Below are 124,442 nucleotides of genomic sequence, written 5' to 3'. Positions count from 1 at the left end.
CCAGATGTATTTTGCAGTATCGTACCCGAGTAGCTCTGGGTACTTGTCTAGAACATCGTCGTTGAGGCACTCTATCTGTTGCCATAGACGGTTTATTGTGGCCATTTTCACCTCATAGTAGGTTCTCTCCTGGCCACTAACTTGCAAACCTTCTAGTTGCCGACTCATGGCTTCCATTTTGGCCAACGAACGGCTAATAAGACCGTCGTGACCGCTAGTGGCACCCACCTGTTCGTTCTCCGTATGTAAGGATTGTACGTTTGGAGGGTTCTTTGCGTCTGATGTTGGGACTTTCTCGATGAGCTCATGTTCCAATAATTTTATACATTCCAAGGCCATGCTTTTGATCTTGTCATAATAACCGGAAACGAAGTATTCGCTGGACGGAGCGACAACCTCTGAGCATCGTAGCTGGTTGTCCGCTTCTTCGAATTCTTTCCAGGCGGCATTGAGCCTAGCCAGTCGGACTTGGTAATATGCGGTGGTCTTTCGGCTTTTTGGATCTTTCTTAATATTTCTGATGAAATTGGCGATGCCTTCGCCGATATCCTTCAGCTGTCGCAGGAGCTCAATCTGAGTTTCCATCGTAACGAAAGTTGACTGTTATAGGTTATAGGAGCAAAGGTCCTGTTGATTAATTGTAGAGACGAAGGTCCTGATAGGAACGAAGGTCCTGTTGAGTAGTTATAGGCACAATGGGTATTGTAGGCACAAAGGGTCCTGATGAGTGGTTGCAGGCACGAAGGGTCCCGATGAGAAGTTGGAGGTACAAAGGGTCCTGATGAGTAGTTGCAGGCACAAAGGGTCCTGATGAGTGGTTGCAGGCACAAAGGGTCCTGATGAGAAGTTGGAGGTATAAAGGGTCCTTATGAGTAGTTGCAGGCACAAAGGGTACTGATGAGTGGTTGCAGGCACAAATGGTCCTGATGAGAAGTTGGAGGTACAAAGGGTCCTGATGAGTAGTTGCAGGCACAAAGGGTCCTGTCACGGTCGCCAAAATGTTAATGCTTGAGCTCGTTTGCTCAGCGTATATTCTGGTGGTACACCAGAATAAATGGTTTAATGATAGTCCTGGTAGTACACCAGAACTTTCTTTGAAGGGTAGTTTAAAATTCTTTACTCGGTGGTACACCAAGAAAGAATACAATCACGCCAATTAAAACAGCAAGAGGTTTAATCGTAGTGATCATTTTTATTAAATTTCTTCTGCCTTATATACTAATAGTTAATACAAGTAAACAACAAAAGTAAAAGAAAAATAACATAGTCTAATTATTTGCCGGAATTGCTTATGCTGGAGTTAAATTCTTTTTCCATATGAAGCCAATGACCGGTGTTGAATTTCATATCATTTGGCTGGTGGCTTGAATAGCATACGCAAGGGAAATGTTCTTGCGCGTGTCATTCAATACCTGACGTATGAATTACTACCTTTGGATTGCCTGCAATATAGAAAGAATGAAAGGGGCAGCAGGTTTTAATTTTTTATTCTATTAGAGATTTATTTTATTTTGCCAAAACAAAATAAATAAATCATGGAGAATAAACAGATATAATTGTCCAGTCAGTTCGAAATAAGTTTACAGTTGTTTATGTAATAACTTTTCATATATTTTATCAAATAATGGTAATAATGCTATTGGCCTAAAAATGGGAGCCACCGTGGTGCAATGGTTAGCATGCCCGCCTTGCATACACAAGGTCGTGGGTTCGATTCCTGCTACGACCGAACACCAAAAAGTTTTTCAGCGGTGGATTATCCCACCTCAGTGATGCTGGTGACATTTCAGAGGGTTTCAAAGCTTCTCTAAGTGGTTTCACTGGAATGTGGAACGCCGTTCGGACTCGGCTATAAAAAGGAGGTCCCTTGTCATTGAGCTTAACATGGAATCGGGCAGCACTCAGTGATAAGAGAGAAGTTCACCACTGTGGTATCACAATGGACTGAATAGTCTAAGTGTGCCTAATACATCGGGCTGCCACATAACCTAGCCTAACCTAACCATTGGCCTAAAATCAGAAGCTTTTTCGGCATTGGCAGATTTTGGTATTGGTACTATTTTAGCCAGCTTTAGTACTTCAGGATATATAGATTTATTTATCATTCTATTGAATATATATGACAGATTCAATACCTTTCCCGAGATTCCATCATGACCTGGACTTTTAGCGCAGTTCATATTTCTAATTAAATCCATAATATCATTGCTGCTTATGTCATTAAAAGAAAATCTTGACAAACATTGTTTTAGCGTTCCGAATTTGTTGAAGTTGTCACCATCATCATAAACTATATTTTGTTTTAAAATTTTTGGAATATTTAAGAAATAATCGTTAAAAATATTGCATTTCAGCTTATCATCCACTATTAATCCATTTGAATCAGTTTTAAATTTAATGGTTTGCTCCTTTTTACTTCCCAAATATTTATTCAAAAAATTCCAAGATTCCCTAGGATTTTGGCTTAGCTTCTCAAGTAAGAGTTCATACTTTCTTTACTGGCAATTTTTATGATTCGACTAATACGTTTCAAAACAAACTCGGTATTTCTATCCATTCCACGTTTTCTTCTTCTCTTCAATAATTTTTCTTTATATTTTCTAAGTAAAAGCAGCTGATTATTTTCCCATGGAGTTATCATCGATTTCGAAAATCCTTGAACTTGTTCAAAGGTTGTGTTTTCTGAAATTATATCGGAAATAGGAAAAGTAATGTTTTCCATATCAAGAGATGGATCTCCAGTAAGATTATAATTGGCTATATTATTCCGAATATTTTAAGTTATATTACGATAATTATAGTGTCTCATTGGTACTTGTTTTTCATTATTATTTTGAACCACAGCTTCCATTCTGCACCATATGATGTTGTGATCTGTTATGGTACATTCAATTGAATGAACACATATTCTGTTTTCAATATTGCTATATACATGATCAAGTGATTTCTTGCTACGTGGACGAGAAACTAATGCATGACACGATTCGTAGGCCACACTTGAAAGAACAGTGAACATATCAGACGAGCTACTAGGATCCAGTTGATCGATGTTAGAGTCTCCAACAACAATAGAGGCAGTACGACATGGAACACACAACTTGTTTTCCAGATACCAAAGAAATACATCCAAATTGCATTTAGGGGAACGGTAAAACGAAGTAAATTTCAGCGGAATTCCTTTTACTAAAATTCCATCTACCGAAATTCTTATAGCTTCAATGAAATTTTCACTCTCACAAAGTTCAACTGTGTATGTTAGATTGTCCCGTACATATAAAGATGTGCCCCCTTATCCATCATGACGACAGCAATGTATAGCATTGTATCCAGGAATGTTGTATATCTGAGTTATATCTTTTTGGAACCATGTTTCTTGAATAGCTATTATTCTTGGTAAAGGCCGGTACTCTGTTCGGTTTTCGCGTTGAAACTCCATACAAAATTAAAAAAATGCGAAAAACTAGTGAAATTTTTCCATTTGTGGTACTTTGTTTTTTTCGAGTTGAAAAACTGACGTTTATAGCATGACGCCATTTGCAATGTGAATTAAGAAATAATTTATTTATTAAAACTATTTGTGTGGGTTTATAACACAAACACGGATTATATTTTTGTTCCGAAACTATACAAAGGATCAAAGGAGTAGCAGATCAATTGCTACTCCTGGTGATACAAAATCAGCTTGCCCTTCAATATTCTCCTCATCAACCTCAGTATCTTCGTCTTCTTCGACCCGTACAATTCTCATAGACCTTCTTCCATGGAAGTTATTAGTTGATGCTTCAAGCAATATTTCATCAACATCTTCTTTCTTGCGAATAATTTCCGGTTTGTTTATGGCACTCTTCTTTGCATAAATTTTGCTTCCATTGGTATATATGTACTTATATCCAATGATTTTTAATGTCTTTGCATAATTAAATAGTTCTAATGATTCCTTGCACAAAATGTCGTTCACATATACAGACTTCGTATTATCATTTTTTTTAGTTTTTTCTTGGCATCCATAACATTTTTACAGTTTTTGAATTAAATTTGACTCCTAAAGATTGACTTTTATTATTTACATTTCTGTTTTTAATGAAATACGCTTCTTCAATATTGTCTTTTTTGATATTAACACCAACAGACTCTGAGAGCTGAACAACAGTTTCAACTGCACTTTTATTCTCCTCGACAACTACTCAACTAATAACATAGTCTTTTCTCCACCTGTAATCGTTTAACATTTTAACAGTCTCTTTTAGTTTTTAATTTTCAGTTTTTAGGTTTGCATTTTCTCTTTCAATGCGATCAATTATTTTAGTATTAGTGTTTATATTTTTTAAGAGCTCATCAAATTTCGCGGATATAAAATCAACGGACTCGGCCAATCGATCAATTTTATCAAGTTTTGCTTCCATACATTGTAATTGTTTAGTAATTTGAGGATCATTATTTCCCTTACACGAATCGCAGATATATTCCTCTTCCTCATTTTTCAACAAATAAAGATATTGTTTTTTTATCCAGCTTAGTACATGTCAAATGATACGATTTAGAGCATTTATCACATTCAATAAAATCCTGCTTTCCTTCTTTAACTTCTTGTTTGCACTGACCACAAGTAATCTTTTTGGATCTTAGACTTCGTCTTCCAGTTGTTGGTGGCATTTTATTTTATTGATTATTACAAATTCTCTATTTGTATTGGTACAAGTACAATTTGCATCCGTTTCCGTTCACTCCACTTCAAAGAGCTAATATTTAACAAAACAAAACTATTGCATATTTTCAGGCATGAGAAAAATTCCTTCAAAATTTATAATCACCCCAATAAACACAGGATAAGCGTTTTTCAAATGCAACAACTTTTCAGTTTGAGGGTAAATATAATTTTCAACATAAATACAACTTGACTTGAAATAGCTCATCTTCAATACATCTTCAAATTGTTTGCGAATTACTTCCAATTTGCCAAAATGGTGACGAAATCTTTGAAAAGTTGTTGAAGATAATATGAGAAAACTTTGACAAAACACTACCCTAAAATGCAACGAAAAAACCATGTGGTTTTCAATACTTATTTGCGCAACGAAGTTCGTGGTCAATTGCAAGAAATAAAAAAATGGAAATTTTAGACAAATAACCAAATAGTTTATAAAAATAGGTAAGTGAAAATAAAAAATGAAATAAAACTTTAAGGAAGTCACTAAATGTATATCTCTTTGCAGAAAACTAAAATTATGGATTCTACGTTCTTGAAAACATTAAAAAGCTGACCGATGAAAAAATGGTGGACAATTAACTGGAACTGCTTCAAATAGTTTATAATAATTGGAACGTCAATATGAAAAATTAAATCAACACTTTAGAGAAGTCACTAAATTTAAATCTCTTTGCAGAAAACCAAAATCTTTGGATGCTACATTCTTGCAAACATTAAGAATCTGAGCAATGAAAAATGAGTGGCTTATCGACAAGAAAAAGTTTCCAGAAACATTACAAGTGCAACCAATTAAAATTTGTAAAAACAAGAAATTGTTGAAATCAACAACTTCTGGATGAAAATGTGCATCACATTCATATGCTATTATCAGTTTAAAATGGATATTTTGTGAATTCCTTCTGCTGGAAATCAATTCTAACACGCGGTCCAATACGTTCCTAATTTCAAATTGCCCGCTTGTTAATAAATTTTAATGCTGTTTTATGACACCAAATGGAAGGAAAACGAATTATCAATGCAAAAGTGTTTACTAATAATGTTTAAGATATTTAAAGTTTTTTGGTTGGTTTTTTTTTGTTCTTATTTGTTGATATGTTTAATAAGATTATTATTTATCAATTGGTATTGTAGTGTATTATGTAGTGTAGTGTATTATTATATATTTAATTTGATGAAAATGAATAAATTATACAAAATTCATAGAATTTTGGCTTTGACTTTCAATTTTAAGTGGGGATATCATTCATACAAATTTAGTTTGAAAAGTATTTGCAACGATGTTAGTTTTGAATTTGAAATTGTTTGACAAATTATTGAGTAGCGATGCATTTCAATTTGAGGATAACACTTGAGATATTATTGCTAATGTGTTGAATTTCACTGTTGAGGGTAATGTCTGTTTTTTGTTGAGAACGCGATTTTCTCAACAATTTCTCAACTTGAATATTACCCTAATCCTTTGAAAAAATGTTTGAAAAATTGTTGAAATTTTGCATTTTTCAAACGTTTGTGTTTATTGGGACTCTATAGTTCAGAGTTTTAGGATTTGAAATATTAATAAAAAGCTTTTATTTCTTTATTAACATTATTAATATGTTTAACATTTATCTTCACTTTGCGCTTCTCTCATTAGTTTTGTTTTTATTATTCTTGTTCTTGTTTTTCACTTTCAGTTTTATTCTTCCCATAAATTTGGTTTTGTTTACAATTCGTCTTTTATTACATGAATTTAACATTCACTTCGTTCAATCGACGCAGAAACTTTATAATAATATATTTGTTCACTTTTTACAGCAAAACAATGCTTAACCCGTAAAACATTGATTCTTTTCCGGGAGCTTATTACAACACGTCCGGCCGCTTTAGGATTTAAAAAAATATATGTGCATATGTACGAATATTTTTTCTGGCAAGTGTACATCTTCGAACGTATTATCTCCTCAGCAGTCGGGAACTCACTTTCATCGTCATCAGCCAGTTTAAGTAGGGTCCGAATAGCTATATATTGGGCACAGTTCACCCCAAACGTGACCGTGTTCAATTCGAAATATCGAATCACATCATCAGGGGCTAAACGGAAAACAATTCGTCGATATGACGCTTGATCGGCGTGAATCAGAATTTGTCTATACATCTTCTCGATGTCAGCATTGAAGACAATTCTTAATAATCTCCATCTGAGAATCAAAACAATTAGATTTGCTTGTAGAACGGATCCAGTATACAATACGTTATTAAGACTAACGCCATTAGAAGTGGGACTGGAAGCATTAAATACCACACGTAATTTAGTGGTGGCGCTGTCAGGCTTGAAAACAGCATGATGGGGTAAATTATACACAGTATCAGAAGAATTTACCTTATTCTCATCAACCATGGTCACATGTCCCAAATCAGCGTACTTTTCTAGCACCCTGTCATACTGAATCTTCAGCTCGGGATTTCTCATTAACCGCGACTCATTTCGCTTAAATTGAGAAATGGCATTATTTCGGGACAAACCAAGTTGCAAATCTTTGGGGTACTCACGCTTGAAAGGCAGTGAAACAACATATCCACCATTATCATTACAAGTCGTTCGAAGATATAATTCTTCACACCATCTATCCTTTTCTGACATAGTGCATACTTTCGGTACATCTTCGATTTCCCAAAACCTATTATGTTGGTAAACGACCAATCAATTTGTCAACAGCATACGCATCTGTCGATAACTCAAAAGTTGGGTCAATAGGGGAGCACAAAGAGATCCTACAAACATTAGTAGACTTCGCCGATATCGTGCCGTTTAGGCCAACAATATTCGCAGAAGTAACTGGGAATAACGGCAAAACAAGTTTCTTTTGCCACTTTCGGGTAATGAAAGTTGCTTGCGAGGCAGGATCGATCAATGCTCTAGCCGAACACTTTACGCCATGAGAAAACAAATCTACCACAGTAGTTACCAACTGTAGAAAACTGTGATGTTTCCATAGCATGTGCAAAAGTTTGCAACGAACCGACAGCCTCTTATGTAGAAAGAACATCGTCAGAAGCTGATTGGGCTGGATTTTCCATATCGCGGGTCGTTCCAGGTCGTGAGCCCGAATCTCGACTTACTTGTGTTAAAGATTTCCTTCTATGCAAGTGAGAATGATGTCTTTGTTTGCAGAAGGAACATATATTCGAGCTCTTACAATTGCTGAAAGTGTGCGCATAATCGAAGGGGATGCGATTCGGATTAAAGAGGACATTTCTGCTGAGGATTAGATGGTACAGTCGTAGAGAAGCTCTTAAAACTTCTGTTACCATTACTATTAGTACTTGACTTCCACTTTGGGCTAGTAGGTTTTTTAACATAACTCGGACCAGATATCGAAATATTATGGACGCATTTAATGTCAAAGACGGACTCAAGGGTCTGATACCGATCAGTCAAAAACTTATCCATTGTTTCCCATTTAGGTAGGTCAAAACTCGACTCTTGAGATTGCTCCTAATGTCCTATGGTAGGTAACTTCAGGAAGAAATATATGAAAATAAATATAACGTCCCAATTCTTCTTATCAATGCCCAAAAGAGACAAACGGGTGCAAGATTGAATAAAATTAAAACGGGTGCAAGATTGAATAAAATCTTGAGTTGGGCGTTTACAAGAACCCTTTTGTTTTCATAACGGTCGACTAAATTTTGCCAAGCCATCTGAAAACCCTCATTAGAAATCGGGCATGTCTTTATAATATCCGGGCTTCACCTTCCGTCTTTTGCATTAGATAATACATTTTCTGAATGTTACTGATGTGTTCATTATCTTTATATAGGGCAGAGAACATGTCTCTGAACGTGGGCCAAGATTTATAATCACCAGAAAAGATCTCAGTATCACAAGGTGGAAGGTGAATCGGAAGGGATGAACTAGAAGATTTCTTCTTCGCACTGAGCTTTTCTATTAAAGACTCAATAAGGGCTAGTCCACGCACATACGCCTTATACGTCGCGACATATTTTAACTTTGGCAATATCATCACTAGAACCCATTGTGTCACACAATTCCTCATAAATTTCACGGAAATTCTCCCAAAATCGAATAATATCCTGCTTATGAATACTGAGGCTGTGGACAGTGTGATCATCCTCTTTGAGACAAGTCACGAACATATTCATATCAATTAAGTGATCTGCGCTTTTAGTTTAATACTTAATTTCGTGTTTTGATAAAATACTGTTTTCTGAAGGGGAAAAATACGGTGGAAGCAAAAACTTGGCTTGATAATGATTTTCCGGACTCTGCCCCAGGGAAATCAACATAATAGATTGGTATGCAAAATTCAAGCGTGGTGAAATGAGCACAGAGGACGGTGAACGCAGTGAATGCCCGACGAAAACATCAAAAAAATCCACAAAATGATTTTGAATGACCGTAAAATGAAGTTGATCGAGATAGCAGAGGCCTTAAAGATATCAAAGGAACGTGTTTGTCATATCATTCATCAATATTTGGATATGCTCTGTGCAAAACGGGGGCCCGCGAGCTCACATTTGACCAAAAACAACAACGTGTTGATGATTCTGAGCGGTGTTGGCAGCTGTTATTTAACTCGTAATACACCCGAGTTTTTCCATCGATATGTGACAATGGATGAAACATGGCTCCAGCACTACACTCCTGAGTCCAATCGACAGTCGGCTGAGTGGACAGCGACCGGTGAACCGTCTCCGAAGCGTAGAAAGACTCGAAAGTACGCTGGCAAAGTAATGGCCTCTGTTTTTTGGGATGCGCATGGAATAATTTTTATCGATTATCTTGAGTAGGGAAAACCCATCAACAGTGACTATTATATGGCGTTATTGGAGCGTTTGAAGGTCGAAATCGCGTCAAAACGGCCCCATATTAAGAAGAAAAAAATGTTGTTGCACTAAGACAACGCATCGTGCCACAAGTCATTGAGAACGATGGCAAAAATTCATGAATTGGGCTTCGAATTGCTTCCCCACCCACCGTATTCTTCAGATCTGGCCCCCAGCGACTTTTTCTTGTTCTCAGACCTCAAAAGGATGCTCGCAGGGAAAACATTTGGCTGCAATGAAGAGGTGATCGCCGAAACTGAGGCCTATTTTGAGGCAAAACCGAAGGAGTACTACCAAAATTGTATCAAAAAATTGGAAGGTCCTTATTATCGTTGTATCGCTCTTGAAGGGAACTATTTTGAATAATAAAAACTAATTTTGACAAAAAAAAAATGTGTTTTTCTTAGTTAGACCGGGGAGTTATCAGCCAACCTGTTAGCAAGGTTGTTATGTTACCCTGGTTTTAATACTCACATTTAAGGTGAACTTTGCCAATTGTGAAACATTCGGGTACAGTTTAGGTTAGCTATAGTGGCAGCCCGCTATTTCAGGCCCACTTTGACTATTCAGTCCCTTATTATACAGCAGTGTTGAACTTCTCTCTTGTCACTGAGTGCCACCCGATTCCATGCAGGAAGCTCAAAGACAAGGAATCTCATTTTAATAGCCGAGCCTGAACACCATTTCCCATTGCGATGGGAAATTTAGAGTAGGTTTGAAACACTCAGAAATATCACCAACATTCTAGAGGGAGTAATCCACGTATCCACCGTTGCAAAACTTTATAGTGTTTAGTCGAAACTAGGATTGAATCCATAACCGTTTGAATGCAACACGGGCTTGAATCATTGTAGGACGGTTGCTCCCATATATCAATGTATAATAGCAATTTTCCAATCTAAAAATTATTAAAAACAAAAAAAATGTATTATTAAAGAAAAGTAATCGTGAAAAAGATGACGATTTTAGGGGCTAAACTCGAACTTAATACCAACCTTTAGCCGCTAAAAACGTAATTTTTTCACGATTACTTTTCTTTAATAATCCATTTTAAGGAATACAAACTTTGTGAACATTTGCTTTGGGCTTTTTCCCATCCAGTTATAATGAAATTTGCAACAAATATGTATAATTTCATGCATTTTTCTTACTGATTTAGTTTTCACTTTAGCGATTTTAGCGGCTAAATTCGAACTTAATACTCACCTATGTAAATGTAAATGTAATTACTAAAAAGTGTGCTTGTTCACAAATGTTATTGCATAATCAAAAAATACTAATGGCCAGTTTCTCATCCTCCGATTAATTTTAAGCGGAGGATAGACCTCCGGTTAGTAAAATTTTTGTATGGGATCAGCTGTTTTATCGACACGATAAATAATAACAAGACATTGAGAAACTGGCCCTAATTGTTTTTAACGTTTGAAGTTTTATAATGTGTACCATTTTACTATTGTCCATTTGACTGGAGAGACTTTATAATTTTATTCGGATCAGCAGAAATTTCAGCAAACTACTGACTTTTCTGCAGTATGTCTGCTGTTCCAAAATAACAAATTGTTTGCTGTTTTAGCAAAAAAAATCTGCTAAAAATTGCTGAAAAATAGCAGACAGTGTTTGCTATTAACAACAGACTTTTTTCTATGAGTGTATAACAATCACATCGCCGTAACATATGATATGTAGCCGTTGCGACCATTTGTAATTGGTCGCCTTGGTAGTTTATTTTTTCATATGGGTTATAAAGAACTATATTTTGGGATAACATGGCTGCAGAAAAAAAAATAATTCTGTGAATATAGCGAAATATTAGTAAGTATAATATTTTTTAGCAATATTAATGTTTACTAATGCGAATGTTCTTTAATTAGATGCGCAAGTGATATACCAAACCCATCCATATACCACAACAGACGACTTGTGGAATGCAAAACTTTGCATGGAGAAATGATAAGGTGTATGTATGTATGAAATGAATTAAAGAAACAAAGATTATTGCCATAATTAAGAATGTGTTTGTATTAAAACCCAATACCGTATTGGTATTATTTGGTAATACCGCACTGTTTATACATCAATACCTTTACGGTATAAATATTAATACCGCTTAGGCTTTGTGTTTAATACCATATTGGTACTTTCTTAATACCGTATGGTACTTTCAAGCTTTGTGTACCGCCTGTACCGTTTGGTATTGATATTGTACCATACGGGGTTGGCTAACTATTTCCCCGACATAATATATTTAGCATTTTGTGCCAATTTCTATCGCATTTTCTTAACATACGGAAAAGTCCGTATAAACTGATCCTTTCTAAGAAAAGAAAACTATTTTTTGAGTGCACAAAATCGAATAATAAAAAATGTGTAAGATTCCTTAAAATTCAAATATTTTTTTTCAGTATCTACTAGACTTCTTAATGCCTGATCGCCGATTTGGCTTTCAGAGTTCATAATCAAATATAGCCGCCATATAAACCGATCCCCAGATCTGCTTTTGGAGCCTCTTGGAGGAGCAAATGTCGCCCGATTGCTTTTCCGATGAAAAATTGCCGGTGTCATAAAAAACCCTTTGAAAAATTGTAAAACGAAACATTTACATTAATGACACAATGATACAAATGACAGCTGTCATGGCGATATTAGGTTGGCCCGATAAACGCGATTTTGTCATATTGTTAAAATAATAACCTCAATGCTTACCTTATACGACATGAAATAAATTAAGAATAATATTTTTAGATTTTATATTTCATATAATAAAAAAAATTAAATACAATAAAATAAAAAATAAATATTAAATATCTTTTTATTCGGCAAAAATAGGAAAAATTGTAAAATAAAAGTAATTTTAATTGATGTATACCGTACTCCCATGGACATTACATTAAACAATTGAATAATGATCAATACTCTGTTGAATTTGTCTACCATTTGAGATTTCAATTCAACTATATGATATAATTATTGAAATCTTAAACAGTTAAAAGAATAAAACGTTCAAATATATCATATAATTATTAAAATGTTAAAAAAATTAAAAAGAATATTCCCAAATGGTATACAAAAACGTAGCAGACGGCACCCTCGTGCAGGGTTTTTGCCAGCCACCTAAAACTGAAAATAGAAGTATTCAAATTCTTTAAAATCTTTTGCAGAATAAGATAGCGATATGAAATTGCTTTTTAATTTCATTTGTGATAAATTTTGGGTTTTATTTTTCTTCATAATGTTCAGTTGAATAAATTTTCAATTTTCAAAACGTTGAGTTCGATTACTTGTTTGTTAAGTGTCATAGCAACTTGTGCAAAATAACATGCCTGTCTATTTTTTGCACCAAAAAAATCAAAAGTTGCATCAAAGCAAAGATTTCGAAATTTTTCCACGCGAACGTTAATTAGATGTGGATCACAGTTTTTCGTACAAAAGCGTAATCTTCATATTAATACAATTAAAGCTCCGTTCGAGAACCCGATAATTTTTGATAATTATTACAAATTTTTACTGGAAGTCGTTCATTTACACCAAAACGCCAGCAAAAGAGAGCCGGATAGAGACTACATTTGACAGTTATGAGCAGAGAATGAAGCCGCCAAGTTGCGCTGCCGATTTCAGTCGCCGCCGACCATTTTTGGCCAGTCGACGCCGCCGCCGAATATGTCGACTCATCTCGACTCAAATTTAGCCGCCAGTTAATAACAAATATCGATTTAAATCAGAAAAATGTATTACTATTTGTCGTATTTTTTCCCAAAATTTTGAACCTTCCACCCACAATCATTCAATTTCACACTGCTATAATAACTTTGCAAAAAATTTGCTCAGAAAATTTGAATGCAATGTAAATTTGATTGTAAGATTGGTTGTACAACTAATCTAATTCCATTCCAATAACTTCCAATTGATTTTATAATGGATAATTGCCAGCCGCCGAATGCACAAATTTATATCGGCTTAGTAGTCAAGCCGCCGCCGCCGGAGGCAAAAATTTAGTATCAGTCGCCGCCGACAAAAATGGGTCGGCTTCATTCTCCGGTTATGAGATAGAGAAATTGCAAGTTTTTGCTACAGATTTTTTTCCCAGTAAAATCAGGATACACTCAAAAGGTAAAATCACTAGGACAAAAACAACAACTGTCAATGTGTTTGTTTGTAATTGCTTCTGTCACATCCAGATGATTACCGCGTAGTTGTGAAATTAATTTGTATTGTTCTTTGAATAAACACATCCTGCTCGGTTGCAGAAAATCTTGAAATATTGATCAATTGTTTAGAGAAGATGGTGATGAATTATCGAAATTTTGAGCATTAACCAACAAAAAGAAAAAATTAACCAAAACATTGAACGTATTGAAGACGCTGTGGGTCGTATTAACGAACGTCACAGTCAAGCACAGTTATAGGAAAGTAGTTTTGAAAATAATCCCACGGTCACGAGTTCCTTTAGAACTCAGTATGAGTGTTGTTGGTTATCAAGAAATGGTCAATGGTTCGCTGGACCAATATTTGGCCTCGTGTAAAAATTTGTCACAGGGGTTTTTTACGCAGGACCTTGTTGTGGCCACCCAGTGCTCCCAGCCAGACCAAAGCAAACAAATGGAATTATTGAAGCCGACATCAGACCAAATTACCACTATACAATATTTCCGTGAAAGTATTGCAGCTTTTTATTGGGTTTGTGTGGTAAGTATTTCCCCTATCAAAAGAAACTTTATTTCATAAGATATATCTTTCTAAACAAACTTTTAGTCGCCTACCCCTGGTCCTCATCTGTAGGAAATCAATAATGCTGGCCAATTCTACACAAATCATGTTTTGAAAGAAAGGAAGGAATCCATTCATGTGGAATAGGCCCGTATCGGGGTACAAACCTTGACGGAATTGCAGTAGTATATTTTGCAATACCACACTACTGGTTTTGTCTGGTCTGGAAACGAATCTGCTTCTGCCGGTGGCGCTGTTCCTTCACCGCCACCAATTGACCATCCCCTCCACCTCCATACGATTTGGCTAACACGGGCTTGGATAGCGGTGATGAGCGTAGTGTTTATTTGCAGAAATTAATCAATGTGTGACGGCCACTCTATTACAGTTATGATGGGGGATGACTGAAACTTGAAGCAGTTTTTTTTAATGATTTCGGATACATGTTTCGTTTTTTTTTTTTGAGATATAGCAAAATGTATCTAATTGGAATTTTTTGTTTGCAATGCCTAAGGGTTATTTTGTTTTAGCAAGATTTCTTTCATGAGTGATCTGCCAACGGTTATCATTTGGGATAATTCAGTGCGGTATTGGGAGACGAGACTACGGCGGACTTACATATTAGGAGACGAAATAGAAGTTATAGGCAGAACAAATGATGATAGTTGCCATGTTCATTTTTATTGGAAAGGGTATTTGAATTCCCCAGCCATAACGTATGTCGACAAACACGCCATCTATGGGTAATCAGAGGCAATTTGCGATTCAACCAACATTTGGACAAAAAAGGAGTAGATAGACCATGGTTGTTGAGGATACGGAGTCAGGATAGGATTTGACCTTTCTCAAAGTCGTGAGATGAGGGCAAAAATATGGTGGTATATGAACCTCATGGTTAACTGCTATTGTTCATTATTGCTGTTGAAGTCGAAGTGATGAGATTGCTGTTTCACAGTTACATTGTAAACTTTGTCCCTTATAAAACATTTTAATTTGCTTTCATCACGGTAAATATTACGGAGTTTGAAACCGCGTTATAAATGCTAATGTTAAACTTCCATTTCACTACGTTTTAATGTTTAGATTGGCTATTCTTCATAGTACTAGAAACTGCGTTTCATATCAATACTGTTTTTGTGTTTTTTTTTTTTTTTTAATTTGAACCTCGGGTAAGAATTAAAATGCATGATTTCTATCGCACAATGAAACGATGAAATAATTCCTGTTTGGTTTTGTGGTATTTTGATAATAATCCATTTAGGATATTGTGTTGGCAGCAAAGCAGCGATTTGGTAGAAGAATACTCTGAACCATCTAGCCGTCTCAATTAGATAGGCAGACCCAGTGTACACTTAAAAGGTAGAATTAGTAGCCAGCTGATTGCAATTTTTTTTTACTTTGACAGAATATTTCTGTCATTTGTGTTTTTTGTTCTTTTGTTGTTGTAATTTGGTATGTTGAATCATCAAATCACAAATAGTGACTTTATTGATGTCCATAGATCCAACCTGCTCGTCGTTAGAGTTTATGTATCGCACCGAATTGGATGAAGTTCCAGGATCTTTGTGTGCTTTTCAAGGCAGATTACTAACTGGATGTGGCCGCATACTACCTATTTACGACTTTTGTAAAAAGAAGCTGCTATGAAAACGTGACAATGAGCATATTCAGTATCAAATTTATCCATAGCAATTGGAGATAAATTTGGCAACGTGTGCATACAACGCTTACCACATTCCGTTACCGACGACGTTGATGAAGATCCACCAGGCACAAATTCATTGTGGGATAGAGGTTTACTATCGGGCGCATCTCAAAAGTGAGAGTATATCAACATATAATGTTGGCGAGATTATTATGTCATTGCAAAAGGCCACCCTAATACCGAGAGGTTCGGAGGCTATGATCTATACAACTCTTAGTGGTACAGTTGGAGCTTTTGTGCTATTCACCAGCCGTGAAGATTTTGACTTCTTTCAACATCTTGAAATGCATATGCGAAACGAAAATCCACCTCTTTGTAGGAAAAAATGTCATTGATGGCGATCTTTGTGAAAAATTCTATTCATTGATCCATCGAAGCAGAAAACAATAGCAGCAGATATGTTCCGTACACCCAATCATTAGAACACGTTATGCATTCTAATGAGACAGAAAAGGAAACCGAATCTTAAATGCCCACCACCATATATCAAATATAATAGTTTACTTCGACCAGTACTCTTCCCGAAGATAAATTTAAAGATTCTACCTATGAAGACTAGATCAGATTCTGGACTTATAAGAAGCAATTTGGTTTGAGTTTTAGAAAAATCATAATTGATTAAATAAAGCCTTGATTTAAAATTTGAAATTTGTAGATTTTTACCGCCATTTTTCAAATGATTACGAGGAGTAAAATATGGACATTTTATATGAAGTTTCAAGCAATTTTTATGATCAGTGCGCTTGCTATACCCTCAAGAAGTGAAATGGTCTATATCCTTGTAAATGAAATTAAATTTATTGATTAATAAATTAAAGGAAAAAGTACATTTTATTAACGTTATAAAAATAGAATATAAAACAAAACAACGTTCACGTGTCTTCATCGTCATCTTCATGAGTTCAGGCCGATTCCTTGAGCTCATCAACGAGATTTTCGTTGGTAACATTTAGTGTTTGATTATAATATTGGCCCAACTTCATATCTTCTATGTAAATACGCTTCTTGCGCCTTCTTAAACAGAGTTTGTATATGTATTTTATTTGGTGATGAGTTAATACAGCCTTCTCCTCTGGGTTCAATTTAATCATATCGTCAATACGCAAAATGGTAATGGCGGCTTCTGTGACAAATTTAAAAAATTTGATTTTCGACACGGCAGGTTCCAAAACATCAGCTTTCTTATTGTTACGCACAACGCCCTCAATCAATCATAAACCAGAACATGGGGGGATAGAATTTATGGCTTGGACAGCCTTTCCAATTTGATTCTCAATGTGAGATTGATGAACATAAAAAGTTTTTCCTTTAGCTGCAATTACAATAAAAAATAGCTCATTGGTAACATGATCTTTGGTTGTGCTTTTATGAATATTTATATGAAAATTACCTCAGATTCGGGTTGATCATGTGGCAGTTGCATAAGTACCTGTTTTAAATTGTTATGGGCATAAACCACACCATTACTCAATAGTGATTCCAAACTACGGGCGAATTCCTTTTTAGGTGGTGTCTCGAAATCTTGAATAACCTATGTAAAGAAAAAAATCTTAGAAATTTGAATGGACAAATATTATACACATCTTACCATTTTCATTGCATTCAAAAATGCTATACATCTTGCATTTGATCCCACAACAGTACGTTTGGTATATTGCTCTCCGAGCCTAGCAACGCTGGGATGAATTTGTGAATTATTCACAAACAGATTAACACTTGTTTTCGGACTTTCATTGGGTGAAACCTTATTTGACCCTGATACTGCCTTGGCAGCCGATGCAGTCTTTGATTGTGGAGGCTTTGGCGTGTTGGAACCAACTTTATTGCCTGATGCTTTTTGTGCTTGATAATGATCTTTTGGTGTCCTTTGAGCTTCTTGTATTGCTCTTCGTTCTGCCTTTTATAGTGCTGTTGTTTTCTGCAAATAGACAAAATGCTTATAGGTTAGAGAACATTTTTGCACGCACATATTTTATTTATGTATTGTATCGTAAAATAGAAACTTACTACTTAATCCTTAGACCACTACCACAGACATCTAGAAAGGACCCCATTATCCAAAATAACGCTTGGTTTAGATTATCAAATTTTCCATAGAAATAAAATTTTGGCATAAGTTTCTATTGAAATAAAATGTTGACAAAACTTTCTATAGAATTTGTTATTTGTCCTGTAACCTTTTCAGCCGTTGTTGCGCCACCACCCGATTTTGCAGCTTTGGCTGCTTGTTTCGCCAATTTCTCGTTCAGCCTTTATTTGTTCACGCGATATCATACTGATTGTCGATTCCTTATTTTGTGTCTCAGGCACCCGTATTTTTGATTTTGCTTGTTTGACCAACTTTTTTGATTCAAGTTCAGCTCTTTGTTCTCGAGTCTTTCAGTATCCTTTGGAGTATTCTATTCATTTGATGTGGACTTAATTGAGGGTGTAGAATTGTCCATGATGTTGGGACTTTTAATCGTTTCGGCTTTTAAAATAGATTCGGATTCCAATTTCAACTAAAGCTTAATTTCCGTATTTATTTCAGTCGTTGTTACTTGTCCAGGATTTATAATTCTTGATTTTTTACGCCGTTTATGTTTCTTATTGGATGACTTCACAGTGCAAAGCTTGAAAGAAAACAAAATTTCTAAATGTGCAATCAAGGTTTTACATTAGCTTCCTTTTATTACCTTCATGGTAGAAATCCTTAGAGAAGCATAATATGGGAATAAAGCAATCAATGTTTCAAGATTTTCTGCAATCGAAGGATGTTTTCATTCAAAGAACAATACAAATACAAATTAATTTCACAACTACGGTAATCATCTGGACGTGACAGAAGCAAATACAAACAAACACATTGACAGTTGTTGTTTTTGTTCTAGTGATTTTACCTTTCTAAGTGTACACTGGGCAGACCCACCTGAACCACCTGCAGAATAATCATCTGAATATAAAAAAAACCTTCTTAAAGGTAGTAAAAATATTTAAAAATTAAGAAGATTGAAGAAAGTAGTATATATAATTTTCATGAAAAGACACGTGTCAGGCTGTTACGCAATCGTGAAATGCGTATGACTTCAATTTTTTTTTTTTTGTATGAAATCTTCTGAGACTTCAAAAAGTAATCTCTCTAACAAATATTAAATAATAATGCAAGTCAAGACTAGCATAAAACTCACACTACAAGTAGAAGAAATATTAAAGAATCAATTTATGTAAAAGAAGAGAAATCAAAACAAAAGTATTTTTTATTCAACTTTAAGTCGTTAAACAACAATTAAATAAAAATGTATGTAAAAAAACAACAAAAACAAAATTAATAAGATGAACAAAACATGTCATTATTAAAAAAAAATAAATGAAAAGGAAATTTTGATGTTATGTTGAAGTGAAAAAAAAACGATTCTCAAACAAAATGAATTAATGGTTTTGTAAAAAGGGAATAATAACCACATCCAAATCGTAAAAAAAATATTCAAGATACCGGATCTGTAAAAAAAGGAGTGAGCAAATATTGAAATTTATGACATAAAAAAGATTGGATTTTGTTATTATTTTATATTTATATGATATTATGCTACCTTTATTTATTACTAGAAATTTACTTACAAATTAATTTTTCAATATGGAATTTAAATCAATATATGTTGAAGTTTGAAAGAATATTTGATTCTATCATGTGTTGAGTTTTTGTCTGAGGGTCGAGGATGTAGCTGATGTGAAAGGAAATTTTGTGTAGCATATTTTTGGGAGTTTCTTTAAGATGTTGCAAAAAAGGGCTAAAAAGGAAACTCAAGGATGATCAATCTAAGGATCATATAAAGGGGGGGGCGGGTAACCCATCGGACCACTTACACCTGGTCCGAGAAACAATCGAAATACATACTCTTGTTGGAACATTGGTTTAGTCAGCTGAAGGATGTCCGTCCGTCCGTTTCCTTTATATATTCAAATTCAAAAATGTAACTTCCATTGTTATGTTCCAAATCAAATCATTTAAAAATCTTATAACACCAGGCACTTCAAATTCAAATGTATGGATTATAGCGGAAAGAACCCCCAGTTTCCGGCGAGCTATAGCCGCAACAAAAAGCCGTTTCCACAAAACTAGTCCTTCACAAATGCGAAAATATCACCAGAAGTAGGTTTCACTAAAAATATTAGTTATCCCATCTAGTTCTCATTCTAACCAAAGATTTGAGAAAGGTTACCGCAGATATACAAATATATAAAATACATACGTTACATATACATACGCTACTGGACCGGCTACCTTCACAACTTGGTTTAGTTTCAAAGACTCCTGCCGTCACAGTAGCCGACATCTGTAAACAAAATACTAACTACATCTCGAGATGTATTGGCTACATTACGGCTAGAAATTATTGTTCCAAAAACATTTGTAGCTGGTAAAAAACATATAGCTTTTGGCCACAATGGAGTAAATGCACTCATCGTATTCTTAAAGAGATTCTCATACTAATTTTCTTTACAGAAATTCTCCAGAAGTTATCCTGAAATTCATCAATGGTTAAATTTCCTTGGAGTGCGATTAAACCTTTCTACCATGCCATCGGATTGTGGATGTAATGGCGTAGTCCTCGTTTTCTTGATACCAAGGGATTCACACATATCTTTGAATATGGCCGATTCAAAATTTCTTCCCTGGTCTGAGTGAATCTCGGACGGCACACCGTAGCGACATATCCAGTTTTTGTTGACCACATCCACAATCGTTTTTGCCTCTTGGTTTGGAATTGCATACACCTCCGGCCATTTGCTGAAGTAGTCCATGACCACAAGGACATAACGGTTTCCAGAATCACTTACTGGGAAAGGCCTGCCACGTCCATTGCTATTCTTTCAAACGGGGCTCCTGGTCTATACTCTTGCATAGGACCTCGACTTTTCCTTGTTGGACCTTTCGCCTTCATGCACTTCTCGCAATTGGCTACCCATTCAGCAATTGATTTCTGGCATCCAACCCAGTAGAATCGTTGCTTCACTTTCTCGTCTGTTTTGGTTATTCCCAGATGACCTCCACTGGAACCATTATGGAACTCCGCCAAAACGGAGTTCGGCTGAAATATCCGATGACCTTCTCCTTGCCGTCTATCTGTTGAGATAGCACAACTCCAATACCATACGCGCTAGCATCTGTATCCAAAACAAATTTTTCGCCCGGAATAGGATACGCTAGAACAGGAGCTGAACATAAAAGTTATTTTAAATGTTGGAATGAATCCTCCTGTTCGTCGCTCCACTGGAACTTCTGACCTTTTTGCGTCAATTTATGGAGACTAGCGGCGATGCTGGCGAAGTTTGGGACGAATCGTCGGTAATATGTACATAACCCAAGGAAACTTCTTAATTCGTGGAGATTTCGAGGTCGTGGCCAATCTCTGACAGCTTGGATTTTGTCTTCATCGGTGGATATGCCCTCTGCAGTCACATGATGACCCAGGTATTTAACTTCCCGCTGGAAAAGGGAGCATTTCTTTGCGTTAAGGCGTAGACCAGCGGCTGACAATTGCTGGATAACGTCTTTCAAGTTCTTAAGGTGCTCGTCAAATGTATATCAAGCACGATTTCCAGTGCAACCCCTTCAGTACCCGCTCCATCAATCTTTCGAAGGTAGCCGGAGCGTTGCAAAGCCCGAACGGCATTACATTAAATTGCCAGAGACCGCCATTAACGCCAAAAGCGGTCTTTTCCTTGTCTTTCTCGGCTATCTCTACTTGCCAATATCCACTCTGCAAATAGAGCGTAGAAAACCATGTTGTTCCGGCTAGTGTGTCCAACGTGTTATCAATGCGTGGAAGCGGATAACTGTCCTTTTTGGTGACATCATTCAGTTTTCTGTAGTCCACGCAGAATCGGGTACTTCCATCTTTCTTTTTGACCAGCACAACTGGGGAACACCAAGGACTTGATGACGACTCGATCACACCACTCTCCGCTATTTCCTTTATGAGCTTTTGAACTTCGTCTCTTTTTGCCAGGGGAACACTTCGTGGTGCCTGTTTTATGGGCCTTTCTTCTGCAGTATTAATTCCATGTTTCACTACAGATGTTCTTCCTTGATTTCCCTTTTCAGAAGCAAAAGGAGAGGCGTTTTTCCACAACAATTGCTTGGCTTTATTTCTCTCTGACGGCGATAGATGACGTGTCCAAGCCTCGAAATACGCTTCTAGATGTTTTCTCACTGCTCCGTGTGTCTTTGATGAGTTGCCTTCCAAATTGACTATTGCCTCGGCTGGTGTATATTTGCCAATGTCAGAAAATTTTACAATTTGCTCGTGATTGTCAGACAAGTTCAAGACACGAACTGGTATTAGTCTCTTCGTTCGTTGTTACCAGGGCATTTGCTATCAAGATGTTGTTGCTTTTGTTTTCTGCTGGTTCAACAACCCACAATTGGCCGACTTCACAATCTCCATTCATAGAAACCCATATAATTGCTTCGGCATTCGGTGGTATAGACTCTGACTGGCTCGTTGTCAAACGTCTGACAGGTGTATTCTCACTATAGCCCACGTTTACCGTTATTTCGGCATCGCACCATGTCATTACACGACGCTTCATATCCAGATTGAGACCAAAAGCAATCATGAAATCCGCTCCAATTATAACTTCGTCTATTATATCGGCCACAATGAAATCATAAGTAACGGATTTGTTAGCAATAGTTAATTTTACGGCGATCTTTCCATATACGGTTGCGGGTTCCCCTGTAGCCGTGCGTAGCTTGACTCCAATCAGTGGTGTAACTTTTCCTTTTACTAAATCAGATCTAATGATAGACTTTGATGCACCAGTATCCAACGTCAAAGTACGCTTGTAGCCATTAATAACACCCGCAATAGTTAAATTGTTATTTTTCTGTTGAACTATTGCTATGGAGATGGTAGGGCCATCGTCTGTGGAAGCCAGCTCTTGCCCCGCTGAACTAGATCGATTTAGTTTAAAGGTGACTCACTTGACTGTGGGGTCACCTTCTTATGGCTATTGTTTAATGGAGATGGTGATGTGGATCTTGACCGTTTGCGTCGTGCTTTGCATTCTCGAGGTAGATGTCCCGGCTTATCACAGTTATAGCATTTGATTCGGGATTTAGTTGCATCCTGTTTCAATTCTTGCATTACCTGCTTCATTGCCTCTTTCATCGAGTCAATGATAGATTTCGATTCTTCACACTCGGTCTCTACTCTGCGTACTTTGTGAATTTGAGGCCGTGCCAGCAATCTCGCAGTTTCTTGCGCAAGTGCAAATGTTACTGTTTTTGTGACGCATATGTTGCACATTTTATTTCTGGGTCTCGAATGCCATTCACAAAGGTCTCAATTTTGATGCGGTCCACAAGTGGGTGACTCTCTCCTGGGTATGTCAGTAGCACCAACCGCTCAACTTCTGTTGCAAAGTCTTGTAGAGTCTCGTTTGATTTCTGGACTCTACCTCTTAATTCCATTCTAAAGATGTCTTGCTTATGTTCACCACCGTACTTGCGTTGTAGTGCAGCTATTACTTCGTTATAGTTATTTCTGGAAGAAGTTGGGATACTTTGTATTACATCGGCAGCATTACCCTTCAATGCCAACAGAAGTTCAATTGCTCTGTCGTTGTCATTCCACATGTTTCTGGATGCCACCGTCTCAAATTGGAATTTGAAAACATCAAATGAAGATGAGCCATCAAAAACAGGAGTTTTGATTTTTGGGCCGTCGATTACGCGCACGGGACCACCTTTAATTTCCAGGTCAGCCGTTTTTTTTCCAGGTGTAGAAGTTTCTCATCGTGAACCACAATTTTCTCATCTACGGAAAGAACTTTCTTATCCAATTCTATAATTTGACCTTCTATATGGTCTACACGTTTCTCCATGCTTTCAGAAATTTCTTGAAGTTTTTTATTGAGAATTCTACAATTTTCGTCCATCTTTTTTGAATTTTCGTCGAATTTTTCTTCCAATTTTCTAGAATTTGCTTCCAGTTTTAGAGCGTTTTCTTCGAGCAGTTTTCTTGAATTTTCTTCCATTTTTAGAGAATTTGCTTCCAGTTTTCTAGAATTCTCTTCCATCATTTTGCTCAAAACATTGAGCATTGAGGTGTAATCCGCAACACTTGAAGCCGCAGATGGATTTTCTACACTGCTGGTATTGACGAGTATTGATTCGTCAATGTCCTCCTTATAATCAAACTCATGCGTCGCAATGTCCATATTACGCCGTTCAAACTCTTCCAGTAGACGCTTTTGAAGCTGGGCCTTATTTCCTGTTGTCGGCAGCTCGAGTTTGCTCAATTCCTTTTTTAAGTCTTCCACACGAAGCTCATTAAACTCCATTGTAGATTTTTTTTTCGTTATTTCCCTTCCGACACCAATTGTTACGTTTTTATATTTAGGCGTTTTTAATTACCCGACAATTAAAATACTGTTCGTTTCAAATAACGACAATCTACAATTTATTTACTATGACTTCACTTTACAATTTGTTCACACTGATGTTATTCGTTTGACGCTTTAATTAAGACTGACTCGTTAGCAGCATGCGAGCGCTTTTATATATGACGGTCTGGCAATACGAGAACATTCTGGCAGCACTACAATATTCTGGCAACGCCAGAACATTCTTTGACAACGCTAGAAGGATCTACGACCATTAAGTTATTCATCTGGTGGCTGCCAAACACATATACACTCACATAGATATATGCTCGCATTACTACAACAACAATGACAATAGACAATGAGATGAAATGAGAATGCAAAATAACAAAGCAAAGGGGTTGTTATTCTATGAGAGAGTAAGAACTAACATTTCGATATGAAAATAAGCAAACAAAAGAACATAAAAGAAATTAAGGAAAGTACTAGACAATGAATAGATGATTCCAACAAGTGATAGCGAAATTTTATCGTTACAATTTGAAATTTTAAATTAACGGAAACTAATTTAAATAAACTTAAATCTATAATTATCAAATTCGTAACAATATTGTCAAACGTCCAGGTGGTAATTTTTGTGGACAACCTAAGAAAACGAAAAGCTTTAATCAAGAAAAATAGAAACTAGTTTCCAAATACTTGCTACCGAACTTTATTGTATATACGCTTCTAAAGAATCAGGTGATAGCTCGATGTGGTTAGGACCGATTCCTTTCATCTGGAGGGAATTTGGATGATTGGTGCCAACCATCAAACACATTAGGACAGGCAAAAAAGTCGTATCTACTTGCAAATCCAATATTGGTTCCATAAAAATATAGATCAATCATCGCCCAAGCACTTCAATCTAAAGCCAACAACCACTTGAATTTACAAATAATTATCCACGTGCTGCAGTGTCTCTTTTGACAAAAATAGAATATTTCCGCATTGTTTTCATTTTATTTCTTCCACTCTTTTGAAACAATTACTTTCTTGTTTTGAAATATATTTTCTTATATTTTTGATACTTTTGTTTACTACATAAATACAACAAAGAAAAACACAATAACTGACAGAATTGTTCTGTCAAAATAAAAAATTGCAATCAGCTGGCTAATAATTCTACCTTTTAAGTGTACACTGCAGTAAAATCTTGCAAACCATAGCATACGTTGCCAAACAAAGTACCAATACAATGTACATGTTCGGCAACTACGATTGGAAGTTAAATACAAAGATTATACCCAATAAACACAAACGTTTGAAAAATGCAAAATTTCAACAATTTTTCAAACATTTTTTCAAAGGATTAGGGTAATATTCAAGTTGAGAAATTGTTGAGAAAATCGCGTTCTCAACAAAAAACAGACATTACCCTCAACAGTGAAATTCAACACATTAGCAATAATATCTCAAGTGTTATCCTCAAATTGAAATGCATCGCTACTCAATAATTTGTCAAACAATTTTCGATGCGAGTCAAATTCAAAATTAACATCGTTGCAAATGCTTATCAACCTAAATTTGTATGAATGATATCCCCACTTCAAATTGAAATTCAAAGCCAAAATTCTATGAATTTTGTATAATTTATTCATTTTCATCAAAATAAAATATATAATAATACACTACACTACATAATACACTACAATACCAATTGATAAATAATAATCTTATTAAACATATCAACAAATAAGAACAAAAAAAAAACAAACAACAAAACTTTAAATATCTTAAACATTATTAGTAAACACTTTTGCATTGATAATTCGTTTTCCTTCCTTTTGGTGTCATAAAACAGCATTAAAATTTATTAACAAGCGGGCAATTTGAAATTAGGAACGTACTGGACCGCGTGTTAGAATTGATTTCCAGCAGAAGGAATTCTCAAAATATCCATTTTAAACTGATAATAGCATATGAATTAAACTAACGATTGATTTCAACAATTTGTTGTTTTTAACAATTTTAATTGGTTGCACTTGTAATGTTTCTGGAAACTTTTTCTTGTCGATAAGCCACTCATTTTTCATTAGCCAGCTTCTTATTGTTTGCAAGAATGTAGCATCCAAAGATTTTAGTTTTCTGAAAAGAGATTTAAATTTAGTGACTTCTTTAAAGTGTTGATTTAATTTTTCATATTGACGTACCAATTATTATAAACTATTTGAAGCAGTTCCAGTTAATTGTCCACCATTTTTCATTGGTCAGCTTTTAATGTTTTCAAGAACGTAGAATCCATAATTTTAGTTTATTTTGGCAAATTGGAAGTAATTCGCAAACAATTTGAAGATGTATTGAAGATGAGCTATTTCAAGTCAAGTTGAATTTATGTTGAAAATTATATTTACCCTCAAACTGAAAAGTTGTTGCATTTGAAAAACGCTCATCCTGTGTTTATTGGGTAGATTTCTATAATCTTTGCTAGCGCCAACCTCTGATGTCTATGAGAAAAAATCATTGAGTTGTAAAAAGTTGTAAAAGAATTAAGTCGTTTAAAGTTGCTCTGCTCTGTCGCGTATTCTAATCGATTCAACCATCGATCGATTATTATTATTTTTTTTTTTAATTTTTAATTCTACCTTAGCTCCTACCCAATAAACACAGGATGAGCGTTTTTCAAATGCAATAACTTTTCAGTTTGAGGGTAAATATAATTTTCAACATAAATTCAACTTGACTTGAAATAGCTCATCTTCAATACATCTTCAAATTGTTTACGAATTACTTCCAATTTGCCAAAATGTTGACGAAATCTTTGAAAAGGTGTTGAAGATAATATGAGAAAACTTTGACAAAACACTACCCTAAAATGCAACGAAAAAAACCATGTGGTTTTCAATACTTATTTGTGCAACGAATTTCGTGGTCAATTGCAAGAAATTAAAAAAATGGAAAATTTTAGACAAATAACCAAATAGTTTATAAAAATAGGTAAGTGAAAATAAAAACTGAAATAAAACTTTAAGGAAATCACTAAATGTATATCTCTTTGCAGAAAACTATAATTATGGATTCTACGTTCTTGAAAACACTAAAAAGCTGATCGATGAAAAATGGTGGACAATTAACTGGAACTGCTTCAAATAGTTTATAATAATGGTACGTCAATATGAAAAATTAAATCAACACTTTAGAGAAGTCACTAAATTTAAATCTTCTTGCAGAAAACTAAAATCTTTGGATGCTACATTCTTGCAAAAATTAAAAAGCTGACCAATGAAAAAGTGACTTATCGACAAGAAAAAGTTTCCAGAAACATTGCAAGTGCAGCCAATTAAAATTGCTAAAAACAACAAATTGTTGAAATCAACAACTTCTGGATGAAAATGTGCATCACATTCAGTTTAATTCATATGCTATTTACAGTTTCAAATGGATATTTTGTGAATTTATTTCTGCTGGAAATCAATTCTAACACGCGGTCCAGTACGTTCCTAATTTCAAATTGCCCGCATGTTAATAAATTTTAATGCTGTTTTATGACACCAAAAGGAAGGAAATCGAATTATCAATGCAAAAGTGTTTACTAATAATGTTTAAGATATTTAAAGTTTTGTTGTTTGTTTTTTTTTTTCTTATTTGTTGATATGTTTAATAAGATTATTATTTATCAATTGGTATTGTAGTGTATTATGTAATGTAGTGTATTATATATTTTATTTTGATGAAAATGAATAAATTATACAAAATTCATAGAATTTTGGCTTTGACCTTCAATTTGAAGTGGGTATATCATTCATACAAATTTAGGTTGAAAAGCATTTGCAACGATGTTAATTTTGAATTTGACTCGCATCGAAAATTGTTTGGCAAATTATTGAGTAGCGATGCATTTCAATTTGAGGATAACACTTCAGATATTATTACTAATGTGTTGAATATCACTGTTGAGGGTAATGTCTGTTTTTTGTTGAGAACGCGATTTTCTCAACAATTTTTCAACTTGAATATTACCCTAATCCTTTCAAAAAATGTTTGAAAAATTGTTGAAATTGAGCATTTTTCAAACGTTTGTGTTTATTGGGTACACACCAAATAATATTATAATTTTTTAACTTACAATAAATTGTTGTTAAAGAAAATTTTTGTTGATATAACAAAATTGGTTGCTGATGTGACAAAATATTAGTAAAATCTTAATTGTATTTACAAATTACGTCGTTAGCTCAAATTTAAACATAAGTTTAATTGTATTGACAAGAACATTCATTGATATTTTTTTGTGTGTAATCTTTCGCATTTTTTACAAAAGAATTAATAAATTGACATTTCTTGAATTCTAATATAATTGAATTCGTACGTAGATTGTTAATCACTAATGCGCCTTACAGACTATCAGTTATTCCGGACGACAGTACTCGTGTCGAACATATCCCATATATTGTGTACACTATAAGTTAAGTCCGAAGGCATAATCGATACTGTCATCGGGCCCCCATTATACTATTATGCCCAGGGCATCTAAAAGGTTAAAGACGGCCCTGCATCTATCCATTATACCATTAATTGAATGCAGTGACCTAACTCATCATCCACGGACCATCATGAGCACCCTCCATACTTGTCTATTTCCTCCGTAGCCTCTTTCTTGTCGGGTCCAAATAAGAAGTACTTTCGCATTAAGCACCCCAGTATAATCCCAATAAACACAAACGTTTGAAAAATACTAAAATTCAATAATTTTTCAAACATTTTTTCAAAGGATTAGGGTAATATTCAAGTTGAGAAATTGTTGAGAAAATCGCGTTCTCAACAAAAAACAGACATTACCCTCAACAGTAAAATTCAACACAATAGCAATAATTTCTCAATTATAATCCTCAAATTGAAATGCATCGCTACTCAATAATTTTTCAAACAGTTTTCAATGTGAGAAAAATAAAAAATGACCATTGTTGCGAATACTTTCAAACCACAATTTGTATGAAAGTCAATCCTAGTTCTAACTGAAAGTCAATACTAAATTTCTAGGGATTTTGTAAATTTTATTATTTTTTTCGTTAACAAATATAATAAACTTAAAAATAACATTAATAATATATAAAAATAATAATATAATACCAATCAAAATGTAAATATCTTATTAAACGTATTAATAAATAAAACTATGAATACAACTTTAAATATCTTAAACATTTTTACATGTATAATTCCATTTCCTCCATAATGTTGGTGTCATTAATATGCTGGCAATTTGAAATAATTACTATCGAGGAACTTGCTGGCTTGTGTGTTAGAATAGATTCCAGCAAGAGGAAATCACAAAATATCAAACTGATGACGGGATGTAAATTGATGTAATGCACATTTTCATCCAGAAGTTCTTGATATAGGAATTGTTGCACTTTGGTTTAATTGATTGCACTTTGTAAGTTTTCTGAAAACTTTTCTTTGTTGTTCCCTTCATCGGTTTTTCATCGGCCAACATCTTCCAAGAATATACCTTTCAATGATTTTAGTTTTCTGCAAAACAATCGAGTTTTGTGATTTCCATTATGTTTTCATTTCACTTTTTATTTTGACTTACCAATTTGTATTTCTTCCAACTGACCACGTACTTCGTGATTTCCGCAAGAACGTTGGTGTTACAAAATTGTTATTAAAATACTAGCAATTTTCAGGAACTTGATGACCAGATAATTGGAATAAATTTCCAGCAATTTCAATTCACAAAATAACAAATTAAACCGATGATGCACATTTTCATCCAGAAGTTCTTGATATAGGAATTGTTGCACTTTGTTTTAATTGGTTGCACTTTGTAAGTTTTCTGAAAACTTTTCTTTGCTGTTTCCTTCATCGGTTTTTCATCGGCCAACATCTTCCAAGAATATACCTTTCAATGATTTTAGTTTTCTGCAAAACAATCGAGTTTTGTGATTTCCATTATGTTTTCATTTCACTTTTTATTTTGACTTACCAATTTGTATTTCTTCCAACTGACCACGTACTTCGTGATTTCCTCAAGAACGTTGGTGTTACAAAATTGTTGTTATTAAAATACTGGCAATTTTCAGGAACTCGATGTCCAGATAATTGCAATAAATTTCCAGCAATTTCAATTCACAAAATAACAATATAAAATAAATTAACAACAATAAATTAAACCGATGATGCGATATAAATTAAACTATATCACATCGATAGTTTAATTTATATCGCATCATCGGTTTAATTTGTTATTTTGTGAATTGCGAATTACCATCCAGTAGTTGTTGATATGGAAAAGCATAAATACCAAGTTTTTTTGGTTGCACTTTGATTTATGGAAACTTTCTCTTCTCGATAAGCCACTACCATTTTTCATCGGCCAGCCTCTTAATGTGTCCAAGAATCAGCATCCAAATATTTTAGTTGTCTGCAAAGAGATTTGAGTTTAGTGACTTCCTTAAAGTTTTCATTTCGTGTTTTAGTTTTACTTACCAATTATTATAAGCAATTTCAATTGATTATTAAAAAATTTCCACATTTTTGTATTTCTTCCACGAACTTTGTTGTCCAAAGTAGTATTGAAAACCATGTGGTTTTTTCGTTGCATTTCAGGGTAGTGTTTTGTCAAAGTTTTCTCCAATTATCTTCAACACATTTTCAAAGTTTTCGTCAACATTTTGTAATTGGTTGGTTTTCAAATTGGTTGTAATTCGCAAACAATTTGAAGATGAATTGAAGATGAGCTTTTTCAAGTCAAGTTGAATTTATGTTGAAAATGATATTTACCCTCAAACTGAAGAGGTGTTGCATTTGAAAAACGCTCATCCTGTGTTTATTGGGATGTTATCATAAATTTGCATAAACGTGGTGCCTCAATAATTTTTCTTATTGACATGCGACGGAAATTTCTGTTAGAGATTCATTCCGGGCATAAAAAAATAAACGTGGAAAGGTTACGAATTTAACTCTGAACATAAACTTGTTTTTGAACTTCTTTTATTTTCTAGATTTTTAAATATTATAGGTTAATTCTATTGCTCACTATAAATTGCTATTTTTTTATATTCAATTTTAAAATAATATTGTAGAACTTGTCAATCATTTCCTGGTTATCTTTAAATCCAACAATATCTTTTGCTGCCTCCCGGTTTAACCACTTCATGTCGGTATGCTCGTCTGAAAGGGTAGGTTCTTTGGAGACATCCTTCAACTCGGCCAGCCAGTATACAACAACCTTTGGTTTGCCTCTAACTTCGTAATTCAAAATGATTGGATTTTCTTTGTATATAATTAAGTCGTCCTCAGAATATCTACACGAAAGAGTAAATTGTAAGTTATCCAAACATACATTCTATCACCATATTTAACTCACCCAGCCTCTTCTTTTGTTTCTCTTACTGCTGTAGTGTAGTCATCTTCCCCTGGGTCAACGTGGCCCTTTGGCGATGACCAATGGAAATCGCCATAAGATGCCTTCAAATAATTGGAATTATAGTATTTGGTGTGTATCATTATTAAATGGTGATACCTTAAGTAAAAGAAATTCAATTTCATCACATATGCGACGAAAAATCACAAAACCAGCGGCTCTTCTAGCCATTATTGTACTAATTAAAATGTTTGCTAATTGAATGTTTTCAACTACCGTTGAATGGGGTGTGCCGATACAAATAGTGTTTATTATATCTCACATTCCATTCACACCAAGGCCAGGTTATTTATTGGAATCGTTGTTTTAATATCTTTGTTGTGTTTTTTCAGCATGTATGTAATATAAACTACTTCTACACTATAGGCGAGTATTAAGTTCGAGTTTAGCCGCTAAAATCGCTTAAGTGAAAACTAAATCAGTAAGAAAAATGCATGAAATTATACATATCTGTTGCAAATTTTATTATAACTTGATGGGGAAAAGCTCAAAGCAAATTTTCACAAAGTTTGTATTCCTTAAAATGGATTACTAAAGAAAAGTAATCGTGAAAAAATTACGTTTTTAGCGGCTAAACTCGAACTTAATACCAACCTTTAGTTTCCTGTAGTTTCGATTGTTAAGGTGGGTATTAAGTTCGAGTTAGCCGCTAATTTTCACTAAAGTGAAAACTAAATGAGTAAAAAACGTAATAAAATTATACATATTTGTCGCAGATTTCATTATAACTTGATGGGGAATATCCCAAAGCAAATTTTCACAAAATTTATATTCCTTAAAATGGATTGTTAAAGAAAAGTAATCGTGAAAAAATGACGATTTTAGCGGCTAAACTCGAACTTAATACCCACCTTAAAGGTGAGTACTATGTTCGTGTTTTTCACCAAAACGCTAAACTAAAAGTACAAAAATATGTATGAAGACGATTATATTTTGATCAAGTCCTAGGACTAAGTTCGTTTATGCGAAAAACGAACATCTTCATATATCTCCGTAAATAGGGTCTCAAACCCAGGGATGTTAACTTATTTATGCGAAATAATATACCTGCCTATTTTTTCGTGCGAAAAATCCAGGGTTGTATAAATATTTGCTTTAAAATGCTCAAAACAAAGATTTCGCATTTATTCCGTGCTAACCTTTTTTTATATGGAGTATAACAGTTTTTCGTGTGAAAACGTGATCTTAGTACTAGGCTTTATGCTGAAATATCCTCAGAGTAGATTTAGGCTGAAATCTTGTATGATTACAGTAGATATGCCACGGGAAAAATGTAAACCATATGCAAAAATAAAATTTACACGGCAACACTGGTCACAGTTATTTGAAAACACCTGTTATTTGTTTACTCCTGTGAATTGCAATTCACAACGTATTGACTGCTTGTGATAAGAAATTCGAAAACATACATACATTTAAATATAAATATTCGTATTTTTAAATTGTGGTACATTAAAATTCTACACGAACAAAAGAATGACTAATTTCAAACAGGAGTTTTGTTTGGTTTTATATTAAAAATGAAGCTTATTGTTGGTATTGCTCAAATTTTTTAGACTGAGAATGATACATATGCACAAACATACCGATTACCAAAAAAATCATGCTGAATATTAGTAAATGGAGGAAACTGTTAATTTTGTTAATACTTGTAGCATTCCTTTTGGCAACATTTCAAATACTTCAAGGCGATAACAACGGAAAGCGACCTGCAACAAAAACAGCATCAGATCAAATACCTTTTATAATATGGTGGACACCGTTAGTTGATGGTAGTTATGATTCCAATCGAATATGTGAGACAAATTTTTGCAGGTTCACTACAAAGCGAACTCGAATTGAAGATTCTAAGGTAAGCTTATTATGATACACATTTCCTGAGAATATGCATATAGACAACTATCGCATTAAAACTCAAATATAAGTAGAAAACGTTAAATAATGCGTTCTCGTAAATGTAATCCACGCCTTTCATTATTTATTTGGCGTTACACAAGTGGTAGCCAAATGTACCACGATTGTAAATGTTTATCGCCCCGGAAGTGGTCGTGGGTGTGTTCTTTTCCTCTGAGTAACACCAACAACAATATACAACTTCTCTTTCTTTTCAATATACATAGTTCAATTATCTATACAAAAAAATTGGGCTCTTTAATCTTTGGGAGAAGTTCAAGATCTGCGGTATCATGGTAGACTTGCCTAATTAAATATTAATTTTGATTCGAATAATCTTAAAAAAACTACAGCCATTTTGTTAGTTTGCAATGAATAATTTTTTACGTTTCTCTTTTTTTTCGAACTGGGGGCTACATCCCCATTACGTAGGGATAGCGTACACCTCATATTCCGGAACATGGGGAATGAAGCAGAGGGTAAGGTATAGTGGGAGCCCGATATGTCAGGCTCACTTAGGCTATTCAGTCCATTGTAATATATAACGCCTTCAAGGACCAGAACAATATTACAAACTTAATTATCTATAGTCTATGATACAAATTCAAAACATAATTTTATTTATATTTGTACTAGAATAATAACGATAGTGGCTCCCCAGCCATATATATTAGTATTAACTATTTACGTAATATAAAAATATAAATTTTTGCCTTAGCAGCAGCGCCTGTTAAAAGCGACTAAATGACATGGACAAATCTTATACATCTCCATGTGAAGCAAAATGATCAATGAGATTATTTCTAAACACAATGTTAGAAAATGAAAAGTTGAGTAACTCCAGTGGATTATTCCAAGCTTGCCAGGTTCGCACCAAAAAAGATCGCTCATAGAGTTGTGTTATTTTCATTGTGGGTTACGTGTAGTTCTTGTAAAAATAAACCTTTCCCTTAACAGTGGAGGGAGATTAGACTTTATAATTTTATATAAAAAATAGTAAAATAGGTAATTCAGAAAATCTTCGAATCTTGGAGTCAATGTGGCTACCAAACTCTAATCTAGGGTCAAGAACAACTCCTATACACTTGATTAGGTCAACTATTTCTGGCCTGGCATCGTCATAAATTATATCAGGATCAGACCGATTTACGCGGATTTGGCAAAAACACATGGCTTTGCTTTTCAAGACCATTTAAATTCACCCATTGACTAATATCCTCTAAGACAGTCTTACCTAATGAAACCAAAGCTTTGGTAGAGATCCCAAGGAACAATAGATGTATATTGTCAGCAAATAGAAAAGGTATGCAGTTAGAGCCATTAATATGATCCACAATGTCGTTGATATACAAGAGAAATAAGAGAGGGCTTAAAATTGATCATTGGGGGACTCCACAGTTAATACCACGAATGTCTGAATTTGAAGTTTTTAAGGAAACATGTTGAGAGGGACCCGTAAGATATGATTGCAAAAGCTTACAAGAGTACTCAGAAAAAATGGAAGTTAGCGTACAATTTATTAACTTCACGTGACTAACACGATCAAAAGCTTTTGACAAATTCAGTGATACGAGGATAGCGCTGGAGCCACTATCAATATTTCGTCCAATTGTATCTGAATTGAATTAGGTGTGCAGTGGTTACAAACCACGTCGAAATCCGTATTGGTGGGCACTAATGATACCACGATCATTCACATATTTCATATTGTGTTTAAAGGTATTTTATTAAGTGACAAACATATCCAACACTTTCCCTTGTTTTATAAATTAACACAAATTCAAATGTTTACATAATAAATTCAGTCTCGCTTTTGCAAGAGGTTGATTTTCTGTAGATATTTGCGAGACGTAGACTTCGCCCCCAGTAACCTTCTCCCTTTTGAAGAAGTGTTTTATTGAAATATGTTTAGTCCTGCGATGAAATTCTGGATTTTGTGCAAGACGAATGGCTGCAGTGTTATCAATGTAGAGGAGAGGAACTTCCTTCAAGCAAACAATTTCGTTATATAATCGACGTAGCCATATCAATTCTTTGCATGCTTCGCTTTCAGCTATTATTTCAGATTCAGTGGTTGATGTTGATACAATTTTTTGTCGTTGGCTTATCCATGATATAGCAGATCCAGCATAAGTATAGCTACAATACCTGATGTCGACCTACCAGTCTCCGTACATCCTCCAAAATCCGAATCACTACAGCATCTGAGTAATTTTTGTCCCTTTATTTTTATTTATTTAACTCATTTTACAACCAAGCCGAAATGGCCATATACGGTTACAGGGATACTGAAAATAAAGAATTACATTAAATTTACTTAAAAAAAATTATAAAAATAATTAGGACTACAATCAAGGACTGCAAAAACTTGACATTATTACACCTTATTACTAAGTATATATCTTACTACTATATGTAGACTACGTTACAAAAACAATTTGATATATAAATATAAAAATTTAGGAATTGATTACTACTCTCACTACTACTACTCTTTCTTTCATATTTTATACATTTGCTTATTGTTCCGGACACATATCTTAATACTCTATTCACTTTCAAAATGTCTTCATATGTCTAGATAAGTACCCAACACTGTAGGCAAGATAAGTTCTTGTTCCGAGCATTAAGTACATCAGAGCTCCAACCGCCTGTCTGTATGAGAAATCTGTTGTTACATTCCCTCCTTTATAAGGGGTTTCAGATTTTTCCATTGGGTTTGACACTGATTTACATTCCGTAAAATTGAAACTTTCTTGAAAGTTTTGCATACGCTTCTTGGTTTAGTTTGATATAATCTTTCTCAATTTCAATTTCAAGTCCAAGAAAATAATTGGCTTCTTTCGTTGTAATTTTGAATCCAGTCTTCATTTCTTCTATAAATTATTCCAGCATCTTGGAGCTTGCTTTAATCCATATAGGCTTCTTTTCAATTGGCATACTCTACCAGTTCCATCATTATACCCTTCGGCTTGTTTCATATATATGACTTCTTCCAATTCACCATACAGAAAAGCTGTAGAAACGTCGAATTGCATCATATATAGATTTTCCGTTGCAGCAACACTTAATAACGATCTTATTGTTGTCATCCTTGCAACAGGGCTTAATGTTTGATCATAGTCTAAACCTTTTTCTTGTTCAAAACCTTTTATGACCAATCTAGCTTTGTATTTATCTATTGTTCCAGCATTTTGTTTCACGCGATATACCCACCTTCCTGGCAATGCCTTTGCCTCTTTTGGTAGTTCGGTTAACAGCCAAGTTTTATTTTCTTGCAATGATTTCATCTCATTGTTAAGATTAGAAAAAAATATTCTTATCATCCGCATACATCAATCTCCTAGAAACAACTATGGACTTGGTCAAATCGTACACAAGCAATGAAGATGGAATGAGTCCCAAATGGCATACCCGATGGGACGCTGGAACTTCTCGAAAATGACTCCCCCAATAATACACATAGCAACCTATGACAAACCCAGTCGAATGCCTTAGCATTTAGTAATCGATATACATATAAGTTTTTAAATGCAATGTCGACAAATGGTGCAAATTTTCAACAAGCTGTCTTAGCTCCGAAAAATACCTATTTTCAAGCTCATAATGCATAAGAAAACTATTTTAGTACCGAAAGGTCATAATGCATAAGAAGGCTATTTTAGTACCGAATGGCCGATGGGAGAAATTGCGAACTTAAAATGTTTATTTTCTGTGAAATGAGTTACTAAAGAAAAGTAATCGTGAAAAAAGTGCAAATTTAGCGCGACAATGCCAACTTAATACTGGCCTTTAAGGTAAAAGCAGAATAACATAACTTTTTTTTTTGCAAATTTTTGTATAACTTGGTAGGCAATGATCCAAAGCAACAAATGAAATTTGCTTTCAAATGAATTATTAAAGAAATGTAACAGCGAAAAAAATGCTGTTAGCGAGAATAGCCGCTGAAACCGCCATCTTTTCACGATTAATTTTCTCTAATGATCCATTATAAAGAATATAAATATTGTGAAAAGTTAATTTGGGTATTCCCGATCAAGTTTTAATTAAATTTGCATCAAACAGGTATAAATTTATGCTATTTTTACTTATTTATTTTAGAGGCTAAACTCGATCTTAATACTAACCTTTAGGCTTCAATTCTCTGTGCATTCTATTAATTGGAATATTGGTTTATTTTAGGCAATTTTATTCTATGGTTCGAACATTAAAAATGATGACTTTCCTTTGCCGCGACAGGCACACCAAATATGGGGGCTCATACACGAAGAATCGCCAAGAAATGTTCCATTTATGCCATACGGTGAATGGCTGCAACATTTTAATATTACTTCAACATTCAGTCGGTACAGTACAATGCCACTGACTACGTATTACTTAACTGATGCTGTGAATTTAACCAGTCCCACCTATGTTATTCCTATCGGCGAAAAGTCCAGGCATAAAGAGCAAGCTTTAATTCTTTTCATGCAATCGGATTGTGACACAATGTCTGGCAGGGATGATTATGTGAAGGAATTAATGAATTATATCAAAGTGGATTCTTACGGCACATGTTTGAAGAATCGTAATTTACCACACAGGTACGTGGTTACAGTTAATTAGTGTTAATAATTAAAACCATTTATTGAATTTTTTGAATAGTTTACAGAAAATCCAATATGATTATCTAAATAATCTTTATGCGCCAGAACTGTTAAAATTTATGGCTCGATATAAGTTTATAATCTCATATGAAAATGGGGTTTGTTACGACTATATAACAGAGAAGTTCTGGAGGCCTCTAATAGCTGGGTCCATCCCGATTTATTTTGGTTCACCATCGATAAAAGTATGTAATTGTTTAGTGTTTAACAACAATATATCTTAAAATATAATTTTCAGGATTGGTCTCCGAATGAAAAATCATTTATTGATATCAGGGATTTTAAGAGCCCCGAATCATTAGCAATTTATCTCAAGTATTTGGATTCCAATGATAGCGCATATAATTCCTATCTAAATCACAAATACAACATGCTTGAACCTATTTCTAACAAAAGACTTTTGAATGCAATCAATTCTCGTAAAACAGCCATATACAACGGTGATATATTCCAAAGTTTTGAATGTGCCGTTTGCAATTACATTCACGAGAACAAACAAAGTGATCATCATATGGCTTCGGAAAAACATTATCAATGTCCTCATGAGCCAGTTTACCCTTCAATGTATGCAAAGGTATCCAATTTTGACGACTGGTATTCAATAATGTCAGTAGGAAAATGTAAGGCTCGAATACTCGACAAATTAATTCGACAAAACAAAAATTTCACCAATGAAGAGTTTATCAATAAGTTAAATAAAAATCTTTCACAAGGTAAATGTTAAACAAAATAACCAAAGATATATTTGTGAAAATAAAATGGAATCTTCAAACTCTAAAGGTGAGTACTATGTTCGAGTTTTTCACCAAAACACTAAATTAAAAGTGCAAAAATATATATGAAGACGATAACAGTTTTATCAAGTCTCTTCAAATTATGGATGGAAAAGATTCAATGTATTGATTGCGAACCATTTAATATTTCGAAATTAATTGATTTAAAAAAGTAACCGTGAAAATAAGCTGGTTTTCAGCTTGAAAACTGAACATAGTACTCAGCTTAAAGGTGGGTATTAAGTTCAAGTTTAGCCGCTAAAATCACCATTTTTTCACGGTTACATTTCTTTACTAATCCATTTTAAAGAATAAAATTTCGGCAACACATCATGAGAATATATTGGTTTTCATTTATAATTTATAATTTCAGGAAAAAGTAATCGCGAAAATAAAGTGGGTTTCAACTCGAAAACTGAACATAGTACTCACCTTTAATGTAAGTACTATGTTCGCTTTTCAAGTTGAAATTTTCGCGGTTACTTTATTAAAATCGGTCAATATAAAGCAGAAAAATTAACTCAATTGATGCACAGTTTCTGTTCCTCTAAATTACGGCAAGACAATATGGAAATATGTTTGTCTTCATTTATAATTTTGATTATTTCAAGAAAAGTAATCGCGAAAATAAAGTAATTTTCAACTCGAAAAACGAACATTGTACTCACCTTTATGCTTAGTGATAAGTTCGTTTCTGCGAAAAACAAATATCTTCATCTATCTCCGTAAATAGGGTCTCAAACACAGGGATGTTAACTTATTTATGCGAAATAATATACCTGCCTATTTTTTCGTGCGAAAAACCCAGGTTTGTATAAATATGTGTCTGAAAATGCTCAAAACAAAGATTTCGCATTTATTTCGCGCAAACGTTTTTTTATATGGAATATAACAGTTTTTCGTCCGAAAACGTGATCTTAGTACTAGGCTTTATATGGTAAAGGGTGATACGGTCAAAATTTGGTCAATATAAAGTTGACGTATTTCTTTCAATTTTGCATTTAAAAAACCTGAACACCCCTCATTTTGAAGGTGTGTGTAGAATGTTGCTCCTATTTTGATTTTGGAATTCACTCTTCATTTGTCAAAATGCCGTCCAAGCAAGAAGAGCAGCGTATCAAAATTTTGCTCGCGCATCGCGAAAATCCGAGCTACTCTCACGCAAAGCTGGCAAAATTGCTAAAAGTTGCCAAATCAACCGTTACAAATGTAATTAACCCTCTAATGCCCAAGCCCGCCTTTAGGCGGCCTTCATTTAATAAGGAAGCTTTTAGTAAAACACACCTTAAGACAACAAAAATGGGCAAAATAAAAAGAAAACTTATTTTAAACTATTCAAGAGGCTTTGCAGCGTATGCTGAATTTTACCGTATATTTTTCTTGTTTAGTTCTCTTGCTTTTGTGTCATTAACATTGAAAATTTAATTAGCTGGCAAAAAAATTGGGGCATTAGAGGGTTAAAGTGTTTGGGGAACGTTTGTCGACAGCCAGGAAGTCTGGATCGGGGGGAAATCGAAAACCGGAAGCCGCTGAGACGACAAAGAGAGTTGCCGGTAGTTTCAAGCGAAACCCTAACCTCTCTCTCCGAGATGCCGCAAATAAGCTGGGTGTATCGTCTACAACCGTGCATCGAGCCAAAAAACGAGCCGGACTATCGACTTACAAGAAGGCAGTGACTCCAAATCGCGACGATAAACAAAATACGACGGCCAAAGCGCGATCCCGGAGGCTGTACACGACGATGCTGACGAAGTTTGACTGCGTGGTAATGGACGACGAAACCTACGCCAAAGCCGACTACAAGCAGCTTCCCAATCCCACGGCGGCGGGTTCTACGCACCGGATTGACCCGATGGATACCAGTCTCGTCCGTTTTTTCGTGTTGGAGCAGGTGCATCTCGGGGAGCCTTCTCCGCCTGCTTTTGGTCCGAGCCGGGATAGAGGAAAACCCCGGACCATGGTACTGTGCCGTCTGCCGAAATCGAATTCACCATCGCTCGGTTTCGGTGAGGTGTAACCGGTGCATGGAATGGGTGCACTTCCGGAACTGCTCCGGCCTAACATCGCTGCGGGAGTATAGTCAAACTGACTTCGTGGCAGGATGCTGTGCCAATGACAGCAGCAGTGGGTCATCTGATTATGTGACCCCACCGACTTCTCCCGCACAACAATATTCTCCGCCGCAGCATCTTACACCGAATATTGTTGTACCAGTTCCGAAGAGTGCATCATTTTTGCAATTTAATTGCAACGGGCTCCGTGGTAAGATTAGTGAGATCGTAGACTTTATGAATCGGTAAAGGATAAGGGTCGCGGCGATCCAGGAAACAAAGCTGAATCCCACCTGCAGCCTACGACATTGTGATGGGTACAATGTCCTACGGAAGGATCGCACAAGAAATGGAGGTGGTGGCCTGGCTTTCCTATTACACCGTTCCGTGCAGTATAGACCTATCACGCTTGTGCTAGACACTAATGACCCGTACATGGAATGTATGGGGGTAGCAGTTAAGTGTGGGGCTGCCGAGATAGAGCTATACAATGTGTACATACCGCCGGTTGGTAGCTGTGCTCCAGGTTATAGCCCAAACATTGAGTGGTTGTTGAGCGGGCATAACCGATTGGTTCTAGGAGATTTTAATGCCCACCATGAACTTTGGCATTCTCTCCTGGGTAATGACCAGAGGGGCATAGCTTTGGCAGAACAGATAGACGACTCCACATTTTGCACGGTGAACGAAGAGCCCCCCACGAGAATTATGCGTGACTGCAGCAGTTCTCCAGATTTATCGTTAGCATCGCCTGGTCTGATAAATGACGTCTCCTGGCAACCCGTCATTTCATTGGGTTCGGACCACCTCCCCATAATTCTCACCATCAACCGACCCTCCGATTTCATAACCTCTGAACGCCGGACGTTTATTAATCAAAAGAAAGCCAACTGGGAAGGCTTCAGAGAATACACCGATCGCCGCTTCAGTGAGCTCCCGTCCCCCTCACATGTTCATGTTGCCCAGAGGGAGTTCCGGGACATCATCAACGCAGCAGTCGCTCGCTTCATACCCGCTGGTCGAATTGCCCAAGTGAGGCCCAACTTCCCAGCCGAAGCGGCGGGACTCGCAGACGAGCGTGATGAACCCTGGTAACCTGCGTGCTAACCCTGCTGATCCTAGAATCAGAGAACTAAATCTAGAGATTAGTAAGATAGTCGACGAGCACAAGCGGAACACTTGGTTAGAGCACCTGAAGCAATGTAACTTGGGAACAGGAACTGGTAAATTGTGGTCAACAGTTAGAGCCCTCTCGAACCCCTCCACAAGGGATGATGGGATTTCAGTCACATTTGGCGACGTGACTGTGACTGATCCGAAGAGGTGCGCCAAATACTTCAACCAACAGTTTGTCGAGCATCCCGAGAGTGATAGAGCGAAAAGGAGAGCCACCCGTCGTGTACGCGGTCTCCGAGCCGATGACACACCACAATATACTGCAGCCGAAGTTACCAAACCATCTAAGGCGCTGGGCCCTGACGGAATTTCAATGCTAATGCTGAAGCATCTGGGAATACTGGGAGTTGAGTACCTGACCAGACTCCTCAATTTGTCTTTGGAATCACACATTATACCCGATGTCTGGAAAATGGGAAGGGTGATTTCTCTACTGAAACCGGGCAAAGATTCGAGCAAAGGTGAATCGTACAGACCGATATCCCTTCTTTCGCCAGTAGCCAAGACACTTGAGGCATTACTCCTCCCCAGCCTTGTGGAGAATTTTCCAGCTGCCCACCATCAACATGGATTCCGTAAGGTACATAGTACGACAACAGCCTTACATGCCATTTCGACACATATTAATAAGGGACTTAACCAGCCCAGGCCGTGTCATAGGACGGTCCTCGTGGCGCTTGACCTACGAAAGCATTCGATACGGTCAACCATGCCACATTATTTGAGGACATCGAGAATACGTCCCTACCGACAGGAGCGAAGCGTTGGGTGCTGAATTATATGTGTGGACGCCAGTCGTACGTGGAATTCAGGGACAGAAAGTCAAGACCGCGTAGAGTTAAACAGGGAGTTCCCCAAGGTGGGGTGATATCTCCGGCACTGTTTAACCTCTACATGTCCTCGATTCCACCCCCTCCTGACGGCGTCGAGATTGTATCATATGCGGATGACTGTACAATCTTGGCATCTGGGCCCAATGTTGATGACATTTGCGATCGGTTGAACGTCTACATAGCTAATCTTACCAGTTATTTCACTGCGAGAAACTTGAGGATATGCCCCACCAAATCCTCAGCCACACTATTTACTACATGGACGGCAGAAGTGCGCAGGCGGTTGAATATCAGAGTCGATGGAGTAATAATTCCGACCACAAATTACCCCAAGATTCTTGGTGTCACATTCGACAGCCTTTTTAGGTCATCTGCCCATGCCACTGCAATTTGTAATAAGCTCCGTGGTAGAAACAAGGTCCTCAAGTCACTTGCCGGCAGTACTTGGGGTGCGGACAAAGAAACCTTGCTAACTACTTATAAGGCAATTGGCCGGTCAGTGGTAAACTATGCAGCGCCAGTGTGGACACCGCAGACCAGTGATACGCAGTGGAATAACATACAAACCTGCCAGAACGCTGCTCTTAGAACTGCGACTGGGTGTCTCCGCAGCACAACCCTGGATCACCTTAATGTGCAGACAAAGATCATCCCGGTGCGAAGACACAACTACATGTTTTCAAAGCAGTATCTACTGGGTTGTTATCGCAGTAATCATCCAAACCACCATCTTATGGATACACAACCACCACCCAGGAACGTAAGGGTTGATATACATGATCTAGAGCGCGAGATCCAGCGCTATAAAAGAGAGCCTCTAGATCAAGCAGCGTACCAGGCAGGTTTGAACAGGATTCACGAGGATACTGTAGCTGGAGCGGTGAGAAGCTACAAAGTTAATCCTGTTCTTGGAGTCCGACCACCGCCCATAGCACCGGAGGAAAGAGACCTCCCACGGCAGACTAGGGTAGTTTTGGCCCAATTAAGATCAGGCAAGTGCAGCCGCCTCAATTCCTACTTATCGATGATTGATAGCAGCGTAGCTGACGTTTGTCCAATTTGCAACCAAGGGCCACACGACACGCGTCATCTTTTCTCTTGCCCAGCCAAACCAACCCGACTTACCACCAGATCACTCTGGACACACCCCACCTTAGTCGCAGAGTTCCTTGATCTGCCAACAAGCTGACGTACCAAGCGTATAACATGAAATGGATGAGATCACAATAAACTGTTACAACAACAACAACAAGCAGCTTCCGGGACAGGAGTTTTATACGGCAAAAGGAAGGGGAAAGATAGCAGATATTTTCAAGCACATAAAACTGTCAAAGTTCGCAAAGAAATATCTGATTTGGCACGCCATCTGTACCTGTGGCTTGAAAAGCAGCATTTTCATAGCTTCCGGGACTGTCAACCAAGAAATTTACGTGAAAGAGTGTTTGAATAAACGTCTGCTTCCTTTCCTGAAGAAACACGGTTGTTCCGTACTGTTTTGGCCGGATTTGGCATCTTGCCATTACGGTAAAAAGGCCATGGAGTGGTACGCCGCCAACAACGTGCAGGTGGTTCCCAAGGACAAGAACCCTCCCAACACGCCAGAGCTCCGCCCAATTGAGAAATACTGGGCTATTGTCAAGCGGAACCTAAAGAAGACCAAAAAAAACTGCTAAGGACGAGCAGCAGTTCAAGGCAAACTGGCTTTCTGCGGCGAAGAAGGTGGACAAGATGGCTGTACAAAATCTGATGGCAGGTGTCAAGCGTGAGGCCCTGCATTTCGGATTTGGAAAAGCGAAAGCCTAACTGAATATTTTTCCTGAATTTTATACTAATTGAACTTGAAAAAGAATTTTAATTTGATTTTTTAAATAAACGATTTCACCGATTTACACGCGTTTTCCCTTGACCGTATCACCCTTTAAAGGCTGATGCATAGACAATATAACACATATAGATGGGTGTCAAACTATGTTTGACAGTTCCGAAGATTAAAAATAAACGAGAAAAATAAGAGCACGCTTACATTATCTTTCGTTTTCCTTTTTGTAGTTTGCCAATTTTACACAAAATTAGAATGTTTATGATGCACCAGAGGATTTATAAATAAATTATTAAAAGTTCATATTTGAACAAAAAATTGTCACCAAAACCGCGGAAATACGACTATTTACGAAAAAATCAAAACAAAATGTTAGAAAATCAATTTTTGGAACTGACACATTTTTTTAAAGATAATAGTGGATCATCTATATGTATTATATTGTCTATGGTCCCAAACATTAATTTTCGTGCATTTTCTTTTGTGTTGTTCGTGAAGAGCAATGCTGCTCAAAATTAAATTATATTGTTTATTGTCCAATCTAAAAAAACTTGGTATCATATGAAAGCTTATTTAATGCACTTTTATACGCAAAAAATATTTTATAAATATAAAATATATGTTAGTTCGGGAGATATAAATAAAAAAAGAAAATTTTTAACCTAATTTTTCGTTATATCTCAAAAAGTCTTCGATTTCTTAAACATAGTTTGGAAGCCTATACTCTGGCCTTTCGATTGGTGTACAACATGTCTTTATAGGTACACTTTTAGCAAAGTTATTGAGCTTTCATTCTGAGTAGGAACAATAAAAAACTGATTATTACTAAAATAATTTTTTATGTTGTAAGTATTAACCCAAGGGGGGAAAGTGGACGGCCTTCGGCCGGGGTTTAAGACTTTCTCCTATGGACAGAGTCCAAAGTGGGCTAACGCAGTCCCAAGGGGAGGAAAGTTGTCAGCCTTCGGCCGGGGTTTAAGACTTTCTCCTATGGACAGAGTCCAAAGTGGGCTAACGCAGGATTATCCCACCTCAGTAATGCTGGTGTCATTTCTGAGGGTTTTAAAAGCGTCTCTAAGTGGTGTCACTGCAATGTGGAACGCCGTTCGGACTCGGCTACAAAAAGGAGGTCCCTTTGTCATTGAGCATAACATGGAATCGGGCAGCACTTAGTGATAAGAGAGATGTTCACCAATGTGGTATCACAATGGACTGAATAGTCTAAGTGAGCCTGATACATCGGGGTGCCACCTAACCTAACCTAACGCAGGCCCAAGGGGGGAAAGTTGACGGCCTTCGGCCAGGGTTTAAGACTTTCTCATATGGACAGAGTCAAAGTGGGCTAATGCGCTTTACAGACTATCAGTTATTCCGGACGACAGTGCTCGTTTCAAACATATCCCATATATTGTGCACATATAAGTTAAGTCCGAAGGCATAATCGATACTGCTGCATGTTTATGGGATCGATAACACATTTAACGATTATTTAGTCATCGCTGACAAGTGTATCGATTGGACACACTGTAAAGGGCACCTTATACGGTCGGATAAACCCTGCGACACAACACGTTGTGGCGACAAATCCGATTGTATAAGGTCGTGTTCGGCTGTCGCGGGGACGTTTTGGCATAAAATCAAAACAACTTTTTTCTGGTTGGGTGGTACAAATCATTGAGTGTAAGGGGATGTTCGACAAACATTATCAAAGACAAATTTATTTTTACATTAAAAACAGGCATTTCTGCAATGAAATTAATGATGGATCGCCAATTCTGGTTGAAAATTAAAGAAATATATAAATCTAAACCAGTATTGTGGCAAAAACGTGGAAAATATCCACTTCCAATCAATGGGAAACCAGGCGACAAGTATTTTAAATTCATCAAGTAATTTGTAATAAAGGGTGATTCTTTTGAGGTTAGGATTTTCATGCATTAGTATTTGACAGATCACGTGGGATTTCAGACATGGTGTCAAAGAGAAAGATGCTCAGTATGCTTTGACATTTCATCATGAATAGACTTACGATCTGCCACAACGTCGAATTTTCAGTGAATGGGCCCTAGAAAAGTTGGCAGAAAATCCGCTTTTTTATCGACAAATTTTGTTCAGCGATGAGGCTCATTTCTGGTTGAATGGCTACGTAAATAAGCAAAATTGCCGCATTTGGAGGGAAGAGCAACCAGATGCCGTTCAAGAACTGCCCATGCATCCCGAAAAATGCACTGTTTGGTGTGGTTTGTACGCTGGTGGAATCATTGGACCGTATTTTTTCAAAGATGCTGTTGGACGCAACGTTACGGTGAATGGCGATCGCTATCGTTCGATGCTAACAAACTTTTTGTTGCCAAAAATGGAAGAACTGAACTTGGTTGACATGTGGTTTCAACAAGATGGCGCTACATGCCACACAGCTCGCGACTCTATGGCCATTTTGAGGGAAAACTTCGGAGAACAATTCATCTCAAGAAATGGACCGGTAAGTTGGCCACCAAGATCATGCGATTTGACGCCTTTAGACTATTTTTTGTGGGGCTACGTCAAGTCTAAAGTCTACAGAAATAAGCCAGCAACTATTCCAGCTTTGGAAGACAACATTTCCGAAGAAATTCGGGCTATTCCGGCCGAAATGCTCGAAAAAGTTGCCCAAAATTGGACTTTCCGAATGGACCACCTAAGACGCAGCCGCGGTCAACATTTAAATGAAATTATCTTCAAAAAGTAAATGTCATGGACCATTCTAACGTTTCAAATAAAGAACCGATGAGATTTTGCAAATTTTATGCGTTTTTTTTTTTTTTTAAGTTATCAAGCTCTTAACAAATCACCCTTTATATTAAATGTGGATTACTTCAGAATCATTGTTTTGACACATATACCAGGATTTTTTTTATTATTTTCTTCCATTTTTTCAGTAAAAAATGGTTTCACCCATAAATCTTCGTACAACTTCATTGTTTGTTTATGCTTCTTCTTATTTGTTCATGTTGTTATCACATTTGTTCGTGCAGTGTAAGGGCAAAACTTGAACGAACACACAACGAATAGACGAACCTCTGTCGGAGTGTTTATCCGACCGTCTAAGGTCCGCTTAAGATTCTTTACAAACACCGACATTCCGTCCGGAATAACTGATAGTCTGTAAAGCGCATAACGCAGTCCCAAGGGTGCGGGAGAGTTGCCGGCCTTCGGCCGGGTATTAAGACTTTCTCCTAGAGAAAGTTGCCGGCATTAGGCCGGGGTTTAGGTTAGGTTAAAGTGGCAGCCCGATTAAGTTTCAGGCTCACTTAGACTATTCAGTCCATTGTGATACCACATTTAACTAAAAGTACCTATTACATATGGGCACTTCTAGTTTTAACCACTGAACCTTCTCTATTATTTTCTTTTGTTGGACCAACCAGATTGTTCCAAAAACATTAACAGACTGCTTATGTTAACGTTTTCCAGATCCGCCAATAATCTAAAGCTATATGCCCCTAAAATTTGCTTACGCCTTACACAAAATGCAGGACACTCACACAAGAGGTGTTTAATTGATTCCTTTTCCTCCGCATCATGACAGCTCATACAATAGTCATTATACTTCGCACCAATAGTTTTTGCAAATTCGCCTATCAGGCAGCGACCCGTTATAGCAGATATCAGAAGTGATACACAAGCACGTCATTCGCTGAACTTTATCTAAACCTTTCGGTTGCTGAAGTGCCGGCCACCAGACTACAACACCATATAGCATTATAGGTCTAACCCCTGCTGTGTATAGCCAATGCACAATTTTCGTTTTTAGTGCCCACTTTTTTCCTATTGCCTTTTTGCACGAGTACAAAGCTACCGTGGCTTTCCTCGCCCTTTCTTCAACATTAAGGTATTTTGCACACTCACCAAAGGGAATTTCAATACCCTCTAAGGATATGGGCTTAAACGTGGGAGTTTTGCTATCTTTGCAGTATATGACTAATTCTGTCTTGGCAGGATTTACTACAAGAGCTTCCTGCAGGATTTCCTCATATTACTTAACTCCGCAGACAACCATGGTGGTCGATTGTTCCCCCTTGGCTTCCCTCTAGGGCATGCAGCTTTCAGTGAGATGTTGAAGGCCTTAGTAATCCGCGTGTTCGATATCTTGCACAGTGCTCATATTTGTCTCTGGTATTTCCGGTATCATCATATTGAACGATTCCCTGTACATATTCCAATCAGCTTTCCTAACATTTGGCGGAAATATGGTTATTTGAACGTGGTCCAACCGTCTGATTTCCAGGAAAATGTGTGTCCAATAGTACCTCCAGCGTTTCCTCACTGGACGTTGTCCAATTGCCCTCCGATGTTTTAATGAAACCTGGAGCGTAGTTAGTGGATGCTAGTACCTTCCGTAGTCTGGAAGCCTCGGACGTATTCTCAATACTGCTGCAGTAAACATTCCAAGAGTTATGCTGAGCCTTTCTCACTTCTCGCTTGTATCCTTTCAGATTCTTCTTGTAAGCGTCCCAATCCTCAGGAGCTCTGGTTGACGTTGCTTTGTTAAAGAGCTTCCTGCAGGATTTCCTCATATTACTTAACTCCGCAGACAACCATGGTGGTCGATTGTTCCCCCTTGGCTTCCCTCTAGGGCATGCAGCTTTCAGTGAGATGTTGAAGGCCTTAGTAATCCGCGTGTTCGATATCTTGCACAGTGCTCATATTTGTCTCTGGTATTTCCGGTATCATCATATTGAACGATTCCCTGTACATATTCCAATCAGCTTTCCTAACATTTGGCGGAAATATGGTTATTTGAGCCTGTAATATTTTTAAGGCTATTTGCTGGACAATAAAAAAGCGAAGTTTTAAAGTTTTAATTTCAAACAAAAGTTCCGACTTGAACTTGACTTTATTCACTTGATTCTGTGTAAAGAAAGAGAAAACCAAAAAGTTATTTGTTTCAAAAAATCTTAAAATAACAGAATTTATGTACAAAAAATAAAGGGTTTGTATGTACAAATGTCTAAGCATACACATTCTGACATGCATACAAAGGGATGACCCAACCAATGCACCGCAGACGACTGCTAGACAGTTGCAATATGTATGTGCATAGGTGTATATATGTATGAACTTGCAAATATTTTTAGACATGCATTAAGGTAGAAAAATATGTTGATATACAAAACAATAAAAAAGATACGCAGACAAAATCTATTCTTTGCTAACGCAATCAGGCTGCACAGTGCCGGACTTGAAGTTAACATCCTCCCCCCGTTGAAGGCTGTTGGCTTCAACAGAATCAATAGGAAGCAAGGCTAAGTTGTTGACAGCTCTTTTAAAGATTCCACAGCTAGTTCGCACATTTAGAACTCGTCCTTCCCCTTTATGATTTCGGTTATACGTCCTATTTGCCATTTTAGTGGGGGTAAATTGTCGTCCTTAACAAGAACCATACATCCTGGTGAAATTTCTTCGCCTTTGGTTTGCCACTTTGAGCGTTCTTGTAAAAGTGAAAGGTATGATGCACTCCATTTTCGCCAGAAATTTTGTTGCATCTCTGAAACCTTTTGTCAGCTATTAAGACGACCGATGTCAATCCAGGCCATGTTCGGTTCTGGAATGGAAATCAAAGGGCCACCAACTAAAAAGTGCACAGGTGTCAATACATCCAAATCGTCTGGATCTTCCGATATTGGGTACAGCGGACGGGAATTTAAAATTGCCGATATTTGGCATACCAAAGTCCTTAGCTCATCGAATGTTAGGGTGTTAAGTTCAACAGCTCTGTAAAAATGAAATTTTGCTGATTTAACAGCAGCCTCCCAGAGCCCACCGAAATGTGGAGATCTGGGAGGAATGAACTTCCATTCTATGCCATCATTGAGACATTGATCGTGAACCGCATTTAGATGAGATTGTCTCAAAAACATTTGCTTCAAATCATTTAATTCGTTTTTGGCACCAATGAAATTTGTTGCATTATCCGACCATATCGTGGTTGGCTTGCCTCTGAGAGAAGTAAATCGTCGAAGTGCACATAAAAATGAAGGCGTCGATAAGTCTTGAACTAACTCTAAATGAGTTGCCTTTGTCGCAAAACAGGTAAAAATGCAAACGTAGCTTTTTACTGGTGAACGGCTTTTCACTTCCGATTTGTAATAGAAGGGACCACAAAAATCTATACCAGTTGTGTGGAATGCTTTATTGGGCCTCACTCGATCAGTGGGAAGGTTACCAATTACATGCTTCATGAGCCTTGGCTTCATTCTAAAGCAACGAACGCATTTGGATATAATGGAGCTTACTAATTTTCGTCCACCAGTGGGCCAAAACTGCTGTTGAACTAGTAGACATTGGGCCCCTGCATGAAGTAATTTGTTGTGGAAATGCATCACCATGGCAGTTGTAATGGAATGATTTTTAGGCAATATCAGGGGATGGCGCGCGTCGAAGTCCAGATTTGAGTGTTCAAGGCGGCCGCCAACTCGAATCAATCCAAAATCATCTATTATGGGCATCAATGATGATAACTTGCTGGATGAAGAAATCGCCTTATTCGCCTTTAATGCCTTGATGTCATTGGGAAAGCAAATCATTTGAATGTTTCGAATTAAAATTTTAGTGCCAGCTTTTATGTCACTCGGAGTTATTTCCAACGAAGAACCTCTCAATTTAGGGAAAAAAAATTTAGATGCGTAAGCAAATATACGTTGCATTTTCGAAAATGAATTGTGATACTTACACTGTATCGACAAATCCAAAGATAATAGAGAAGAAGATGCAGTCTTGTCATAGCAAAACTGAAGCAAAAGAGGACTCTATCAACAAAATATCATAAAGTTTGCGTCGACATGTCTCTCAAATGTACTGCCGTTTGCGTCGGAAAATATCAAAACATTTGTACTTTTCATAAATTTCTGAATAAAAACCCACAAAAGCAATACCAAAACGATTGTAGAAAATTAAAATAAAACGTATATGTATTTTAAAGCAAATATTCATTATGGTTTTATGTGAATATTGCCGTTTAAATTTATTCCTGGGCAGAGCTGCTTTGGAAAAAATTGACAAATAAAACAATTTTTTTCTCATAGCCCTCTACACCTTGACATTTGTTTTCTCTTTATAAGAGCACAATGCTTAATCTTGTTATACTCAATTATCTTGGACAAATCTGTGTGAGCAGTAGCCAGAAAAACATTTCTTTTACCTTCAGGCAAATCCACCAAGAATTCCTTATTGCCAGGCCAAGTACTAATTTCATTCGAAAGGAAATTTGGACCATCACTCCAAAGTGGTGAATTGAGTAGCTCCTCTGGCGTTGCACCTCGCGATAAAATGTCTGCCGGATTAAGTTTGGTTGGAACGTAGCGCCATGACATTGATGTTTCTTGCGATTGAATCTGAGAAACCCTATTTGATACAAAAACATTAAAGTTTTAGGGTAACTCTCGACAATACGACCATCGAATCTGACCAACAAAACACGTCGCATTGAGGAGATACTGTTTTGACAACATTGTCCACAAGATCGGCCAAAAGGCAAGCGGCTGAAAGCTCAAGCTTTGGTACAGTCAAAGTTTTTAAAGGCGAAACTCTCGATTTGGAACTCAATAATGATGATTTCACAATGCCATTTAACTCAGTTCGAACATAAACCCATGCACCATAAGCAACTAAACTAGCATCACAAAATCCATGGATTTGGATTGATGCTAACGTCATCGAAATGTAACGAGGAAATGTAAACTGTTGAAGTGAAGTAAAATTTTTTATATATTCCATCCATGATGAGTATACTGATTGTGGCAAACTTTCATCCCAATCTAAATTCAATTTAATTTTATTGAGTACCTACACAACAAGATTAAAATCTTATAATTACAGTGCAGGATTATAAATGTTAAAACATCTCCGATTAATAATAAGTACAATAATTAAATTTAAAGATAAAAAGAAAAAAAATTAAAATAAATAAAAATTGTATTAATAACAATAGAAAAAAAAAATATATATATATATATATATATATATATATATATATATATATATATATATATATATATATATATATATATATATATATATATATATATATATATATATATATATATATATATATATATATATATATATATATATATATATATATATATATATATATATATATATATATATATATATATATATATATATATATATATATATATATATATATATATATATATATATTTATATATAGAGAAATTACTTTTAATATTCAATCGCATTGTATTATTGATGATTGAAATTGAAATTGTGATACTATATTATATCTACAAGCAAATTTTTAATGATAAATATTCTAATTTTGAAATAAATTTTGAATACTCTTCTTAAAAGATGATGCGTTGCTGATGCATTGTATATCGGGTGGTAGAGTGTTCCAGAGACGTATTGTGCCAATAAAGAACTGCCATTCGGATACAAGACTTGTCCTTATAAAGGGTATTATATTCCTATTTCTATCAGATCTGGTAAACCGAATTTTATCATAGAGATAGATGGGTTTCCGTTTGTAAATCAATTTATGTAGAAATACTAACGACTTGACATTAAGCAGGGTATTAAAACTAAAGCCAAAGAGGGAGTTTGTAACATGCGAAACATGATCGGTCCTGCGTAAACCATACACATAACGAACTATACTATTGAATGCCACGTTAAGTCTATTTTTGCTCACGGAGTCACAATTCGCGAAGAGTTCAGATCCGTAAATTAAACCCGGTAACAAAAGACTTTTCGCCAGGAAAAGTCGAATATTGACTGGTGTGTAGGAATGAGTAACCCATAAAGCACGTAGTTTTGCATATGTTTGTCCAACGGCTGTGTTTACATGACTTGACCAACTCAATGTGCTATTGAACACTACTCCAAGATTCTTAGCACTGTGACTACATCGATTTTTTTGACCATTCAGCCTAATGTCAGCATTGGACAAAGAGAACCTTCTATTCTTGTGTATAATCAAACATTTAGACTTTTGTGGATTTAGTAGCAGACCATTAGCTGTTGCCCATCGAAACACACGATCAAGGTCGTGGTTAAGTTTCCCCAAACACTCACTAGTATCACCTACCGGACTACTTAAAAAGATTTGTATGTCGTCTGCATACATAAGTATCTGACTATGGACTATTTCTAGAGGGAGGTCATTTGCGTACATGCAAAATAATAGAGGTCCAATTATAGAACCCTGTGGAACCCCTTTCGTAACTGGTAATGGCAATGAAAAAGTATCTCTGGTGTAAACCGTCTGTAACCGATTGTTAAGATAGGAAGTTATGAGAGAGGTAGGAGTAGGTGAGAAATTGAAAAATCTTTGAAGTTTTAGACATAACATTTTGTTATCAACAGTATCGAAAGCCTTTGAGTGATCTAAGAGTACAAGAAAACTAACATGGTTCTCATCAATATTTCTCCTAATTGACTCCGATACTTCGATCAGTGCACTCACACAACTATGATCTCTGCGGAAACCAGACTGCCTTTCAGATAACAAGTTACCGCGAAGAAGATAATCATATATCTGCTTATGTAAAATCTTTTCGAACACTTTAGAAACATAACGCAAAATAGAAATGGGTCGTGACTCTGAATTAGATTTCGGTATCGGAATAATCTTTGCGTGCTTCCATATCGTGGGATAAGTACTGGAGGTCAGAATTGTGTTAAATAAGTAGGTGAAAAGAGGTATAAGTTGAGGGAGCAGTATTCGTATAAGCCTGGGGTCCATTCCATCCAGGCCAATAGCATTCGACTTAACCATGAAAAAACTATCTATCACCTCATCTTGGGTAACGCACCTGAACTCGAAATCGTTCCTCTCAGATAAGTTTCCTCCTATGCCGTCATCCGTGTCATACACTGAAAAAACAGTGAACCCTTTTCCATTGCAAAATGAACTAAACTGTAGTAATATTGACCATGATTTAGCCCTTAAGATTTTTTTCAACTTGTCTAGTTTATAATTTTCTTAAATTTTAGTTCATCTATAACATTGTAGTTTAGTTCATTTTTACAACACCATAAGATTTATATACCCCTACCAAGTTAAAAAGTCAGTATTTTTTTGGTTTACTTGCTTATTTTGTGGGAAACCCGATAATAAAAATTGGTTAACAGTCTCTTTAAAATGTCGACGACTAAACTATTTTTAAATCAATCATTCCACAGTGCAGAGAAATTAAATAATTAAAGGAACAACAAACCGTTTTACTATTATGAAAATTTTCATACATTAAAATTAAACTTTCTTTAAGCAAAAGTACTTTATTATAAAAACTTATGATGAAAGTTCTTAATACAATGTTTTTTGTGAATAAAAATTATGACCACGTGGAACAGAGAGTAGTTCATTTGAACCCGCTGTTTGGACATTTTGACTTATCCTTTTTTTATTCATCGTAGGTAGTTTTTTTACATATCTTGCTGGAAAAAATGGAAACAAAAATGGAAATTGTTAAAAATTAACACCATGTAATAAAATATAATTTTTAATTCTTCATTTTAGCTTGTAACTTACCATATTTGGGGCATCTTATCAAATGGTTTAAAGAATTCAACTTTTCTTTGGAAAACGTATCTCATAAAATGTGTACCTGAAACAATTAGAGAAATAATGAAGTATTCTAAATAAACTCATAAAACTGTGTTGTTATCGATGTGAAGGATATAATAAAATAAATATTCTAGTTGAAAGAAAGCCAAAGTTTGAATATAAAACTTACCAATTCTCTATTAAATTGTACGCTGAGGGGAGATATAAAAAGTTGTCCAAATTTATTTGGGTTACTCTGAAATTAAATATTAAATAAAATTATTAAAAAAAAAAATTCAAAAAATATAATGAAAAAAATAATAATATGCATTAAAAACCAAATATTCTTTATAACCCTAGACAGTCATCATTCGTCAAAATGACTACACGTAATTTCATTTTCGATTTAAAATGCATTTTAGTCTATTGGGAAATGGTGAATTTAAGTTATACTAATTCGACCGTTTTATGAATTTTTGTGTTATACTACGTAAAACCAAATTGAATAAGAAAATAAATTCAAGTTTGGTTCACTTTTTCGCTCACGATGAAAATTTTAGCGTCTTGAAATGAGCCATAGTCAAAATGATGAAGGCTGACGTTAATGTACAAAAAATAAGGATGACTGTCCAGGGCTAAAAGAAAGTTAAAGAATCCTTACCAATTGACTATTAAATTACAGGCAAAGGAGTACTAAAAATTTGTCCAAATGTTTAATGGGTTATTCTGAAATTAAATATTTGTTTTTACATTAAAAATATTACATTGGTTTCCAAAAAATTTGATTAAAGAAATACTAAAATAAGGCATTAAAAACCTGTAATTTTGATGATAAAAAGGTCACAAAAACGTAAATATTCTAGTTAAAATAAAGCCAATTTTTAAAAGAAAACTTACCAATTCTCTATTTTTTATTTGTTCGAATCCATCTGGAGTTGCTCTGAAATTAAATATTGTTTTCTCAACAAAGAAAAACATTAAACTGGTTTCCAAAAAAATTAATTAACAAATAATAATATACATAAAAAATATTCTTTTTAAAAGAAAGTCATTTTAAAAAAATACTTACCAATTTATGAATAAACTATACGCTGAGATATAACAACAATTTTCCAAATTCATCTGGAATTGAATATTAATTTTTTACATAGAATAATAAAAAATTCAATACACTTTCAATTTCAACATATTTTCCTAAATATTCGTAATAACTTTTTTCTAAACTACCGATAAAATATTAATAACTTTCATTTAAAAGGTTTAATAAACAAATACCAATATATGTCTCAAAAATCCAAAATATTCCATGCTTTTATATTGCCGTGTTGCATACCTACTTAAAAGATGCAACAGCCCACGCCAACGCCAACTATACAACTGAAGCATGCCAAACAAAACCAAGCAAAGCCAAAACATTCCTACAACAACAAAAACACATGTGCCTTTATTGAAAACAACACCTCATCCAGCCAAATAAACCATCCGCGAATAACAAACACACTCACACACAAACCACTAAATGAACAAAAATAAAAACAACCCCACGCTCATGTGTACACAACAAAACTCAAGTAACATCATCTTTACATTAATCACATTCCACTATGCCGATAAAGATCTCTGTACTCTGCATTAGTTCATCGCATCTGCTGACAATTTACTCTAAGAATAATATTCGTAAAGGCACACCAGTTTATGAACGATGAAAAGTTTAACTTAAAATTTGCAAAATTTTCATGAAATGTTATCTACCATTTTTGACGAAAATGTCTATAAATTTAATTACATGTGAACTAAAAATATTTCATTGGGTAATTTTTTACCAACAATTATTAACTATAGGAATTGTCAGTAAGAAATTGCTATCCACTTTCAAGTTCATTTTTCGTAAAAAAATATTTTCTCATACAAAAAAATCTTATAGTAAATTGCACTTATTATTTAGAAAATACTTTACATTTCACAAGTAGTTTTATAGCATGACAAACGAATTTTTAACTACCAGTTAAGAAATTTTTTAAGGAAATTTCCATCGTATTTTGTAGTCCATGAACTACACGATTGCTACTTAGAATTTGTAAAATTTCCTTTCGAGTAGTTAATTTTCGTTGAAGATACGAAAAATGAACTAAAATTCTGGAAAATTCTTGTAATAAATTATTGTAAAAATCTTCTTAAATTTACGAGACACTTTTTTTTCTGTGTAGAAGGATGTGTCCGTCGGAGGGGCAGGGATATTAGTAAACATCTCGTTCAAGTCATTTGGATCACCTTGATAACCGCCCGATGACCTAGACTTCCCAACGCCAATATCATGTATAATTCTCCATTTTTCCCTGGAATCTAAAGCAGAATTGAAACGCATAGAGTTATATTCAGTCTTCGCCGCATTGATATTTCTGTTCGCTATTCTCCGCGCCGATCGATACTCCTCTAGAAGATGTGGTAATCTAAAGCGCTTCCATCGTGAATATGCAATATCCCTTTCCCTAATAGCAATCTTAATCGTGTCGTTAAACCATGGTTTAGTACCTGATTTCACTTTGATCCTCTTAATAGGCACAGTTGCGTTATATAGATCACATATAGCATTTCGCAAAAAATCGAATTGCTGGTCGACAGATATGAGTTCATACATGTCATGCCAATCTATTTGTCCAAACATATCCTGCAGTTCAATATAATTCATATAGGAGGACGTCAGACAAATTATTTACAAAGAACAAGTCCAGAAGAGTATAGAAGAGGAAGAAAAATGTGTCGGATTCGTATTATTAGGTGTATATAAACCAATAGCCAACATATTATCTGTTAATGTGGAATTGACGAGAATATTCGAATTAAAAATCACCGGTAATAATTACGTCTTCATACCCCAATGTAATGGATACTAATTTAATCTGAAACTGATCCATACTTATCGTATTATTGGGTCGATAACAACATCCAACTAAAATCTTCCTTGTTCAACAAATACATACTCTATTCTCTCATCGCGGGCAGATTTCGTACGAAACTTTGCCTTCAAGGTATTCCTCGCAAATATTGCGACCCCTCCTCCACGGCTTTCCCTATCATATCTGAACACGGAATATCCCCTTAAATTTATCAATCCATTGGGAATGGATGAGCTTAACCAGGTCTCTGAGACGCATATAATGTCAGTACTCGTAACTCAAATATGTATCTGAATTCGTCTATCTTATTCGCTAACCTCTGCGCGTTAATGTGACAGATTGATACACCGTTCCTTTGTTTAGATAGAATACTTACTAAGTTCTTGGTTATGTCTCTGGAACCTCCATTAGTTCTATCCGTACGAGCCATAGATGTACGATTGCCACACAATAGGGAGTTCATCAGCAGCGCATCCATTAAAATTAAATTTACTACAGAAAATCACCTTTTCAAAATCATTGCTTACCGAAAATAATATTGTATCACAATGCGAAATACTATGAGCCATTAAATTATAACAAAAATAAATTATAACGACAAATATTAAGGCAAAAAATAATAGAAACAACTGATAATATTTAGATATTTTTTCCCGAATCAGACTGATTAACTGAAGAATTAAAATCATCCAAGACTTTTGAATGAAATATACATATAGGTTCATTGCTGTCAGTTGGCTTGACAAGTCCTTTTTTCTTCAGTCGTATGGCGTCTTGCAAAAGCTGATAGTTTGTGTTGGAAATATTCTCATTTATATAGTATTTTGAATTGGAGTTAATCCCAATATTATTGAGTGTCAATTGATGATTGTTGGTTTTTTTTATACGCTGCTACTGATTTGAGCCAAAAGTTCTTATCATATGGGGACAGAAATTTGGCAATTATAACACAATCAGGCGAATTTATAGTTTTTGTGTTGTTGCGATTTTGGAGGCGGTGTATTGATTTAATTTGTGGAGGTTTTATACTCATAGAGGTACAAATTGTAACAAATATGTTATTCAGGTCTTCCTCTTTTTGGTAAGGAATTCCGTTAATGCGAATTTCACAAGCCACCTGAGAGTTTTCTTGTCTTAATAGGGCCATTCGGAGATCTTTAATATCCGATTTTAAAAAGTTTACTTCATTATCCACCTTTTATAAATTTGAAATACGTTCTTTTAAGTTTATTACATCCGTTGTAAGTTCAGCCAATCTTTTATCGAAATTATTCATCAATCGTTCTTCGGTCTCTTAACATCAACTTAAACTGGTTCATTAATCGTTCACTCAATTTATCAAAGCGATCATCAAGCATTTGCATTATCCGAAATGGTGAATCGGAGAGACGGGGTGTTTTTAGCAGGTTTCCAGTGAGAGAGTGACGAATGGAACTCTCTCTGTTACGCTTGGGAGCTTTGGGATCATGTGTGATATTGTCATTGTCAACTGAAAAATCTGTTTGAGTGACATCAGCTCCATTTGAAATATCCATTATGAAAAAGGGCGGTTTGGATTTGAATTTCAACGAAAAATTGCAGGGGGATTTGCGGTGTGAGTAAATATTTCGGAATATAAATTGGAGCACACTGTTAGGCGCAAGTTTTATAATTGAATAACAGGGTGATCCGTAATGACTTTTGTAGTGTGGGCAAATCTTTTAATTTAATAACAGGGTGATTCTGTATGTATATTATTTAAATGATGTAGCATAAGTTTAGGAGCACACTGAAATTATTTAGAGCTTTCGCTTATTAACTGTTGTCATTTAGATGAGTTTTAATATCGATGACTTTCGATTGTTTTAAAACTTGACAATAGTTTATTCTCACACTCTCAAACTCTCTTGCTTTGTTTACACTAAATTGTTGTTGTATGTACTTCTTCTTTTCATATTGAATAAACATAAAAGTTTTTTACAATTATTGAAAAAGCTGAGCTTTGCACTTATTTTCTTTCAGCTTTTTTTCAACACAGGGTGCTTAGGGCAACGATTGTTTTTTATTTTAGCTTTAAAAGAAGTCTATATACACCAAACAAATGGATTTTACTGGAGCCCAATGAAAACACGACCACTCACGACAGTGACTTATCAGCCATAAGGTTTGCATGAAAACCTTTGCCTTTGTGATAACTGGTCCAATCAAACCCAAGGGGTCATAAAGCCGAGCTATGGACGATAATATGGAGCGCTTTGTCACCACCTTCCAATCATCAATAGGGTTGAAAACGAAAATAAAATCGTCACCTTTGGGATCCCAAACGAGCCCAAGAGTTTTTGTAACATCAGTGCCATCGTGAAATTTCAAAAATTGTTCACAGTCTGCAGATGGAACACCTTCCAGAACAGCAGGCTCATTAGACATCCACTTGCATATTAGGACTCCTCCTCCTTTTAGAAGTGAGGTCACTTGCTGCCTTATTTCAGACACCACTTCAACAGAATTACCATCAGAAATCGTGTCATCTACATAAAAATCACGACGAACAATTTTGGAGCCAAGGGGAAATATTTTTTCGTCATCAAATGGTAGTTGGTGCATTGCACGGAAGGCCAAAAATGCTGCTGGTTTCGTACCATAAGTGACGGTATTCAACTTGTAAATTTTGACGTCATCAACCTTGTTTTCTCGCCAATGTGTGCATTGGAGATAATCATCGGGATGGGTCACACGCACGCACCTGTACATCTTGCAAATATCTCCACACAGTGCCACTTTAAAAAATCTGTATCTGACCAGGGTATTAAACAGCTTTGCTTGAATAGTGGGTCCAGCGTATAAACTATCATTTAATGACTTTCAAGTTGTTGTTTTAGCTGACCCATCAAAAACCACCCTTAATTTTGGGGTAAAAAATATTTGACCTGGGAATCTTGTGGCGAAATTAACGACATATGATTTAAATCAGCATACTCAATGTCCAAGAAAGTAGAATTGCCATTTTCGAATTTCGAAAATTTGAAAGTTGTGCTGGATTGTGCTAGGTTTGTGCCGATTTGTGCTGCAATTTGTTTTTTTAAATTTTATCAAATAGCGGAGATATTTGAAAAAAACATTTTTCAACAAAATTTTTGCCAGAATCGCCATTTTCGAAACTCGACATTTTGACAGTTGTGCTGAGTTGTGCTAGCCGAGTACATTATTGTGCCGTTTAAATAAAAATTCTATCTCTTATAGTTTTCGAGAAATTCTAAAATTTCGAAAAATTTCCAGAATCGCCATTTTCGAATTTCGAAAATTTTAATATTGTATTAAACCGTTATCGACTTGTGCTAAGTTGTGCCGTTGAGATCACCTTTCTATCTCAAGCCGTTTCCGAGAAACAGCCAAATTAAATTTTTAAAAAAGTTCAAAAATATGTGTTTGAAAAACGCCAAAATTTAAATTTTCGAATTTCAAAAAACTTAATGTTGTGCCAATTTGTGCTAGGTTAGTACTCATTTGTGCCGTTTGAATCAACTTTCTATCTCAAACCGTTTTGGAGATATTCGCAAAAACTTTTTTTAAAAAATGCCAATTTATGATTGAAAATAGTCAAAATTTAAAATTTTCGAATTTCAAAAAACTGAATGTTGTGCCAATTTGTGCTAGGTTAGTACTCATTTGTGCCGTTTGAATCAACTTTCTATCTCAAACCGTTTTGGAGATATTCGCAAAAACTTTTTTTAAAAAATGCCAATTTATGCCAAAATAGTCAAAATTTAAAATGATCGAATTTCAAAAAACTGAATTTTGTGCCAATTTGTGCTAGGTTAGTACTCATTTGTGCCGTTTGAATCAACATTCTATCTCAAACCGTTTTGGAGATATTCGCAAAAACTTTTTTTAAAAAATGCCAATTTATGATTGAAAATAGTCAAAATTTAAAATTTTCGAATTTCAAAAAACTGAATGTTGTGCCAATTTGTGCTAGGTTAGTACTCATTTGTGCCGTTTGAATCAACTTTCTATCTCAAACCGTTTTGGAGATATTCGCAAAAACTTTTTTTTGAAAAATGCCAATTTATGATTGAAAATAGTCAAAATTTAAAATTTTCGAATTTCAAAAAACTGAACGTTGTGCCAATTTGTGCTAGGTTAGTACTCATTTGTGCCGTTTGAATCAACTTTCTATCTCAAACCGTTTTGGAGATATTCGCAAAAACTTTTTTTAAAAAATGCCAATTTATGATTGAAAATAGTCAAAATTTAAAATTTTCGAATTTCAAAAAACTGAACGTTGTGCCAACTTGTGCTAGGTTAGTACTCATTTGTGCCGTTTGAATCAACTTTCTATCTCAAACCGTTTTGGAGATATTCGCAAAAACTTTTTTTTGAAAAATGCCAATTTATGATTGAAAATAGTCAAAATTTAAAATTTTCGAATTTCAAAAAACTGAACGTTGTGCCAATTTGTGCTAGGTTAGTACTCATTTGTGCCGTTTGAATCAACTTTCTATCTCAAACCGTTTTGGAGATATTAGCAAAAACTTTTTTTAAAAAATGCCAATTTATGATTGAAAATAGTCAAAATTTAAAATTTTCGAATTTCAAAAAACTGAACGTTGTGCCAATTTGTGCTAGGTTAGTACTCATTTGTGCCGTTTGAATCAACTTTCTATCTCAAACCGTTTTGGAGATATTCGCAAAAACTTTTTTTTGAAAAATGCCAATTTATGATTGAAAATAGTCAAAATTTAAAGTTTTTGCGAATATCTCCAAAACGGTTTGAGATAGAAAGTTGATTCAAACGGCACAAATGAGTACTAACCTAGCACAAATTGGCACAACGTTCAGTTTTTTGAATTTCGAAAATTTTAAATTTTGACTATTTTCAATCATAAATTGGCATTTTTTAAAAAAAGTTTTTGCGAATATCTCCAAAACGGTTTGAGATATAAAGTTAATTCGAACGGCACAAATGAATACTGAACTAGCACAAATTTGCACAACGTTCAGTTTTTTGAAATTCGAAAATTTTAAATTTTGACTATTTTCAATCATAAATTGGCATTTTTTAAAAAAAGTTTTTGCGAATATCTCCAAAACGGTTTGAGATAGAAAGTTGATTCAAACGGCACAAATGAGTACTAACCTAGCACAAATTGGCACAACGTTCAGTTTTTTGAATTTCGAAAATTTTAAATTTTGACTATTTTCAATCATAAATTGGCATTTTTTAAAAAAAGTTTTTGCGAATATCTCCAAAACGGTTTGAGATAGAAAGTTAATTCGAACGGCACAAATGAATACTGAACTAGCACAAATTTGCACAACGTTCAGTTTTTTGAAATTCGAAAATTTTAAATTTTGACTATTTTCAATCATAAATTGGCATTTTTTAAAAAAAGTTTTTGCGAATATCTCCAAAACGGTTTGAGATAGAAAGTTAATTCGAACGGCACAAATGAGTACTGAACTAGCACAAATTTGCACAACGTTCAGTTTTTTTAATTTCGAAAATTTTAAATTTTGACTATTTTCAATCATAAATTGGCATTTTTTAAAAAAAGTTTTTGCGAATATCTCCAAAACGGTTTGAGATAGAAAGTTAATTCGAACGGCACAAATGAATACTGAACTAGCACAAATTTGCACAACGTTCAGTTTTTTGAAATTCGAAAATTTTAAATTTTGACTATTTTCAATCATAAATTGGCATTTTTTAAAAAAAGTTTTTGCGAATATCTCCAAAACGGTTTGAGATAGAAAGTTGATTCAAACGGCACAAATGAGTACTAACCTAGCACAAATTGGCACAACGTTCAGTTTTTTGAATTTCGAAAATTTAAAATTTTGACTATTTTCAATCATAAATTGGCATTTTTTAAAAAAAGTTTTTGCGAATATCTCCAAAACGGTTTGAGATAGAAAGTTAATTCGAACGGCACAAATGAGTACTGAACTAGCACAAATTTGCACAACATTCAGTTTTTTGAAATTCGAAAATTTAAATTTTGGCGTTTTTCAAACACATATTTTTGAACTTTTTTAAAAATTTAATTTGGCTGTTTCTCGGAAACGGCTTGAGATATAAAGGTGATCTCAACGGCACAACTTAGCACAAGTCGATAACGGTTTAATACAATATTAAAATTTTCGAAATTCGAAAATGGCGATTCTGGAAATTTTTCGAAATTTTAGAATTTCTCGAAAACTATAAGAGATAGAATTTTTATTTAAACGGCACAATAATGTACTCGGCTAGCACAACTCAGCACAACTGGCAAAATGTCGCATTTCGAAAATGGCGATTCTGGCAAAAAATTTGTTGAAAAAAGTTTTTTCGAAATATCTCGGCTATTTGATAAAATTTAAAAAAACAAATTGCAGCACAAATCGGCACAAACCTAGCACAATCCAGCACAACTTTCAAATTTTCGAAATTCGAAAATGGCAATTCTACTTTCTTGGACATGCATACTCACCCATAAAAACAGTGTATTTTGCCTTTATTTCTGGATAACGCCTAAATTTCTTTTCCAACGAATTTAACCGCTGTAAGGCTTGATGAAACATTATCGCCTTCAATTTTAGGCAACAGAACTGAGTACTCCCCTGTAGTCAGGCGCATGAAATTGTTGACAAAATGTTTTTCACAATATGCGCCTTCCTCACTGATGGCCACATTGTTTAAAGAATCACTTTCAACTTCCCAAAATGCCTTTACAATTATCGAAAGCTTCTCTTCTTCTTCTTCGGCATCGTTATATGAAAGGGCAAGGGTACAAGCTTGCCGAGGGCGAAAACTATCTCCAGCAACTACCCATCCAAATAGAGTCTTCTGTAAAATTTGTAAGTTAGCAGCTAACTTTATTTGTCCCACAGACATTAAATCGAAAAACAATTCAGCGCCTATCAGCATATCGATGGCTCCCGCCTTGTCAAACGCGGGATCAGTAAGATTAATGTTTTTAGGCATGTTCCAGTCCAGGGCATTCAAGTTTATGCTAGGTTGATAATCTGTGATTGTGGGCACCACCACTTCCAAACTTCCATCACCTATACCAGAAATTGTAGCTGCAATTCGTTTACAATTCATACCAAGGCGCTTAACAAGACGATTTGCAACTAAATTTATTTGGGATGCAGAATCCAAAATTGCACGACATGGGACGAAGTTTCCATTTTTATTTTTGACAAGGATTATTGCTGTCGCTAACAACACACTACCACTCGAAGATGACGTGGCATCGCTCGAAGAAGGTAATACGGCTTGGGTTCTGGCTGGCTCTTCAGGCGACGTTGCTGACGGCTTCACCGGTTGAGCAGATGAAGAAGCAGAGCAAGACGGATCAATATGTAGCAAAGTGTTATGCTTAACTGAGCATATTCGACAGCACTGCGCAGTACACTTCCGCAGTAGATGTCGCTTACGAAGACAGTTGAGGCATAATTTGAGCCTCTTTGCTTCTTTAAAACGAAGAGGGGGCGAAAGATTTCCAAATAGTGAGTAATTAAAAATCAAATGTTCCATTGAGTCACAAAATGCACACCAAGGCGATGGTGAGCCGGCAGCTACATGGACATGGCGATTCTTGGTAGTCTGTTTTTTGGTATGCTGGCGAATAGAATCCAAATTTACGCAGGAATTTTCCAAATTTTCCAGCATGCGACATCTCTGCTCCAAAAATGACGACATGGAATTCCAACTTGGCAGCTCATTAACAGGAAAACCTCCCATTTGATCTGCGTCGGTCTATCCATCTTAATGGTTGCTAGATAGATTAAAAGGCCATCAGCAATTTGTTCTTTTGATGTAATGGTCATCATAGCACGCAAATGTGAATTCAATTTATCGCTAAGGTGACGTAATCCTTCAGCAGAGCTGTCCTCCACAGCTTTCAATGAAAATATTGCATTTATATGACTCTGAAAATGTAACAGTTTATTATCGAATCTATTTTTCAATAATTTTACCGCTTCAGAATAATTCCTCCCATTTAATTCCAGTGATGCAATGGTATCTAGAGCTACCCCTGTTAAGCTCGAACGGAGATGATGAAACTTCTCTAGGTCACTCAGATCCATATTGCTGTAGACAACCGTGGAAAATAACGAGAAAAAATGGGCCAATTTGCATATGTACCATTAAATTTGGGCAATTGAATATAAGGCAGTCTTGTCTTTCTCATAGAAGATGAATTTTCTGCAAAAGGAACACCATCAATTGAAAACTGACGCATTGTTGAACACCTGTGGTTTGGTTGAGTACGCTGAATCGAATTTTGCCTTCGGGTTAATTTTGCTTTGACATCTAGGTATAGAGAAGTAAACCGCATTCGTACATCATATTCCTGCTCTACAGAGAGCAATTCTTCTAAGACGGATTGGGCTTCCTCGAATGAGGCGTTGATCTGTTCCACATATTCCAGACGGACAGATAAATCAGCACTATCATATTCAGCCAACTGCTCATTCGTTAGGCTCCTCATCAACGATTCCAATTGCTTCTCCAAAGCTAGTATTTTTGTTCGAAATGGCATTATGTTTTCTCGTACTTCTCCATCAATGGTATTAGTGATTTGATCTTCGCCCGGCATATTATAATTTTTCACTTTGATTTATCAGCTTTAATACGAATTTATTTTTATTACGAAATTATCCAATTTGATAATACTATGTGATTATTAAACTTAATCACGTCGGGGTTACCAATGTTTGAGCCTGTACTATTTTTTACAGGCTATTTGCTCGACAATAAAAAAGCGAAGTTTTAAAGTTTTAATTTCAAACAAAAGTTCCGGCTTGAACTTGACTTTATTCACTTTATTCTGTGTAACGTAACATGCATACAAAGGGGTGCCCCAACCAATGCACCGCAGACGACGGCTAGACAGTTGCAATATGTATGTGCATAGGTGAATGTATGTATGAACTTTCAAATATTTTTAGAAATGCATTCAGGTAGCAAAATATGTTGATATACAAAACAATAACAAAGATACGTAAACAAAATCTATTCTTTGCTAACGCAATAAGGCTGCACAGGGCCGGACTTGAAGTTAACAATGGAATTTCAGTAATAATTGAGGAGGGAGGGCTATATCTCTTGTTAGAATCAGTTCATCAAAGTTCATCATGAGCTTGATATGGTTTGCACTGTTGGAAAGTGACCTTGCAAGCTCTATGGATTTCGGCTGACGAGGGATGTGTTCAATTGTTACTTGGAGGAATATTGATTTTGATGCCATGTCAACGTCAATTCTATCGATATTACAATTGTCTGCCGTCTTAAACCTTTTGGCCAGTGGAAGCTTTCATCATTCACTATTCTTACATGGTGGCCCAGAAGCGTTATGTTGTCATGGTATGGTACAGTAATTGAATGATCACAATCTCGTGGTTATCGCTCCTGCCTGTGCACTCCCGAACTCGACTATGACCAGGGGGCTAATCACGGCATTCGATAACGAATTCATAATCGTATCGACAATTTAATATGGACCACGGCATTCGATCGAAATTTGATGCAATAACTTTAGTATTGCCATTGCCATATATAAAATAATACTGCGACAAATATGGGATAAGAGTACCCACTGTCTTTGATGTAAGTTAATGTATTTGAAATGGTGTATACTGCTAGAGTCACCTTTTTGCAGGCTTAATGGACGATTTCGGCTGACGAAGGAGGCTTTCAATTGGTATTTGGAGGAATATAATTTGTCAACGTCAATTCGATCGATATAATTGTCGCCCGTCTTAAATCTTTTGGCCAGTGGATGAACTCATCATTCACTATTCTTACATGCGTTCTTGCACTTTTTATATGGTTCTTTGCCAAGATAGGATGCCCACTCTCGAACTCAACTATGACCAATTTTTGTTTAACTTTTACTCGAGTTGCATTACTACACTGGTAGAAGAAAGGCGGTATTTGGCCATTACCGTTTGGTATTCATAAATTGATTCACGTTACCTTTTAATGTTAGTACCACTTTGTTGCAAATCATTTACCCTGCCAGCATTTCAAAGTACCATTTCATCCTCATCTGGAAATTCGAATAGCGAAAAGATTACCTAATCACTGTAGTGTTTTTCAGGCTGAAATATTGGCAATAAGAGAGGTGGTGAATTGGCTGAGAAGTAATGTTCCAACAAATATTGGCATTAATGTATACTCAGACAGTCAACCTGCAATAAAATCCTTGGACTCGAAAACGGCCATAGACTGCCGCAAATCTCTCAACGAGATGGCTGATCAGTACAATATTCACCTAATATGGGTGCTTGGCCATAGGAACATACCGGGGAACTGCGAAGCAGATGTGTTAGCAAGGCTAGGAACTACCTTACATATTCCAGGGGAACTAGAATCTGTTGGTATGCCTCTGGCCACCTGCAAGCTCTTACTGCATGAGAAGGCTGTTATGATGGCCAATATTCGATGGGAGAATTGCATGGGTTGTAACGACACCAAGCAAATATGGCCCCATTTAAACTTAAACCGCACACTATATATGCTAGTGTTCTCAAGGCGTCAGATAGCACTCCTGATATCTGCTATAACGGGTCGCTGCCTGATAGGTGAATTTGTAAAAACTATAGGTGCGAAGTATAATGACTATTGTATAAGCTGTCATGATGTGGAAGAAAAGGAAGCAATTAAACTCCTCTTGTGTGAGTGTCCTGCTTTTTGTGTAAGGCGTAAGCGAATTTTAGGAGCATATAGCTTTAGATTACTGGCGGACCTGGAAAGCGTTAACTTAAGCAGTCTGTTAATATTTTTGGAGCAATCTGGTTGGTCCCACAAAAGTAAATAATAGAGAAGGTTCAGTGGTTAAGACTAGAAGTGCCCATATGTAATAGGTACTTTTAGTTAAATGTGGTATCACAATGGACTGAATAGTCTAAGTGAGCCTGAAATTTAATCGGGCTGCCACTTTAACCTAACCTATCCTCATCGCTACACTGGTAGAAAAAGGGCGGTACGTGGCCATTACCGTTTGGTATTGTTACGTTTTTATATTGAGGCGTATTTAATTACCCGATAATTAAAACACAGTTCTTTTCAAATAACGACAATCTACAATTTATTTGTTTAACACTAAAGTTGGCAACCCTAAGCTTGAACGAACGTCAAATTATCGTGCTTGTGCTCATCGTGTAAAAAAATTGAGTTTTTTAATATATACATACATCGAGTAGAGTTTAAAACTCCATCTCCGTTCTCTTGAGTTATACGGCTATTTGAGAATTATAAAGAATGGCTGGGAAAACGAAAAGAAGCGTTGCAAATAAAAAGAAAAAAAATGTTTGTCCACAATGCAAAACGTCAGTGTTGGACAATGACGATTCTATTCAATGTGATGTGTGTAAAGAAACTCTCCACTCGTTATGTACTCATTTAGATAAAGTGGAAATTGAGAGACTAAACGATGATGAAACTATTGAGTATACTTGTCACTTTTGTGAACCTGATCAAAACAACAATGATGAGTTAAAAGCAATGATGAGTTAAAAGAAATGAGAGACATGAAACAAACAATGAACTTTATGTCATCTCAATCTGATTCCATATTGAAAGGTGTTAAGAAGAATACGGCACAAATAAAACACCTAAAAAAAGAAAATAAAATGCTTCATGAAAGGGTTGATACATTGGAATCAACTGTTGGTTTTTTGAATGGGATGCGGGTTGAAAATTTTTGTGTCATCAACGGCATTAGCACTACTGCTACTGGTAAACCTGAAGATGTTGTGCTTGCTATAGCACAAAAAACTGATGCTGACATATGTGAGGATGAAATTGATACTGCCTACTTCGTAAACAAAAACAAAAATACTAACAAGATGTCAATTGTTGTCAAATTTTCAAAGAAAAAAAGCAAATCTACTTTTATGGATGGGAAAAAGAAACTAAAAGATATTCCAGAGCTGAAGAACGTTTATATTAATGATTTCGTTACAAAGGAATGTATGCAGCTGTTTAAGTACGCTAAGTCGTTGAAAACTGTTGGTTTTAAATTTGTTTTTACTCGTGGTTCCAATGTCTATGCTAAGAAAGATGAGAATTCTCGACAAGTACTCCTAAAATCGATGAATGATGTTGATCAACTCTTTCTTAAAACGTCTGCTAATATTTATAATGGTCGAAAGAGTGGTTCAAAAGTAAATGTTGAACGAGGGAATGATGATGACGACGACGACGATGATGATGATGATGATGAGGCTGGTTTTTATTCCAGGAACTAGATTGTTGTATATGTGCATAAATGTTAATTTTTAATTACCTACTATTCTATGAATTCCAAATATTTTAAAACAATCGATTCTTATAATACATTTTTTAATAATTATAATTTGAACTGTTTAAATGTAATTTCGGTTAATATAAGGAGTGTATCTTCAATTAGTAAATTTAATCGATTTAGAAACTTAATTAGTAATTTTACGAAATTGCCTGATATTATAGCAATGCAGGAAACATGGTTCCGTAGCCAAAACGTTGGTTTATATTCTATAGGTGGTTTTAATGGTATTCACTGTGAGAGGTTTGATGGTTTTGGAGGAACCTCTGTCTACGTAAACGTAAATTTGAAACACCGTGTAATATTGAAAAATAGCGAAGATAGCGTAGAAATTATCGGTATTGAGATGTCAGATGTTAAGATTGAGAGACGGAAGTTGGCGATAATATCAGTTTATAGGTCACCTCGATGTCCAGTTGATATTTTTTTGAGAAAAATGGAAATAATTCTTCACAACCTGAGTTCTTATTTTGTGCTATTTGTAGGTGATGTGAATGTTGATTCTTTTTGTCCCAACAGAAGTTATAGAGAATTATCTACTCTTCTCATTGAACATAATTTGCACTCATGTCATGCTTACGTTACCAGACCTTTGAGTCAGAAATGTATTGATTGGATTTATAGCAATGACCCGGATAAGCTGTCAGTTTATGCTATAGAAAATGAGTTATCTGACCACAATATTCTAAGTTGTTGCATTGAATTGGATATTAATTATAATCCGGCCGTAACAAGAAGGAATGAGAAAATTGACTTTGTAAAATATATAAGTATCCTTGATTCGACACTGCCGCAACTCGACAGTATCTCAGATCCTTCTCGTTTATGTGATAGTTTGCTAGAGACTCTGATTACAGCGAAGTCACAGAGCCAATTGAATACTACTAGGGTTAATGATATCAGATATGAGGTTTCTCCGTGGATGACTGAGGGTCTATATGGGCTAATATGTTTTAAGAAAAGGCTTTTGAGGGAGAGGAAAAGGAGATCAAGTAACTGCTTGCTTGAACGTATTAGAAGGATTAGTAGGATTGTTAAACTATGTAGTAGGAAATTGATGGAGGATTATTATATGTTGAATTTGGAACGATACTCTGGTGACACGAGAAAAGTATGGGGTTTTCTAAACGATGTTTTGGGTAGAAGAAAGCCAAGGTTCAATGAGATTATATCGGTAGATGGCCATAGTGTTATTGAGGAGGATGAGAAGGCCTGTATTTTCAATAGATTCTTTTATGAGTCTATCAAAAACATGAAGGATAATATTGCACGTTATCCTAATGATGACTTGAATTTTTTTGGAACAATGAATGGTGTGAATACTGCTTTTAATTTACAATTCGTTAGATCTGAGGAAATTGTGAATGTAATTAGATCAATGAAAGGCGGCAAAAGTCCGGGATTTGATGGCTTAGTTCCAAATTTGTTGCGAGTTAGGGAGCATGAGATCTCTGGGGTAATTACTAGAATTTTTAATAGATCTTTGGAGAAGAAATTGTATCCATTTTAAAAACCCATAAAATTTTTCCGATTCCGAAAAAACGGGATGCGAGAGAAGTGATTGACTTTAGACCAATTTCTGTTTTATCTTGTATTGATATTGTTTTTGAGAAGATTATATTTCAACAGCTGTCAGAGTATATCCACGACAATAAAATATTATTTGAACGTCAGTATGGTTTCAGAAAAGGTTCGGGTACAGAAGAGGCATTGGTTAACGTTAAGGGGCGTTGCTGTGGTATATTTCGATTTTTCGAAGGCCTTTGACTTAGTTCAACATGATATCTTATTGGAAAAGTTAAGGAATATAGGAGTAGCGGACGATTCTATTTCGGTTTTTAAGGACTTTTTGAAGAATAGGGTACAATTTGTTCAAGTTGGCTCAGAATCCAGTGGTAAATTGCCGGTTCTACATGGAGTACCTCAGGGTAGTGTATTGGGTCCTTTGCTTTTCAAAATCTATATAAATGATCTTCACAACATTGGCTTTTATGGGAAATTATTCTTATTTGCGGATGATATTTGCCTTTTATACAATTATAACCACGAAAGGGTTCTACAGGCACAAGCAGAATATGACGCGTCAATGTTGGTAGAGTTTGCTAGATTAAATGGACTAGTTGTCACTGCTGGGAAGACAAAATTTATTAGATTCAGGCCGCATTTGCGAAATGAGGATGACGAGTTTACAATTATTGTCGATGGGACTCGGGTAAGAGAATCTAATACAGTGAAGTACTTGGGAATTAGAATGTGCCATAACATGTTATGGGATAGTCACATAGCTGAGATTAAAAATAAGATTTCTTCTGCCATTGGGCTTTTGTATAAATTCAGGAATAAAATGAGTACGAAAGTGAAACTTATGATGTATCAGTCGCTTATTCATTCTCATTTAACGTACTTACCAATAGTTTATGGTTCAGCGTCAGATGCATCTCTTAGATGTTTACAAATAGCACAGAATAAGGCCTTAAAGTTGGTGTTCAATCTGCCACAACGTTTTTCAACAGTTGCATTATATAAACATATTGCAAAGGATATATTACCGGTTCGGGGTTTATATAAACAAAAAATCTTGATATATATGTTTAAGTCTTTGAACTCGGGCGATGCTGGATCTGTAATGTTCCATCGAAATATAGATCGAAGTGGTAGAATTACTAGACATACAAACGATATAGCTGTTTCCAGATGCCGATTAGAACTCAACATGATATCTTATTGGAAAAGTTAAGGAATATAGGAGTAGCGGACGATTCGATTTCGGTTTTTAAGGACTTTTTGAAGAATAGGGTACAATTTGTTCAAGTTGGCTCAGAATCCAGTGGTAAATTGCCGGTTCTACATGGAGTACCTCAGGGTAGTGTATTGGGTCCTTTGCTTTTCAAAATCTATATAAATGATCTTCACAACATTGGCTTTTATGGGAAATTATTCTTATTTGCGGATGATATTTGCCTTTTATACAATTATAACCACGAAAGGGTTCTACAGGCACAAGCAGAATATGACGCGTCAATGTTGGTAGAGTTTGCTAGATTAAATGGACTAGTTGTCAATGCTGGGAAGACAAAATTTATTAGATTCAGGCCGCATTTGCGAAATGAGGATGACGAGTTTACAATTATTGTCGATGGGACTCGGGTAAGAGAATCTAATACAGTGAAGTACTTGGGAATTAGAATGTGCCATAACATGTTATGGGATAGTCACATAGCTGAGATTAAAAATAAGATTTCTTCTGCCATTGGGCTTTTGTATAAATTCAGGAATAAAATGAGTACGAAAGTGAAACTTATGATGTATCAGTCGCTTATTCATTCTCATTTAACGTACTTACCAATAGTTTATGGTTCAGCGTCAGATGCATTTCTTAGATGTTTACAAATAGCACAGAATAAGGCCTTAAAGTTGGTGTTCAATCTGCCACAACGTTTTTCAACAGTTGCATTATATAAACATATTGCAAAGGATATATTACCGGTTCGGGGTTTATATAAACAAAAAATCTTGATATATATGTTTAAGTCTTTGAACTCGGGCGATGCTGGATCTGTAATGTTCCATCGAAATATAGATCGAAGTGGTAGAATTACTAGACATACAAACGATATAGCTGTTTCCAGATGCCGATTAGAACTCACAAAACAACGTATTGGCTACTCGGGACCCACTGAATATAATAAATTACCTGTGTACTTAAAAAACTTATCTTCAATTTCTATGTTTAAAAAGGAGATAAAAGAACACCTTTTGCTAAATGTTGAAACACTTTTAATGTAATTATTTGGTTTTTATGAGTTAGTATGATTATTTGAGTTATACGAATATGTAGTTATTGTTACAGTTGCCTTTTATGCCCCTAAAAAGTCTATAAGGCGCTGGGGCTTTAATATGAATTTTGTATAGATAAATGAATTAATACATAAATAAATCAAAAAAAAAACTGATTGGTTTCACTTATTTGCTCTACGATGTGTACTGTATAAACTTTAGCTTATGACTGACTTGACTGCTCTCTCCGCTAGGGGTTTATATACCGAGATATGACGATTTCGAATGTTCTCGCTAATTGGCCTACAACCTTCGAGATTAAGATACTACCTTGTAGATGTCGCACGGCGACATTGCACATATTTATCGACTTATGTTCATTGTCTCGGCTATCTACACCCAAAAAAAAGTGACCCCACCGTGAAAGAAAACGTAGGTTTATTTTAGAAAATTTTACCTAAAACAGTTTTCTAATTGCAACATGTTACAAATAAGTTAACACTTTTTGTCAAATTGAAGAAAATTTTTTAAAATTAATTAATTTTGTTCTGTTGTTTAAGAAAATTTCATATGTTGGAAGAAAAAATTGGATTTAAAAATAGTTAAAATGTCTTTAGCGCTGTACAAAGTTCGAGACAGGTACAATTTTAGTAAAATTTACTCATTTGAGAGACTTATGAACTCAATTTAAGCAAACTTCTGCCATTTTAGGAAAATATGAACTATTTTATTTTTTAGTAAAATTGTGCACTATATTTGTATATAACTTTTTTTGTTTTTTTTAGTTCACGCCATTAAAGTTAGCAAAAAATTATTCAAATAAGGAACATTTACTCATATTGTGCAAAATTTAACTAAAATCAACTAATCTTCATAAACTAAAATAAAGTTCAGTTGGAATTAGAGACCTTTTTTTTTCTGGGTGTAGAACTTTCTATGGGGCGTAATTGTACAGGTGATATGGCACACATACTTTTAGGCTTATTCTTATCTTGGCTAGTGCATTCTGGTCATATTACCGATAATTATAACAGTAAAACAAAAGGTGTTGCTTTTACAATGAACGATTGGAAAACTAAGAACACAAAAGATGTCTAGAAAAGTACTAGAAAATAAAGAAATGACTCTAACAAGTTATGACGTAATTTTATCGTAAGAATTCGAAATTTAAATTAACGGAAACTAATTTAAATAAACTTAAATCTAGAAATATCAAATTCGTAACACTGCCTCCCGCTTAAGGCTGTTCGTCCCGAATAGACACAGAACCCATTACGTAAGGAGCCAAACGTTCCAGGTGAACAACTTTCATCTTTGACCTTGGGCTGTCGTCCTTTTGAATGCGGTATACAACATCATTGATCTTCTTGATGACTTTATATGGGCCTTCCCACTGCGTTTGTAGCTTAGGACATAATCCTTTCTTTCGTTGCGGGTTGAATAGCAGAACCAGTTGTCCTTCTTTAAAGCCCTCAGTGTTCGCTGCACGATTATATCTCGCCTTCATCCTGTTGCTGACCATTTTTATTTTGTTTCGCACTGATTCGTGAACTTTACCAAATGTGTTTGGTATGTCGTTACTTGTTTCTTCCATGGCGAGCTCATTGGGTGTAGCGCCGAATATCAAATCTCCGGGCAACTTCAATTCCGTTCCGAATAGGACCTTGGCCGGTGTTCGTGACGTAGAATCATGTATGGCTGATCTATACGACAGCAAAAACTTTGGTATATGATCGTCCCAGTCTCGTTGGCCGTTATCTACCACCTTTCGAAGATGTTCTTCCACGGTGCGATTAAACCTTTCTACCATACCATCAGACTGCGGATGCAATTGCGTAGTCCTTGTTTTCTTGATACCAAGGGAGTCACATCTCTTGGAATATGGCCGATTCAAAATTTCTTCCTTGGTCTGAGTGTATCTCGGTCGGCACACCGTAGCGGCATATCCAGTTCTTGTCGACTACATCTATAATCGTCTTCGCCTCTTGGTTAGGAATGGCATAAACTTCTGGCCACTTGCTGAAGTAGTCCATGACCACAAGGACATATCGATTTCCAGAATCACTTACTGGGAAAGGCCCTGCAACGTCCATTGCTATTCTTTCAAAAGGCGCTCCTGGCCTATACTCTTGCATAAGACCTCTACTTTTTCGTCTTGGCCCTTTCGCCTTTATGCACTTCTCGCAATTTGCCACCCATTCAGCAATTGATTTCTGGCATCCAACCCAGTAGAATCGTTGCTTCACTTTCTCTGCTGTTTTGGTTATTCCTAGGTGACCTCCACTAGGTCCATTGTGGAACTCCGTCATAACATCCTTTACCTTGGAATCTGGCACGATTATCAAGTTGCGGCTATTCTTGCCATCTTCACTTTCCCACTTACGTTGCAGAGATCCATTGACTAGGACTAAACTATCCCATTGAGCCCAGTATGATTTCATAAGTGGGCTTTCGGCTGCGATGTCTTTCTTGCTGGGTTTCTTATTTTCTTCTTTTGCCGAAATAATTTTTCTCAGAATGGGATCTTTACGTTGCTCTGTTGACCAGTCTGTGCCAGATTCGATGTGTAACTGCCTGACATTTACAACTGTCTCCTTTGGTTCAGCCTTCGAGTAGCGTGTGCTTTCTACATTGCAATGCCGTCGTGTCAAGGCTTGATCAATAACTTGTTTGCCACCTTTTCTATTATCCGCAAAATTTAAATTTGAGTCGCTTGGCTTTGTGGTCGCCTTCTTATGATTATTGTTTAATGGAGATGGCGAGATTGAGCCCGACGTTTTACACCACGCTTTACATTCCCGGGAAAGATGTCCAGCCTTATCACAGTTATAGCATTTTATTCTAGATTTATTTGCCTGCTGCTTCATTTCTTGCATTATCTGCCTTAGAGCCTCTTTTACCAATTCAATGACCGATTTCGATTCTTCAAACTCGGTCTCTACTCTACTTTGTGAATTTGAGGCCGTGCCAACAATCTCGCAGTTTCTTGTGCAAGTGCAAATGTTACCGTTTCTGCGAATGTAGCCTATTGTGACGCATATGTTGCACATTTTATGTCTGGGTCTCGAATGCCATTCACAAAGGTCTCAATTTTGATGCGGTCCACAAGTGGGTGACTCTCTCCTGGGTATGCCAATAGCACCAACCGCTCAACCTCTGTTGCAAAGTTTTGTAGAGTCTCATTTGACTTCTGGACTCTTCCTCTTAATTCCATTCTGAAGATGTCTTGCTTATGTTCTCCGCCGTACTTACGTTGAAGTGCCGCTATTACTTCATTATAATTATTTCTAGAGGCAGCGGGAATGCTTTGTATCACATCAGCGGCATTGCCCTTTAATGCCAATAGAAGTTCAATTGCTTTGTCATTGTCGTTCCATAAATTTCTAGAAGCAACCATTTCAAATTGGAATTTGAATACATCAAATGAAGTTGAGCCATCGAAAACAGGAGGTTTGGTTTTCGAGCCCTCGATAACGCGTACTGGTCCACCTTTAATTTCCAGCTCTGACATTTTTCTTTCAATGTGTAGAAACTTCTCATCATGAACCATAATTTTCTCATCCACAGAAATAATCTTCTTATCCAGCTCCCCAATTTGGCTTTCGATATGGTCCACACGTTTTTCCATGCCTTCAGCAATTTGTTGAAGATTCTCAATTAGAATTCTAGAATTTTCGTCCATCTTTTTTGAATTTTCGTCAAATTTTTCTTCCAATTTTCTAGAATTAGCTTCCATCATTTTACTCAAAATATTGACCATCGATGTGTAATCAACAACATTAGAAGCTACAGATGGAGTTTCCAAGGCGCTGGCTACTACTGATTCGTCAAGATCTTCCTTATAATCGAACTCATGTGTTTCGATATCAATACTGCGCCGCTCGAACTCTTCCCATAGTCGCTTTTGTAATTGAGCCTTATTTCCTGTAGTCGGCTGCTCCATTTTGCTCAATTCCTTCTTCAAGTCTTCCACTCGAAGCTGATTAAACTTCATTGTAGATTTTTTTTCGTTATTTCACTTCCGACACCAATTGTTACGTTTTTATATTGAGGCGTATTTAATTACCCGATAATTAAAACACAGTTCTTTTCAAATAACGACAATCTACAATTTATTTGTTTAACTGATTGGTTTCACTTATTTGCTCTACGATGAGTACTGTATAAACTTTAGCTTATGACTGACTTGACTGCTCTCTCCGCCAATGGTTTATATACCGAGATATGACGATTTCGAATGTTCTCGCTAATTGGCCTACAACCTTCGAGATTAAGCTACTATCTTGTAGATGTACAGGTGATATGGCACACAGGTGTACAGGTGATATGGCACACATACTTTTAGGCTTATTCCTATCTTGGCTAGTGCATTCTGGTCATATTACCGATAATTATAACAGTAAAACAAAAGGTGTTACTTTTACAATGAACGATTGGAAAACTAAGAACACAAAAGATGTCTAGAAAAGTACTAGAAAATAAAGAAATGACTCTAACAAGTTATGACGTAATTTTATCGTTACAATTCGAAATTTAAATTAACGAAAACTAATTTAAATAAGCTTAAATCTAGAAATATCAAATTCGTAACAGTATTAATTGATTGGTTCTAATTTTGATACCACTTTCTATCAAATAATTTACATCCGGTATTATCAAAGACTTTGTAATTATAACAAGATGTCCAAATTGCCTCTTACTCTTGATTAGATAAAAGTGCACGACTTTAGGTTCACACACGTTCGTTATCTATTTTGCTTGTTGCCAGATTTCTTTGCAACATTTTCTGCAATTCCTCTTTAAAATTGTATTCGTAGCAATCAAGTGTGAGTATAGCTGTGTTCGGCGGACCAATAATGTGTAATAATTTGTGACTCTTAAATTTTCCGTTTAGACAAAATCACGAACAAAAAGAGTTAAAAAATCAACAATTGTCAAATAAAAAAGTTGATAGAGGGAAACATTTTGAATTGGCCGCTACTACGTGCGTGTTTCATAAGTTTAAACCAAAATTAAAAGTGTAAAGTAATAAATTCCTATTTTCTCAGAAAAACTGTAGAAAACTTAACGCAGAAAGAACACCAGGGAACATAATAGGCATCTCTTAATGATTTACATCTTCAGGTGAGTATTAAGTTCCAGTTTAGCCGCTAAATTTCCATTTTTTTAATCATATAATTATAAATAAACCATATTAGTCATTATGACTTGTATGGCAATGCAATTTGTAAAGATACGGTACTAATAAAGACACAACAAAATAAAAATAAACACAATTTACTTGAAGTAATTTCTTTTGGCATAAATGTTGAATGAAAAGAGTGCAGAAACAGGCCTATTAACCAAATTGAAAATTCTTCATTTTCTTTACTTTTTTAGATTCGTAACATCATACCCATTTTTTTCCAATTCTCTCATACATGTATGGACCTAAACTCATGAGCCTATTGGAAAAAAAGAGGAAGCATATAGACATCTTGTTAATTCATATAATCTTTGGCATTAACTATCACATACACGTAGCATATGATATGTCGCCGTTGCTAAAAACTAAGTTGTCGCCTTAGTAGTTTAGTTTGTTCTCATAAAGTAAATAGACGCGTTAATTGCAATATTTCTTGGAAAACATGATGACTGAATAAACTAAATTTTTGTGGATATAGCGAAGTATTCGTAAGTATAAAATGTTTTAGTATTATTAATGTTCACTAATTCGGAACCATTCTCTCATTAGATATGTAAGAGACATACAAAAGCTTTCCAAATCTCACAACAGACAGCTTGAGGCATACAGAGTCTGTGATGGGACATAAAATTTAAAGAATAATTTTGATGAAAAAAGTGGTGAAGTGTATGTACTATGTATTTTATAAATGTATTAAAGGAAAAGTCATTGTTACGTGTGTTTTATTGAACTAATATGTATTACACCCATAGAAAAATTATTACCATACGGGCTTAAATCGATACGGTACGTTATTGATAGTTAGGTTAGGTTAAGGTACAATAGGGCTGTTTTCTTTTAGCACTAGATACCCTAAGCCGTGAAGGACTAAAAGAAAACAGAGTACTCGTTTATCCAGGACATCTCCAAAAATATGCAAGACTGTCATCAGCTGTTTAAAAACAATCGCAGAAAAGAGGTGAAATCTCGCATTTTAGTAATAAATATTTACTGCTGCGATTATTAATGACACTATACCACTTTGAATTTCATGTTTTTCGATAAATTAGTCACAATAAATTGCTATTGTGAATCGATGAAGCGTCACTTTATCTAAATACAATCTGGCAACATAGGCGCGACTTGCACTGATGAGATGTTCTGGATAGAACACCAGTGCAACGATGTTCTGGATAGCACATACAAATGTTGCATCCAGTGCTAAAAGAAAACAGCCCTAATATCAATACCAAACGGTACAGGCGGTACGCAAAGCTTGAAAGCACCATACGGTATTAAGAAAGTACCAATATGGTTTTAAACACAAAGCCTAAGCGGTATTAATATTTATACCGTAAAGGTATTGATGTATAAACAGTGCGGCATTACCAAATAATACCAAAACGGTATTGGGTTTAATACAAACACAGTTTTAATTATGGCAATAATCTTTGTTTCTTTAATTCATTTAATACATAACATATATACATACCTTATCATTTCCCCATGCAAAGTTTTTCTGCCAATTCAGTTCCATGTCACACCTCAGGCACTGCATTCCACAAGTCGTCTGTTGTGGTATATGGATGGGTTTGGTATATCACTTGCGCATCTAATTAAAGAACATTCGCATTAGTAATTAATATTGCTAAAAAATATTATACTTATATTTCGCTATATTCACAGAATTATTTTGTTTCTTTTGCCATGTTATCCCAAAATATAGTTCTTTACAACCCATATCAGCTAATAAACTGCCAAGGCGACCAATTACAATTGGTCGCAACGGCTACATATCATATCTTACGGCGATGTGATTGTTAATACCATAATAATACCTGATGTAAATGATTTGATACAATGTGGTATCAAAATTAAAAGGTAACGCGAATCAATTTGTTAATACCACACGGTAATGGACACGTACCGCCATTTTTCTACCAGTGTATAACAATAAATACCGGGTTTGTATTAAACCCAATAACGGTTTGGTATTATTTGGTAATACCACACTGTTTATACATCAATAACTTAATGGTATAAATATTAATACCACTTAGGTATTATTTTTAATACCATTTTGGTATTTTCATAATACCGTATGGTACTTTCCTGCTTTGTGTACCGCCTGTACCGTTCGGTATTGATATTGTACCATACGGGGTTGGCTAACAATCAATAACGTACGGTATTGATTTGAGCCCGTATGGTAATAATTTTTCTATGGATGTATGAAGAACTTGACCATATTCAAACTAGTACTGCAGCAAACACAACAGCCCTCGTAACAAATACATCGGCTAAACCAAACAAATATATGCACACATCACTGCCACCAATGCACACACAAAATTAAAGTGAGTATTCAATGCCCTTACCTTCCACACAATCGTTTGTACCGCCGCCAAACCCCTTCTCTAATGGTGTTTTCTTTTCTGAAAAAAATGCTTTGCCTTCATTTCGTCTGTACCGAATGCACATTTTTGTTTCTTTTAGCACTGGGACTAGCCGTTAGGGACTAAAAGAAAACAGAGTACTCGTTTATCCGGGACATCTCCAAAAATATGCAACACTGTCATCAGCTGTTTAAAAACAATCACAGAAAAGAAGTGAAATCTTGCATTTTTGATGTATGAAATGCTTCAATTAGTAATAAATATTTAATGATGCGATTATTTATGACACTGTATCACTTTGAATTTCATGTTTTTCGATAAAATAGTCACAATAAATTGCTACTGTGAATCGAAGAAGCGTCACTTTATCCAAATACAATCTGGCAACATCGGCGCGACTTGCACTGATGAGATGTTCTGGATAGAATACCAGTGCAACGATGTTCTGGATAGCCCATACAAATGTTGCATCCAGTGCAAAAAGAAAACAGCCCTAATGTTGCCAGCAACCTAAAAAATGCTATCGTTTCAGCGGGCAGAAAAGTTTTCAAAAAAGGAAACAGGGCAATCGCAGCACTCTCGTTTGTCGATGGTGCTGAAAATGCCCGCACTTTGCCTCTATGTGTGGCGCTATTTTAACAAAAGAATTCGAAGCCTTTTCGCACCTTTGCCAATTTTTTAGAAAAGAACCTAAAAAGTACATTTTTCGGGCAAAATACAAAAAAAGTGCGCATTTTATACAAGAAAACGCCATAAGCTTTATTTTGCCACACAAACAAATCCCCATGTAAGCACATACTCGTTACATTCGACTGCATAGCCCATGCCGGCAATTTCGTATGGACTAAATACAACACGAATGTGCCCTATAGTTACACAGCCCCATATGCCCCATTATGCCACTACCACCAACATGCCCCACAACTCAGCGGCATACAGCAACAGATTAGGAAACTTCATGATCTGGCAGAATTCTCGGGGCAGCCCGAGCAGTGGCCAATGTTTATTAATTCGTTCAGAGAGACTACACAGTTTTACGGCTACACAGTTTTACGACCTTATAATACATAGATGATCCACTATTCTCTTTTAAAAAAATGTGTCAGTCCCAAACATTAATTTTTGTGCATTTGCTTTTGTGTTGTTCGTAAAGAGCAATGCTGCTCAAAATTAAATTGGCAAACTACTAAAAGGAAAACGAAAGAGATTGTAAGCGTGCTCTTATTTTTCTCGTTTATTCTTAATCTTCGGAACTGTCAAATATAGTTTGACACCCATGGCTCATCTATGTATTATAAGGCCTATGGGGTAACCAATTTGTGTGATTGATTTACTACGGTGTTTTCGAGAGACCAATACTCATGCTAACAAACACCGACAGTTGCATTGGATATTGGTGGATGAATTTTTTTACCAATTGGTGTTTTAAGATTGCAAATATTGGTGTTTATTAAATACACTGGTCGGTTGCGGTAGATCACAGCCGTTCTCTGATTGTGATGACGAAGAACCGATAACGAGCCAAATAGATAACAGACCTGTGAATACGATTATGGATGAGTCGATTAATAAGGGAACGTATTTTAATTTTTTGCCTGTTAGACTACGGTGGCCGAGGGGTGTGGTTGATATAGTTGCATTTATCGATGAAGATTCGAAAATTACGTTACTTGAAGATGAGACCGCATATCGTTTAGGATTAAAAGGCGATAGAAGTAATTTACGACTCGGGTGGATAGGTGGTAACACAATAGATGAGGTTTCTCAAAGAGTACAAATGGAAATAATGAGCAATGTTTCGTATGGAAATGAATATCATATGAAGAACGTATGGACAACTAGAAAATAGATTTGCCACCGCAGTCGTTGGAAGTAAATTATTTTAGAAAAAAGTTGCCAAAGATAATAAATACTAATATTGGGAATTATAATGGAAAGCCAAGACTGTTGATAGGTTTGCCACATATTCACTCGGCCCGTCCTTATGAGATTATAAATTTAGATGAATCGTTTGCCGTACATAGAACAAAGTTTCTTTGGTTCTAATGATGATTCTGTGGACTTTACCGTATGCCGTGATTGTAAGATTTTGGATGGAATACAACGGCAGGAATTTGAGTGCGAAACATGTAGAAGCAATAATTTCAGATGAGGACAAGAGATCATTAGAATTTCTTAGAACCAGAAAAGTGAAAATTGGAAATAGATACGAAGCGGGTCTTCTATGGCGGAACTATATCTACAAATACAAGTCGACTTATAGAAATGCTTTGAAACGTCTAGTTAGCTTGGAAACTAAGATGAAAAAAGATAAGGAGCTTGCCGATTGGTACAATGGAAAAATTAACGAATACATTGATAAGTCATACGTCAGACAGTTGTCCGATGAAGAATGCAATAAAGAAGATCGTACTTGGTACTTGCCGCATTTTGTGATAACGAATGTTAACAAGGGAAGCAAGAGGCGACTAGTAGTCGATGCAGCCGCACGGATTGACGGAGTATCATTCAATTCAAGATTACTGAAGGGGCCTGACAAATATCAACCAAAGTCATTGTTGTCAATAGGGCTGTTTTCTTTTTGCACTGGATACAACATTTGTATGGGCTATCCAAAACATCGTTGCACTAGTGTTCTATCCAGAACATCTCATCAGTGCAAGTCCCGCCGATCTTGCCAGATTGTGTTTTGATAAAGTGACGCTTCATCGATTCACAATAGCACTTTATTGTGTCTAATTTATCGAAAAACATGTAATTCAAAGTGGTATAGTGTCATAAATAATCGCAGCAGTAAATATTTATTACTAATTGGAGCATTTCATACATTAAAAATTCAAGATTTCACTTCTTTTCTGTGATTGTTTTTAAACAGCTGATGACAGTGTTGCATATTTTTGGAGATGTCCTGGATAAACGAGCACTCTGTTTTCTTTTAGTCCTTCACGGCTTAGGGTATCCAGTGCTAAAAGAAAACAGCCCTAATATTATTTAGATTCAGCCAAGTGCGATATAAAAGAGATGTTTCACAAGGTGATTATTAGAAAAGAGGACCAGGTGGCCCAACGTTTTTTGTGGCGAGAAGCTGGTGGGCTCTGGCCCACCCGAACAATATATCATGCAGGTCATGATCTTTGGGTCCGTGAGTTCGCCATGTACGGCCCAATACGTTAAGAATATCAATGCCGCCATTTACGAGAATTCTCATCCAAGAGCATATAGGGCTATTGTCGAATGCCATTACGTGGATGACTATGTGGACAGTTTCCACAATATAGATGAGGCCATCGCTGTGACTATGACTTGTGTCAAATTCAAAGGAATATTTGGACCCGGTAGATGGAGGTCCGAATGATGCAACTAGCCTTAATTTGTCGCGCCTGTGTAGTAATGAGGAAACGACGGAGAAGATACTGGGCATGTTTTGGTTCCGCAGGATGATGCTTTCAGATTTGTTTTGAAGTTCGCCAGAGTTCCCGCATCTGTTTTGAACGGCGACAGAATACCAACTAAAGTCAAGTCTTAAGTTTGACTATGTCAATTTTCGATCCGTTCGGTGCGTTGGCTAATGTTGTGATAGGGTTAAAGATACTATTGCAGGAGATGTGGGGACGTAAGATCGATTGGAATTTCCAATTCCTCTGGATATACACGAGAAATGGTATGAATGGTACACCGGTTTAAGAGATATTCAATAAATTGGACTACCCAGATATTATGAAAAAAGAATGGATAATGGCGATTCACATGTCGAAGTACACATTTTTTTGACGCCAGCGAAATAGCGTTTGCGACCGTAGCCTACTGGAGAATTTCAAACGATATGGAAACGTGATTAGTTTTCGTTGCTGGAAAAGCCCGATGTGCACCGATTAAATCACTTTCAATGCCAAGATTGAAGCTACAATCCTCAGTGCTCGGAGTGCGACTGAAGGATTCTATAATATTAAGTCATGACATGACGCCGATGGTAGTCACGTTTTGGTCAGATTCAAAAACCGATACGATGGATACAATCTGATAGTAGACAGTATAAGCTATTCGTGGCACATCGAATATCAGAAATTCTAGATTCTGCAACAGCCGAACATTGGCAATGGGTGCCAGACTGACGAGGCAACGAGACCAAGGAGATTGAATCAAGGTCTATTGGAGTCAGGGTGGTTGAGTGGACCAAGTTTCTTGAAGCTCCCCAGTGAAAAGTGGACGGCGTTGGTCGATGGTATTGGTGATGAATGCCCAGAAGAGAAGCGAACTAAATTTGTGCTGCATGTGGAAAGGAGCCAATTTATTCCATTTGAGAAATATTCGTCATACCACAAACTGGTCAGAGTTATGGCTTGGGTGCTACGGGCCGATAGTATATTTCGTCGGAGAAGAATGGATCGAATAGATATTTGCACTATGGAGGCCGTTGCACTATGGGGCCAACGAGGCAAAAACTAAAAAAAATGCACCTATCGGTTTAAAATTTGGAACACTTGTTGTACATAACGTCAGATGGGCTCATAGCAATTTTCAGATCGATCCGCCCACTGAAATCGTTAATATTTACAACCTGCACTAGACTGTGGTTTTGTATTCATTGTCGCAATTTTAGACCAATTGTCTGTAAATTTACGAATTTGATAATTATAGATATAAGTTTATTTAAATTAGTTTCCGTTAATTTAAAATTTAAAATTGTAACGATAAAATTTCGCTATCACTTGTTGGAATCATCTACTCATTTTCTAGTATTTTCCTGAATTTCTTTTATGTTCTTTTGTTTGCTTACCGAAATGTTAGTTCTTACTCTCTCATAGAATAGCAACCCCTTTGCTTTGTTATTCTGCATTCTCATTTCATCTCATTGTCTATTGTCATTGTTGTTGTAGTAATGCGAGCATATATCTATGTGAGTGTGTATGTGTTTGGCAGCCACCAGATGAACAACTTAATGGTCGTAGATCCTTCTAGCATTGTCTAAGAATGTTCTGGCGTTGCCAGAATATTGTAGTGCTACCAGAATGTTCTCGTATTGCCACACCGTCATATATAAAAGCGCTCGCTTGCTGCTAACGAGTCAGTCTTAATTAAAGCGTCAAACGAATAACTTCAATGTGAACGAATTGTAAAGTATGAAGTCATAGTAAATAAATTGTAGATTGTCGTTATTTAAAAGAACTGTGTTTTAATTGTCGGGTAATTAAAAACGCCTAAATATAAAAACGTAACAGTTGGTGTCGGAAGGGAAATAACGAAAAAAAATCTACAATGAAGTTTAATGAGCTTCGTGTGGAAGACTTAAAAAAGGAATTGAGCAAACTGGAGCTGCCGACAACAGGCAATAAGGCCCAGCTCCAAAAGCGTCTATTGGAAGAGTTTGAACGGCGTAATATGGACATTGCGACGCATGAGTGGAATTGGATAAGAAATTTGTGGTTCACGATGAACAATTTCTACACCTTGAGAAAAAAATGTCAGAACTAGAAATGAAAGGTGGTCCAGTGCGCGTAACCGAGGGCCCAAAAATAAAAACTCCTGTTTTTGATGGCTCATCTTCATTTGATGTTTTCAAATTCCAATTTGAGACGGTGGCATCCAGAAACATGTGGAATGACAACGACAGAGCAATTGAACTTCTGTTGGCATTGAAGGGTAATGCTGCCGATGTAATACAAAGTATCCCAACTTCTTCCAGAAATAACTATAACGAAGTAATAGCTGCACTACAACGCAAGTATGGTGGAGAACATAAGCAAGACATCTTTGGAATGGAATTAAGAGGTAGAGTCCAGAAATCAAACGAGACTCTACAAGACTTTGCAAAAGAAGTTGAGCGGTTGGTGCTACTGACATACCCAGGAGAGAGTCACCCACTTGTGGACCGCATCAAAATTGAGACCTTTGTGAATGGCATTCGAGACCCAGAAATAAAATGTGCAACATATGCGTCACAAAAACAGTAACATTTGCACTTGCGCAAGAAACTGCGAGATTGCTGGCACGGCCTCAAATTCACAAAGTACGCAGAGTAGAGACCGAGTGTGAAGAATCGAAATCTATCATTGAATCGATGAAAGAAGCAATGAAGCAGGTAATGCAAGAATTAAAACAGGATGCAACTAAATCCCGAATCAAATGCTATAACTGTGATAAGCCGGGACATCTAGCTCGAGAATGCAAAGCACGACGCAAACGGTCAAGATCCACATCACCATCTCCATTAAACAATAGCCATAAGAAGGTAACCCCACAGTCAAGTGAGTCACCTTTAAACTAAATCGAGCTAGTTCAGCGGGGAAAGAGCTGGCTCCCACAGACGATGGCCCCACCATCTCCATAGCAATAGTTCAACAGAAAAATAACAATTTAACTATTGCGGGTGTTATTAATGGCGACAAGCGTACTTTGACGTTGGATACTGGTGCATCAAAGTCTATCATTAGATCTGATTTAGTAAAAGGAAAAGTTACACCACTGATTGGAGTCAAGCTACGAACGGCTACAGGGGAACCCGCAACCGTATATGGAAAGGTCGCCGTAAAATTAACTATTGCTAACAAATCCGTTACTTATGATTTCATTGTGGCCGATATAGTAGACGAAGTTATAATTGGAGCGGATTTCATGATTGCTTTTGGTCTCAATCTGGATACGAAGCGTCGTGTAATGACATGGTGCGATGCCGAAATAACGGTAAACGTGGGCTATAGTGAGAATACACCTGTCAGACGTTTGACAACGAGCCAGTCAGAGTCTATACCACCGAATGCCGAAGCAATTATATGGGTTTCTATGAATGGAGATTGTGAAGTCGGCCAATTGTGGGTTGTTGAACCAGCAGAAAACAAAAGCAACAACATCTTGATAACAAATGTCCTGGTAACAACGAATGAAGAGAGACTAATACCAGTTCGTGTCTTGAACTTGTCTGACAATCATAAGCAAATTGTAAAATTTTCTGACATTGGAAAATGTACACCAGCCGAGGCAATAGTCAATTTGGAAGGCAACTCATCAAAGACACATGGAACAGTGAGAAAACATCTAGAAGTGTATTTCGAGGCTTGGACACGTCATCTATCGCCGTCAGAGAGAAATAAATCCAAGCAATTGTTTTGGAAAAACGCCTCTGCTTTTGCTTCTGAAAAGGGAAATCAAGGAAGAACATCTGTAGTGAAACATGAAATTAAAACCGCAGAAGAAAGGCCCATAAAACAGGCACCACGAAGTGTTCCCCTGGCAAAAAGAGACGAAGATCAAAAGCTCATAAAGGAAATGGCGGAGAGTAGAGTGATCGAGCCATCATCAAGTTCCCCAGTTGTGCTGGTCAAAAAGAAAGATGGAAGTAGCCGATTCTGCGTGGACTACAGAAAACTGTCACCAAAAAGGACAGTTATCCGCTTCCACGCATTGATGACAATTTGGACACACTAGCCGGAACAACATGGTTTTCTACGCTTGATTTGCAGAGTGGATATTGGCAAGTAGAGATCGCCGAGAAAGACAAGGAAAAGATGGCTTTTGGCGTTAATGGCGGTCTCTGGCAATTCAATGTAATGCCGTTCGGGCTCTGCAATGCTCCGGCTACCTTCGAAAGATTGATGGAGCGGGTACTGAAGGGGTTGCACTGGAAATCGTGCTTGATATACATTTGACGAGCACCTTAAGAACTTGAAAGACGTTATCCAGCAATTGTCAGCCGCTGGTCTACGCCTTAACCCAAAGAAATGCTCCCTTTTCCAGCGGGAAGTTAAATACCTGGGTCATCATGTGACTGCAGAGGGCATATCCACCGATGAAGACAAAACCCAAGCTGTCAGAGATTGGCCACGACCTGGAAATCTCTACGAATTAAGAAGTTTCCTTGGGTTATGTACATATTACCGACGATTCGTCCCAAACTTCGCCAGCATCGCCGCTAGTCTCCATAAATTGACGCAAAAAGGTCAGAAGTTCCAGTGGAGCGACGAACAGGAGGATTCATTCCAACATTTAAAAGAACTTTTATGTTCAGCTCTTTTTCTAGCGTATCCTATTCCGGGCGAAAAATTTGTTTTGGATACAGATGCTAGCGCGCATGGTATTGGAGGTGTGCTATCCCAACAGATAGACGGCAAGGAGAAGGTCATCGGATATTTCAGCCGAACGTTGTCCAAGCCCGAAAAGAACTACTGTGTAACGCGACGAGAGCCGCTAGCCGTCATAGAGAGTGTAAAACACTATCATAAATATTTGTATGGACAACACTTCTTGCTCAGGACTGATCACTCAGCTCTACGATGGTTGCTCCAATTCAAGAATCCGGAAGCTTAACTGGCACGTTGGATCGAGAGGCTCCAAAGCTATGATTTCAGTATCGAGCATAGAAAAGGTGGAAAACACGGTAACGCTGACGCTTTGTCACGTCGACCTTGCAGTATAGAATGCAAGCACTGCTCGAAAGCTGAACATAACGAGGATATTGTTGATATTCGGCTGTTACACATCGAATCTGGAGTGGACTGGCCAACAGAACAGCGTAAAGATCCCATTTTGAACAAAATTATTTCGGCAAAGGAAGAGAACAAGAAGCCCAGTAAGAAAGACATCGCAGCCGAAAGTCCACTTATGAAATCATACTGGGCTCAATGGGATAGTTTAGTTCTAGTCAATGGATCCCTGCAACGTAAATGGGAAAGCGAAGATGGCAAGAGCAGCCGAAATTTGATCATCGTTCCAGATTCCAAAATAAGAGACGTTTTGGCGGAGTTCCATAATGGTCCCAGTGGAGCTCATCTGGGAATAACCAAAACCGCCGAGAAAGTGAAGCAACGATTCTACTGGGTTGGATGCCAGAAATAAATTGCTGAATGGGTAGCCAATTGCGAGAAGTGCATGAAGGCGAAAGGTCCAACAAGGAAAAGTCGAGGTCCTATGCAAGAATATAGACCAGGAGCCCCGTTTGAAAGAATAGCAATGGACGTGGCAGGCCCTTTCCCAGTAAGTGATTCTGGAAACCGTTATGTCCTTGTGGTCATGGATTACTTCAGCAAATGGCTGGAGGTGTATGCAATTCCAAACCAAGAGGCGAAAACGATTGTGGATGTTGTCAACAAAAAACTGGATATTATGCTACGGTGTGCCGTCCGAGATTCACTCAGACCAGGGAAGAAATTTTGAATCGGCCATATTCAAAGAGATGTGTGAATCCCTTGGTATCAAGAAAACGAGGACTACACCATTACATCCACAATCCGATGGCATGGTAGAAAGGTTTAATCGCACTCTGGAGGAACATCTTCGAAAAGTAGTGGACAACGGCCAGAGGGACTGGGACGAGCATATACCAAAGTTTTTGCTGTCCTATAGATCTGCCATTCATGATTCCACCTCTCGAACACCGGCCAATGTACTATTCGGAACTGAGTTGAAGTTGCCTGGAGATCTGATATTCGGCGCTAAACCTAATGAGCTCGCCATGGAAGAAAACAGAAACGACATCCCAAACACTTTCGGTGAAGTTCACGAATCAGTGCGCAACAAAATAAAAATGGTCAGCAACAGAATGAAGGCGAGATACGTGCTGTAAATTCTGAGGGCTTCCAAGAAGAAGAATTGGTTCTGCTATTTAACCCGCAACGAAAGAAAGGATTGTGTCCTAAACTACAAACAAATACCCTTCTAGATTTAATGTTTGTTAAAAAACTACATAATGGTCTTTTCTACGACCAGTTAATGGCTACTGCCTTTTCTAAGCACGACGCAATCTTCATGATATACAACACAACTTTCTCCATTCATAACCAATACATTACGTACCCCGATTTCAAAAGGATCGACTTTAACGAGTTAAACAATACCATGAATAGTATTGATTGGAACTCAATATACACGATGGAGCAAATTGATGACCAAATTAACTTTTTGGAAAATAGTCTGAATAGCATATATAACTTATGTGTGCCGACATTCAGAAAACGTATTACACATAAAACTCAACCTTGGTTCAACTGTCATATCAAAAGGCTCATAAATGAAAGGGATTTCTGTTATAAAAGATGGAAACAATTCAAATCTGCAGAACATTTGTCTATCTTTAGAAATGCAAGACGTGAAGTTAACCAGGCCATTCAAATTGCTAAAACACAATACTATAGCGATAAGTTCTCTAGCGCAGTAAATAGCAAACTGAAATGGAAAGAAATTAGAAACATTGGAATTGGCAAAATATCTTCAAAGTGTCCCACAGATATAGATCTGAATGCTCTGAACAAGACATTCGTCGGGGAATGCTCTCCACAACCCATGAACAATATTTCCTTTGAATACAGTGATCCAGAAAAGGATAGTTCTTTCTCCTTCCACTGTGTTAATCGAAACGAAGTTTTATCTTGTTTCAAAAACATTACTTCAAACGCTGTGGGGGCAGATGATATCAGTCCAAAACTCATAAAAATGCTTTTACCAAATCTCCTTCCGTACTTCACATATGTGTTCAATAACATCTTGACTAAATCAATCTTCCCTGCGTCATGGAAACGATCACAGATACTACCGATACCGAAGACTAATAGTGAGTACTTGAAAAGATCATGTATCAACAGATGAGCACTTACATCGAATCCATGCACCTATTTACACAACGACAATCTGGTTTTAGGCCAAAGCGTAGTTGCATCTCAGCTCTTATAGATGTGGTTGAATCAGTGAGAGAGAAAATAGATGAGAACCAAGTATCCAGTCTTGTCCTGCTTGACCACAGCAAAGCATTTGACACTGTTAATCACACATTTCTTATTAATGAACTGGATAAACTATTTTATTTTTCAAACACTGCCTGTAAGCTATTGCAATCTTATCTTTCCAATCGTTCTCAATATGTTTACTGCAATAATACACGATCTAGTGAAATGAAAATCTACCGCGGAGTACCACAAGGGTCTCTTCTCGGACCTCTACTATTCTGTATATATATAAATGATTTGCCAAACAATCTAAAATACTGTAATATCCAAATATATGAAGACGACGTTCAACTCTACGCAAGTTCTGAATCCGGAAACATCACTTCGCTGTATCAGAATATAAATCATGATTTAAACGCAATATATTCTTGGGCAACTAGTAACTGCTTAACTCTTAACCCTAAAAAATCTAAATACATTGTGATTACTAAGCGTCGACAGGAGATCAGTTCATTACATGATCTTATAATTAATGATACGGTTTTAAAAAGAGTTGATACTGCACTAAACCTAGGAATAACATTCAATAAAGAGCTAACTTGGAGTAACCATATTAATAATACAGTCGGAAGAGTTAATGCGATGCTTAGAAACTTATGGGCTGTCAAAGAATCCACACAAAATATTCGTAAACTTTTAGCGAAAACTTATATCGTCCCAGTTCTGTTATATGGCTGTGAAATATATGCAAACTGTAGTGCTGCTGACTTCCACAAACTTAAAGTTGCCTTCAATAACATCGCAAGGTACATATTCCTGAAAAAGCCAAGCGAACGAATATCTGAATTTGCGTATATAATTTTCAACATGAGCTTTGAAAATCTATTGAAGTTTAAATCAATGATATTTTTACATAAACTCATCTATACCCTAGAACCAAATTATCTCTTCGAGAGACTTCAATTTGCCAAATCAAATCGTGGCAATCGAATAATCCAGTTCCGATATAAAAGCCTAATATCTGAAAGGCAATTTTACATATCCACCATTCGTCTTTGGAACAACCTCCCAAATAATATACAAACAATTGGTAACATGTCTAAATTCAAAAAAGAAATATCTCAAATATTAGCATAATTACCTCAATATATTGCAATATAAAAACATTTTAACATATTATTCACATTAATTTAACTTTTTTATAACCTCATATTCCAATGTAATTAAATCTTTGTTCCTAACACCATCACTTATAAGGAGAAATCCTTGTCGTGTTAGTAGAAATTTAAACAAATAAATAAATAAACACAGTGGGAAGGCCCATACAAAGTCATCAAGAAGATCAATGATGTTGTATACCGGATTCAGAAGGACGACAGCCCTAGATCAAAGATGAAAGTTGTACATCTGGAACGATTGGCTCCTTACGGAACAGGTTCTGTGCCTGTTCGGGACGAACACTAGGCAGTGGAAGAAGTATTTCTAAATCAAGAAATATTTATAAACTTTCGCCATTTCTGGATGAGGAGGGTTTGATTAGATCGTCGGGTCGTATAAATTTTCGCAGATTATGTATTGGATGAAACTAAACACCCTATTATCTTACAGAAGAATCATGAGCTGACGAAAATGCTAGTAATGCAGTATCACATCGATTACCAGAATCAAGAATCAATTTGTGCTGCCATCCGCTTAAAGTATTGGATACCTAGTCTACGGCAACTAGTAAGATCGGCTAAGAGGCATTGCCAATTTTGTAAGAATAATGCTGCTGTTCCCATGAACCCTTTGATGGGTCAACACCCCAGAGACCGGTTAGCACCATACGTGCGCCCGTTTTCCTACACGGGGATAGACTATATGGGTCCTTTTCAGGTATCAGTTGGAAGGCGGTGTGAGAAAAGGTGGGTGGCGTTGTTCACCAGTTTAACAGTGCGAACGATACACCTGGAACTGACCAAAGATCTTTTTTTATTTATTTATTTGACTAACCTATGCACAAGAATTATATCTTATATAAAGCAGGGTTTATAGAAATTTTCGCAGTTACATATAGAATACGAGTTACAGTTTTCTTAATTAAATTTGGATTAATTAATAGGATTAATTAATTAAATAATAGGGGATTAATGACACATTCCGTGATAATATGTATCAAGAATTTCATCAACCGCCGTTGATACGTATAAGGAGTGATAGAGACACTATTTTTATTGGGGCTAGTAAGGAGCAGTTTGTCTTCGAAGAGGCCAAAGTTGAAGAGGAGTGTGTGCGCCGAGGTATAGAGTGGGTATTCAACACGCCTGCTAACCCGTCAGCAGAAGGAGCCTGGGAGCGAATGGTTCGCTCGGTGAAAAGGGTTTTGGCAGTTACCCTCAAGGAAAAAACACCACCAGTCGAGACGTTGCAGTGCTTATTAATCGAGGCCGAAAACACATCTTCCGGTGGAGAGTGTCGATTGTGACCCTTTAACGCCCAATCATTTCCTCCTGGGGTGTCCAAATGTTAATCAAACACCAGCTGTTCCTGAGGGTGTCTGCTTAAGAAGACAATGGCAGATTGTTCAGCAGATGAAGCAGGTGTTCTGGAAGAGGTGGGTATTGGAATACCTGCCAGATCTTACACGGCGGACGAAGTGGCATCAACCTGTTAGGCCTTTGCAGGTTGACAATGTGGTAATAAACATCGTGGAAAAGGTTTTTGCAGCGGCTGATGGTCAGGTGCGCTCGGCAATAGTTAGAACTACGAGTGGGAGGTTATGACGACCTGTATCCAAGCTGGCAGTTTTGGACATTGGTGGTGAGTCTCCCAGATCGACTCACGGGTGATGGGATGTTACGAATTAATTTGAATTTTTAAATCTAACGTATTTTAGCGAAATTTTTTCCATTTTTGGTACTTTGTTTTTTTTTTCGAGTTGAAAAATTGACGTTTATAGCATGGCGCCATTTGCAATGTGAATTAAGAAATAATTTATTTATTAAAATTATTTGTGTGGGTTTATAAAGCAAACACGGATCCTATTTTTGTTCCGGAAATATACAAAGGGTTAAAGGAGTAGCAGATCAATTGCCAAAGGAAATATAAAATGTTAATTTTGTAATAGCAAGCAGCAACCACATACACAGACACACACATATGTATATTTGAATATGAATTATGTATGTGTTAAATAAATATAAATAAAATATTGATTTGATATAGTGAAGCTTATTTCTTCGATTTGTATTGTATTTTTTCAATAACAAAAGTATTTTCTAAAATAAATAATTGCAAATTCTTCTTCTTTTTTCAAATATAGGGCTAGGAGTAGGGCTTTCCGAAGAAATCGTTATAATCGTCACTTCTACTTTAAAAATCGTCAAAAAATCTCTAATGTAAATAATATTAAAACAAACTGATTTTTTGCTTAACAACAAAAGTATTAACTTCATATAAAAAACAGAAAATTACCATACATAAGTATGCGTTTCATCAACATAAGCATAATGAATTCAGTTTTGTATACAAATATTATAAAACAAAAAACATTTTTATGATTAGATTTAAGTGTTATTTAAAAATAAAGATCTTTAATTTTTGCGTATATAATAGGGCAACGATTTTCCATAATTTGATCATAAAATTCTTATTGATTGGCTCTCTAATTAAGAGGTACAATTTTCTTTAGAAATAAAATTTTGATAAAATTGTCTGTAGAAATAAAATTTTGATAAAATTTTCTATAGGAATAAAATTTTGACAAATTTTTTTATAGAAATAAAATTTTGACAAAATTTTCTATAGCAAAAATTTTTATAGAAATAAAATTTTGACAAAATTTCCATAGAAATAAAATTTTTACGAAATTTTCTATGGAAATAAAATTTTGACAACTTTTTCTGTAGGAATAAAATGTTAACAACGTTTACTAAAATTTAATATAAAACATTTCTTTGGAATAAAACAACATTTTTTTTATATTCTAACCACAAAAATTTGATCAACCACTTCAAATTAATTTTTTTAATTTGGTAGATTTTTGGTGATACTAATACTGTAGATGTAAAATGAGGTATACTCCCACATGTATGATATTTTTAGCAAAAACTCTCTTTTGCTGGTTCTAAACGTGCAAATAACTGATTTTATTCAAAATTTTTGAACGGAGCTAATATCGTCATTTTTGGGCCAAAAATCGGAAAATCGGCGTTTGCTCTTTTTTTAAGTAAAAAATCGCCAAAATGCCGATAAATCGGCAAAATTGGCAGCCCTGGCTAGGAGTATGTGTGTGTGTGTTTGGATGTAATATGTAATACGGCACCTTATACGGTCGGATAAACCCTGCGACACAACACGTTGCGGCGACAAATCCGATAGTATAAGGCAGGGATGGAAAATACAATTTTTACGAAAGTACTAAAAAGGTATTTTTTTGAGCGAAAAAGTACTTTTCACTAAATTTCAACTAAAATTCCATTGGAAGATTATTGCCAAGAGCTCCTTTAGACTGAATTTGAAAGACAATAAAATTTTGTTTGTCAACTCCTCAATTGTAAATATTTTTTTAGTTTTATATCCGCTTACAAAGACTGCCGTAGTATTGTAATCACGGTTGCCACATTTGTACTTCATGGTACATCATAAATTTTCTGTAGTTAAATTAAAGTACATTTTTGACAAAATTTTCTAATGAATTAAAATTTTAACAAAATTGTTTATAGAAATACAATTTTGATAAAATTTTCTATAAAAATAAAATTTTGACAAAATTTTCCAAAAGAAAACAATTTTGACAAAATTTTCTGTAGAAGTAAAATGTTTACAAAATTTTCTGATTTATTCTGCAAAATAATATTTTTTGGTAGTTTTTGGTAAGAAATGTTGGTAGATTATTTTTGTCTCAACTTTCGACCGTGACTGACGAATGGTTCGCATTATTTTAGTATGCGATCGATAACTTCTCATCTAGAAAGTGTTCGTGTGGAAGCTTTTTCGACATTCTTGAAATTCAATAAAATCGTGTTTTTGACTATGGCTTTTAAAAATCAAGATTTTCTTCCCGCATGAACTTGTCTGTTTTGCCAAATTTGTAAAAGAGTAAATAAGCAAAATACTTTCTCAAAATATTAAAATATTTTGTCAAAACTATTGTACCATAAATTCGATATCGGGTCAAAAAAGTCTATACAAAAGGTACTAAATCATTCGCGGGGGTACTACGGTACTGATCAGGGTGAAAAAGTATTGAAAAAAGGACTATAGTACTGCATTTTCCATCCCTGGTATAAGGTCGTGTTCGGCTGTCGCGGGAACGTGTTGGCATAAAATCAAAACAACTTAGATATTTTCTGGTTGGGTGGTACAAATTATTGAGTGTAAGGGGATGTTCGACAAACATTATCAAAGACAAATCTATTTTTACATTAAAAACATACATTTCTGCAATGAAATTAATGATGGATCGCCAATTTTGGTTGAAAATTAAAGAAATATATAAATCTAAACCAGTATTGTGGCAAAAACGTGGAAAAATTCCATTTCCAATCAATTTTAAACCAGGCGACAAGTATTTTGAAATTCATCAAGTAAAAGAGAGAAATATTGAAAATCCTCTCAGATTTCTATATTTGTTAAATGTACAGGAAACATGTAGGTAAATTAAATACTTTTATATCGATTTTTTTTGACAAATGGCAGATTTTTTGCAGGAAACTTTGAAATCCTTATTACGATAGAAAGAAGCTATGGTTTTTACTTTGTTATAAAAAGTACTCCGTTTGCAAAATTTTTAATAAAAGTAAAACTCTGGCTTCTGGGCCACAAAGTAGAGTAATAGCGCATATTATCAGTATCTTATAAGGAGGGGTTTTTCATTCCGTTTGTAACACATACAAATAACGAATTCTGACTATAGAAAGTATATATAGTCTTGATCAGGGAGAAATTATAAGACGATGTCTCTCTGTCTCTCTGTCTGGCTATCTGTTGTAATCAGGCTACTTCCTTCAATAATGAACCTATAGTGCTGAAATTTTAACAGACACGTTTTTCTTCTACATGCAGGTCAATTTTGAAGATGGGACTACTTCGGCCTAAGTTTCGATTTTGCTTCCATATGAACCGACCCCCGAATTGGGGTCTTCATGATATAGACATTAAAACTTTTATCCGATTTGCATGAAATTCAAAACGTAGAGGTACTTTTGGTCCATTAAAGGGTGTGCCGAATTTGGTGTGAGTCGGTCAATGTTTTGGTACTTTTTTCGAAACAAGTGGTATTGGTTCGGCATTGTTTTGAAATTCCAAATTGTGGAGTCTACACGTTAAATCTAAAGCACAAAGGTGCACAAAATTTTCCTCCAGAATACGTAGAATTTTATAAGGAATGTAGTCCTTCTAGACCCAAAATACAGACCCCACTTTGTTCAAATTTTGCAAAAAAATAAATTGTAAGGCCCTATCTCGCAAATATTAGTAGTTTATAAGTTCTATCCAGCAAAGCACAAATCATGAAAATCGGTGCATAATTGCGCGTTTGCCAAGTAACACTAAATTGCATACATCCGAGGTGTCCAACTTCCAACGTCTATAGACCAGCCCGTGAATCCACTAAGGACCTACAAACCTCTAAATATAGAGAAAAACATTTCAGCTTTGGCACAAAGAAAAAATTATGACGATATCTTAATCCATTAAAAAGTTACAGATTTATTTCCAAAAAAAGCGATTTGGAACTATTTTAGTTTGGAAAATTTGAAAACAAATAATTATTTTTGTCATGACATATCTACAACTTTTACTCGAAAGAATTTGTCGAGTAACTTGTAGTAAAAAATTTTAAAAGAGACATGCATTTTGACATTGTTCTCTTAAAATTGTTTACTACTTTTACTATTGTTTGGGGTTGAGGAACGGTTTCTAGTAAAAACTAGTAACTAGTAGTACGTAAAGGAACACAACTATTAAATGTGGATTACTTCAGGAATCATTGTTTTGACACATATACCAGGATTTTTTTTTTATTAATTTCTTCCATTTTTTCAGTAAAAAATGGTTTCACCCATAAATCTTCGTACAACTTCATTGTTTGTTTATGCTTCTTCTTATTTTTTCATGTTCTCATCACATTTGTTCGTGCAGTGTAAGGGCAAAACTTGAACGAACACACAACAAATAGACGAACCTCTGTCGGAGTGTTTATCCTACCGTCTAAGGTCCGCTTTAGCTTAATTCAAAAATCTCCCTGTTAAAAAGCGCTCCCAGTTACCTAAATAAACTCCCGTTTCTATGTGCGAAATAATGATTTTTATAATATTTTTTCGCAAGAATGAACATAGTACCGGCCTTTATTCCGATTGTGATATTTGGTTTAGCTCAACAATTTTTTTAACAAATTAGCCCACGTAAAAATATAAGGATTATTTCCATATTTCTACAATAATTACAGTTCAGTTATACTTTTAAGGAGTGTTTTATTCGAAATGTATGTGTTTGTTCGTGTTAGACTTTCTCTTAAACGGTCTCATTGGCGGTTATAAAGAAAAAATAGATCGATATAAACCACTTTTATCACATATTTACACTAAAAGCTTTAATCAATTTATCAATTATTATGGTTTTCCTTATTTATAAATGCGTTTTTCCACAAAACGAAAGGTATTTACCAAGTGAGTGGTTTTGACATTTCAGTTCGACTAAATGCGAACGAATCGAGTTAGAGAAACCCAATTTTAGAGATTACGTTACGTCTTCGTTCGCATTGACTTTCGTTTCGATTTTCGTTTAGATACCCCTTAGAGAAACCAAAATCAGCTGTTTTTCGTTTTGTATACGAACGAAGACTAGAATTCGGATAGCAGAAATAGGCTTTTACAGTCCAGTTCTCCTTTTAATGAGTGTTTCATTCGAAATGTAAGTGTTTGTTCGTGTTAGACTTTTCCTTAAACGGTCCCTATGGCGTTTATAAAGAAAAAAAATAGATCGATATAAATCACTTTTGTCACATATTTACACTAAAAGCTTTAATCAATTTATCAATTATTATGGTTTTCCTTATTTATAAATGCGTTTTTCCACAAAACGAAAGGTATTTACCAAGTGAATGGTTTTGACATTTCAGTTCGACTAAATGCGAACGAATCGAGTTAGAGAAACCCAATTTTAGAGATTACGTTACGTCTTCGTTCGCATTGACTTTCGTTTCGATTTTCGTTTAGATATCCCTTAGAGAAACCAAAATCAGCTGTTTTTCGTTTTGTATGCGAACGAAGACTAGAATTCGGATAGCAGAAATAGGCTGTTACAGTTCAGTTCTCCTTTTAATGAGTGTTTCATTCGAAATGTATGTGTTTGTTCGTGTTAGACTTTTCCTTAAACGGTGCCTATGTCGTTTATAAAGAAAAAAATAGATCGATATAAATCACTTTTATCACATATTTACATTAAAACCTTTAATAAATTTATAAATTATTAAGTTTTTCTTTATTTATTAATGCCTATTTCCACAAAAAGAAATGTCTTTACCAAGTGAGTGGTTTTGACATTTCAGTTCGACAAAATGCGAACGAATCGAGTTAGAGAAACACAATTTTAGAGATTACGTTACGTCTTCGTTCGCATTGTCTTTAGATACTCCTCAGAGAAACCAAAATCAGCTCTTTTTCATTTTGTATGCGATTAATTTGTTATAATATACATATTTCTACAAATGTCTATGAATTATACTTATATGTTTATAGAAACTGTAATATCCCTGTCAGCGTTTCAAGTTCCATTTTATCCTCATCGCTACCATAGACTCGTAAGTGACACTGCAACAATCGCCAACTGTGATGGTGGAAGCATATCAAAAAGTACAAAATGTACACACATGAAAGTATTTTGCCATCACTATTGTTACAACAGTCAAGCGCAACTAGCTTATTATAACTTATTTAAATAAAGAGAGAAATGAAATGCTGAAAACATTGTTACTCTGCTTAAAATTGTGAAAGGTATATTGGTGAACAATTTTTGACTTTCCAAATTGAATACAGAGATTGTTTTTCAGATATTTTACAGACACACTGCCTCCATCGAGAATAAAAACACTGGCTGATAGACGCAGCAACATGTAACTTACCACTTGTAAATCTACATCATTCCACTATTAATGATTATTATATAATTATATTATAATTATGTTAAATGTGTTGTGATAGTGGTATAAATGTTATATTTATAAGAATTTATAAATGTTTAATCAAATTAATCACCCTTATTCCTGAAGTCGCCCTCGCCGTCGCTTTTTATCAGTCGCCACTAATTGGTATTCCGTACGTCGATATATTCTGCTATCGAAGAAAATCGGTATTCCTGGTGTCGCTTTTTATCGCCAACATCGTCGCTTTTTGTCGCCTTTAAATTTACCAGCGACGAGTTTATTTATTTATCAGTTTTTATTCAGTAATACTAAGCCTACATGGCCTACATACATTTGCATTACAAAGTTTTTTTATAATCTGAATAGAAGTGGATGTAGTAAATTTAAATACAACTATAAATTATATAAAAAATAAACTAAACGTATAATCTAATAATTTAATCATGATCGGCTCCCCAGCCATATGTACTGAAAGAAAGATATAAAAACAATAAATCCCATTAACAATCATGTACCAGCAAGACTACGAATCAGAAAAGTGTCTGAAAACTTTAATACGAAACACATTATTCGAGTGTGAGAAAATGCGCAGTTCAGCAGGTAAGGCATTCCAATATCTGGCCACACGAACAAAAAATGACCTTTCAAAAACAGGTTTGTGAATAAGGGGTATAATAATCTGGGTATTCCTGCTGGAACGCGAAAAGCTAAACCAATTGTAAAGAGGGACAGGTACACCTCCTTTAACAATCTTGTTTAGTGTTTAATTTTTGAAGAAGTTTTTTAGACTTTATTAATCGAACAATTGAAAAATAAATGTAAAAAATGGAAATTGGTAAGAGGTAAAGTGATCTTCAACAATTACAAAAAAATGGGAAAAAATCAGTATATATAGCAGTTATGGTCATCACATTGAAATCACAGGAAAGAACACTGTACAATTAAAGTAAACGTGTTGATTTTCAATTCCATTTATTTTTAATAGAAATCCTTGAAGGCCAATGTATTTTATTTAGCACCAAACTTGGGTAACAATTGTGTCGAACTTTGAATGATCCTTGGACACATAATGTCAACGTCGTTCCAATTGTATATGCCGGATGTTGTTATTGTCCTAATATAGATATCTAAGTCATTTCCCGAGTCAAATTTATCATTTATTGTGATTTTCCAAGTCAACATTGGATTACAAACAAACAGCATTTTAAACGCAAATAATTAAAATTCAGTTTTGCACATCAGCTGATTGTTTTCTTTCACGATGATCCTTGTGCCATTGATCTCAGCGTCGTCGTCATTTTTGTAGTTTTGGAAGCTTTAACTGTCCTTGAATATATATCCACATTTTTTCCGCGTCAAATTAAATATTTTTTCTTAATTTTCCGACTTAAAATTGCGTCAGAAATAAAAATATTTTAAACCGAAAAAATTAAAATTCTTTTTTGCACATCAGCTGATTGTTTTCTATTGATATCGGCCTTTTATTACCGAGTATTGTAATTGGTACAAAAAGTAATCGTCGCCGTCGCCGTCTCCACTTCGCAGGAATACCAAATGAATGACGAGACGACTTAAAAGCGACAGACGACAAAAAAGCGACGAGAGCGAGGGCGACTTCGGGGATAAGGGTGAATAAACATCTAATTCAAAAAATGTTTGCAGGGATGTACGTACATGCATAATATATGAAAATTGAATTATATCAATGCCAGCATTTCAAAGTTCCATTACACTACAACCAATTGTGATGGGGGAAGCGTATCGAAAAGTATGAAATATGTATGAAAGTATTTTGCCATTACTATTATTACAAGAGTCATTTAATATTTTCAGATATTTTTCTAGACACACTGTCTCCATCGAGAATAAAAACACTGGCTGATAGACGCAGCAACATGTAACTTGCTACTTATAACTCAACATCATACTTTTAATAATACCAAAAATTATAGGGCTGTTTTCTTTTTGCACTGGATACAACATTTGTATGGGCTATCCAGAACATCGTTGCACTGGTGTTCTATCCAGAACATCTCATCAGTGCAAGTTGCGCCGATGTTGCCAGATTGTGTTTTGATAAAGTGACGCTTCATCGATTCACCATAGCACTTTATTGTGACTAATTTATCGAATAATATGGAATTCAAAGTGGTATAGTGTCATAAATAATCGCAGCAGTAAATATTTATTACTAATTGGAGCATTTCATACATTAAAAATGCAAGATTTAACTTCTTTTCTGTGATTGTTTCCGAATACTCTGTTTGCTTTTAGTCCTTCACGGCTTAGGGTATCCAGTGCTAAAAAAACAGCCCTTATGTTAAATGTGATGTGATCGTCGTATAAATACATGTTTATAAGAATTTATAAAAGTTTAATCAAAATAATAAACATTTAAATAATCGTGTTTTACTTGACCACAATGATTCTTTTACAACTATCTTAAAATGCTCTTATTGGCGTCGTTCTAAATTTATCAAAGCGTGCTGTATTGACAACAAAAACGCTAGGAAACGTGAAAAAGGGAATTATTCGCCGTCAAGCTTATTGTATTTGCCGTTGCGGCAAAAATGTTCGCCTATCGCTATGGTTATATTTACACACATACACTGAAAAAACAGTGAACCCTTTTCCATTGCAAAATGAACTAAACTGTAGTAATATTGACCATGATTTAGCCCTTAAGATTTTTTTCAACTTGTCTAGTTTATAATTTTCTTAAATTTTAGTTCATCTATAACATTGTAGTTTAGTTCATTTTTACAACACCATAAGATTTATATACACCTACCAAGTTAAAAAGTCAGTATTATTTTGGTTTACTTGCTTATTTTGTGGGAAACCCGATAATAAAAATTGGTTAACAGTCTCTTTAAAATGTCGACGACTAGACTATTTTTAAATCAATCATTCCACAGTATAGAGAAATTAAATAATTAAAGGAACAACAAACCGTTTTACTATTATGAGAATTTTCATACATTAAAATTAAACTATCTTTAAGCAAAAGTACTTTATTATAAAAACTTATGATGAAAGTTCTTAATACAATGTTTTTTGTGAATAAAAATTATGACCACATGGAAAAGAGAGTAGTTCATTTGAACCCGCTGTTTGGACATTTTGACTTATTCTTTTTTTATTCATCGTAGGTAATTTTTCACATATCTTGCTGGAAAAAATGGAAGCAATAATGAAAATTGTTAAAAATTAACACCATGTAATGAAATATAATTTTTTAATCCTTCATTATATTACCATATTTAGGGGCATTTTATCTAATGGTGTAAGGAATTCAACTTTTCTTTGGAAAACGTATCTCATAAAATTTGTACCTGAAACAATTAGAGAAATAATGAAGTATTCTATATAAACTCATAAAACTGTGTTGTTATCGATGTGAAAGATATAATAAAATAAATATTCTAGTTGAAAGAAAGCCAAAGTTTTAATATAAAACTTACCAATTCTCTATTAAATTGTACGCTGAGGGGAAATATAAAAAGTTGTCCAAATTTATTTGGGTTACTCTGAAATTAAATATTTATTTTTTACATTAAATAAAATTATTAAAGAGGTTTTCAAAAAATCTAATGAAAAAAAATAATAATATGCATAAAAAACAAAATATTCTTGATATCCCTAGACAGTCATCATTCGTCAAAATGACGACACGTAATTTCATTTTCGATTTAAAATGCATTTTAGTCTGTTGGGAAATGGTAAATTTAAGTTATACTAATTCGACCGTTTTATGAATTTTTGTTTTATACTACTTAAAACCAAATTGAATAAGAAAATAAATTCAAGTTTGGTTCACTTTTTCGCTCACGATGAAAATTATAGCGTCTTGAAATCAGCCGTAGTCAACATGACGAAGGATGACGTTAATGTACAAAAAATAAGGATGACTGTCCAGGGTTAAAAGAAAGTTAAAGAATCCTTACCAATTCACTATTAAATTACAGGCAAAGGAGTACTAAAAATTTGTCCAAATTTTAAGGGGGTTATTCTGAAATTAAATATTTATTTTTACATTAAAAATATTACATTAGATTCCAAAAAAATTAATTAAAGAAATACTAAAATAAGGTATTAAAAACCTGTAATTTTGATGATAAAAAGGTCATAAAAACGTAAATATTCTAGTCGAAAAAAGGCAATTTTTAAAAGAAAACTTACCAATTCTCTATTTTTTAAATTTGTTCGATTCCATCTGGAGTTTCTCTGAAATTAAATATTGTTTTTACAACAAAGAAAAACATTGAACTGGTTTCCAAAAAAATTAATTAACAAATAATAATATACATAAAAAATATTCTTTTTAAAAGAAAGTCATATTAAAAAATACTTACCAATTTATGAATAAACTATACGCTGAGATATAACAAAAATTTTCCAAATTCATCTGGAATTGAATATTATTTTTTTACATAGAATAATAAAAATTTCAATACACTTTCAACATATTTTCCTAAATATTCTTAATAACTTTTTTCTAAACTACTGATAAAATATTAATAACTTTCATTTAAAAGGTTTAATTAACAAACACCAATATATGTCTCAAAAATCCAAAATATTCCATGTCTTTATATTCCCTTTTTGCATACCAGCTAAAAAAATGCAACAGCCCACGCCAACGCCAACTATACAACTGAAGCATGCCAAACAAAACCAAGCAAAGCCAAAACATTCCTACAACAACAAAAATACATGTGCCTTTATTGAAAACAACACCTCATCCAGCCAAATAAACCATCCGCGAATAACGAACACACACACAAACCACTAAATGGACAAAAATAAAAACAACCCCACGCTCATGTATACACAACAAAACTCAAGTAACATCATCTTTACATTAATCACATTCCACTATGCCGATAAAGATCTCTGTACTATGCATTAGTTCATAGCATCTGCTGACAATTTACTCTAAGAATAATATTCGTAAAGGCACACCAGTTTATGAACGATGAAACGTTTAACTTAAAATTTGCAAAATTTTCATGAAATGTTATCTACCATTTTTGACGAAAATGTCTATAAATTTAATTACATGTGAACTAAAAATATTTCATTGGGTAATTTTTTACCAACAATTATTAACTATAGGAATTGTCAGTAAGAAATTCCTATCCACTTTCAAGTTCATTTTTCGTAAAAAAATATTTTCTCATACAAAAAAATCTTATAGTAAATTGCACTTAGTATTTAGAAAATACTTTACATTTCACAAGTAGTTTTATAGCATGACAAACGAATTTTTAACTACCAGTTAAGAAATTTTTTAAGGAAATTTCCATCGTATTTTGTAGGCCATGAACTAAACGATTGCTACTTAGAATTTGTAAAATTTCCTTTCGAGTAGTTAATTTTCGTTGAAGATACGAAAAATGAACTGAAATTCTGGAAAATTCTTGTAATAAATTATTGTAAAAATCTTCTTAAATTTACGAGACACTTTTTTTCTGTGTGAATTCCTTCTATTCTAAGACGTGATCCAGCACGTTCCTAATTTCAAATTGTCCGCATATTAATAAATTTTAATGCTGTTTTATGACACCAACAGGAAGGAAATCGAATTATCAATGCAAAAGTGTTTACAAATAATGTTTAAGTTTTGTTTTTTTCTTATTTGTTCACTCATAGAAAAAAGTCTGTTGTTAATAGCAAACGCTATCTGCTGTTTTTCAGCAAACAAAATGCTGCTGTTTTAGCAGTTTTTTGCTAATGCGCTTTACAGACTATCAGTTATTCCGGACGACAGTACTCGTGTCGAACATATCCCATATATTGTGCACATTATAAGTTAAGTCCGAAGGCACAATCGATACTGCTGCATGTTTATGGGGCCAATAACACTTTTACCCATGGCTGAATAAGGAGGTTGAATCACGATAACAAAAACAACAAATTTCAATATGTTGTTTACAATTTTAAGAAGTCAAAATCAGCTGATAAAAGAATCGTATGAAGAATAAGTGGCAATTATTTATTCTTTCAATTGTCCTGAAAAAATAATTAAAATCCAGAGAAAAATAAAGGTTCAAATTTAATTGTGTCACCTATGAGTAATTGTGAAGTGGATAATTTATCCGAGGAACGCCGATATGAGACAAATAAGACTATAATACCCACCAAAGTGAAGAATGGAAGTCAGTGAAATGGATCTTCGCCATATATTAACAAAAACAGTTTATGATGCAGTTTAAAAACTGATGTATACCACGCACATCAGTTTTTAAACTGCTCTGGAATATGTTATCAAGATCCTCAAGTCATCTTTGAACAATTCTCCAGCTATGAATGAGCGAGTTTGTTTGAGATGCATTTGCTATGCAGTGTCATTTGGAGAGCTGCAATCACCATAAACATATGATTTTGACATCTTAAAATTTCGTCGAAATAAAAAAAAATTGTAATCATATGGGCCCATGATTTAACCTTCTTGTTCAGCCATGCTTTTACCGATTATTTAGTCATCGCCGACAAGTCGTATCGATCCGACACACTGTAATAGCTAACATTTTTTAAATAGCTAACATTTTTACTGCTATAACAACTACAAATGTTTGTTGTCCCAGCAACACAATTTGTGGTTTTTTAACGATATGTTGAAATGAAACTCGTAAATCATTTAATACTTTAACTTCTACATTTATTAAATGTGTGAAATAAATTGAATTCCATCAAAGTATTGGAAGTTGAGTTGGATTGTTGTCTACGATTTATTTTCGTTTGTTTTTCTTCTTTGGCCTTATACACGCGGATAAAACATAACAATGTTAAGACAATCTGTAATGAAAATTAAAAAAAAAAAAAAAAAAACAATTAGTAATTATACTAGTTTACACTAAAATTTACATTTGATGAGAGTTTGCTTTTTTATGTGTTTTCATCTCCTGAATTCGAAAAAGAGGTTAACATTTTTTTAATAAAGCAGTCTCTGAGATATCCTTATACTTTTTTATAAGGATATCTCAAAAACATGACATAACAAACATTTTATTTTGTAAACCATTTTTATTTATCGGAATTATATTGAACGATGTCATCAAAGTTGACCAATAAAATAGGTGCTTTAGCAAAATATCAAATTGATTCATACTAAAAGCATACATTATTCTCTAAGGCCGTGGCATTGTTTTGCTAAAATAACTACGTTTTAATGTTATCCTGGTTTTAATACTCACATTTAAGGTGAACTTTGCCAATTTTTGGGGGCGCTTTTGAGAATCCCCACTACGTCGAAAACAGTCGTATACGATATCCAAAACTCCTCGGAAAAGCACCGTCACTATTGAGAAGTTGTACCACGCCAAGTTACTACAAAAAAGTATCGCATGAGTGCAATTATTAGGTGCTCTTCTGGACACATTTAGAAGGACGCCAATAAGATCCCCTTCAAACAATCAGAGAAAGTGCATTTTAAGATAGTTGTAAAAGAATCATTGTGGTCAAGTAAAACACGATTGTTGTTTATTAATTCTATTAAACATTTATAAACTCATAAATATAACATTTATACGACTATCACATCACATTTAACATATTGTTACCAATTTGATATTTATAGATTTAAGTTTATTTAAATCAGTTTCCGTTAATTTAAATTTCAAATTGTAACGATAAAATTACGTCATAACTTGTTAGTCATTTCTTTAGTTTCTAGTACATTACTAAACATCTTTTGTGTTCTTAGTTTTCCAATCGATCATTGTAAAGATAACGCCTTTTGTTTTACTGTTATAATTATCGGTAATATGACCATAATTTCTTATGCCTGCACAGATGGTAGAATGCACTAGCCAAGATAAGAATAAGCCTAAAAGTATGTGTGCCATATCACCTGTACAATAACGCCCCATAGAAAGTTCTAGATAGCCGAGACAATGAACATAAGTCGATAAATATGTGCAATGTCGCCGTGCGACATCTATAAGGTAGTAGCTTAATCTCGAAGGTTGTAGGCCAATTAGCGAGAACATTCGAAATCGTCATATCTCGGTATATAAACCCCTAGCGGAGAGAGCAGTCAAGTCAGTCGTAAGCTAAAGTTTATACAGTACACATCGTAGAGCAAATAAGTGAAACCAATCAGTTAAACAAATAAATGGTAGATTGTCGTTATTTGAAAAGAACTGTGTTTTAATTATTGGGTAATTAAATACGCCTTATGGTGTTTTCTTTTCTGAAAAAAGTGCTTTGCCTTCATTTTGTCTGTACAGAATGCGCATTTTTAAAATGTTACCAGCAACCTAAAAAAATGCTATCATTTCAGCGGGCAGAAAAGAATTCAAAGAAGGAAACAGGGCAATCGCAGCACTCTCGTTTGTTGGCAGTGCTGAAAATGCCCGTAATTTGCCTCTATGCGTGGCGCTATTTTCACAACAGAATTCGAAGCCTTTTTGCACTTTTGCCTGTTTTTTTAGAAAAGAACCTAAAGAGTACATTTTCCGGGCAAAATGCAAAAAAAGTGTGCATTTTTTACAAGAAAAGAAAACGCCATTAATATAAAAACGTAACAATTGGTGTCGGAAGTGAAATAACGGAAAAAATCTACAATGAAGTTTAATCAGCTTCGAGTGGAAGACTTGAAGAAGGAATTGAGCAAAATGGAGCGGAAACAAGGCTCAATTACAAAAGCGACTACTGGAAGAGTTCGAGCGGCGCAGTATTGGCATCGAAACACATGAGTTCGATTATAAGATCTTGACGAATCAGTAGTAGCCAGCGCCTTGGAAACTCCATCTGTAGCTTCTAATGTTGTTGATTACACATCGATGGTCAATATTTTGAGCAAAATGATGGAAGAAAATTCTCTAAAAATGCAAGAGAATTCTAGAAAAATGATGGAAGAAAATTCTCTAAAAATGCAAGAGAATTCTAGAAAATTGGAAGAAAAATTCGACGAAAATTCAAAAAAGATGGACGAAAATTCTAGAATTCTAAATGAGAATATTCAACAAATTGCTGAAGGCATGGAAAAACGTGTGGACCATATCGAAAGCCAAATTGGGGAGCTGGATAAGAAGATTATTTCTGTGGATGCGAAAATTATGGTTCATGATGAGAAGTTTCTACACATTGAAAGAAAAATGTCAGAGCTGGAAATTAAAGGTGGATCAGTGCGCGTTATCGAGGGCTCGAAAACCAAACCTCCTGTTTTCGATGGCTCAACTTCATTTGATGTCTTCAAATTCCAATTCGAAATGGTTGCTTCTAGAAATTTGTGGAACAATGACAAAGCAATTGAACTTCTATTGGCATTAAAGGGCAATGCCGCTGATGTGATACAAAGCATTCCCGCTGTCTCTAGAAATAATTATAATGAAGTAATAGCGGCACTTCAAAGTAAGTACGGCGGAGAACATAAGCAAGACATCTTCAGAATGGAATTAAGAGGAAGAGTCCAGAAGTCAAATGAGACTCTACAAGACTTTGCAACAGAGGTTGAGCGGTTGGTGCTTTTGACATATCCAGGAGAAAGTCATCCACTTGTGGACCGCATCAAGATCGAGACCTTTGTGAATGGCATTCGAGACCCTGATATAAAATGTGCAACATATGCGTCACAAAAGGCTACATTCGCAGAAACAGTAACATTTGCACTTGCACAAGAAACTGCGAGATTGTTGGCACGACCTCAAATTCACAAGGTACGCAGAGTGGAGACCGAGCAAGATGAATCAAATTCCATGATTGACTCAGTGAAAGAAGCAGTTAAGCAGGCAATGCAAGAAATGATTCAGGAAACAACTAAATCCAGAATAAAGTGCTATAACTGTGATAAGCCTGGACATGTTGCTCGTGAATGTAAAGCACGTAAGCGATCAAGATCGAAATCGCCTTCACCACCAAACAATAGCCATATGTGGGTGAACCCACAGTCCAGTGATTCACATTTAAACTAAATCGAGCTAGTTCAGCGGGGCAAGAGCTGGCTCCCACATGTGATGGCCTCACAATCTCTATAGCAATAGTTCAACAGAAAAATAACAATTTGACTATTGCGGGTGGTATCAATGGATACAAGCGAACTTTGACGTTGGATACTGGTGCATCGAAATCTATTATTAGATCCGATTTAGTAAGAGGAAAAGTTACACCACTAATTGGAGTCAGACTACGCACGGCTACAGGTGAACTCGCAACTGTATATGGAAAGGTTCCTGTAAAGTTAACCATTGCAAACAAATCCGTTAATTATGAATTCATTGTGGCCGATATAGTGAACGATGTTATAATTGGAGCGGATTTTATGATTGCTTTTGGTCTCAACTTGGATATGAAGCGTCGTGTAATGACCTGGTGCGATATCGAAATACCGGTAAACGTGGGCTACAGTGAGAATACATCTGTCAGATGTTTGACAATGAGCCAGCCAGAGTCAATACCACCAAATGCCGAAACAGTTATATGGGTTTCTATGAATGGAGATTGTGAAGTCGGCAAATTGTGGGTTGTTGAACCAGCAGAAAATAAAAACAACAACATCTTGATAGAAAATACCCTGGTAACAACAAATAAAGAGGGACTTATACCAGTTCGAGTTTTGAATTTATCTGACCATCAAGAGCAAATTGGAAAATTTTCGGACATTGGCAAATGTACTCCTGCCGAAGCAATAGTCAACTTGGAAAGCAAATCTCCAAAGAAGCATAGTGAAGTGATGAAACATCTGGAAGGTTATGTCGAAACTTGGACACGTCATCTATCACCGTCCGAGAAAAATAAAGCCAAGAAATTGTTATGGAAAAACGCCTCCGCCTTTGCCATTGAGAAGAAAAATCAAGGGAGAACATCTGTGGTGAAGCATGAAATAAATAGCACAGAAGAAAGACCCATAAAACAGGCACCACGAAGTGTCCCTCTAGCAAAACGAGATGAGGTTCAAAAGCTCCTTAAGGAAATGGCGGAAAGTGGTGTGATCGAACCATCATCAAGTCCTTGGTGCTCACCAGTTGTGCTGGTCAAAAAGAAAGATGGAAGTACCCAATTTTGCGTGGACTACAGAAAATTGAATGATGTTACCAAAAAGGACAGTTATCCGCTTCCACGCATTGATGACACGTTGGACACATTAGCCGGAACAACATGGTTTTCCACGCTTGATTTGCAGAGTGGATATTGGCAAGTAGAGATCGCCGAGAAAGACAAAGAAAAGACAGCTTTTGGCGTTAATGGTGGTCTTTGGCAATTCAATGTAATGCCATTCGGGCTCTGCAATGCTCCGGCTACGTTCGAGCGATTGATGGAGCGGGTGCTAAAGGGGTTGCATTGGAAGTCCTGCTTGATATACCTAGACGATATCATAGTTATGTGCAAGACATTTGACGAGCACCTTAAGAACTTGAAGGATGTTATCCAGCAACTGTCAGCCGCGGGTATACGATTTAACGCTAAGAAGTGCTCGCTTTTCCAGCGAGAAGTTAAGTACCTGGGTCATCATGTTACAGCAGAGGGCATATCCACCGATGAAGACAAAATTCATGCAGTAAAAGATTGGCCACGTCCACGGAATCTCCACGAGTTGCGCAGCTTCCTTGGTTTATGCACATAATACAGGCGTTTCCTACCAAACTTCGCCAGCATCGCCGCAAGCCTCCATAAATTAACACAAAAAGGTACGAAGTTCCAGTGGATTGAAGAACAGGAACAGTCATTTCATAATCTAAAAGAACTTTTATTTTCAACTCCTGTTCTGGCGTATCCAATTCCTGGCGAAAAATTTGTTTTGGATACAGATGCTAGTGCGTACGGAATTGGTGGTGTACTATCTCAACAGATTGACTGTAAAGAAAAGGTCATCGGATATTTTAGCCGAACGTTATCCAAGCCCGAGAAGAACTATTGCGTAACAAGAAGAGAGCTGCTTGCTGTCATAGAAAGCGTAAAGCATTACCACAAATACTTATATGGACAGAATTTCTTGCTAAGAACTGACCTTTCAGCTCTACGATGGTTGCTTCAATTCAAGAATCCGGAAGCTCAGCTGGCACGTTGGATAGAAAGGCTCCAAAGCTATGATTTCAGTATCGAGCATAGAAAAGGTGGCAAACACGGCAACGTGGACGCCTTGTCACTTCGACCTTGTAATGTCGAGTGCAAACAATGCTCGAAAGCTGAACATAAGGAAGAAATCGTTGATATCCGGCTGTTGCACGTCGAATCTGGAGCGGACTGGCCAACAGAACAACGCAAAGACCCAATCTTGAGAAAAATTATTTCGGCAAAGGAGGAAGATAAGAAACCTAGCAAGAAAGACATCGCAGCCGAAAGTCCACTAATGAAATCATACTGGGCTCAATGGGACAGTCTATGTCTGGTCAACGGAACCCTACAACGTAGGTGGGAAAGTGAAGATGGCAAGAATAGCCGCAACTTGATAATCGTGCCATATTCCAAGGTAAAGGATGTTTTGACGGAATTCCACAATGGACCTAGTGGAGGCCACTTAGGAATAACCAAAACAGCCGAGAAAGTGAAGCAACGATTCTACTGGGTTGGATGCCAGAAATCAATTGTTGAATGGGTGGCAAATTGTGAGAAGTGCATAAAGGCGAAAGGGCCAAGACGAAAAAGTAGAGGTCTTATGCAAGAGTATAGGCCAGGAGCGCCTTTTGAAAGAATAGCAATGGACGTTGCAGGGCCTTTCCCAGTAAGTGATTCTGGAAATCGATATGTCCTTGTGGTCATGGGCTACTTCAGCAAGTGGCCAGAAGTTTATGCCATTCCTAACCAAGAGGCGAAGACGATTATAGATGTAGTCGACAAGAACTGGATATGCCGCTACGGTGTGCCGACCGAGATACACTCAGACCAAGGAAGAAATTTTGAATCGGCCATATTCAAAGAGATGTGTGACTCCCTTGGTATCAAGAAAACAAGGACTACGCCATTGCATCCACAGTCTGATGGCATGGTAGAAAGATTTAATCGCACCCTTGAAGAACATCTTCGAAAGGTGGTAGATAACGGCCAACGAGACTGGGACGATCATATACCAAAGTTTTTGCTGTCGTATAGATCAGCCATACATGATTCTACGTCACGAACACCGGCCAATGTCCTATTCGGAACGGAATTGAAGTTGCCCGGAGATTTGATATTCGGCGCTACACCCAATGAGCTCGCATGGAACCAGTAACGACATACCAAACACATTTGGTAAAGTTCACGAATTAGTGCGAAACAAAATAAAAATGGTCAGCAACAGGATGAAGGCGAGATATGATCGTTCAGCGAACACTGAGGGCTTTGAAGAAGGACAACTGGTTCTGCTATTCAACCCACAACGAAAGAGAGGATTATGTCCTAAACTACAAACGCAGTGGGAAGGCCCATATAAAGTCACCAAGAAGATCAATGATGTTGTATACCGCATTCAAAAGGACGACAGCCCAAGGTCAAAGATGAAAGTTGTTCACCTGGAACGTTTGGCTACTTACGGAACGGGTTCTGTGCCTATTCGGGACGAACAGGCTTAAGCGGGAGGCAGTGTTACGAATTTGATATTTATAGATTTAAATTTATTTAAATTAGTTTCCGTTAATTTAAATTTCAAATTGTAACGATAAAATTACGTCATAACTTGTTAGAGTCGTTTCTTTATTTTCTAGTACTTTCCTAAACATCTTTTGTGTTCTTAGTTTTCCAATAGTTCATTGTAAAAGTAACACCTTTGTTTTACTGTTATAATTATCGGTAATATGACCATAATCCCTTATGCCTGCACAGATAATAATAATAATAATAATAATAATAATAATAATAATAATAATAATAATAATAATAATAATAATAATAATAATAATAATAATAATAACAATAATAATAATAATAATAATAATAATAATAATAATAATAATAATAATAATAATAATAATAATAATAATAATAATAATAATAATAATAACAATAATAATAATAATAATAATAATAATAATAATAATAATAATAATAATAATAATAATAATAATAATAATAATAATAATAATAATAATAATAATAATAATAATAATAATAATAATAATAATAATAATAATAATAATAATAATAATAATAATAATAATAATAATAATAATAATAATAATAATAATAATAATAATAATAATAATAATAATAATAATAATAATAATAATAATAATAATAATAATAATAATAATAATAATAATAATAATAATAATAATAATAATAATAATAATAATAATAATAATAATAATAATAATAATAATAATAATAATAATAATAATAATAATAATAATAATAATAATAATAATAATAATAATAATAATAATAATAATAATAATAATAATAATAATAATAATAATAATAATAATAATAATAATAATAATAATAATAATAATAATAATAATAATAATAATAATAATAATAATAATAATAATAATAATAATAATAATAATAATAATAATAATAATAATAATAATAATAATAATAATAATAATAATAATAATAATAATAATAATAATAATAATAATAATAATAATAATAATAATAATAATAATAATAATAATAATAATAATAATAATAATAATAATAATAATAATAATAATAATAATAATAATAATAATAATAATAATAATAATAATAATAATAATAATAATAATAATAATAATAATAATAATAATAATAATAATAATAATAATAATAATAATAATAATAATAATAATAATAATAATAATAATAATAATAATAATAATAATAATAATAATAATAATAATAATAATAATAATAATAATAATAATAATAATAATAATAATAATAATAATAATAATAATAATAATAATAATAATAATAATAATAATAATAATAATAATAATAATAATAATAATAATAATAATAATAATAATAATAATAATAATAATAATAATAATAATAATAATAATAATAATAATAATAATAATAATAATAATAATAATAATAATAATAATAATAATAATAATAATAATAATAATAATAATAATAATAATAATAATAATAATAATAATAATAATAATAATAATAATAATAATAATAATAATAATAATAATAATAATAATAATAATAATAATAATAATAATAATAATAATAATAATAATAATAATAATAATAATAATAATAATAATAATAATAATAATAATAATAATAATAATAATAATAATAATAATAATAATAATAATAATAATAATAATAATAATAATAATAATAATAATAATAATAATAATAATAATAATAATAATAATAATAATAATAATAATAATAATAATAATAATAATAATAATAATAATAATAATAATAATAATAATAATAATAATAATAATAATAATAATAATAATAATAATAATAATAATAATAATAATAATAATAATAATAATAATAATAATAATAATAATAATAATAATAATAATAATAATAATAATAATAATAATAATAATAATAATAATAATAATAATAATAATAATAATAATAATAATAATAATAATAATAATAATAATAATAATAATAATAATAATAATAATAATAATAATAATAATAATAATAATAATAATAATAATAATAATAATAATAATAATAATAATAATAATAATAATAATAATAATAATAATAATAATAATAATAATAATAATAATAATAATAATAATAATAATAATAATAATAATAATAATAATAATAATAATAATAATAATAATAATAATAATAATAATAATAATAATAATAATAATAATAATAATAATAATAATAATAATAATAATAATAATAATAATAATAATAATAATAATAATAATAATAATAATAATAATAATAATAATAATAATAATAATAATAATAATAATAATAATAATAATAATAATAATAATAATAATAATAATAATAATAATAATAATAATAATAATAATAATAATAATAATAATAATAATAATAATAATAATAATAATAATAATAATAATAATAATAATAATAATAATAATAATAATAATAATAATAATAATAATAATAATAATAATAATAATAATAATAATAATAATAATAATAATAATAATAATAATAATAATAATAATAATAATAATAATAATAATAATAATAATAATAATAATAATAATAATAATAATAATAATAATAATAATAATAATAATAATAATAATAATAATAATAATAATAATAATAATAATAATAATAATAATAATAATAATAATAATAATAATAATAATAATAATAATAATAATAATAATAATAATAATAATAATAATAATAATAATAATAATAATAATAATAATAATAATAATAATAATAATAATAATAATAATAATAATAATAATAATAATAATAATAATAATAATAATAATAATAATAATAATAATAATAATAATAATAATAATAATAATAATAATAATAATAATAATAATAATAATAATAATAATAATAATAATAATAATAATAATAATAATAATAATAATAATAATAATAATAATAATAATAATAATAATAATAATAATAATAATAATAATAATAATAATAATAATAATAATAATAATAATAATAATAATAATAATAATAATAATAATAATAATAATAATAATAATAATAATAATAATAATAATAATAATAATAATAATAATAATAATAATAATAATAATAATAATAATAATAATAATAATAATAATAATAATAATAATAATAATAATAATAATAATAATAATAATAATAATAATAATAATAATAATAATAATAATAATAATAATAATAATAATAATAATAATAATAATAATAATAATAATAATAATAATAATAATAATAATAATAATAATAATAATAATAATAATAATAATAATAATAATAATAATAATAATAATAATAATAATAATAATAATAATAATAATAATAATAATAATAATAATAATAATAATAATAATAATAATAATAATAATAATAATAATAATAATAATAATAATAATAATAATAATAATAATAATAATAATAATAATAATAATAATAATAATAATAATAATAATAATAATAATAATAATAATAATAATAATAATAATAATAATAATAATAATAATAATAATAATAATAATAATAATAATAATAATAATAATAATAATAATAATAATAATAATAATAATAATAATAATAATAATAATAATAATAATAATAATAATAATAATAATAATAATAATAATAATAATAATAATAATAATAATAATAATAATAATAATAATAATAATAATAATAATAATAATAATAATTTTTTTTTTTTTTTTTTTTTTTTGCGGGTGAGGATGGGAAAATGCTTTATGCACCTGACACTGCGTCCATATGTCGTGTGCCGGACTCCGTCAAAGTTGACAATACCTGCTAAAAACCCATCCTACCTCACCCCGGGGTGTACTTTCCACCTCGGAACCGCTTTCGCATTACTTCGAGGTGGACCCCGTGGTGGATCATGTCCATCTCTTCTTAGTCTGCGTCCAGACTCCCGCTTTCGTTTACCGCATCGCTAGATCCATGTCGGCCTTCTTCTTGCGAAGAACGTATTCCGCATATCTGCTTACAGCCTCCCAGTGTCTCTCATCTAGTAACATTTTGTTAACTATATTTCGGGGGGAGATACAACCGACCTCACTCTCCAATTCCCTGCGTCGTTCTGTCCATCTGGTACATTTGAAGAAGGTGTGTTCTGCATCATCGACAATCTCCTCTTCCTCGTATATGCACGTATTCGCACTGCATTTCCCCATGTGGTTCAAATATTTACGAAAATAGCCGTGGCCGGATAACATCTGGGTTATGTAGTAGTTCACTTCGCCGTGTTTTCTGTCTCGCCATATTCGGATATCTGTTATGAGCCGATGTGTCCACCTGCCTCTGCTTTCGTTTCTCCAGCGTTCTTGCCATTTCTCTATCGTTTCTTGCTTGATGTCTTCTGTCGGGCTTGTGGCGTCCTGTTGGTTGGCAAGAAAAATCTTCCTCCGCTCAGTTGCCAGAAGATCTATTGGAACCATTCCCGCTATCACTAGTACGGCTTCTCCCGATACTGTGCGGTACGCTGATGTAACCCTCAGGGCTGCTGTTCTCTGGACTGAAAGAAGTTTATTGGCTCGGATCTGTTGTTGTAGTGTCGGCGCCCAGATTTCAGATCCATATAGGAGTATGCTGTTTATTGTCTCCATGAGTACTTTCCTTCTACTTGGAAGCGGTCCTCCAATATTTGCCATAAGTCGGCTCAATCGTGCCGTTATCGTGGCCGCCTTTGTCGTCGCATACTCTATCTGTTTGAAGTACGTTAGTTTCGTGTCTAATCTTAGCCCCAAGTACTTCAATGATGGTCTTGTACTTATAATTGCGTCGTCTATATTCAACTCGATTTCTGGTGGCAGATGTCGCCTTGTCAGCAGTAATAATTCCGTCTTTTGCATGGCTAACTGTAGCCCATGTGAGTCTAGCCAGGTTTTCGTCCGTATCATCGTTTGACGCAGTTTGCGTTGGGCTTCCTCCGTGTCTCTAGCCCTTATTACCGCAGCTATATCGTCTGCGTATCCCACTAGGAATGTGTCGTCTGGCATATCTATTCTTAAGATCTCGTCGTACGTTGCGTTCCAAAGGTCTGGTCCTAGGATTGATCCTTGTGCGGCACCTGAGGTGATTTCTTTTCTCCTTGGTCCTTGCGTTGTCTCGTATATCAGAACGCGATCTTTTAGGTAATCCCTTATAACCGTCATTAGGTATCTCGGTATACGGAATATACGTTCCAGGGTGTGTATAACATCTGTCCATCTCAGGCTGTTGAATGCGTTCTTGATGTCCAGAGTCGCCAGTAGGATGATATGTCTCGATGATTGTACGGTATCTACTACTTCCTTTAGTGCTCCTAGTGTCGACCTCCCGGGTCTGAATCCATATTGTCTATCTGACAGACCTCCGCCTGTCCTAATGGCCTCAGCAAGTCTAGGTTTTATTAGCCGCTCAAATAGTTTCCCAGCTGTGTCCAGCATACATAAGGGTCTGTATGACGATGGGGATGTTAGGTCTCCATTCCCTTTGCTAATAAGAACTAATCTTTGTTCCTTCCATGCTTTCGGGAAGATGCCTGCATTTAGACAGCTATTATACATGGCAAGTAATGTACAAGGGCGTCTTATTCCTATCTCCCTTATGACCTCTGTGGGTATGCCATCAGGGCCGGGAGCTTTCTTATCCTTAAGACTCTTTACGGCGGATTGCAATTCGTCCATTGTGAACAGCGGTATATTTGAAAGGGGTTCTGAATCAGTTACTTCGTTTCTGCTCTCATGTGTAGGGAATAGCGTGTCCACAATGTTTAGCATTGTGTTCTCATCCATCTTATCTACGGGACTTCTTATGCCAAGTTTTTGCATCACAATTTTATATCCCAGTCCCCAGGGATTTTTGTTAATGTCAAGCCTGATCTGCTCCCATTTATCTCTTTTGCTCCTACTTATGTTGTGCGCCAGTACCTTCTTTGCATCTTTGTAAGCTTTATGTTCCGCCTCTGCGTCGCTCCTTCGTCTCGCTCTGGTGTATTTTCTCCTAGCCTTTATACAATTACGCCTACATTCGTCGATCGTTGTGTTCCACCAGTAAACGGCCTTGCGTTTTGGGTTGGTCTTCTTTATTGGCATAGCCTTATTACAGCAGGTCTTTATTGTCGTCATAGTGTGTTCTACAGTCTGATTCGCATCTTGCTGATTTGTGTTTTCGCCAAGTAGCCTGTCCAACTCGGAGATAAGTAACTCTCTATCGAGCCTGTTAACATTCCATCATAATAATAATAATAATAATAATAATAATAATAATAATAATAATAATAATAATAATAATAATAATAATAATAATAATAATAATAATAATAATAATAATAATAATAATAATAATAATAATAATAATAATAATAATAATAAATAATAATAATAATAATAATAATAATAATAATAATAATAATAATAATAATAATAATAATAATAATAATAATAATAATAATAATAATAATAATAATAATAATAATAATAATAATAATAATAATAATAATAATAATAATAATAATAATAATAATAATAATAATAATAATAATAATAATAATAATAATAATAATAATAATAATAATAATAATAATAATAATAATAATAATAATAATAATAATAATAATAATAATAATAATAATAATAATAATAATAATAATAATAATAATAATAATAATAATAATAATAATAATAATAATAATAATAATAATAATAATAATAATAATAATAATAATAATAATAATAATAATAATAATAATAATAATAATAATAATAATAATAATAATAATAATAATAATAATAATAATAATAATAATAATAATAATAATAATAATAATAATAATAATAATAATAATAATAATAATAATAATAATAATAATAATAATAATAATAATAATAATAATAATAATAATAATAATAATAATAATAATAATAATAATAATAATAATAATAATAATAATAATAATAATAATAATAATAATAATAATAATAATAATAATAATAATAATAATAATAATAATAATAATAATAATAATAATAATAATAATAATAATAATAATAATAATAATAATAATAATAATAATAATAATAATAATAATAATAATAATAATAATAATAATAATAATAATAATAATAATAATAATAATAATAATAATAATAATAATAATAATAATAATAATAATAATAATAATAATAATAATAATAATAATAATAATAATAATAATAATAATAATAATAATAATAATAATAATAATAATAATAATAATAATAATAATAATAATAATAATAATAATAATAATAATAATAATAATAATAATAATAATAATAATAATAATAATAATAATAATAATAATAATAATAATAATAATAATAATAATAATAATAATAATAATAATAATAATAATAATAATAATAATAATAATAATAATAATAATAATAATAATAATAATAATAATAATAATAATAATAATAATAATAATAATAATAATAATAATAATAATAATAATAATAATAATAATAATAATAATAATAATAATAATAATAATAATAATAATAATAATAATAATAATAATAATAATAATAATAATTTTTTTTTTTTTTTTTTTTTTTTTGCGGGTGAGGATGGGAAAATGCTTTATGCACCTGACACTGCGTCCATATGTCGTGTGCCGGACTCCGTCAAAGTTGACAATACCTGCTAAAAACCCATCCTACCTCACCCCGGGGTGTACTTTCCACCTCGGAACCGCTTTCGCATTACTTCGAGGTGGACCCCGTGGTGGATCATGTCCATCTCTTCTTAGTCTGCGTCCAGACTCCCGCTTTCGTTTACCGCATCGCTAGATCCATGTCGGCCTTCTTCTTGCGAAGAACGTATTCCGCATATCTGCTTACAGCCTCCCAGTGTCTCTCATCTAGTAACATTTTGTTAACTATATTTCGGGGGGAGATACAACCGACCTCACTCTCCAATTCCCTGCGTCGTTCTGTCCATCTGGTACATTTGAAGAAGGTGTGTTCTGCATCATCGACAATCTCCTCTTCCTCGTATATGCACGTATTCGCACTGCATTTCCCCATGTGGTTCAAATATTTACGAAAATAGCCGTGGCCGGATAACATCTGGGTTATGTAGTAGTTCACTTCGCCGTGTTTTCTGTCTCGCCATATTCGGATATCTGTTATGAGCCGATGTGTCCACCTGCCTCTGCTTTCGTTTCTCCAGCGTTCTTGCCATTTCTCTATCGTTTCTTGCTTGATGTCTTCTGTCGGGCTTGTGGCGTCCTGTTGGTTGGCAAGAAAAATCTTCCTCCGCTCAGTTGCCAGAAGATCTATTGGAACCATTCCCGCTATCACTAGTACGGCTTCTCCCGATACTGTGCGGTACGCTGATGTAACCCTCAGGCTGCTGTTCTCTGGACTGAAAGAAGTTTATTGGCTCGGATCTGTTGTTGTAGTGTCGGCGCCCAGATTTCAGATCCATATAGGAGTATGCTGTTTATTGTCTCCATGAGTACTTTCCTTCTACTTGGAAGCTGGAAGCGGTCCTCCAATATTTGCCATAAGTCGGCTCAATCGTGCCGTTATCGTGGCCGCCTTTGTCGTCGCATACTCTATCTGTTTGAAGTACGTTAGTTTCGTGTCTAATCTTAGCCCCAAGTACTTCAATGATGGTCTTGTACTTATAATTGCGTCGTCTATATTCAACTCGATTTCTGGTGGCAGATGTCGCCTTGTCAGCAGTAATAATTCCGTCTTTTGCATGGCTAACTGTAGCCCATGTGAGTCTAGCCAGGTTTTCGTCCGTATCATCGTTTGACGCAGTTTGCGTTGGGCTTCCTCCGTGTCTCTAGCCCTTATTACCGCAGCTATATCGTCTGCGTATCCCACTAGGAATGTGTCGTCTGGCATATCTATTCTTAAGATCTCGTCGTACGTTGCGTTCCAAAGGTCTGGTCCTAGGATTGATCCTTGTGCGGCACCTGAGGTGATTTCTTTTCTCCTTGGTCCTTGCGTTGTCTCGTATATCAGAACGCGATCTTTTAGGTAATCCCTTATAACCGTCATTAGGTATCTCGGTATACGGAATATACGTTCCAGGGTGTGTATAACATCTGTCCATCTCAGGCTGTTGAATGCGTTCTTGATGTCC

The 124,442-nt window shown here is 34.7% G+C and overlaps 2 protein-coding genes and 6 long non-coding RNA genes across 13 annotated transcripts; 3 read left to right on the top strand and 5 right to left on the bottom strand.

The window, feature by feature from the left end:
- The first annotated feature begins 11,257 nt into the window (after nucleotides 1-11,257).
- On the top strand, nucleotides 11,258-12,337 carry LOC142223047 (uncharacterized). Of its 2 annotated transcripts, none has more exons than XR_012718518.1 (3): nucleotides 11,258-11,347; nucleotides 11,407-11,492; nucleotides 11,938-12,337. It is a non-coding gene; the product is annotated as an uncharacterized LOC142223047 (long non-coding RNA). The 2 variants fall into 2 exon arrangements; XR_012718517.1 differs by having other exon boundaries at nucleotides 11,407-11,496.
- A 4,386-nt stretch (nucleotides 12,338-16,723) lies between these two features.
- LOC142223046 (uncharacterized) lies at nucleotides 16,724-17,367 on the bottom strand. Its single transcript, XR_012718516.1, has 2 exons — nucleotides 17,335-17,367; nucleotides 16,724-17,256 (listed from the first exon to the last, which is right to left on the bottom strand). It is a non-coding gene; the product is annotated as an uncharacterized LOC142223046 (long non-coding RNA).
- Nucleotides 17,368-25,926: 8,559 nt separating this feature from the next.
- Nucleotides 25,927-26,609, bottom strand: LOC142223045 (uncharacterized). Its single transcript, XR_012718515.1, has 2 exons — nucleotides 26,507-26,609; nucleotides 25,927-26,441 (listed from the first exon to the last, which is right to left on the bottom strand). It is a non-coding gene; the product is annotated as an uncharacterized LOC142223045 (long non-coding RNA).
- Nucleotides 26,610-27,359: 750 nt separating this feature from the next.
- LOC142223681 (uncharacterized) lies at nucleotides 27,360-27,973 on the top strand. Its single transcript, XR_012718855.1, has 2 exons — nucleotides 27,360-27,458; nucleotides 27,524-27,973. It is a non-coding gene; the product is annotated as an uncharacterized LOC142223681 (long non-coding RNA).
- Nucleotides 27,974-29,319: 1,346 nt separating this feature from the next.
- Nucleotides 29,320-31,121, bottom strand: LOC142225580 (uncharacterized). Of its 2 annotated transcripts, none has more exons than XR_012719332.1 (4): nucleotides 31,077-31,121; nucleotides 30,280-30,934; nucleotides 29,887-30,215; nucleotides 29,320-29,822 (listed from the first exon to the last, which is right to left on the bottom strand). It is a non-coding gene; the product is annotated as an uncharacterized LOC142225580 (long non-coding RNA). The 2 variants fall into 2 exon arrangements; XR_012719333.1 differs by lacking the exon at nucleotides 31,077-31,121 and having other exon boundaries at nucleotides 30,280-30,717; nucleotides 30,783-30,975.
- Nucleotides 31,122-31,269: 148 nt separating this feature from the next.
- On the bottom strand, nucleotides 31,270-31,973 carry Datp (purine phosphoribosyltransferase family protein Apf). Of its 2 annotated transcripts, XM_075295364.1 has the most exons (3): nucleotides 31,819-31,973; nucleotides 31,663-31,763; nucleotides 31,270-31,600 (listed from the first exon to the last, which is right to left on the bottom strand). In XM_075295364.1, the coding sequence occupies exons 1-3, from the start codon at nucleotides 31,888-31,890 to the stop codon at nucleotides 31,342-31,344; spliced, it is 432 nt and encodes a 143-aa protein (XP_075151479.1). In that variant the 5' UTR covers nucleotides 31,891-31,973; the 3' UTR covers nucleotides 31,270-31,341. The 2 variants fall into 2 exon arrangements, with proteins under 2 accessions (XP_075151479.1, XP_075151478.1); XM_075295363.1 differs by having other exon boundaries at nucleotides 31,663-31,915.
- A 1,114-nt stretch (nucleotides 31,974-33,087) lies between these two features.
- FucTB (alpha-(1,3)-fucosyltransferase 10) lies at nucleotides 33,088-80,301 on the top strand. Of its 3 annotated transcripts, none has more exons than XM_075295362.1 (6): nucleotides 33,088-33,255; nucleotides 33,375-33,571; nucleotides 37,795-38,195; nucleotides 38,257-38,443; nucleotides 38,497-38,971; nucleotides 55,433-55,624. In XM_075295362.1, exons 1-6 carry the CDS (start codon nucleotides 33,240-33,242, stop codon nucleotides 55,522-55,524), a joined length of 1,368 nt encoding a protein of 455 aa, XP_075151477.1. In that variant the 5' UTR covers nucleotides 33,088-33,239; the 3' UTR covers nucleotides 55,525-55,624. The 3 variants fall into 3 exon arrangements, 2 of the variants coding, with proteins under 2 accessions (XP_075151477.1, XP_075151476.1); XR_012719331.1 differs by lacking the exon at nucleotides 55,433-55,624 and adding exons at nucleotides 79,788-80,081; nucleotides 80,143-80,301 and having other exon boundaries at nucleotides 33,090-33,571; XM_075295361.1 differs by having other exon boundaries at nucleotides 33,089-33,571.
- A 701-nt stretch (nucleotides 80,302-81,002) lies between these two features.
- LOC142223977 (uncharacterized) lies at nucleotides 81,003-81,314 on the bottom strand. The gene is made up of 2 exons (XR_012718987.1): nucleotides 81,237-81,314; nucleotides 81,003-81,184 (listed from the first exon to the last, which is right to left on the bottom strand). It is a non-coding gene; the product is annotated as an uncharacterized LOC142223977 (long non-coding RNA).
- Between the last annotated feature and the right edge of the window lie 43,128 nt (nucleotides 81,315-124,442).

The sequence above is a fragment of the Haematobia irritans genome, chromosome 2 (genome assembly GCF_050003625.1).
Source record: "Haematobia irritans isolate KBUSLIRL chromosome 2, ASM5000362v1, whole genome shotgun sequence".
Lineage (NCBI taxonomy): Eukaryota > Metazoa > Arthropoda > Insecta > Diptera > Muscidae > Haematobia > Haematobia irritans.
Note: the sequence above shows the minus strand (reverse complement) of the source record. Positions and strands in the feature narration are given on the sequence as shown.

Excerpts from the sequence above, each read along its gene's own strand:
- Datp (XM_075295363.1), bottom strand. The coding sequence starts at position 31,844 with ATGAAATTGAATTTCTTTTACTTAAGGTATCACCATTTAATAATGATA. Across the intron at positions 31,601-31,662 it reads GAAACAAAAGAAGAGGCTGG|ATATTCTGAGGACGACTTAA; the intron begins GTGAGTTAAATA and ends TCTTTCGTGTAG.
- FucTB (XM_075295361.1), top strand. The coding sequence starts at position 33,323 with ATGCTGAATATTAGTAAATGGAGGAAACTGTTAATTTTGTTAATACTT. Across the intron at positions 38,196-38,256 it reads AATCGTAATTTACCACACAG|TTTACAGAAAATCCAATATG; the intron begins GTACGTGGTTAC and ends TTTTTTGAATAG. Across the intron at positions 38,444-38,496 it reads TTGGTTCACCATCGATAAAA|GATTGGTCTCCGAATGAAAA; the intron begins GTATGTAATTGT and ends TATAATTTTCAG.